The sequence below is a fragment of the Sturnus vulgaris genome, chromosome 22, assembly GCF_052056855.1.
Source record: "Sturnus vulgaris isolate bStuVul1 chromosome 22, bStuVul1.hap1, whole genome shotgun sequence".
Lineage (NCBI taxonomy): Eukaryota > Metazoa > Chordata > Aves > Passeriformes > Sturnidae > Sturnus > Sturnus vulgaris.
Window position 1 is genome coordinate 4,662,938 of NC_142264.1, and position 134,518 is coordinate 4,797,455.

At 49.6% G+C, this 134,518-nt stretch overlaps 5 protein-coding genes across 6 annotated transcripts; 2 read left to right on the forward strand and 3 right to left on the reverse strand.

Annotated features, from left to right (window-relative positions):
* Positions 1–6,856: 6,856 nt before the first annotated feature.
* On the forward strand, positions 6,857–22,354 carry FIBCD1 (fibrinogen C domain containing 1). Its single transcript, XM_014873121.2, has 7 exons — positions 6,857–6,975; positions 11,843–12,319; positions 13,203–13,362; positions 14,077–14,213; positions 18,998–19,094; positions 19,283–19,462; positions 19,670–22,354. The coding sequence occupies exons 1-7, from the start codon at positions 6,904–6,906 to the stop codon at positions 19,927–19,929; spliced, it is 1,383 nt and encodes a 460-aa protein (XP_014728607.1). The 5' UTR covers positions 6,857–6,903; the 3' UTR covers positions 19,930–22,354.
* Positions 22,355–22,781: 427 nt separating this feature from the next.
* On the forward strand, positions 22,782–26,569 carry QRFP (pyroglutamylated RFamide peptide). Its single transcript, XM_014873126.2, has 2 exons — positions 22,782–23,303; positions 24,395–26,569. Exon 2 carries the CDS (start codon positions 24,395–24,397, stop codon positions 24,779–24,781), a length of 387 nt encoding a protein of 128 aa, XP_014728612.1. The 5' UTR covers positions 22,782–23,303; the 3' UTR covers positions 24,782–26,569.
* Positions 26,570–29,660: 3,091 nt separating this feature from the next.
* On the reverse strand, positions 29,661–106,740 carry ABL1 (ABL proto-oncogene 1, non-receptor tyrosine kinase). Of its 2 annotated transcripts, none has more exons than XM_014873227.2 (11): positions 106,021–106,740; positions 52,452–52,625; positions 51,315–51,610; positions 45,979–46,251; positions 42,043–42,127; positions 41,493–41,670; positions 39,144–39,328; positions 36,889–37,041; positions 36,187–36,276; positions 35,672–35,836; positions 29,661–33,321 (listed from the first exon to the last, which is right to left on the reverse strand). In XM_014873227.2, exons 1-11 carry the CDS (start codon positions 106,154–106,156, stop codon positions 31,622–31,624), a joined length of 3,435 nt encoding a protein of 1,144 aa, XP_014728713.2. In that variant the 5' UTR covers positions 106,157–106,740; the 3' UTR covers positions 29,661–31,621. The 2 variants fall into 2 exon arrangements, with proteins under 2 accessions (XP_014728713.2, XP_014728714.2); XM_014873228.2 differs by lacking the exon at positions 106,021–106,740 and adding an exon at positions 61,595–62,147.
* Positions 106,741–112,266: 5,526 nt separating this feature from the next.
* Positions 112,267–116,481, reverse strand: EXOSC2 (exosome component 2). The gene is made up of 9 exons (XM_014873229.2): positions 116,271–116,481; positions 116,085–116,186; positions 115,958–116,003; positions 115,609–115,698; positions 115,432–115,497; positions 115,217–115,285; positions 114,182–114,358; positions 113,876–114,004; positions 112,267–113,042 (listed from the first exon to the last, which is right to left on the reverse strand). The coding sequence occupies exons 1-9, from the start codon at positions 116,393–116,395 to the stop codon at positions 112,962–112,964; spliced, it is 885 nt and encodes a 294-aa protein (XP_014728715.1). The 5' UTR covers positions 116,396–116,481; the 3' UTR covers positions 112,267–112,961.
* A 126-nt stretch (positions 116,482–116,607) lies between these two features.
* PRDM12 (PR/SET domain 12) lies at positions 116,608–125,753 on the reverse strand. The gene is made up of 5 exons (XM_014873124.2): positions 125,534–125,753; positions 124,550–124,740; positions 123,434–123,589; positions 119,755–119,866; positions 116,608–118,878 (listed from the first exon to the last, which is right to left on the reverse strand). The coding sequence occupies exons 1-5, from the start codon at positions 125,745–125,747 to the stop codon at positions 118,496–118,498; spliced, it is 1,056 nt and encodes a 351-aa protein (XP_014728610.1). The 5' UTR covers positions 125,748–125,753; the 3' UTR covers positions 116,608–118,495.
* Between the last annotated feature and the right edge of the window lie 8,765 nt (positions 125,754–134,518).

Consider the following 134,518-nt stretch of genomic DNA (forward strand, 5'->3'; position numbering starts at 1 on the left):
AAGAGTGTCGCCCCGGATCGGGGCTGGGGCTCTGATTTAATATTCTCATGGAAACCGGTGCCCTCATCCAATTACCACGGGGATTTCGGTGCAGGCAGCAGCTGAGCCGCCGGTAGCCTCCGGCACGGGAACGAGCCCCTGGCACGGCAATGAGCCCCACGGGGGAGCGAGTCCACCGTGACCTCGCTGGGGTCACCCCAAAAGTGCTGCAGGGGGTCCCGAGTTAATTTGGCGCTCTCAGATAGCGGCTGAGCCAAGGACTGGGTTAGACTGGGAAGCACTGGTGGGAACTGGGAGAGGCGAGGGAAGGAGAAGCCTCGCTCCAGGCGGCGGCAGAGAGCTCTGTGGGAAACATCCCTGGGGATTGTCACTTACCGCGGGAATAAAATCCTTCTGTTTCAAACTGGAATGCCTGCTGCTCCGCATCCCCCTCCAGCCACGGAGGCTGGATGCTCCCTGGTAATCCTGCACCATTTATTTTCATTGGCTGACAGAAAAAAGTGCCGTCAGAAAAGCGATGTTAGCTATGCTGGCTGGCATAGAAAATGTTGCTTTAATTGTATTTTATTTGGCAATAAGAAGAGAGAAGCAAGAACAAACCCTCGAGATATCCCCTCTCTCCCCCCATATAAAATTTCAATTTGGTAATTTTATGACAATGTTTCTGATAAAACCCAACAAAGCACATTAAAGTGAGAGAAGTGATTTATCCTTTTCAATGGCACATGATCTTTGGACACATTTCCCAGTCTGTATATATTAAGACAGTTTTTAAAAAGAGCCCAAACAAACTTGTTTGGGCTTTTTTCCATGTCAGCTGTTATTTTTCAACCACAAACCCCACTATTTTTTCCAAGCCTGGTTTCCTGCTTTCTGATCTCTAAAGGCAAAGCCAGGAAAGCATTGGACATCCCATCTGAAAAAACCATCACGGAGCAGCCCCACTTCCTTCAGGCCAGGCCTGGCCATCACACCATGTCCTGCTGTGATTTTACACTTTCAAGGCCATTTTCCTTGAAAATTTTCCTTCCATCCTGTCCTCAAAGAAACTGTGTCATTGATTTACTGTTGAAATTGGAGGAAGAGGCTGTCTCATGCTCAGCCTCTCCTGATGCCGATGCCAGCTGGGAGCTGCATGGGCTGGCCAGGATTTGGGGGTTCCCTGACCTTTCCGAGCATCTCCACAACTCAGGAGGATAAAACCTTCAAAACTAACGTGACATTTAGAAACCAAACCACCAATGCACAAACCTGAGTTTTTCCCTGTGCCACCTGGAATCAAACACTCCGAGTCTTGGCTAACCAGCCCAGCTCCATTCTCCCACCCAGCCGAGCATCCTGAGCTTCCTTCCAGCATCCTGCAGATTTATTTGCTGCATAAATCCCCGCTCCCACCCAGTGTGGCAGCGACGCCTTCAAAGCACCGGGTGTTCCACACAGCGTGGGGGGGCTTGGGAAGGGGTTAATGGGTGGGCACAGGCAGCGCTGGGGAGTTGCTAGGAGACTTGGGGCTTTGGGATGCTGGATGTGATGCTCAGCCAATGGAGGAGTCCTCTGAGGAGTAAATCTGCTAATTTGGGCATCGTTGACTGCCGGGGCTAAGGGTGGATGTGGGTGCTGAGCAGAGCTGACCCTGACCCCCTCCTCCCAGCCCCACACTGATGGTTTCCCATCCTGCTCCTGTGGTTTCAATTAAACCGCCGAATTAATCTCTCGCAATAAACTCAGCTGCTATTGTAGTTTGCTTTGGGATTCATCATCACTTTTGCAGCAAATACAGCAATTAAACAGAGAGGTCTTGGTAGCCCAGGAGGGAAAGCTGGGCTCCCCCAGGCTGATGTTTGGGATTGGGGTACCCAGGCCCCCCCCAGGGTTAGTTTTCACCACTCCAAAGCCCTTTCTGGAGGCTGCTGGGAGTGAGGGAGCTGGAGGAGGCACCACTGCCCCCCCCTCACCTGCATATGCTCCTCCAGATGGCCCAGGCTGCTGCTCTCCATGTGGGAAAAGGTTTTAAATTAAAATCTTCCCTGTGTTTTTTGGCGATTTTTGGCTGGGTTTCTTTCCCCTCACTTTCCAGCTCTCCGGCCCATTTGCCATCATTAAGTGTAGATGGAGTGGCAGCACGGTGGAGTTGGGTGGGTGGGCACAGGGGGGTCTTCAGTCAGGGCTCAGACCCACAGTGAGCCCCTCTCAGGCTGGAGGCAGCCCTATCTCTCCACAGCCCTCCTTGGCTGTGGGGAAACTGATTTGTTCCTCTCTAGAGATCCCTGCCAACCCCCCCAACCAGCCCCTCTCACCAGCACCTCCCTGCCACCATCCCCTGCCCTGCCAAAAGGGCAGGAGGGCTCCTTCAGAAGCCCAGAACTCTGGATACCCATCCCAGTGGGATCTGACCTGGCTCTGCTCCAAACCAGAGCCTTTTCCCACCCATCAGCTGCTCGTGATGACCCTGTCACCGAGTGTACAGCCCCTGGATTTGCAGAGACGGATGGGATGGGATGGGATGGGATGGGATGGGATGGGATGGGATGGGATGGGATGGGATGGGATGGGATGGGATGGGATGGGATGGGATGGGATGGGATGGGATGGGATGGGATGGGATGGATGCAGCTTTCCTGCTATCCACAATCCTGGCGGAGGAGCAAGATTCACACAGGGCAGGATCCGCCCCCCCAGGGATTCTGAGATGCCAACTTTTCACAGAAACAGCGGATTACAGCACATCAGCTCCAATCAATACTCCGCCGTGGCAGAAAGCAAAGGGAAAAGAGGAACAAAAAGAGGTTTCTCATTTGCAGGGGATTTGGGGCTTTTGTTGCGTTTGGAGGGAGGAGGGAAAAAAAAGCTCGGGAAAGGGTTGGGAAGGAAGAGCTGGAGGGGGACAGAGCAGCACCCACCCTTCTGGGACGCTGCTGCAGGATGGGACCCTCTGAAACACTCGGGGTGCCAGGGAGAGCGTGTGGGCATGGGGTGGGGATGGGAGAGGTGCAGGGTGGATGTGGGGTGCTCCATCTCCACCTGGCACAGAGGGTTCTGCTCTTTCTTCCCCAGACCATGGCATCTGCAGCAAATCCCTCCCAGCTCTGGACCCCCAAGAGGGGCAAAAGTGGAGGAGAGGGTTTGGCAGAGGGGAGAGAGGAGAAAAGATGCTCAGCTCCTGGTCTGGTCCTGCTGAGACCCTCACAAATTACAACCAGACTTGGGGATGCTCTAGGCAAAATAGGGATGTTAAAGGAGAGTTTTTGGAAACCCAAATATCTTGCAGGGAGAGGAGCAGAAGTGATGCCACTGACCCCATGAGGGCTGCAGCCCAAGACCTCTTTGTGGGTGGTTTGTCTCATTGTCTGAGCCATCGATTCCTCCCGTGGAAGAAAGAAGCCCTGGCACAGCGAGCAGTGTCCTGCCGTGTCACTCAGCGATGGGCAGAGCACTCAGCCCTTGGGAGAGAAGCTCCTTCCCTGGCAGCCAAAACGACCTTTCCTGCTGAACGAGGGGGACAGGGCAGCCTGGAGTGCTGGGAACAGGAGCTGGGGACACCCTGCTCCTATGCAGGACCCCCCAGAGCACCAAACTCCCAGTGGGGAGAGCACCCAGCGGGGACCGGAGAGGGCTTTTGTCACTGCAGGTCAGTGGCCTGGTGAAGGACCAGCAAGGACCATCCGGGCACCGCAGCGCTCTCCCCACGGCTGCTTGGGATGAGGCTCACGCACCTCCTCTGCATTCTGCGCTCTCGCCGGCGCGGGGACGGAGAGCTTTGAAGGAGCTGCCCTTTCATTATTAATATGGTGATGATGTCTGACGCCGCGCGTGTGCAGCGGCGGCTCTGCCTCCCGTGGCTCCCTGCCAAGGAAAGCACAGGCTGTTCCTAGGGGAGGGCTCGGTGTCCCCCCCCCAGCCTTTCCCCAGCCCCGGTGTCGTGGCTCGGACAGTTCTTCTGTCCTGCACGGAGCATCGGGGCTCTTACCAGCTCTGGCCCCTGGCACGCTGGGGATGCACACCAAGGAGGGTAAAGTGCCACCCAGTCCTGTCTTGTGGTGTCCCACTGTCTGTAGTGTCCTGTCCCCACGGCGGGCACAGAGCTGACCCCAGTCCAGCCTCTGCCCGACACCCCCACTGCAACTCTACCCACTGTCTTGGAGCAAAAGGTAGAAGATAGTGTCTGAAATGTCTTTAAAAGACTCGGTTTAGAGCTTGGGTCTTATCCTGCGTTGCTTCAGTCGTTTTCTTCCCGCAGGCCAAGCCGGGACCCCGGGGCAGTGCGGGCTTCGGGAGGGGAAAGGCTGCCAGGAGCCGCAACTCCCAGCAGGACCCGCAGCCTCTCGGCATCCTCACATCAAACCTCTCCCCGTTTTTGCCCTCGGGCCACAGCGTGAGACATGAATCATCCTCTCCGATGCCTATCGATCCAGGCTGGGCTGCTGGCAGAACCCCTCCTCACCCCCTCCCCTGTCAGCCCCGGGGGAGGGTCCGTGCCCATCGGTGCCCAAGACAAGGAGCACCCTGAGCACCCAATCCCTCCCGGCACAGCCTCTGGACCGGGTTCAGGACTGTGGGGCCGTGGGTCTCAGCTGGCTATGGACGCCCCTACCCATGTCCCCATTTCCACAGCTACAGCCGGACTCTGTGACAGGTAACAGGAGGTGACACGGCTCAGGGTAAGTCAGTGCTGAGCCAGACCAGTGTCCCCGCTGGCCCCTGGCAGGGGAGGGCTCGCCCTGAGCATCACTCAAGCTCCCAAAAACACTAACACTTCTGCAGGGAGGCAACCTCCATCCCCCTCACCGCATTGCTTGAAGATCAGCAGCTGGGAGCAGCGCTGGGACCGGGACGAGCCGGACCCTACACCTGGACCCTGTGTCAGGGTCCGTGGGGACACCCCACACATGGCAGGGCTGCGAGGCACCAGCCCTGCTGGCACAGCCCGGCCAGCAGGCTCCCAAGCATCCCATCCTGCACCACCTCCGCGATTCGGCTGTGGGTTATGTCAAGGTATGTTGCATTGCAAATTAAGCGTCAGCTCGCTGCACGGTCCCGGCTCCATCTGCAGAAAATGAGTTGCTGGACTTGGAGAGTGTCCAGTTGTGCAGCTCGGCGTGCCTAACGCCCAGGGCTGACAAGCCACTGAATCACTCCTCCCCGCGCTGCCAGGCCACATGAAGCCAAGATGCATTTCTTTTTAATGATAAGTTTTTATTGTTTGGAGTTCAGCTTAAACAGCTTCCCGGGGGCCAGCGCCTCCTGCTTCCAGCACGGGCGAGTGGAGCGGGGAGCTGAGCCCGGCTGGTGCGGGCACACCGAGCACCAGTGGCACGAGCTGGCCGGTCTCTGCTGGAAAGGGAAGTCCTTGAAAACCGTCCGTGGGGAAGGAGCTGGGCTGCCAGCCACGAGCATCGCCCGGTAAATCCACACAAAACATCTCTGCAGCCAAAGGCAGGATTTGCCCCTGGCCGGGAGACAATGTACACACCCCCCACACACACACACCACACACACGGGTGCCCCCGGCTTGAGGCAACGCCTGTGCTCCCCTCCCCGCCCCAGAGAGCTCTTTGGGAATATTTGCCAGCCCAGCACGCACACAGCTCTTCCCGAAATAGGATGTGTGCCCTGGGGAGAAGCTGCTCGAACCCCTAGTCCCCCACACGTACAACCTGCCACCCCTGTGCCACACTTGCCCCACAGGGAGGCAGCCCCCACCCCAGTGAAGCCACCTGGGAGCTGCTGGAAGGTCCCGACTGGGGCTGAGCTCCAGGGAGAGAGACCCAGGGGGGTTTGGAGGAACCCCCATGCCGCCTGCCCAGGGGACAGCCTCATGCTGCAGGACAGGGGGCTTAAGGGCTGCCCAGGAGGTTTTGCAGGGGATTCTCAGCCTGGAGAGAGAACTCAGCCTCCCCCCAGCCGGATTGAAGCAGCGCTGAGCTCCTCTGAACCTCTCAGCAACGCTCCTGCCCGCAGGTCAGACAAGTGGCAAATAAAAGATTTACGGGAGGTGCGGCAAAGCTATGGGAAGGAAAACCACATCGACACGGGAGCGGCGGCACAACAGGCCGGGAGGGAGCCCTGGCACGCAGGGCCAGCACCACGGCTTTGGGCTGGGAACGCTGGGGTTTGGGCATCGCTGTGACCCTGGAGGGGGTGGGGGCGGCTGCTGCCTCGCCCCGCCAGCACCAGCTTCCCACAGTGCGCTGGGATTTGCTCAGAGAACCTCCCAGCACTTTGGCTACCCTTAGGCACAAAGGTTTTGGGGGGTGGCGATGCCAATGCCACCCCCTCCGCCCCCCCGCCCAGCACCCTGCCCATCCCTGCCCACCGATGGGACTGAGCCCCACCAGCTTGGGGTGTCGCTCTGGAGGATGTAGGGGCGTATCTTCGGGAAGGGGATGAGCGGGTTCCGGGGGCATCCTCCGCTCTCCCCGCCGGTCCCCTGCAGCACCCCCGATCCCGCTGGTACCAGCCCCCGCCTTACCTGCTGCCGCTCCTCCAGCTGTGCTGCCACATCTGGGCAGCTGCGGAGCCCGGGGCTGGAGGAGGGGGTTCGAGTCCGGGTCCGGAATGATTGGGGCGGCCGGGGGGCTGCGGGCGGTGCTGGGGGGGGCGGGGAGATCTCCCAGGGCATCACCGGGCGGGGTGCCCGGAGCGGGGCCGGGGGAGCCCCGGGGGGGATCGGGGCGGGCGGGGAGGGAAGATCCACCCCCGTGTCCGTGCCCGTGTCCTCCCTCCCTCCTCTTCCTCCCTCCCTCCTCCTCCTCCTCCTCCTCCTCCGCCGCCGCCGCCGCCGCCCGTCCTCCGCCGCGGCCAGCCGGGCAGCGCGGGCGGGCCGGGGGCTGCGCCGCCGGGGAGGAGGTTTGGGGGGGTTTGGGGGGGTCCGGGCACTTACTTGGGCTGGAAGTTGGAGGCGCGATGGGGAACGAGCGTTGGAAAACCGTGGGAGGAGCCTCGCAACTTGAGGATGGGCAGCAGGAGAAATCACAGGTACGGGGCGGGGGGCGGCGGGGGGCGGTGGGGGGGGGTCAGCCAGCCCGGGGGTCCCAGCGAACCCCCAGTGTCCCCAGCGAGCTTTTCTCCGGGCGTACCCCAGCGTGGCGAGCTGCTCCTCCGTCCCCTCCGCGCGAAGCCCCGCGGGCTGCACCCCCTCACCCCCCCAAAATCAATGTGTTTATTATCCTGCAGCCAGGATTCCCACCCAGCCCCGGGGCTGCCCCGGCCGGGCAGCGGGCGATGCTCCGGGGCTGCCACACTCCTCTGCTGAACCGCTACGCGCTCTAAACTGCTTAAATAACCTTTTAAAGGGGATTTGGCATCTCAGCTCCGCGCTGCAGCCGGAGTCATCCCTCCCGGTTCGGGTGCTCCCGGCCGCTCTACCCGCTGTGAACCTGCGGGAGCCCGGCTGGTTTTTGGGGGGAGGCCGGCGTTGCGGCGGGGTGCGGTGGAGCGGCGGCAGAGCCTGCGGTGACACGCGGGGATCCGGCACGTGCCGGAGCCTGTTTGCACATCCCGCTGCACGTGTGCCAGCTCCGCCAGCCCGGCGTGGCCGGCCGCCAGCCACCGAGCACGGCCGAGCAGGTAGGGAGCCCGAGAAACCCAGGATGGATCGGCTTGGAAGGGACATTAAAGATTACCCAGTTCCAACCCCCTGCCACGGGTAGGGACACCTTCCACTAGACCAGGTTGCTCAAATTCCCGTCCAGCCTGGCTCTTGGACACTTCTAGGGATAGGCACAGGCATGGATGCACGCTGAGTGCAGGCAGGGTGGGAAGAAGGAGTGCGGAGTTATGGGCAAACGTGTCTGGGAAGAGCTGGAGGACAGTAAATCTCCAGCGAGCCTGTGAGTGAAGGGAAGGAGCCAAGAGCTGGCAGTGCTGCCCTTCCTCGGCACCCAGGAGCTGGGCAGGGATGGGGGGAGCAGCCGTGAGACACGCTCGACCCCAGGTCCGCCACTTCCCTGTCCCCTGACACCCGCAGCAAGGCAAGAGAGGGGTTTCTGCCCGACTTTTCCTTCCTGCTCACCCTTCTCCCCGTCAGCCCCTCCATGCCGAGCAGCTTCTGCGCCTGGCTGGAGGGGGGCTGCGCACCCCGGGAGACCCCTGACCCCCGAGACAGAAACCAGTCTGCCCTCCCTTCCCTGGCAGAGCTCCCTCTCTGTGCGCACCGCCTGCGCGCAGGGATTCGAGCTGTGCCATCCGTGTGGAGCTGACATCCCCCCGCTTTTGTGCCCCCATGGTCCCCAGGGCGAGCCGGGCAGGATGGATCCAGCCCCACGACCCGTGCGGGGCTGGATAACTCAGCGCGGAGCTGGATGGTTCACGATGGGTTCCAAAGGATGCGCGGAGTTTGCCGTGCAGCCGGTGCTGCGATCCCAGCTCCCGCAAGCTCCGGTGGAATCCCATCCCAGCCCGCCTGCGTGCTCACCCACAGCCGGCTCCGGTGCAATCCCATCCTTCCCGTCCTCTCTCCTCTGCTCTTCCCGATCCGCAGAGTGTGGCGTGCCGTGGGAGCGGTCGCAGGCAGGCTCTGGGTGACAGGGGAAAGCAGGAAAACGGGAGAGGGATCAGTTCAGCTGCTCCGTGCCCGCGGGGAGCCGGCGCTGGGCTCCGGGAGCGGCTGGGACACAGCCCCGGCCCGGGGCCAGGGGACGGGGAATGCAGCCCTGAGCCAGGAGGAGCAGCAGGGCGGGATGGAGAGGGATGGAGCAGAGAACCAGAGCAAGGATGCAAACTGAGCTGCTGAATGAGCGATAGGTTTGGGGTTGGGAACTGACCCTCGCGCCCTGGGGCACCTTCAGCGCTGGGTGAACCCCGGCAGGAAGGTGGGGGTTCCTGAACTAAAGTTTGCACTGGCAGCTGAGCCTGGGCGATGCAAACCACAGTGTCCACTTGCCTTGGAAGCAGAACAGAGATTTTAGTTCGTACCCGGCTGAAGGCACAGCCCAGGGGCAGAGCAGCCAGGCTGCAGGATCGCTGCCTGCCATCCCACAGCAGCGTTGTCTGGTGAGCTGGAGAGGAGCAGGGATTTTGGCAGGAGCAAAGGGGACCTCCTCATCTTGGAGCATCTCCCAGGGCAGAGCTCAGCTTCTCCTGCCACCACTGTCCATTCATGCTCTCCAGGGACCGGCCACTTCTGGCTGCCCCTGGGGACGAGCCGGCTCGTGTCCTTCCCTTCCCACACTCTGCAAGCGCTGGAGCTGCTTGTCTCCATCCCCAGCACAGCCAGTCTGGCTGGCTGAGCGGGCTGGGGGCTGTTTTGAGGGGTCTGATGGGGTCCAGAGCTGCTCATGAAGTGTGGCCGGGTCACCTGCCCCCGTGGGTGACCAAGATTAGACCCACTGCCTGTGCCAGTGCAGGGCATGGAGAGCCCGACTCAGCTTTGCACCAGGGACACAACCATCCCTTGGATCCTGCCTCGGGCTCCCTCCCAGGCTCCAGAGCAGGTTTGCAAGTGAAGATCTACTCATCCAAAGCACCACTCAGTCTCACAGCTTCTGCTCTCCTTAGGAAGGGGTGATTTGAAGCCACTGGACCTCCAGCCCAATGGATGTCCCTCGGGGAACACCAATAACTGCCCCCAGGGCAGGGGAATGTCCTACAGTTGTCCAAGAGCCTTGGCAAGCATTCCAGCAGCCTGAGGCCATGGAACAGGCAGCAGGAACCCTAGGGATCGTGAGAGCTGTGGTTACGTTGAGGCAGGATTGCGTGGCTGGGGGCATCTGCAGGGTCCCATGCCAGCACCTGGGCATGCTGCTGCAGTGTTGCTTTGCTGGAGGGGCTTGGGGGGACCCCCACCCCAGTTTGGAGTGCTGTTGGTGCCACTGGCTGAGTTTCCCTCCTCTCCCCACTGCAGGTTGCCAGGTAACACAACCTGCCAGCAAAATGCCGTGGGACTCATGAAGCTGCCGCCACTCAGGATCTTGCAGTCGCAAGCAGAGGGGATCATTTTGGAAGGGGATTGGCCCCCAATTCCTGTTGCTGATGGGAGGGCAGTGATTCTGGGGCTTGAAGGCTGGAAAACAGCTGGATACAGCTCCTGGTGTGGTGGTACAGCCAGGCAGAAGTGCAGGACTCTGGTGTGCTACAGCCCAGTTGGGGTTTGTGTGGCCGTGGGAAGCAGAGCATCATCCATTCATGGCACTGTTGTGGGAGCTCTTACTGCTCAGAGGGGATCCTTGGCCTTTGCAGCTCCTCCATGTGCCCCTCGAGCTGGGCATATCAGCATTGTGGGCAGCAGCAGCAGGATGGGAGGGCACAAATTCCTGGAGATGAGGGTGCTGTCACAGCCAGGAAGCCACAGGAACAGGGTCCCTGCTCACTGTAGTTCCCAAACCACCTGACATTGGCCTTTGGTCAGCAGCCACCTCTCCTGTCCTTTCCTTGCTTGCAGGGTGCTGAGGGGCCCAGCTGAGCCCAGATCCTGGGTGTCCACATAAAGGTCTGAGTAATGGGCATCTGCCACCTCTGTCTGCCACCAACCTGCTGCTCCTGGGTGTCCACTGCACCCCCAAGCCAGGGTTCTGTGTCTACATACACCAGGCCAACTCCTCAGCCCCCTGCTTGCCCAGAGTTTCCCTCATTGCCTTTGACATCTCCTTTTAACGTGCGCCAAGCGGCTGAGCCTGGGGCTGTCTCCTCACAGAGGTCCCTGCAGGTGGCTTCCCATTCAGTCCAGCGCTGTTTGCATCTGCAGCCTCACTCCATGGAGAGGGAGAGAAACCCAGAGCATGCCCTGGGGCTGGTGGGGCATCCTTGGCCCCCCAGCCAGCCCTGCTGCAGCTGGGGTCACCTTAATGCAAATGGTTGCGTGAGCGGGAATGAAATGAAGGGTGCTTGAAGGAAGGTGTCACTCCAGATAGATGTGCACGGGAGGGGACAGGGCCTGGGAAATCTTTGCAGATGCAGCAATTTTCCCCTCGTTTCTGGGGAAAGTAGTCTTTGTCTCTCTGAATCTGCAGTTTGCTGCCAGCCCTGCAATTCCTTGTGACAGCCGTGGCCAGGGTCAGGGGAAAATCACAGCCTCTGTCCTGCAGGTGTAACGAGGAGGGGAGGTGGAGGAGAACCAGGAGTTGATGGGATCGGGTGGCAGCTCACTCGCTCTGCACTGCCTGTGCTGGCACTTCAGGCTTTGCAGGGAGAAAAGGTTCTTGGTGTGCATGGAGCAGGTCCCACGGTCTGAGCCCATGGGTCTGGCCTGCAGCAGAGCTGCCAGAGGGGCTGGAGGGATCAGAGACCATTCCCATAGCAACTCTCCCTTGCCAGGAGGCTCTGGGACTGATCCAAAGGCTTTGGGAGCAGCCCTGCCCCACTCCAGCAGGAAATGAGTGACATGGGGATGGAGATCTGTTGCCTGCCATAGCTGGGAGATGCCCTATGCAGAGCAGGTCCCCACGATGCTTAGGGCAACGTGACCCCAGCACTGACCCACAGCTACCCTTGTTGCTCTCCCTGTGGTCCCTGCTGTGAGGGACACGATGAGTTTTCCCTTTTTCTCCCCATATTTGTGCCCAGAGCAGCAGGGAGCCCCACGAGCCTCTCCAGGGGAGCCAGGGCTGCTCCAGCCGAGGATCACTGCCGTAAATAAAACATGCAGCAGGAGCCAGCGCCTGCCGTGCCTTGGCTCTCGTTATTATTTCATAGCCCGCTCCCAGGCGGGTTTAGCTGCTCTGCTCACTCCGTGTTCGCCCGTGGCCTCCACGTCCCTGGCAGAGCCTCAGGGCTCCCTGGGGTCCCCACCCTCCCCCATGGCCAATGTCACAAAGCCCGTGCGGGTCTGAGCCTACCTCTGGGAGGAAAGGGAGCGGGATGGGGCTGCCAGAGGGTGCTGATGGTGTGTCTGTGTCTCTGCCCGCAGAGGATGAGCTGCGGGTACATCCTGTGCACCGTGCTGCTCTCGGTGGCCGTCCTCCTGGCGGTGACAGTCACGGGGGCCATCCTCTTCATGAACCACTACCACACGCCCGTCACCGAGTCGCCCCCCGTCATCAGCACCAACCCCGAGGAAGCCAACGCGCTGGTGACCATCGAGAAAGCCGACAGCTCCCGCATCAACATCTTCATCGACCCCAACTGCCCCAGCGCTGCCGGCACCCTGGGGCGCATGGAGGGGCTGCAGACCTCCCTGCTGCGCGCCGTCACCGACCACGACGCCGAGGCCAAGGCCACCAAGAGCCAGCAGAAAGCCCTGCTGGTCACGGTGGCGGATGAGGTGGCCAAGCTGCTGACCCACGCCGTGCAGCTGCGTGCTGACTGTGACAGCCTCAAGAAAGGGCACAGCGCCATGGGGCAGGAGCTCAGCGCCCTGCAGGGAGAGCAGGGCAGGCTCATCCAGGTCAGCCGGGGCTGGCAGTGCCAGGCAGGGCTGCCTGGGGATAGAAATCCCTGTCCCAGTGTCCTTGGGGTCATGGCTGCTTGCAGCCCCTGCCCACAGCATCCAGGGGAGAACTCCAGGAGAAGGAGCTGAGGTTGAACTGGATGTTGGGAAGTGTCTCCCTGCCAAACTGCCCTGGTCCCAGTGAGCCAGGTGTGCAGCCTCCCACCTTGGGGGTGTCCCAGCTCCAGCTCCAGTTTGGGAGCTCCAGTCAGAGCCAAGCACAACACAGAGGGCAGTTCATGTAGCAATCAGCCCCCCTCTTTACAGTCCCCAAAATTTCCCAGCCAATGAGCTGTGTTGAAATGCTTACCTGGGTATGCCAGGGGTCTGCCAGGTGTCATAGCAAGATCCAGGGCATGGCTGGATGCTCCATGACTGACCCTCTTGGTACTCAACTCCCTCTGCCCAGAGCTGCTTGTTTCTTGCTGCTTCACTTTGCTCCCCATCCTGCTGCTCTGCCAGGGCCACTCTGTGTCACTGTCCCAGCCTGGGTCACCTCGGGGGACGATGAAGAGCTGGCGGCTGCCTCAGGACACGGCTATTCCTGCCGCCTCCGTCATCCTGTCCTTGGCCCAGAGATGCTCTTTATCCCATGGGGTGGCAGCACCAATGCACCCGGGTTTGGGGATTTCTCCTCCCTGGTGGCAATAGGTGCTTCTCTGGACCCTGACCCCAGCCAAAAAGCGACAGAGATGTTTTATGGGATTTATGTCCCCACCAGCCCACACCCTGGCAGTGCTGAGCAGTGGGAGCAGGCAGAGTGGTCAAGGGGCTGGGATGTGGAAGGAATTTAACCATTTAACCCTAATTCCGTGTCCTCCCGTGTGTCCCCTGCCCGCAGCTGCTCTCGGAGAGCCAGACCAACATGGCCCGGCTGGTGAGCTCTGTCAGTGACGTCCTGGACACGCTGCAGAAGGAGCGCGGCGGAGCCCGGCCCCGGCTCAAGGCTGACCTGCAGCGAGCCCCGGCCAGGGGAGCACGGCCCCGGGGCTGCTCCAACGGTGAGCCTGCATCCCTGACAGTCCCTGGGGAGAGGGACGTGCCTGGGGCTGCTCGTGGGAGAGAGAAAAGCACCCAGGATGCGGCAAACCATCCTGGAGAAGGGATTTAGTACAGTGCAGGGGCTGGTGAAGGAGGTGGAGGAGGAGGGAGATGGAAAGGTGGGTCCTGGAAGGGGGAACTCTCACTGTGCAGTTCCCAGTTGTCTATAAACCAGCCCAAGACCCCCTTACACCCCTGCAAACCCATCTGCTCCCCGCAGAGCATAGCAGGGGCACAGGCAGAGCATTCACCTCCATCAGGTGTGGAGAGTGACCCTGCAGGGGCTCAGCATAAACAGTCACAGTCCTCAGCATTGGGTAGAGATGCAGCTGAGCAAATCTGTCCTGGAGCTGGGAGCCTGTGCCCACAGCCTCCCTGGGCATGCATTGGCTCTCTCTTGTCCCCATCTGTGTCCCAGCTTGGCCTTGCCATCACACAGGGACACGGGGTCACTCCCTACCAGCTGCTGGGGAGTCCCCATGGTGGTGGCATCCCCCTTGGCATTGCTCAGCCTGAACATCAGAGGAGAGAAGGGAAAGAGCAAAGCAGCACCAAGCTGGCAACCAGAGCTGGAAGCAAGGTTGGGAGCCTGGAAGAGATGGCAAGACATTAAATTAGGTCATTAATTAACCAGCTTTCCACTTGTCCCACCCCATCCCAATGCCACGCTGCAGGCTCCCGGCCCCGAGACTGCTTTGACATCTATGTGAGTGGACAGCAAGAGGATGGGATTTACTCCATCTTCCCCACACACTACCCCGATGGCTTCCAGGTCTACTGTGACATGACAACGGACGGGGGCGGCTGGACGGTGAGCTGCCACCACGCTGGGGACACTGGGTGATGCCACCCTTGGCCACGGGCTGGCCCTGTGCCAGGGTGCTGGAGATGGGAAATGTCACTTTTGACACTTGGATGTGTCATCAGCAGGGGCAATAAATGTCAAGGGCTGTGCACCCAGAGCTTCCCAGTGATGCCAGCCAGAACCCTGAGCTGGAGCCCAGTGCCTGCCCTGCTCTGGAGAGCTTGGCTGGAGCTGGAGGGGGGATTCAGGCAGGGAGTTGGATGCCACCACTGGAATTTGTCCTTCTCAGCAGGGCTGGGGTACAGTTGGGGCACATTGTGGCCGTGCTGTTCCTCATGGACCCAGTGATGCTGGGGCTCAGGGCAGACCCCAAACCCGGGCATTTGGCCTCATCCAAGGCTGGAGTGCCTGGGGCACCTCGGGTGCTGTGCTGATTCACTCCCTGTCCGATTCTCTTGGCCACGGCGGCTGCGATGGCCCCGTGATCACAGTGATGGGGGCGGGGAGCAGGGGGATGGGGGCACACAGCACTGCCAGCCCCCAGCGATCAGCTGGGTGTAAGCAGCTCCCCCTGCCCTGGAGGGCATCATACTTGGGGCGCCAGTAGGACAGAGAAGGGGTCCCAGGAGGCGGGGGGGTTGTCTCACCGGGAGGGGTCAGCGGGCACCTCTGCCCTGAGGACACGCTGGGTGAGCCGAGCTGGCCAGCACCCCTCCAGCTGGGCGCTCTAGGAAACAAATCCCCACGATCTGATGATTCCCCTAAGCAGCTTTGAGCAGGGCCAGGAGGGAGCTTAGCCCCCCTGCCCTCAGGGGCTGATGAGCCTTCGACCTCCGAGAGCCCACCCTGGGCAGAAGGAACCTGGGGGGTCCGGGTGGTACCAGCAGTTCCAGTGGGGAAACTGAGGCACGGCACAGCCCGGGGAGCTCAGCTCTTAGGGGCTTACAGAGGGGAGAGGGGGATCCTTCTGGCTCCTCAGGGTGCAGAGGGTTCTTGCAAACCCCGTGCACAGTCTGCACAGCCTCCACCAGCCCCAGCCAAGCCTGAAGAGCAGCCCAAGGTGATTAGCCAGACACTCAGAGGCTTATTTAAAGCTGCTGCAGGCGGGAGGGCTCGGGCTGGGCTGAGGAGGGGGCACAGCGAGTGATCCTAAGCCCGGCAGCACCGGGAGGGTCTGGGAGTGGGGTGGCACAGACACCTCGGCTCTGCCCTGCCCTGCTGGGGCGAGGAGCCAAACCAGGGGCTGGATCCCAGTGGTGCAGAGACAGCAGAGCTGGGATGGGGGTGCACACCTCAGGCTCCTGTTTCTTGGGGCTGCTGTGCAGTAGAGGCTCCCAAACCTGCCTCCAGTCCCTTGGGTGCAGAGATTATCTCAGCTATCTCCCAGGGGCTGGGGCTGGGGCTGTGGGGGCACTGGCTGATCTAGGCTCCAGGTGAGCCATGGCATGGCTAGGCGCCGTGGTACAGAGCCTGGAACGGAACCCTTCCCTTCCCTTCCCTTCCCTTCCCTTCCCTTCCCTTCCCTTCCCTTCCCTTCCCTTCCCTTCCCTTCCCTTCCCTTCCCTTCCCTTCCCTTCCCTCCTCCTGGATTACTCCTGACATTTGGGTTTATTTGCATGTGGGTGGGTGGGTGGAAGCGATGGCAGCAGCTGAATCAATTTTGACTCGGGAGCTTGGGAGCTGCTGAGCTCAGCTTTAGCCTGCCTGGGCAGCTCAGAGGCCACGGTAGGAGCTCAGGAGCTGTCTGGCCCCAAGCACGATCGCAGGGCAGGGTCCTGCTCTCTCCCTGTCCCGTTCTCGGGAAGGCTGAGCAAGGCTCGGCTGTTTTGTCCCCCCTGGGTGCTGCCCGCTGGCAGCAGGGCCAGTTTGCTGCTGGTGGGGATGTGGGTCTGGGCCAGTGCTCACCGGTGCTGATGGGAGCATCCAAATCCTGTGCCCAGCCCTGCCTGTGATTGTAGTGACTGCCCTGTGACTGCCCAGCCCAGCTCCCTCCTTGGCACTCACCTCTGGCACTTTCTTAAAGTAATAATGGGTCAAGAGCGGCTCAGCATCTCAGGAGAGCTCAAAAAGTTGCCTTTTCATTTGATTCTGTCTTCAGAATATCTTTGCAAATGCCCCATGCTCCTCACAGTGCCCCTGAGCCTCCGTTGTTCCTTGTCTGGGGCAAAATCCTCTGGGATCAGCATCACACACAGTGCTCTGTGTGCCTCAGCATCATCTCCATGCACAGCATTTATTGGGAAATGGTGGAAAAGACAAAGAATGCAGAAGAAAAGGCTGTGCCAGCAGGACGAGGGCTGTGGTAACATTAAGTGACAGTTTCCAGCTCCAGGGGCGCCTGCCGTGCTGGGACCCTGGTGGGGACAGCTTCAGCAGCCTGGTCATCCCCTGCTGGAGGGGTCCTGGAGAGGGATGGGGGCTGAGCAGACACTGGTGCATTGACACCGAGCTGGGGTGACCCGCAGGCAGGGGGTAAGAGGAGCCTGGAGAAACACGTGCTGTTCCCGGAGGATGTGGTTTATGTGCCACCATAAACGGGGAGGAGACGATTCTGGTGACAGGGCCGGGCAGGAGCGGCTCCTGGGATGGGCAGTGCCCGCTGTGGTGTTCACAGGCTGTCCCAGGGGAAGGGCACGTCCTGGAGGCTGGCTCAGAGCTGCTCAGAGGACACCTTGGGGACAGGGCTGTGGGCTCTGTGCCATGACTGCCATGGGTCTGAGCACTGTGGTGATGGAGAAGTGATGGCTGAGCATGTCCACAGACCAGGGAGTTTCAAGCCCATCAGGAGTTTGGTGGAGCTGAGGGAGGGGAAGCTGCCAGTGCCATGGTCCTCCCACTTTTCTCTGCCTTTAACCCATTTTTCTGAATTTGTGGCTTTGCAGGAGCCTGTCCCTGTCCCACAAGGGCGACTGGGGGAGGCAGAGAATGAGGGAGATAAATATTTCAGCCTTGCCTTTAAAGTATGGAGGGAAATCCTTTTTGCTTAAGAGGGGGTGATGCATATTTGATGAGGAGGAAAAGAGCAGCGAGGCAGGGCTGGGAGCACGATGAGCCTGCGGGTCACTGGTGAACCCAGCACTCCCAGCACTCTCAGGGGGTGATGAGGAGGCTCCCACAGCCCTGCCTGCACATGGTGGCTGCACAAAAGAGGCACAGAAGGGACCGTGCATGCGAGATGATGAGGATGGAGCAGGAGAGTTGGGAGTTTCAACCCCTGGGGCTGAGCCTGGTGGGCAGTGGGGCACTGAAGGCTTCTCCTGGGCTGATTCCCGAGCTGTGTCAAGGCTCAGGCAGTGGAGCCCTGTCCCACACGCTTCCCTGGGCACCACTCAGGCAATTGGCCTATTTACAACCGTGGGCCAAAGCCGATTAAGAGGCAGCACTGGTGCTGCCTCCACCGCCTTCCCCACGCCGATGTTGGCTGGGGAAAATCAGCTTCAGGCCCCTGTCCAGCCACGCTGTCCCCCTTTCCCAACAAGCCTGAAGAAAGCCCCTTTAAATGGGCTTAACCACAGCTTCTCAAGTGCTCAACGCGGGGATAAAAATTAAGGCTCTAATTCTAGAAGGTAAGTACAGCAGGATCAGAGCTGTGCCGTGCCCAGGAGTGTGCCAGAGCCTCAGCCAGCACACGCAGCCCCAAAAATGCCCGTCTGGGGAGGGCAAACCAGGGAGAGGTTCACGAGGTGGTTCTGCTTCACATGCCAGGATGAAACCTCGTGCAGGAGGGCAGAAGCAGCCAGGGGGAGAAAAGCGTGGTGGCTTCCCAGCTGACTTCAGAGCTCATCCACATTCCCCAATCCTGGGATGCTGGAAGTTCAGCTCAGGAACACAGCCCAGCTCTGAAGATGAGGTCCTCTGGCCCGTGGGCTGCCAGAGCCTGGGAGGGCTCTGCCTAAATCACTGAGTGCCCCAGCTGTCCCCACCACGGCCTCGGGAACGTGGAGCTCGGTGGGAGTGGGGCAGGCTTGCTCAGCCAATTTTAATGCAATTAATCCAGGGCTGGAGGCTTAATTAAGTTCAAATGGTCGGGCATGAAGCAGCATTTTCTGGATCGCTGTCAATAAATCAAACCCAAAACTATGGATAAAAGGGGATGAAACACACAGGGCACACACGCCGATGAGCAGATGGGAGAGGAAAAGGAAAAGGCTCCGAGCAGAAAAGCTGCATTGAGCCCTGGGATCTGGCTGGGATCTGGGGGCTCTGCAGGGGTCAGGGCAGTCAGTGCCCCACAGTTAATTTCTCTGGGAAACTAATGAGGCTGTCACAGAGATGATGCTTTATGATGGGGTGCCTGCCCAGGAGAGCAAAGAGATCCAGGAGGAAGAAATCAGCTGCTGGGTTTTTACACAGCTCTGAGCACCCACTGTTGGCAGGAGAGTCACAGTGGCCTGGGCAGCAGGTGCTGCAGGACAGAGCTGGGGTCATGCTCTCCGTGTCTCTGCTCACATGGACAGGGCTGTTTGGCAGCTGCAGGATGGCCACTGCTCCAGGGACACACGATGGTTTCCTGAGCTCTGCTCCCATTTCCAGACGGAGGATCCTGTGAAGCGTTTTACCTGAACCTACTCACCCATCCCTAGGAGCCGGCAGGCAATGATCCAGCGTTTCCCCAGGGATGTCTCCCCAGCATCCCTGTGTGATCGCTGAGCCAACAGGGTTTAATTCGTGCTGGTGTCTAATCAGGCAGTGGCAGGGAGGGGTGGGCAGCGCGGTGGGGAGCAGAGGGGCTGCCTGGGGCACGCAGGCTGGGAGCAGCCCCACAGCCGATGCTCTTGGTGTCTCCCCAGGTGTTCCAGCGGCGGGAGGACGGCTCTGTGAACTTTTTCCGTGGCTGGGAAGCCTACCGGGATGGCTTCGGGAAGCTGACAGGAGAGCACTGGTTAGGTGTGTGGGGCTGGCAGGGCTCGAAGCCTGCGCTCCCTTGGGGACATCTGGGGGCTCCTTTGCGATGGAAGGGACACTGAGACCCCCCTGGACAGCACCCATGCCCTGGGAGTGACGGGCTGGGCAAGCAGGGAGGGGCTGGACCCCTGACCACCCCATCCCCACACTCACCCCTTTCCGTCTGCCAGGGCTGAAGAGGATCCACCTGCTGACGGTGCAGGGCAGCTACGAGCTCCGCATCGACCTGGAGGACTTTGACAACGGCACCGCCTTCGCCCACTACGGCAGCTTCGGGGTGGGGCTCTTCTCTGTCGACCCCGAGGAGGACGGGTACCCCATCACCATCGCCGACTACTCAGGGACAGCAGGTAGGACTGCAGGATGGGGGGGGGACACCTGGGCCCTTGGGCAGGGGGAGCACACAGACCCCAAATCCCCTTGCTGAGGGTTCCAGTGTCCTCTGGCAGCAGCAGCGGCTGCATCCCTGCAGCTCCAGGGAGCTGGGGTGAGGTTGGGCATCTGCTGGAGGAGCCCCACGGGGCAGGGACCATCAGGACTCCTTTCCCCTGGCACAGGTGACTCCTTCCTGAAGCACAACGGGATGAAGTTCACCACCAAGGACCTGGACAACGACCACTCGGAGAACAACTGCGCCGCTTTCTACCACGGCGCCTGGTGGTACCGCAACTGCCACACGTCCAACCTCAACGGGCAGTACCTGAGGGGCCACCACAGCTCCTACGCCGACGGCATCGAGTGGTCCTCCTGGACCGGCTGGCAGTATTCCCTCAAGTTCACCGAGATGAAGATCCGGCCCATCCGGGAGGAGAATTAGCTGATGGCATGAGCTCCCCCCCCGCCCCACACCGTGCCCAGCCCCCTGCCCTTCCCCACCACCCCATTCCCTCAGCTGCCATCCTCCCCATCCTCTCTGAGGGCTTGCCCGCCTCTGAGGGGCCCCTGGGGAGCACCCGCTGCCAGTGAGGGTGACTTTGGCTCATTGGCACCCACAGACATTGCCAGACCTTTGCTTCCCACTGCCGTGGCTCCCCTGCAGCCAGAACAGGTGTCCAGAGTGTGACCCACAGCCTGTGCTCGTGGCTGGGGCAGAGAGGATGCAGGTGCTTGGGCAGAGGTGTCCAGCAGGGTCCCACAAGGAAGGAAAGGGGCTGCCTGGAGGGAAGGATGGAGGACAGGAAGGAGGGATGCAGCAGCCCAGGCTGGCTGAACACCTCTGGTCACCTCTGCTCTGAGCACTGACACCTGGTCGTGGGCTTGCCAAGCTGGCAAGGAACTGGGGGAACTTGTCATGGGGAGCCCCAGGGCCCCCAAACCGCCAGGACTGGGATGAGGCTGCTGCTCCACAGCTCCAGCTCCCCCCATGGTGCTACTGGTGATGGGGAGGACTCAGCTGGGTCAGCCTGACCGTGCCAGCAATTCCTCCTCCGGACTGCAGAACGCTCTCCTCTGCCTCTGCGAGAGCAACGCAGCCGGGGAGGGACCACCACCAGCTCCTTAGTCCCTGTTGTCCCTGCCCTGACTCCCGGAGCCTCCCAGCAGGTCAGGACACCCCAAAGTGAGCCAGAGCAGTGCTGCAAGGACTCACACCCGGAACTGAGCAAGGCACGGAGTTGATTTGGCAGCGCTGGGCAAACAAGGAGCACAACAAGGAAGAGGAGGAGGCGAGGAAGGCTCACTTCCCAGCACAGCTCTGCCTGCATTTCACAGCCCCTCCCTCCCAACCAGACCCAGTGGGATTTCACCATCCAAAAGCTGTGACCTTTCCCCAAACCCTTCGGGCAGCTCGGCCACCTCTCCCAGTGAGCCCCCTCTGCTCACTGCTGGCCTGGGCACCCGCATTCATTTCCACCCCGGCTGAGCTGCGGCACTGGCTCGGCACCTGCAGATATCCAAAGCCTTTCATTTCCTCAAATCCCGTTAAGGTTTTGCAAAAAAAGAAGCCCCGAGTGGGGCTTAGCATCTGCAGGGCCCTGATAACCAGGCAGCAGCACCAGCCGGCCCAAGCAGGAGCTGCCATGGGGTGTGGGACTGACGTCTCCTGCTGGCTCCCTGGAAGGACTCAAATGAGGGATTTTGTCCAAAAAAAAAACGAGAACCAAATGTGAGCAGACTCTGGACCAGGAGGGGAGGGGACAGATGGAATCCTGTCACCCTTTACATCATTTTCTGCCTGTGCTACAGCAGAGCCCTGGCCCCAGGAAACACCATCAGACAGACGGATGGACTGAGGAGGGGAGAAAAACTCCCGCAGTCTCCATTTCCAGGGGAGCTTAAAGCATGGAGAGATCAAAGGCTCAGCTTCCCAACTGTGCCAGGTTTGTACTTCCCTCTGTGATTCTTCCTTTTTTTAAGCCTTTCCCACCTCAGATCTCGTGCTGCTGGACAAGCTCTCTCACCTACTGGGTGAGTCCGTGTCTGTCTGCCCTGACAGAGAAATGGACAAATGATGCATTGGGATCACCACAGCTTTTTACTCTGCCAGAGAGATTCTTCAGAGCCCTCAGGTGAGAATGAGCTCCGAGTGAAGGGCACTCAGCTCCACACACTCCATCCGTGCCCAGAGCAGCTGGTCAGGCTGACTTTCTGGAACAGCGGGAACTGGGGGAACTCGGCAGTGGAATTTCTCAGCACAATTGCAGGAGCCCTGACAGCTTCCAAGGAGCTTCCTGTATTCCACTGGACCTTTCTGGAAAGGGTCCTGCCTGCACCCATCTTTACTTTTCGATCAGTTATTTTGGTGGATTAGCTGTAGCTGGGTTTTCTGATGCTTTGGGCAGGAATGCACATGCAACCATGTGCCAGGTGGGAAGGCTCATCCCCCCCAGACCCCTCCACTGGCGTTCTGCCATGCTGGGGAGGGAAGATTGTACGTTGGTTTGTTGGTAGCACACCCTTGTGTAACTGCCTGTGTCACCCAGGAGCCCCAGAGACTTTGTTTTGACTTGCACGAGGGGTATTTAATCCATGCCAAGACACAGGATTTCCCAGGATTATTCCCAAGAGCTCACGCATTGCTCCATGGCCCTGGATTAGGTTAAACCCCTCCGTGGTGACACCTCCCTGGGAAGGGGTGGGCAGGGGTGACTGGGGGTCTGGGATGTGGCCATGAACCTTCCCAGAGAAGCCCTGGGCCAGGCCGTGGTGTGTAGCAGTGCTGTGAAGTCTAGGTCGTGTGTGAGTGTGTCCAATGCTGTACATGTGGACTTTCTAAACTCCTTAATAAAAGGATCTCATCGTTACCCACAGTGTGACAGCTGTGACAGCCCATGGCACAGCGTGGGGACACGGCCAGAGGACCTGCTGTGTGACAGCAAAGGGAGTGGCACAGGATCACTGCAGTTCCTCGCTGTGCTGCGGGGATGGCTCCTTCCCCGTGCCAGGCTCATGGCACGGCATCCTTGGGAACTTGCCCACCACGCTGAAACCACTCTGCAAAACAAGAGCTGGGGAGACCCAGGGGTCTGAGCAGGCTTCCCAAGGCTCCCTGCAGGACCTTGGGGTGGCCCTGGGGCTGGGAGGGTGGCAGGTGTCGGTGCCAAGGGGACCTGGTCCCTGCTCCGATGGACAGAGCACGGAGTGATGCCCCCGGTCCCTCCCTGCTGCCCACTTCACATTCCACTGCCACAGCCCAGGAGGGGACAGCCTTGGGGACCATGTTCCAGCACCGATGGCTTTGTTGACCAGGGAGGGTGGGAGCACTTGGTCCATGTGGGGCCAGGCCCTGGGCGGGTTTGGGGGTGCAGGGCTCTCCGGTGTGCACACAAACGTTTGTGTGGGACCCCCAACAGCTGCACACAGGGACACACCAGCCAGATGAGGGGGACACACTTGGGCCCCCAAATGAGACTCTCCATCCCAGCAGCATCCCTGACAACTGCCAGGGAGGGACACGAGGCCATCTCCCAGCTGCTCCTCCAAATGAGGCAGCAAAGGAAGGCAGTGCGTTAATGAGCAGTGTTGCTGTGTTCCCATTGTGGCAGCTCCACCAACCCCTGTCCCTCCATCCCCCTTTCACCTCCCTCCTCGAGGGTCCCACCCTCCTCTCTCTGTGGCCACACGTCCAAGGGGTGACATGGCAATCAGGGCTCGTGGCTATTTAATGGCCCAAGGCGGGCTGGCCGCTCATCTGGACACAGAGTGGACAGAGGTGCCAGGGGTGGCAGCACTGGGCAGCACCGAGGTGCAGAGGTAAGTGACAGTGGCCGTGTGTCTGTCTGTCTGTCCCTGCTTTACACCCCTGCTTCGATGGGCAGCACAGCCAGGAAAGAGTCAAAGGCTGGTGGGAAGCAGCTGCGGTCCCACCAGCTCCCCCAGACCCCAGGACAGGAATTTGGCAATCAGCAATTTGGCTCCATGACGGGCAACAGGGTGCAAAAAGGAAGAGAGCAGAACAGAGAAAGGGGTGAGAAAGGTAGGGGTGAAGCCCAAAGTGAAGCCTCCAGGGTGAGGGGTGTTGGGAAGGGCAGGCAGGGGTTTGAGTGCACCTGGGTCTGGCGCAGGAGTGAGAAACAGCCCCCTTAGGCAAGCATGGAGCAGACAGCGTGGTCCCCAGAACCTGCTGCAGCTTTTAAGGCAATATCCCAGATAATAATAATAATAATAATAAAAAAAATAATAATAATAGTACCGGTTTCATCTTTCTGAGCCTTTGTGGGAGGAGGAAGGGAGGCAGAGCAGCCCTGCCGCTGCTGAAGGTCACCCCACTGCCTGTGGCGTCGCACGAGGCTCAGGATTTCACTCCCTCCTGCCCTGCTCAGACCCCTGTGCCAGGGCAGCCCCGAGCCCCATAAAGCAGAGGGATGCCGAGCACCTTCCTGTGCCCCTGTGTCACCCAGGCACTGCGGCAGGACCCGCTGGTGGGGACGATCAGGGTGAGGGATGCTCCCGCGGTGCCTCCAAGAGGAGCGGGCACCTCCGGAGCCCCTCGCCCTGCCCGGCTCTCACCCCCAGCCCAGCACAGCCCAGCACAGTTCGGCTGTGGAGCAGCGGAGCAGCTGCAAGGCTGGAATTTGTGAGTCCTGCCAGGCTGGAATTTGTCAGCACGGACCTGCTGGCGATGAAGGGCAGCAGCTCTCGAGGGGGCAGAGGGGGAGCTCAGACCCCCGGCAGCCCCGCTGGAGCTGGGCGCTGGTGTGGAGGCTGCAGAAGGAGCAGTGGGTGCTTGGGGGGCTCCAGCAGGGGCGGCGGGGCTGCTTTGGGATGGGGAACTGCCTCAGCCGCTGCCCGAGGATGCTCGGAGCTTCACTGACATTCCTTCCCCTTTCCTGTGCTTCCCCCAGATGAGAGCACCCTACTCGCTGTCCTGCCTCTTCCTCCTGAGCCTGGGTGCCTGCTTCCCTCCCGGCGAGCGCTGGGAGCCGGGACACCCGGGGGAAGGGGCTCTGCTCGGTCCCGGCTGGCAAACGGCGGCGGAGGGCCGGGGTCCCGGCTGGAGGGCAGGGGCAAAGCGGAGGAGAAGCGAGGAGCTGGATGCGCTGCTGAGCATCGCCCGGGAGCTGCGGGGATACGGCACGGCCGGGGCCGGGCAGCGGCCGGGCAGGCGGGGGGGCCCCGAGCTGCTGCCCCTCGGAGGGGAGAAGCGCAGCGGCACCCTGGGCAACCTGGCAGAGGAGCTCAATGGCTACAACAGGAAAAAAGGGGGCTTCACCTTCCGCTTTGGGAGATGAGAGCCTGGACTCGATTCCCCACCTCCTGCGGGTCACCCCGTCCCGTCCTTTCCTTCCGTCTCACCTGGGTTTGCTCGGACAAAAGGGTATCGGGGGGTTTTGCTGCTGGGGTTGCCTTGGGGAGGGAGGACGCTGCGTTTGCTCCGCTCCCAGCTCTGCTCTAGGCCTCCTATCCCTGTTCCCGACCGATGCAATGGAAGAAGAGCAGGGTGCCTTAAGGAGGAATCACCAAATCCCGTCCCTGATCACACGCAGCTTTTGCTGGGGCACAGCGAAAGGGCCTGGTGCTGGGTGTGCAGGGCTGCAGGGCTGGCAGAGAGCAGGGGTGGCACAAGGGCATGGGCAGGGCGGGGGTGGCACATCGGGATGGGCAGTGCCAGCAGGGCCAGGCAGCAAGGCTGGAGGGTTACAGCAGGATAGTTCTGGTGCTGATAGTCCCCAGGGACTGCCTGTAGTCCAAGGCCAGCCGTCAGGAGGAGAGGGTCCCTCCGAGCTCTCCACTGAGTTGCTGCTCTCCCGCCTATTAAGGGAAAGTCCCTCCGGCAGCAAATTCTGCTTAGTGTCAAGATGCCTCTTACACGAGGCAGCTCCTGCCTGCAAAACCAGGGCAGAGCAGCGGAGTTCGAGAAAATCTTGTCCTTAGCAACCCCTGGTGTGAGCATGGAAACCTGTCCTGGCACCACCAGTCCAGCCACAGCCCCATTGCCCTGCTCATGCAGGACCTTCAATGTCCTTGTCACACCACCCCAGCTCCTGCCCGACAGCCTGGCCCTTCCAATGCCTCCCTGGCCTCATCACCGCCTAATCCCAGCTGTAATTACTGCAGAATTTTGGGTGCAGAAGGACTGAACAAGAACTTCTGCACCTTCCAGGACCACTGAGAGTGTCACTGGTGCTCCAGTCACTGGCGGTGCAGCTTTGGGAACCATTAGCCTCAAAAGCCACCACAGGAAGAGTCCCACTGCCCAGCCACTGCTTTCCCCTCTTTTGGGCAGATTTAGCTCTGCCAGTCCCACTGTTTTCCCTGTGCCTGCCAGAGGTACCAGCAATCAGAGCTCTAACTACCTGCTGTAGGCACTAACGGCAACTTGCACACTGAGCCACTGCTGATATTTCATTGCAGGCACAAAAATGAGCTGGGAGATGATTTGCAAGCGCTAAATTGCACCCTCAAAAATCAGAGACCGTGGCAGGACTTGGTTGGGGGAGTAAAAAGATTAAAAAAAAACCCTAAATCAGGCTGCAAGAGGTGCATTGTAATATCCATCAAGCAGACAGACCACTTAATGCAGTGCTGCGTGAGTCGTTCTGGCAGCAGCAGCAGCAGGGACTGAGGCTGAATGGAGGAGCTGGAACCCAGGGGAAAACAGTGGTGGGGCAGCAGCAGGTGCAGGGAGAGATGGAGGCAAGGACCAGGCTCATCCCGGGGGGACTTGCAGGGACACAGTGCCAGGATTTGGCCCTCACGCGAGGATGGCGATGGCTGCCGAGGTGAGGAAGGGCATTTCCTTGCCCTGCATCCCTGCAGCCCTGGGGATCGCACATTGGGAGCACAGCAGCGACCGCCGGCGGCACTCGGGGGGGCTGAGCCCACGCAGACCCCCACCCCAGGCACCCCCGAACCCATCTCCATCCCTCTCCATTCCCTGCTCGGATCGGGACGCAGGCGCCGCGCTCGCATCACACAGCGGAGACGGAGCTTTATCGATGTTTCTATGGCAACGAGTTCCCCCCACCCCTTTCTTTTGAGTGTTCAAACCATCAATAAACACGCACTGATCAATTTTACCCTGCGCTGGAGTCGGGGGGAGGGATGGAAGGGAGGAAAGGGGAAGAGTTTTGAAGTAACTCTGGGTCAGTGAGGGCTGGTAAATCCCTGGCTTTGCTGTGATGGATCATTGCAGGGGAAAGTGGCACTGACTGCTGCGGAAAGGGAAAGGAAACCTGCTGGGCAATGCTGTGGCTGCGGGGATGCCTGGGCTCCTGCACTCAAATCCCGGAGAGGAACAGGCTCAGAACAGCCTCATAAAAGCTCACATATAACGAGGCTTTGATTGATGTGCAATAACCTCCGTAGAACTCAGAAAATTGGAGCACTTACCTGGCAGGTGGGACAGAGTTGGGCTCCGCCCCCACGCCTCAGGGCTCCTTGATGTGCAGCTTGGTGCCACCAGGGCAATGCCATCACCCTCCTCATCCTCTGTCAGGAAAGGGGCTCCTGCCAGGCTGTGACATGGGGCCATGGCATCCCTGAACTCCCCATATCACACCTTAGGGTACCTGGGATGCCTGGGAAGGGGCGGCATTCCAGGCTCTTGATTACCTCTCCTTGGTGATTAGTGCTGGGAAGGTAAAAGTGAATGGAAAATAATTGCCTGGAGCCTGAGGGTGTGGCTGGGAAGAAGAAGGGGGAACATGCCAAGAGTGACCCCTGAGGGGCTGGAAAGCCCATCCCTGCACACTGGACACTGTATCTCCCACCCAGCTCCCACAGGGAGCTACAACTCTTCCCAGTTCCTCTGCTCCTGATAGGGGGAGCAGCTCCCGAGGGGACACCCAGAGCCAGAACATCTCGGAGAGGTGGAGAGCTCAGAACCCACCCACCAACCTGTAAGGAGCTGGATCGAACAGGCCCTGGATTCCTCTGCACACGGCCAGCGGAGAGCAATGCAGGCATTGCCATCACTGCTGGCACTCTCCATGAAACATCCCCATAACCCCATAACCTCCCCTGCTCATCTGCTGCATTCCCACAGGCTGCCCCTCTTTGCTCCTCCAGCTCAGGCAGACGTGCAGCATGACAAACACAACAGGAACAGCCAATCTCAGAAACCCCAAGGATCCTCTGCAAAGGAAGAGTCTGGTTTAATTGTGTCCGAGGGACCCATGAAGAGGCTCTGTGTCATAACCGGGTCACGCAGGCTGCAGGAGCACAGGTGGGACCTTTACCAGCAGAACTGATGGTAGGACAAACACAGAACCCTCAACAGGGGGGTGACTGCTGGGAAAAGGTTCAGCACGGGCTGGTTTGCAGGTCAGCTTTCTGCTGAGCTCCATCTACCATTGAGCACTGAGCAGCACTGCCAGGGAGGACAGCTCTGAGCCCGGCCTCAACACTGAAATGACTGAGGGCTGACCCTCACCCACAGCCTCAGGGGCATTGGCACTGCCAAGGCATCAGCACTGACCGGGAATTGATCCAGGAGCATCACAGTCAGCAGCTCACCCAGGCCGGGTCTCACCCTTGGACAAGGAGTGTCCCACTCTGCTGCCAGCCTGCTTTTAGAAGCAGAGGTGATGACAGGAACCCTCTCCTCAGGGGTGACACACTGCTTGGATGTATTTTCCTCTCTTTTCAGTGAATGTCAGCCAAGGCAGAGGCTGTGGGCTGTCCTTGACCGTCCTGGGGGACAGGCAGTGGTCTGGCACACCTGAAAACACGACTGGCCCAGCCAGCCTGACCATAAAAACATGGGGTTTGTAAGAAAAAGAGTGAGCATAAAACACTGACCACATTTTACATCTTGTGACAAGCAACTTCTCAATAAAAAGCAAGATGACATTAAAGGAAAACTTAAAAGAGTGAACATTGTAATTTCAAAAACACGAAAACCAAAACAAAACCACAAACACAGCTATTTTTCCCCCAGAGCACTCTCACTTTCAAGCTCAATAGCCTTGAAAATTGGAGCAATCAAACTGTTAAATGCATCGATCTGTTAAATCAACTCCTACTGTACTCAGCTAAATTTAGCCTTTAATCCCCTCTCTCTCACTCCCCACACTGCAGATCTGGGGGCTTTCCCCAGCCAGGTCAGTGGCCTCTGCCTTCCCACGACACCATGGACCAGTCTCCAGCCAGCAGAGATGGAAATCACCAGGAGTGATTGCATTTAGGGGCAGGTGAAGCTTCTCCATCTTCCCTCAGCCCATAACTACTCCCCGTGTTCAGGTTTGGACACTGACCTTTGCCAGGGTGTTGGTCACAACCCCACCCAGAATTTGAGAGTGCTGCTCACTGCAGATCCTTTTGCTGTGCCTGTGCCTTGCCAAGTGCAGCCATTAATTTTGTTTACATTCACCAGTGCATCCTCCTGCTTTTCCTTCACCTTCCTCCTCACCATCAGCAGCCAACGCAGTCACTGTCCCAGCAGGCCAAGGTTTCCCATGAACCTTGTTGCCCCAGCCCAGGAGTGAACAGATCCTGGTGCCAGGACCCCCAGATTTCACCAGGGACTTACAGAAGGGATTAAAAATGCAGAGAACTGGGTTACAACCCTAAAACATCACTGTGGAACTGTGGGACCTCGGGCACACCACACGCTATCACCTGCCCTTGTTTCCTTCTCGTTGTTTTAGTCTTTAGCATCTTCATTAATCAAAGCAGTGGCTCATTTTAGAGGCTGCTCAGTACCTGGAAACGTCCCTCCCTCAGGGTTTACGAGAAAGGCTGAAGGGAAACAGAAAATAAGAATGGGCAACCAGAAATGAGGGAGGGAACTCTTTCAGGAGAGAAACACTCATGGGTCATTTCACAGCAGAGGAGGAGGAAAACACAACAGCATCTGAATGACAGAATACAAACCATTAACAGAGGAAAAGTTTAGTCAAATCTCTGATATAAATCTCCTTGAAGACAACAGCAAAGTCTTTGATTCAGAAGAGGTGATGACACAGTCTTACTCTGTGCATCTCTTCTCTCTCTCCTGGCTTTCCAGAGCCTGATCAAAGGAATATGGGAAAGGAAAGGGCTGCTGGCCTGGTTCTGACCATCTCACTGTGCTGAAGGGTCACAGTGAACCCAAACTTCTGGTTTTGGATGAGGAGTCGAAGGGGAGTCAACTGGGTTGGAAAAGCCTCATCAACAGACAAGCACAAGTTTTCCTCAACATTGATTTATTTTTAAATATACTACGCAAGAGAGACTGGAATAAAAAAACAAATCAGAAAAATGGAAATAGAGAAAGAGAGAAGAATTGAAAGTCATGTACAGAAACAATCTGTACTGGACTAAATTAAAGGGGAAACGACCCCCTTAAGTATCACAGAGATGAAGGACAGAGCTATTTACACACTGTAAAAAAGACAAGTCTACAAAAGTGTGTAATAACGAGATACAAATGTATAATATAGTGGCACAATATGTTATCAAAGTAAAAACAGTACCTCCAGGAAAGAGACAATTCAAGGGGTGGGTTTTTTCTTACATTTTTAAAGGCAGCCTGTGGCAGAAGTGTGTATTTTCTTTTGAACATTTGTCATGTGTTAAGTCATGGCTGTTTGTGAGGGTGAGAAGTGGCATGAACACACACGAGTGAACTACTAGAAATCAGATACAAAACAAACAGTTCCAAAGAGAACAGCATAAAATACAATTGAAGGCAATTAGTGTTTAAGATACACAAGAGGGGTCACAAGTTACAGGGGAACAGAAAATGGGAAATGTGTTTTCCTCATGTTTGGAACTGTTAAGAGGAGTTAAATTGCACTGTTAATAGCCCTAAACCTTGTTCTTTCACTATTGTCATGAGTCACAGTTAGTTCCCAGCATTAATTGGGAAGGTCACAGGACCTTGGCAAGGAAGGCCAGGAGTCTTGCTGTCAGCATGTTGTGGCAGTTTCCTGGGGAGATGCACCCCAGAGAAGTGTCTGCAGTCTCCACACATCCTTGTTTGATGCTGGATGGAACCATGCTGGCATGAAGGCAGGGATGTTTTTAACCCCAGAGAACTGGCACTGGAGCTCCTCCCAGGAGGCTCCAGTGGCACAGAAAGGCAGGCACCACTCAAAGCACAGGGCTCTGCAGGAGGGCAGGGGCCAGGCTCCATCTCCCTTCACAAAACAAAAAGCTGGAAATTCGACTGGAGACACAGCAGCTCTCACCCACTGTGCTGTGCAGGCTCAGCCAGAACAGCTGCTGGAGGCACAGCAGTGCCTCAGAACTCACCCTGAGCCATCTCTTCCCACTGCCACCCTCCCAGCTGCCCTGTGACACCCACCCTGAACACCAGCCCAATTAGTGTCAGACATCACCACAGCACATCCTCCTCCAGACCTTCTCCAGGCCTGCTCTGCTGCCAGGGACATCCACAAACAGGCTCCTGGGCTGTGACTTCAGCGAGTGCTGCCTCCAACACTGAGAGCCCAAGCAATTCACTGGAGCTCAGCAACACCGAGAAACTACTGAGAACACAGAAACGAGGGGTGGAGCAGGTGGAATCAGAGGAAGAATTTGGGCAATCATCACTTGTAGCATTCTGTCATTAAAAAAACCTTACATTAATAATTTTCCCCCCCTTCCCTCCCAAGCACCAAATCTGTTGCATTAGTGTCAGGTAAATGTCAGACTTGGGCCAGGGCCATGTGCTGGGCAAACTCTCCCAAGAAATGCAGTGGGTCTATTGCTATCCAGATACTCATCCTCATGTACAGAGGGGCAGAGGGAGGGGACAAAAATGGTACAAAGTCCTCCTGAGGAGGAAGGGTGGCATCTCAGTGTCCACCAGTCTGGCTTCAGTCTTAATGGTCTGTCCAGAACAATAAAATATTAAGAAAAAGGCATGGTGTGACATCAGCATTTAGACTTGTAGTCCACAAGGCAAGAACTCCACAGATAAGACGATTACAAGAATATGAAACACAGGGAATCTGAGTTCAGAGGGTGGGGAGTGCCTCCTGAACACAGCCCTGCCCTTCGGGGCTGGGGCGTCCATTCACAGTCTGCGTCCTTGACCTGAACACCCCGCTCCCTTGTCAGTCCACACCTCACTCCCTCCACAGCTGGCTTTGGCCCATTGTGATTGATTGATTCACGTGCTTGTTTTTCAGCCTGGTTTCTTGCTACCTCTGAACAATGTCGCTGATTTCTTTCACCGAGCTGAGCAGTTTGCTGAAGTCCTGGGTGGCCGCAGGGCCGCTGCCGGCGGTGGCCGGGCAGATCTGGAGCTCCCGGAGGTTGTTCTCCAGCTTATTGATGGCCTCCCGAAAGGCAAATTTGTTCCTCATCTGCTGAATGGAGTCCACGTAGCTCACGCAGAAGGTGTAGAGGTTCTTGCCAGCCTCCAGGACGGCGCTGTGGCTGGCCATTTGCTCAGAGTTCTTGCTGATGGCGAGCCGTAGAGCCTCGGTGCTTTCCAGCACCACCCCTTTGGTGATGGTGCCACTGGCAATCCTCTCCGGGGGCTGCCGGGTCTTCCGCAGAGACACCCTGGTGGATATGAGGGGGATGAAGGCTGTGGATGACGTCTGGTCCCCGCCTGGGGCAGAGGGTACGGATGAGGAAGAGGCAGCTGGGGTTGCTGTGCTCAGCAGCAGCTTTGTAGAGGACTGTGGCTTTGGTACAGAGGGGATCCCCAGCTTTTTCACACCTTCCCCTGACTGGTTTGGCTTGACAGCATCACTGCCTGCAGCCTCTCCAACCTGAGTCAACTGTTTGGATTTTGGCCCAGACACCACATCTGCTGCTGCTTCATGGCTGGGGCTGTGAGAAACCTTCCCAGGCTTGGCAATGGAGGATGAAGACAGTGGGAGTGGAGGGGCTGGTTTCAGCTTCGATAACTTCCCTTTGTCCTTCCCTGCTGACTCCGAGCTCTGCTTGAACCTCCTCAGACGTGGCTCCTCAGAGGAAGCTTTGCTGGCCCCCACAAAGCCAGCAGGGTTGGGTTTGGCAGCAGAACCTTGGTCCATCATCACAGTGGTACCTAAGGCACTGGATTTGACCCCATCATCCTTGTGGAGCCCGCTGGAGGAAGGAGGGGCAGCAGGTTGCCTACGGCCAAGTTTTGGTGTCAGGGTGGGAGGGCTGGAACCAGGGCTCGACTCTGCATCTTTGAACACATCATCAGCAGTCTCTTCATTCTTCTTAAGCAGCCGGGGAGGAGGGGTCACAGTTCCCCTGACAGACACGTCAGCCTTGGCCTCGTTCGCCCGCTTCCGAGGCAGTGCTGGCTTCTCACTCTTGTGCCCCCCGAAAGTGGAGGAATCAAACTGGCGTCCCGTGGACTGCAAATCCCGAGGCAGAGTCACAGATTTCCACTCGGTGTCCTTCGCTCCGTGGGGCACACAGGAGGCTGAGCAGGACCTCAAGAAACGCTTGCTGGAGTTGGAGCTGCTCTCCTCCTCACCAGCCACGCCTCGGCTGCTGCTCATGGTGCTGGACTTCTTCCGTAAGTGGGGAGATAAGAACCCAGAGTTCCCAGTCACAACCCCGTTGGTGACACCAGCCCCATTGCTTGGGCTCTGGAACTTGGAGGGGTCAGCTGTGTCTGCAGGGGGGGCAATGAAAGCTCCATTGCCAGCATCCCTGCACTCCTCCTCCCCGCCTGCCCTGCGCTCCGAGTGTCCGTCCATCTCCCTGAAGGAGCTGCTCCGTTTCGGAGGGGTAGGGGCAGTTTTCTTCTTCTTCTTGATCAGGGCACTGAAGAGGTTGTGCTTTTTGTCTTTTGGAAGCAGCCGCTCATCTTCATTCAAACTGCTCTCCAGGGCCACCCTCTCCTTCCGCGGGAGCAAGGGAGAAACAGCAGGCTCATGATCCAGGGCGTCTGCAAAGGAAAAGGAAAGTTTTCTGAGCATTGCTCAAAGAGCCAGAATAACTCATTTTCTTACAGAATCAAACCAGGGCAGCACCTCTAAAAGCTGCAGGTTCTCTAAAACAGACACAACTTCGGAGCAGAAATAGAGTAAGTGCAGCCACACTCAAGGCTGGACTGAACGTGGTCCATGATCCTGCATCCATTCATTCCTGAGGTGGCTGCCAAACTACATTCCCTGGGGGTTTCTGATTGGAAGAGTGACACAAAAACACTACATGTTTATGTTCAGATCACCCTCCTCACATCTGGAGACCTGTCTAAACTTCACACTGTGAGGAAGATAAATACGAAGAGGCCTTTGCTTTAGTCCCTGAGCTATTGCTGTCTTTTGAATCGCTGACCCTCTGAATTAATAAGGCACCACTGTAACCCACCTCCATCCCCAGGCTCCTCGTTCATTTTCCTGATGTCATCCTTTGTGGGGAATGGAAGTAACCGTTTCATGAGCAGAAATCGAGATCTATATATGACACTGCAGGTCACAGCACTGTGAAGATGCTCAGCTTTGTAGAGTAACAGAGAAAAGGGGCAGTGCCAGCCTCCTTCAGCAGCGCTGCTGCAGAGGAAAGCGATGGGGTGACCCTCTCTCCGCTTACAAGCGGTGCTTAAAAATGAATAATGGTTTATAATAAATTCATACAGAGTCCTGAAGGTCTCTGTGTGTGACTGACAGAGGGGCTCGTTCCCAGGCCAGACACTCCAGTGGCATTCTAATCCAAAGGAGGAATGCCTGCAGGGCAGCATATACATTTACAGCTTGACTAGGCAGCAAGAAGGGAGATGAAGCAGAGTCATAAGGAAAGCTGCTTCTTAGTCACAAATTGGTGATCATCATGCCACGGGTAGGATTTTGGCTGAGGAATGGATTTTGGTTGAGGAGAGACAGTTTGAAAAAAAAAAAAAAAATGTATACTTTGAGAGGACAACACGTTTGCACAGGAGCACTGCAGTTACATATTCCCACAGGACTCAGGGGGACCTGGACAGCCAGAAGAGCCAGACCATGGTCTTATTGAGTACAGACACGGGAGAGGTGCAGAAATCCAGAGAAAACCAGCAGCTAGCACTGAGAATCAGCTTCCAGCTGCTGGACTTGCCATGGAAACACTGACAATTGGAAGGGAAACTGCAATAAAACTTTATTGTGAAAAAATTTCTTCCACAATAAAGAATGAAATGATTCCCAGCATAATGTTAAAATCATATTATGCCTACTGTACTTGAATTTCTCAAAGCTCTCAAGTATTTAAATGAAATTATTTTAACTTCAAAAGCTTGTAATAATAGGCAATTATATTTCCTATACGTGGTAAATAACCTTCCTTCCTGAGTCACTGATACTTTCTTCTCCTGACATTTTAAATCCCCTCTTTTTCCCCCTCCTCTGTCTAGATTACAGTGGGCACTGAAACATGTACTAGTGGGTGAATCTGACATCACACAAAAGAGGTCAATCACGTGAATTGTCAGAAGGGGCAGCCTCAACAGGAGCTGGAAAAAAACCCCACTGCATTTCATTTTACATTCTTGTTTTTCAAACACAGAGCTAGATACAAATCTCCTGTACTCATTCAGCCTTTTACCACTGTTTTTATTACCTCGGAATGGAAGGTAAGTGCCTGAAAAAACTGATTGGAAGTTTAATTTTATGGAAGAGTCTGTAAATACCTCTTTGTCCCTCACTGAAATGATATTTGGTGCCTGCCAAGAGTAATACTCTTCTGTGCTGCAAGCACAAATCTGGTAGGATGGAACAGTGAAGAAACCTCCCTTATGGGGCTTGCTAAACCTGAGCTATCACCCTGCTTTAAATTATGCAGTGTGGTAGTGTAAAGTGGCTTGAACACAGCAGATTACCCAGCACTCAGATGCAGTGGGAGATCCCACTGATAGTTCCTGCCAGGGAATGGGAAGAGGATATGATCAGAGAGCTCTGTGCTCAGGCTCTGGTCTTTAGGGAACTGCAGGCAACAGCCATTAAGTTAAAAGAACTCCAAGGGCTTCTCTAAGCAACAGCAGGGAGATCACCAGTCCCTCAGCCAGTTAAGGATTCACACTCCCAGCTGCTGTGTGTATCTGGCTTCAGAATTAACAACCTACCTTTGCAAAAACTAATAAAAGGAGTTCTGGACCCAGGACAGCAAACTCAGCAGCCTGTCACCCAGAAACACCGTGCTGGTACAGAGAGATGGCACCTGTTATTAGACACAGCTCTGCCTACGTGAGGGCCTGCAGCTAGATGTGCATTTTGTTTCCCCCTGTATTTCCTGAAGGAATAATGACTTTAATTAAAACCTACCACATTCCCCCTGGCCTCGAGCATGTGCAGTCTCCAAGCCCTCGTTGGCATCTTTGCTTTCGGCAGCTCTCCTCGATGTTCGCGTTTTGGTTGGCAACTCTGGGGCTTGGAGGAAATTGCTCACTACACTCCTCATGCCCTTCTTTCCCAATTCCTTCTCCACCTCTGCAATGCACAGAAGAAAAACAATCACTGCAATCAATTGAAGATAAAAAACCTATTCCTCTGTTTGGAATTAATAGCACAAAAGAAAAGCAAACAACGCAGAACAGGGGATCCTTGGGGTTGTTCAGCCATTTGGCCATCTTTAACACGAGATGTTTGCTCAGAAAAAGATACCCACATGTAAACAAATAACTGCTTTCTACATAATTTACACCAGGTAGTATAATGTATAATACACACAGGACTGAGCTTCACTGCAAAGCAGTCTACGAATAACAGGGAGAGTTAAGGATGCAGTCAGCCCTTCCCTCACCCCTGCAATTGCTGGTCCAACAGGGACCCACACCTACCATCCGAGATGCTGGATTCCTGAAACATCGTTTCAAAGGCCTGATGGATCTCAGCAAAGGAGGGTCTATCAGAAGGACTCCACTGCCAGCCTGAAAAAAAATACACCACCACTCAGTACCCTGCACCAAGAGGAGCCAGAAATCACAGTTCCCTTCCAATACACTGAGATAAAACACTGACAAGAAAATCTGATTTACAGGGTGCTGAGTGTCTGCAACCACTTTGGTTCAGTGACAGCTGCAGACACTCAGCACTCCCTAAATCAGGTTTTGGTGTCAGTGTGTGACAGTAGGTGCTGAGCACTGCTGGGGAAAAGTGCAGGGCACTGAGTCACGTTCCAAAAGGCCACAGTGGAGAGTCACAGTTAGTCCTGCAAAAAGCCAAATGAAGCTCCTGCTTCATCCTTGGAACACAAGCTTTTCTTTAAGTTGTCAGGAAAAAGGAGACAAAGGAAGCATTGAGATCCACAACACATCTCCTCTCTGGGCCTGTGGGCTCCCAGTAGAGATGAACAGCTGGTTTCATAACATGTTCATCCTCTAGAGAAAGCAGTTTTACCCAAACACTTCCACAGAGCACTGCACCTTCCCTGCAACTGGCAGGGGATTCTCATGCCTTGTGGTACATAGCCAGACCTCTGCACTTTTATTGCACCCTTGCAGAGCTAAAAAGCAGCATCTGCAGGGTTAAGAAACACTTACATGCTCTCATGAGCTCATAAACTTTCTCAGGACAGCCTTCAGGACGCTCCATACGATAGTCCTTCTCCAAGAGCTCATAGACTTGAGACAGGTCAATCCCAGGGTAAGGGGACATACCATAGGTTGCAATTTCCCACAGCAGAACACCAAAGGCTGCAGTAGGAGAACAAGAGGGAAGGAAAAAAAAAAAGGGAGGGGAAAAAAAAAATCAATAAGCTTTGTTTTCATCTTGAATTTGAGAGGCTGTTTATTGGGAGTAGTCACTAAACAGTGCTGCACACTTAGACCTGCCCTGGGTGGCTCAGATCCCATGCTCAGCAGCAGCTTAAATGTTAAAGAAGTGTAACAAGGCTCTCCGTCAGCACAGACAAGTCTCCTGCGATATGACAGGGTAGAATTAGACTAATTTTCAATGTATCAGTTGTCTCAAACCTGAATGCCTTGAGATCCTTCAAGTCCTATTAGAGGCACAATTAAGAGACTTCACAGTGGATTAGCTGAAACCGCTTCACTGCTGCACTGCAGTCGCTCTCTCAGTGTGGCAGCTCCTCTCATTTGCAACCTCTCCCTGGAGGACTCGCACATTTTAATAGCTCTGTGTTTTTGGGGTGCCCTTGTTTAGCTGCAGTGTGGTCTGGAAGGGGAATCTGGGAGGCAGCAGCGAGAGGAAAGTTTCAGCAGTTGCTACCAACGAGATATGGTGAGGGTGAGCCATTTTGGTCCCAGGGAACGCTGAATAGGAAAAGGGAGAGCACAAAAAGGGTCTTGGAACAGGCATTCAAGTGGCAGCAGTCAGTGGGGATGCAGGTCAGCAGTGGGGTCAGGCAGCTAACCCAGGAGTCAGGCACACAGAATAAACCCAACACCAGTTCAACAACCTGCATGTAATTAGTTCAGTCACCCTATTCTGTTCTTAACCTGAAGAGAAAGCGATTACAATTCTGCATAAGTAAGGAAATCACATCACATTACATGGCAACGCCACCAAGGGCAATTTACATTAGACATTTCTGTGCACAATTTTCTTTGATTGCTGTCTTGAGGCAGTGAGGTGAAAACATCTAAACCCTGGCGTGCCCAGCAGCAGCCCTGGCCTGCGGGGACAGCTGATCTCAGATGAGATCCCAAAGTCCACTGCCCCAGCTCTGCTTCCCGAGGTTACATTAACCCTAACTAAACATACCCCATATTCCTTTGGGATCTTTCCTTCTCTTTCCTTCTGCTATTGAAAGGCACCAGGGATCCTGCACCCACCACAGCAGTACAGCAACACCCTAAGACTGCAGCAGATACTCAGCAGCCAACACCCCATGGAAACCCAAAGCAGCAGAAACACCTTGGTCAGCAATCACATACTCCTTGGGAGGCTGTTTTGGCTTTTCCTCCTCCATCTACAAAACATTTTACATCAGCCATCTACCTAAAAAGTTTCTTCAACATAAAACCTTTCTCTGCACATTTTCCCCCAAGCTGCAGAAAACTTCATCTCTGTCTGTTGGTTTATACATAGTAGATGCTCAGGATATCATTTTCCAAGTGCCTTTGGGACCACATTCCACAAACTTCTATCTCATGCCACTGGGCACTTTTGAGAATTTGACCAACAGCTATGGCAGAGATACAAAACCCCAAAAAAAGCTGATAAAAGTACAATGAGATTTTCTGTGGTCAGATTTGATACAATATAGCTCCATTTAGCTAAGCCTACTCTTATCACCAGCACTTCAGGGCTCTTCAATAACCATTTGTCATCAAATTTTCCCTCTGCTTCTCCTCATCTCATTCCAAAGATTATTCTTTTAAAATGCAGAAAGACAAGCTTGGAGCTATCACTAGACAGATACACACATAATTATTTTTTTTAACATAAAACGAACCAGATTCTTTACTCCTTGAAATAGTTAGAAAGTTTTTGGCTATATAATAATGTATCACTTCACAGTCCTGTGCCAGAACTCCACCAAGGCAGTAGCACTGGTGCCCTTCAGCCCCATTTCATATATTTCTATAAACACCACAGTATCTTTTCATATTTGCCAACAACTCAAATATATAAAATCAGGTGGGCATTCTCTGTGCTCTGCTCTGAGACTGCCAAGCAGAGATTAGTTCCTGCACTCTGACAAGCTCACACAACAACGTGGAACAACCAGGGAACCTGCTGCTCCCTCCTGAAATATTCCACAGCAGCCTCATTTCACAGCCCTGCAAAAGAAGATTATCATCTGCATTAATTTATGCATGCAAATTCTTACCCCAGACGTCAGATTTAATGGAGAACTTGTTGTAGGCCAGGCTTTCTGGTGCAGTCCACTTGATTGGGAATTTTGCTCCAGCGTGGGCTGTGTAGGTGTCACCTGTCATTAACCTGCTCAGGCCAAAGTCTGCCACCTTCACCAAGTGGTTCTCCCCTACAAGGCAGTTCCTGGCAGCAAGGTCCCTAAAAAGAAGACCAAAAATAGGCAATGAGAAGTCCTTAGCATCTCACTTTTAGAGATAGCAAGGAAGCCTGCTGTTCCCGAAGAAACCAGGGCCTGTGTGATTATTTTGATCCAAATATTACACAGAAATTCTGGATTACATGCACACACACAAGAGGGAAAGTTATTTTCCATTCCATCTTCATAAGACTGTCATCCCAACTTTTTTTTTTATTCTAATTTGAAGTGAGAGCTTCAAGAAGCCCCCTCAATTTCAATAAAAGCTGCCACCCTCAGGATAAAAATATTTCAAAGAAATGTCAGCGCTCAAGTTATCAATAGCTGGGGATGAGCACTGAATAAACTGAGTTTCAATTCCTCACTTCTTGCCCACCTCTGTAGCACTTCAGTCACCCCAGCCACCACCAGTGGCCCTCCAGAGCTCCTTTTCCAGTCCTTGCTTAAGCACCAGGAGGATCTCCCAGCCCTGCTCTCCCCCCTCCCTCCCAGGTGTACCATCTTTGACAACACAACTTGTTCACAACCAGCATTTGGCCTTTGCAAACCTGCTGGAGCCTCTGCTATCAGTGCTGGCATTTTCAAAGGACTGGGCAATAAACAGATTTTACTTTTTCTCCAAAATTTTTTCCACCACTGGCCCCACCCTGGCAGGTAAGAGATGTGCACGTTGCATTTGCCACTTCTCTGGCTTCTACATGCTGTTTGCATGCCTGGAAATGGTTCAGGAGGATAAAAAAATGTAAAGCACAGAAGAACATTTCTCCTAATATTAGGTTTTGTTAAAAACACTTTTCCAGATTATGTCACATTGAACTAAAAATTGATTGTACCAGGAAGCTCCTGTGAGATCTTTAGATATGAGGCAGACACTGCTGCTTCTGTTGCTTGTTCTGCTCAATCAGAATAAATTAAAAAACAGAAAAAAAGTACATCTTACTAGATGCCCATTTAAATTTCACAGTGTTTTTGAATGTACCTTATTATCAATGTTGATTACTACAATGTGTATCTAAATAAAAGCTCCTCTCCATAATCAAATTCCTCCTCCTTCCTGATTCATTAAATGAGGTCAGAGCACCACATTTGAATCCATGGATGTGAATTGTGACAACACTCTTCAAATAATTGGGTAGGTGGTTATGGGGGTGGCTGATAAGGAAAAATGCTACTATTTATTTTAGATAAATGGGTCATCAGAAGTACGAGGAAATGAAATGAATGGCAGAGAAGACAAATGAGATTCACACAAAGGAGTTTTTAAAGTTTACTTCCTGTGAGCTGAAGCAACAAAATCCTTTCAACAGAGCAAATCAAAGGCTGGAAATTTTAATTGGCAGCATCACTATTCAATTTATTGACTGATAGCAGCATTTAACCAGGCCTTTCAAGCAGCAAAAGCAACTCATAGCTTAGAAGAGCACCTAGAACTTTACACGCCATCTTCCTATTTGTCTCCATGAAAAAAACACGTGCTAATTCCATATTCCAGTTAATTGGGCAGGAAAGGTCACGCTACAACACTGAGAGCATCTTGTACAAAGCTCAGGCACTCTGGAGCCCTGGTGCAGGATGTGTCATTACATTGCCAGGAGCCCATTTCTGCAGACAAGGAACGCAAAGCTCCAGCCATAATTGCAGCACACTTTAAAGGTCAGAGTCCCTGAGACTTTAAAGACAGCAGAGATGCTTATTAAAGTGAATACACAATCTGGACAATAGCATGGAACAATCCCTGCAGTGGAAAACAAAGTGAAGTAAACAAGAAAGAACAGGGGCTGAGGCAGTGCTCAGAGGGTGATTCTGCTGTGGGGACCTGCACACATCCAGCATTACCAACTGCAGCTGGTATGAAAGGCTGTTAGAAACAAGGAAGTGTCTTATCTGGTCCATTAGAAGTCCATTACTTTGGGCTTAAATTCACATTTAAGGCCTTGCCCAAAATACGTAAGTACTGATGTGTCTTTCAGCTGCACCTACTTCAAAGTCAAGAGAAAAGCACTGAGAGAAAACCCATCCTTTGGACAGGTTAATAGACTGTGCCAGATTTGCACCAGTGTGTTAAATATATGACAGCAATCAATGCTGTGATAGCCTGAAAGGGAGAAAAATCCATCAAGGGTTGTTCTGTGCTGGAGATTCAAGGGTGCCCACTGTCCTTCCTACCTGTGGATGAAGTTTTTCTTCTCCAGGTACTCCATGGCTGAGGAGATCTGAGTTGCCATGTACAGCAGCACCACAGCATTCACCTCCTGCCTGTTACACTCCCGCAGGTAATCCAGCAGGTTCCCATACGTCATGAACTCTGTGATGATGTAGAAAGGAGGTTCCCGTGTGCACACCCCTGGGGAACAACATAAAGTTGACAATGAATGTTGGAGAATATCAGTGAACCTTCAGGTTTCATCCTCAAAGGCAATTTGTGGAAATTCTGCCTCCAGAAGGCAGAAAAATGGGGCTTGTGGAAAGAATGGATTCTGCTTGGAAGTGGTTAATAGAGGGGTTTAATTTTCTGCTTCAGGCTCTGGCAAATTAAACATTAAGGAGACGAGATCATTAAAAATCATGTATTAGTGGTACAAATTGTGAATTTTTCCAGACAATAAGTGTCTGTATTTAAAGCCTTGGTATGGTAAGCAGCTTATCTGCTCCTTAACATCCATATCACTGCACAAGGGTTTAGTTCAAATCCCTCTGCTTGGTATTTATCACTTACCTAATAATTGCACCAAGTTCGGATGCTTGATCTCCTTCATTACTGCAGCTTCTTTCAAGAACTCTTCCACCTCCATGGTATCCTCCTGCAGAACAATTGCAAAGCTTTGGCAAAGGCAGTGTACACAGAGGAGAAACAGATTTTTACATTAGGACGCAAAAAGAACTGCAAACTGACAACATAAGCCACAGCTCTCACACAGTAATTTTTCCCTGTAGCCACAACACAAAGCCAGGGAGTTACAAACATTAATTTTTTGTATGATTTTAAAAATACATTTTTTTGTCATTTTCATACTAGCTGAGCTTTCTGGGGCAAGAAAATCCATATCCCTTTTGTGAAGGGTCTCTCACAGAATGCTCAGGAGCTGAAAAGGAAATAGAAGCTTGCTCCTAACAGGGGAAAAAAAAAAAAGATAACGTGAAATAAAAAGTACAGAAAAGGAACAAGAACGAATATAAAAGAAAGGATACACCACAATCAAATGCTTGAGAGGCTGCTGAAAGGCAGGCCCTTGGGTTCAGTGGGCAGGAATAAGAAATCCCCTCTCTCAGGCAGGGAGGCACGACTGATGGCAGTCGCTGTGTGACTGAAAGCCTAAGGTTTCAAAATTCATTTCTGGCATTCAGAGCCTGACCCATGACGTATCCATTCTGGGCAGACGTGTCACTACCAATTTGCTGGGTGCCATAAAGTTACTTGGCACAGCACAAAACTCAGGAAGATACAATCTTGGTCAAAAGACATCTTTTTCTGAAGCAGATACGCCCCAAATGGCCGGAAGGTCATTTCGAAGTGGAGCAAAAATACAGATCTATTCCTAAAGCAATGGTTTTTTTCTATATCCAGATTTTTTTTTCAATGATGGATTAATGTTGACAGGCTACATGGACAAAGTGTTTTAGGGAAGGATTGGAAAGGATTTACTGCTGCTGGTGAGAACGATAACAGTGGGCTGCCACTGTGAGATCCAGCCAGCTCCCTGCTCTGCACTTAGCACTGAGAACATTTTTCCAACACTTCCATTCAATCATTTACTATTCATTGCCAATTAGCTCGATTGACAGCTGCGATTTGCTCAACACACTGTCAAAACTAATAGTCCAAAGGTCCTTGTGAGCAGAACCTTAAACTGTTCTCTTTGGCAAAGGGAACTGGGTTAATAATCCAGGTTGCAAAATTATCTTAAATATGCCTTTGTCTTATTCGTGCTACACAAATCTTGGAAGGTTTGTCCTTTGCATAGCTGCTCCACAGTTTGAAATTTCTTACCTCTCAGTGACCATATTAATAGGAAGGACACATACAGAGAACCACTGTAGCAATGACCTCCCTGAAAACCTGATCTCGTGGAAAGGACCAAGCTTTAACTGGCTTCCAGCTCCCATTATGCTAAACCACGGCAGAAATACAACAGTTCTGGCTGTCCAGCATTTTCCCAGCACAGCACAGGGCCATGCCATGGCATTAAGGGACGCCAGGGTTACATGTTGCCTAATTTAAAACACAGGTTTCTCTGCTGGTGAAAAAATAAAGGCGAGAGGAAAAAAAAAAACCCAAAGAAAAAGCAGAGGCAGCCCTAGGGGCAGCAGAGCCGAGGTGAGCAGTAAGAAATGTGCTGAGCTGACCAGCTCACAGCAGCTCAGCCATTAAATGGCTCTCAGGAGAACCAGCTGTGGCCAGAGTCACGACTGGCTGCACTTGGTCCAGTGCAGGGCACAGAGCTCCCTGTCCCCACAGCCACTGCCCTGTGCTCCTGTCCAACTGGGGGGAAAAACACAAATTCAGAGCGTGCCCCTTTATAACAGACCCCGATAAATTCCGTGTCCTGTGCAACTCACACAACTGCCAGGGACGGATTTTAAAAGGCAACATCTCATAACAGAGTCTTGCCCTCTCCAGTTAAACACTGAGGAACTGCATGTGCTGCTTCGATCAACTCTCCTGCTCTGTGCCAGCCATGTGCTATCTTTAGATACTTGATAGAAAACTGAACAACAAATGGGTGTTCATAAGCATCATTATTCAAAACGATGCTGGAAGGACTTTTCTTCTCCTCTCTCTTTTAGTCTTCCCTCTCCTTTATCTTTATTGTAGAGATATCTGAGGTAGATGGGGAAGGAGCAAGAAGAATCATACAAAGTTTTGAAAAACATTCTCTCAAAGGAAAATAAAATGAGTCATCCGAAGATTTGGGCAGAAGCTGCAAAAGGCTTGTTTTTCCCAGCAGAACTAGGATATAAATGTGATTTTAAAATGTTTCCCAAAACTTTGAAGAAAGCTATAATCCCACCTGTCAGGCACTAGACTAATGGATTTAAAGAAGGTGGATTATAAATTTGCTTTTAAGGATGGTTTTAGCATGCATAATTGCAGGTTGAAGTGTTTCTCAACTCTCTTCTTGGTTGTTCTTACACTCCCCAGTGGAACATGCTGCTCCACACTACATTATGAACCACTTTTAGTCGTGTTTCATTAAATATTTATTTATTTGAAACAGGCATGGTCTGTATTAAGGTTTCTCCTTTGCACAAACAGATTTGATGGGATAACACGCAATTTGTCTTTGTTGATGGGTTTCAAGGAGAAGAGAATGAAAGCAACAACTTCAGTTTGGGGCAAGATGGGAAGTCTGAAAGCATCAGGAATCCTCACACTGCAGCCAGCAGCAGGAAGATGTGACTGCAGGCTGTGCTCCAGGGAAGAGCTGAGCTCTCCTCAGCATGGGCAGGTGCTCTGCTGAACCTGGGCACATCCCAGCTCACCTGCACCGCAGCCATCCCGAGCAGGGACAATGCTAGATGTCACAACACTAGATGTCACAACACTAGATGTCACTCGCTCCCTGTGCAAGCAGCACTTGGACTCCCCCGCTGGGAGCAGCAGCAGGAACCTCCAGAGTACAGAAAAGGCCAAAATGAAAATACTTTCTGCAGCCATGGCAACCCAGAAGTACTGAGGCAGCCGCTGCTCGGAGAGCAAGGAAGAAATATTTTCCCCAAACCAAGCAAAGGTTCTTCCCCTGACACTGAGGCATCTACACAGTTCTCTCCACTTCAAAATTTCCATTGCAAAAAAACCAAAAGGAAACAAACGAAACCCTAGGTTCTGTTTGTTTCTGCAAGACCAAACCACGTCCCTATTCGAGGAGAGAGAACATGGTGTCAAGTTCGCATAAACTCCTATTAAGCAATCAAATGCAATGTGTGCAGATGGTGCCAGAAGATCTCAAGACAGTTTTATAAACATAGATGAATTAAGCAATGACCTTATGAACTCAGAGAGCACTATTTGCATTTCAAGAGACAAGGAAACCAAGACACAGAAATCAGGGAGCAGAGCCAGAAACAGAACTGATTATCCAGTTCTTCATTAAAGCCACTTATGAATTTTAATATACCTTAGCTTGCATACCATTTTTCCTCCTCTTGTGTCTTTTGATAAGAAGCAGCTGTGAACAGTTGCCTAAGACTTCCAGGTACACAACGAGTTTGTCTTTTGGGAAAGACGCCACATAAGACAGAAAATCAAAACATGTAAAGCCTCCCTGAAGCACAGCCTTTGAATTTTATGTTGACTGACTCAGGATCCACAATCTTCCTTAATACACCAGCTTGTGCTGGTGTGTTCATCCGTGAACAGCTCACCTTTACCACACCCTGAAATCGAGACACTGCAGCACTATTTACTTTTCTACGGTTTCATCCACTCTCCAGTAAAAACTGCACTGTTAACATCCTCCTTTGTTTAGATACAAGTGTTATAGGTATCACATAAACCATAAGAGGATCAAGGTCTTTAAAAATACTCTTATTTCCAGCCTACAGCACTCAAAGGGAGGGCTGCCATCACAGCAAATAACTAACTACAACTGAAGAGAGCAGGAAGCCAGCCTGAACTTGCTCTCAGCTGAACGAGGAGCGCTCTGAGCCTTACCTTGAGAGTCTTCACAGCCACTGTGAGGTTGTACTTCTTCCAGACTCCTTCATACACCTCTCCATACTGGCCTCCACCCAGCTTGTGCTTCATGGTGATGTCGGTGCGCTCGATCTCCCACTTGTCGTAGTTGGGGGACACGCCGTAGATCGTGGGCTTGTTGCGCTTGGGTGCTGGGTAGTGCAGAGTGGTGATGAGCCCATCTGCCACCGTGGAATGGTGATGGACCAGCTCTGCCAAGGTGTTGAAGCGGCTCTCTGAAGACACATAGAGCTGGGAAGCAAAGGGGAAAGGGGAAAACTCGTTCAGGTAGCGCCCCTCGGAGAGCTCGTACACAGGAACTGCATCATGAGATTGTGAAAGCACAGTGTGGGGTTGTTTCTACTCAAAGCATGGAACTGTGAGCTCCACAAGCTCTGTAACCAGCTCCACAGCCTGGAACAATCAATGCTTACATGGGAAAGGCATGGATTGAGGAGAAAATACATGCACTTTGCCAAAACAACAGGGCAGAAACAGCTGCAGATAGCACTAGACTGGCATGCTGTTGCTTGAGATGTCTTTTTTAAAAAGACTGGTCAGTGGGACATTTCCTGGAGAGTATGGGAGGGGTGTCAGCCTCAGTGCCTCAACTTCAACTGTTACTGTTTGGGTTATGACATTTTCATCTGCCTAAATTCTCCCTGAAGCATCACTGGCAAACCAGAGTTTTCCCTGCTTTAGGCCTGAGCTTCAGCTGAGGTTTAGCATGAAGTGAGGAGCTGGTTTGCTCCATCCCTGTGATGGACACTGATCAATAGCACAGAAGGAAAATCATTACCACTGAATGAAAACCTGCTGCGAGGCACGATAACCCATATTTGTTACCTTCTTAACATTTATACAGAAGATCCATTTTAAGCCTAAAATCCTGCTAAAGATAATGGACAACTGACTCCCTCCCACCAGAGCTGTGCGTTTCCAGTTTTCATCCTCAAGCCCAATCTTCTGCCAGGCAAGGTGAAAAAAGCTAGGAATTATTTGAAAAGTGCTGGTTACACCTGAAGGACAGGGAGAAATCTTTTTATCAATGTGCATTTTGCATCATAGTCTAGCCTACAACACAGAAGATGGAAGAGCTCCATTTCTCACTTTAGTCTGGCAAGAGACAAGCTTGCAGGAAGAACATCACCATTTGGTTTGGTTTGGCCACCCAAATTCCTGTCCAGTCCACACACTAGTCCTACTGCTCACATCACATGCCAGCAGCTATGATCAGACTTCCCAAATGCTTCTGACACGCTGGATGTACAGTCAACAGTTTCTGCATGTGCAGTGGCCATCTGTTTGGGATTTCAGGAGGCTGGGAAGTTGATGGGGCTGCCAGGCATCCAAAAATCCCAGACTTAGGGTAAAATTCTGCTTCTTCCACCTAGACAGAATTTTTGGATGGAAAAATAAATGCATCTGTGAAGCTCCAGCAATAAGAGAGTATCACGAATGAAAAAGCACTTGCAAGAGAAAAAAGTGTTTGCAGGAAGAGACAAAACTACCCTCAAACTCGACTAAAGTCCTTTTAATGCATACTGGAAAATAATGGCAATCTCTGGGGGAGCATGTTCACAACTCTCTACCAAAATGAATCAGATATTCTTCTGGTGAAGTAACTGGGCCAAATCTCATTTCAACACCACGGCTAAAAAAAACCCTACAAAAACCTACAGCACTTTTCACGATCAAGCAGGTGAAATCACCTTAAAACCAGATGTTCTCAGAATGGAAAAGTGACAACATAAGAGGCTGTTACAACTGCTTGGTGTGAGTGACCAAGTGTTAGCCAGTACAACCACAATTTAAAACAAGCCATGACTGTTTGGGAATGACTTGAAGTACTTGCAGTGGTATGAGCAGTTCCCATGCTACACTGAGAATTAAAATCTAAAAATATGGATGTAGAAAAAGCTGAACTCCAGGATTACTTGGAAGTATTAGAGAGGCATGGAGAAAGAAGCTCCCCCATGGTTTTATGACAACTTGTATCTCATGAAAACTAGAGATATCTGTATTTAGTGTGACAGATTGTATGATCCTGTTATAGAAGGAGAAAGAAGCTAAATAAATGGCCAAAGATTTCAGAGAAAACCTGTAGCAGGATGAGGACAGAACAGGACTGCCCTGTCTAAGCCACAGAAACAACACTCCATGCTTTAACACTCATTAAGTTTTCCATTTACATTAAGATAAACTTCCACCAGTAAACATGTTTTTTCTGTAGCCAGTTTTTTTCTAACCTCTCACTGATGACACCCAAAAAGAAACCAAGAAAACCATGTGGTGCTGCTGACTTGTACCCTCACAGAGGTGACAGACCCAGCACCTGAGTTTTGTAGGGATTCAAGTTTACTTCCTGGCTATGCTGTTGAGACATTATTTGGTCAATTTTTGAGCATCAAACAAACCATCAACACCACTCCTGTTCCAAGGGGCTCTGCTTGCAAAAATGGGCTGCTCATCTGCATTTCTGCCCCCAGACTACATCTCTTTTTCCTGGCTGGGGTGTTTTATACAGGTGGTTAAATTGGCCCATGCTAACCTCAGCACATCCTGAATCCAATGGCACTCCCGCCCCCCACTCAGCAGACAAAACTGAACATCCACACCAAAAAATCCATCAAGGTTCAAGTCTGCACCCAATTCAGCCACTGGAGGATCCAAGAGACTCAAGCAGGACCCCAGTCCTGCTTCCTTCCTGCTGAGGACAGCAGGATTTGAAGAACTGGCTGGACAAGACTGTTTATTCAGTTGGGTTACTCAATAGGAGGCTTCCCCTCAAATACTATCAAGTCAGGAAAACAAAGTCCTCTGTACCACGGAAGTGGTTTACCAGATGACTGGCTGCACTGTGCCAGCCAAATCAAGAAAGGTCACTTTTAATACCTTCCTTTAAAAAACACCAACCAACAAAACAAAATATTAGAGGGTGGTCCAGAAAAATATGACCCATTAAAGTGGGAAATAAAAAAATATTCTCAGAGGAATTTTTTTAAAGTTGTTGAATGCCAATGCATTCAATACAATTTGTGCTAAAATTAAGATGTACAAACCTCTGATCTCTCTAGTACCTTCAATTTCCCCCCAGAAAATAGTCTGGGTAAGGCTTTGCAATGCAGGACACACCACTGTGCTGAGCAGCAGCTGCTCCACATGTTCCTCTAATGCCTCCTTCTCCCGAAGTGTGTTCTGTCAGGCACAGGATATGATCCCACCAAAGCCATTCATCTTTACTGCAGCAGTGGGAGATATTAAATTCCCTGGACAGGCTGACTAATGATACAGCAGGCTGGGAGGGCCCCAGGTGCTCAGGGCAGTGAAGGTAAGAGCTCTCCTCCAGCACAGCCACGGTCTGCTGTGAAGCTGGTAATAAATAGAGTGTGACACGAGCAGCTCAGAGCAGGACCTGCCTCCATTCCACAGAGGGACAAACAGGGATATTGGCTGTTTCTCTTCCCAGCTCCTCAGCTGTGACAGCCAGGGACAGGGTGCTGGAAGAGCACAGTGTCCCCAGCCCAGCAGCACATCTGTCGCTAAGATGTCGCAATTCGCTGCCCGGCTCGTTAACGCAAATTGAAACCGATGAGGTTCAACACTGCCAGGCTGTGAACTGCAGCACATGATGCATGGACGTGGCCAAGTGCCCCTTCTGCAGGGATGCTGGCACTTGGCACAGCACCAGGAGGACTGTGCCTACCTCTTTACCTGATTCTGCAACGCCCAAAATCCACAGGTCTCGGTCACTGCTGCTGCTCACTTTTGTATTTCCAACTACCATGAGCTGCAGATCTGCTTCAGTGAATTGTTCCAACCTGCATTTTTTTCTCAAAAACACCAATGCAAGCAACTTTGTGGAAAACAAACAGTTAACCTGGCTAACACAGACCTGAATGGATTACTGGAGCTCTACAGAACTGTTTTTCTGGGATAAAAACAGCTCTGCTGGGATGAAAGCCTTCATATGCCAAACTCTATTACAGCTCAAATGGAGAACATGTGCTATCTCCTCACGGACACATGCTTATTGACTCCAACCCAAGGAGCCCTGGGTTCAAAATGTTCACATGTGAGCACTGCTCATCTGCCAGCATCTATGGGAATAGAAGGAATATCCACTACAGAGACAGGAGGTGGAATAATATTCCAGATTGCCATTTAGTCCTTCAAGTATGCTGTATGTCAGCACTTCACAGAGTTGATGCTGACCACAGAGAGTGTCGACATGGGAGGGAGAAGGAAGAATCAAAATGCTCTAAGTCAGAAATATGTTGCCTTAAATAACATGGTCAGAATTGTCTCAATTACAACCCCTTTGCTAAAGCAGACAAGAAGTATTTCATCACTGAATAAAATCTGGTTATCTCATTGGAGGTTTTAGAGTGCTGGGTCTGATAAATAGGAAACGTGGTGTACTGGTTCCCAGTATTTTCATACTAAAGATTTTGCTGTCAGCATTGCTGTAAGAAGACTAAAGCTCTCATAGGACAAAGGAAAATTGGGCACAGTAGGCTGCTGCTATACTTGATTACTTTCATTTTTTTCTTTTGAAGGAATTTAATGGCACAGAATCTGTCATCTATTAGATGCTGGCAAGAAGAGCCTCAGCAGCCATGCTCCAGACCCACACTTCAACTTCTGCACAGGATCTAAAGAGACACTGCTTAAAATAGATTTGTTAAGAAACAACATTTTCCAAAATCCAATGCCAGTGGAAATGTTTCCATGAAATTAAAACAATTTTCTGTGGAAAACTACACTTTTATGCTAACATTTCTCTGCAGCATCCACAAAGCACAGCATTGCAACACTGCTACAGCACACAACAATCTAGGGAAAAAATGAAGGAACTGGGGACAAAGCCCATATAAAAGTGAAAGTGCCTACCCGTCTCCAATGATCACGCTGAAATACTGTAGAGAAATCAAAACAGTAGTTAAAAATACTGCAGAATACCTCAGAAAGCATTCTGTCCCTAATATTTACAGGATTATTAGCAACAGGTACTGACTTTTCTGATTTGACAGAGATTATCTTTTGAACATAAGGGACAAGAATCCTCAGAATCTCTTATTAAAGATCTCTTAGATTCTGCCCTGATCTGTTTCCTCCCTTACAGCGTTTCACTGCTGATCTGTATCACACGCTTTGCTAAGGGAACGAAACACTTTTGCCCCAGCCGTGTCCGAATCTCAGTTGACTCCAACTAGAGACGGCGAGCCCCGTGCCCAGCGCTCAGAGCTGCTCGGCTCTGCCCGACCTCGTGCGGAGCGGGAACGCCAGCCAGGTGTGCAGAGCCCGGAGCGTACCTTGCCGTCGGAGGCCGTGTTGATCCTGTAGTGGTAGACCCTGCCCTCGTAGCGCAGGGAGATGGATCTCTGCCCGGGGCTGCTCTCGCTCTCCCGCACCAGGAAGCTGCCGTTGATGCCGCTGCTCAGCAGGTACTCGGCTGCGTTCCGGGACACCGGCCCGTGGTACCACGAGTGCTTCTCCAAGCTGTTCACCGGGGTGATGTAATTGCTGGGGACCCAGCCCTGCCCGTTCTTGGTCTGTGCCTCGCACCACTCCCCATTGTGGTTGTAGCCCAGCACGCGGAGCTTTTCACCTTGGGGAAAGGAAAATGTGTGAGCCTTTCACCTTGGGAAAAGGAAAATGTGTGAGCCTTTCACCTTGGGAAAAGGAAAATGTGTGAGCTTTTCACCTTGGGGAAAGGAAAATGTGTTTAGACATGGCGAGAGCCCGGGAGCTGAGGACAAAGATAAGTTCTTTCTGCCTAACAGATCATTAAATAATCTCCTATAAGAATAGGTATCTGACTCAGCAGGGAGCATGTGTTTCTCTTCAAGCTTGAGTGGACCTCTCCAAGCCAAATAAAGTCACATGCTTCAGATTTTTAGGATCTCTTGCAGCTCTGCACCAGCTCCAATACTGCTCGAGTTTAAAAAATGAATCCAGCAAATTTTATTTGAACTGCGTTGGCTTGTTGGAGCTAGGAAAGAACTGAAGTGGATAAACAATAAAAAAATAATTTCAATTAGGAAGGAAAGTAGATGTGACTTGGAGTACATACAGTGTTTTCTTACTCAATCCTTCTGGTCCTTATATCTGTACAGTCATTTTTCATACAGGGACTGTGTTTTGGAGAACTGTGAAAATAAGAGGCCAGCCTCCAAAATCAGCTTAGTTTAATTTCTCAGTTCAAATTCTTGCTTCTAATGGAGACTTTAGTTTTGACAAACAGTTTCTTGCCCAATGCAATAAAAAAAGACAGTTATAACCTTTTAGAAAGGTCATGACTTTGCGAAATATTTGTATTTGTTTAAGATGATTTCCCACAGTAAAAAAAAATTCCACAGGGTTTGGTGTAAAACTTAATTATCTCACAGTGACTTTCCTTCCTGCACCTTCTCCCACACTCCCAGTGAAATTCTGGCCGGTGACCTTACCTTTAGTTATGCTGAGAGTGTTGTCCCCACTCGCCACAAAATCATACAGTGCAACAAAGAGATGGGGGTCATTTTCACTGGGGCAGGAGAGAAGGTTTTCCTTGGAGTTCCAGCGAGCTGCTTCACTCAGACCCTGCGGCTCAAAGTCTGACACTACCGGTCTCTGAAGGGCTTCTGGAGGAGAAAGAGGGAGAGAAAGGAAAAAGCAGGTTCATTTTGGCTGATAAAAGCCATCTGGCCAACCCCCACGCTCTGACTTTCTAAGTTGCATTGTTTTGTGACACGTGTGCTCCTGCTACGTCAGAGGACAGATATGGACAGTGCCTTAATGCACATCTCCTGCCACATAGGCAGGACACTCCTGTTCCAGAGCTTCCCCAGCTCCTGCCTCTCAGGAAATGCAGGAAAGGGAAAGCCCCTCTCCATCCTTCCAATAAATGCAGCTCACGTAGGCTTTTTGCTGCCTGTAAATCCTTTGGCTCATACCTAACTGCTGGAATGGTTAGATTTGAAAACAAACCCAGGACCTTTCAAAGGTAAATCCCTTAATTATCTTGTAAATGAAATGGCCAGAATGTGCAGCAAATGGAGCCAAGCAGGGTGAGATTTATAAGACATGGTATTTAAGAAGGAGTTAGGTCTTTCTGTTCTTCACAGTAGTTTTAATCATTTCTCTTCTTGTTTGAGGACAAGGCAGTGTCTTTCTTGTTGCCCTCTCTCCAGCCCATCACTCTCAAACCAGAGCAGTGTTGAGCATACTTCTACATTTTTAGGAACCCTGAGACACTTACAAAGACAGAGATTCTTGAAAACTGAGCTTTACAGGTGAGTAAAAACCAACTTCCCAAGTTTTTTGTACACCACAGCACATTAGGCATGTAACATTCAGTAAGTATCAGGCAAGTCCCAATACATCAGAGAATTTTACTGCAGTTGTTCCTGCAAGTCCTTCACTTTGGAGCGTGAGAGTTTGGAGCAGAAATGCTCCAGATAATTGTGCCCCCTCACTCTTTAACATGCCAGCCCTAGATGTGCTGGCAGCATCATGCCTGACCATACTGGCACAGAGCCAGGACAATAAGTTGTGAAACTCTTGTATTTTGAAGGGTCATTCTCCATCTGGATGAGTTTGTTGAGCGAGGTCACAGCGCTGTACACAAACCACTGCGTCACTGCGGCTCTGGGGACAGAAACATGGCACTGTCACAGCAGCCCTTGTACCATGGAGCTGCCCTTCATCACACAGCATCAGCCCCCGTTTGCTGAACCCCTCCTCTGCACAGACAGAGCTTTGGATGGAGGAATCCCATGCCAAGGGTCTCCTAGACTGTCAGCTCACCTGGGAGCACAGTACTGCTCTTATACCCTCAATACTCAGTAGCACTGTGCTGCTATACAGATGCAATCCCATCAAAACATGGTTTGAACACTATCATTTGTTTGGCCTGGAAATTCAGTATAAGATGTGCCAGTAAACCAGTGAAGAATTGATGCAGCTGACACCAGAAAAGGCATGGAAGTTTAGTATGGATTGGGATATGTCCAAAATACATTCCCAATGGGGAAACGCTAAAACAAAAATCCCCACCAACCCCCCAAAATTCAATCCCACAAATCCTAACAATACACATTATTTTCTATTATTATCTTTGATAGTGAAAGTGTGAGTAGTAGTGGTGGCCACTATTTACCCAAAGACAATCTGGCATCCTTAATGGTAAAGGCTCACTGGGTGGTTATTTGTGTACATGAGTACTACTGTATTCATTGGAAAATGTATATGATGCATGTGAGCAAAATAGCAAATACAGACACTGCTGGGCCTGCTTTCCTAGCCAAACTGTAACTGCAGGGAGATATATTTCCATAGTGAATCAGAGCAGTTAAATAATTCCACTTTCTAAATGATTTCACAGTCAGGAAAAGTGGTAGTGTGTTGGGTAGTTATTTTAAAGCACCTTGATATCCTGGCTTCTTCTTCCTGTGTCCTGCAGGAGAATATATTTTAATAGCCTAGGTTTCCCTCAAGAGTGAGGATGAGAAAATAAACAGAAAATCCACTTTCAGAAATTAAGCTATAATCATTTTACCATGAAAACGCTTTGATCCTCTCACGCCCATTAAGCTCCCTTATCAAACACTGCAGTGATGGGAGATACTCCAAGGAGTTAAACCATCAGTGAACACCTGGAACAGACAGCAGAGCTGCAAGTGGCAGCCGTGCAACCTCAGCAAGCAGCAGGGCTGTGATGCTCTCCCCCAAACACTGGACAAACCAGCACTCATTGCTCCGTGGGATGGACCATAACCTCTGTTAGGAAGGAAAATGCCTCCCACATGGGGCACTGATCCGACAGGAAGGCAGGAAATCCAAGGCAGGCTCCCCTCCAACCCCAGCTCAATCGCAGCCCAGCAGAGGATGGCTCAGGCACACACAGGGATGGGGATGTGGGAGCAAAGCCAAGCGCTCCACAAGAATCCCTCCCTCGTGCCCAGGCCGTGGCGAGGCTGGGACTGACTCATTACACACAAGCCAAGGGATGTGCTTGGATTGAGCTGTGAGACAGCACCGTGCCAGCCGCCAGCAACACCCACGGGCTGCGGCACGGCCGCCGGGGAAGGCTGGCTCTGCTCGATGACATCCCTACAGACACTGACTCAGTGACAACGCCTGCAAACCCAGGACCAGCCAGAGCAAGGGCTGTCAAACACACACACGAGAGTTTGCTAAGCTGCAAAACCACACTGGTCTCCCAGTGTAATCAGAGGATGCTCTACCCTCTGCCTCTCCCAGCCTGACCCGCCTGTGCAGCCACAGGTGCCCCAACAGAGGCACAGGCTGTGTGTGAGCATGACGGGGAGATGCCTGACACAACTCTTGGGCTGAGTGGGGCTGGTTTTTCCAGAAGGTAGGAACCCCAAGTGGGGTGGGGAAGGTGGTGAATGAAGCTTGAATAATGTCCAGAAAGGGAGGACGAGGCCCTGAGTCAACACGGAGAAGAGCGTAAAGGAAAGAGCAGAATTGTGGTGACCCGAGTGTAGCAGAAGCTTGATAGACCGTGACAAAACACACTTTTAAAGGTTTGGGCCCCAAGAGGAGACTGTCAGCAGACTGAGGACACAAAACCATGAAGCGAGAGAAGCAGACAGGACATGTCCATCTGGGAGCCACGTACAGCCGGCTGTCAGCAGCGTTTATCCCTCTGAGCGATCCTCCAGCAAATCTGCCCAGACATCCCAGTCCTTCAGAGCAGGAATTAGACATTGCTGCTCCTACATATTGAGGGTCTTTTTCAACACACAGCTTCTTCACTTCCTACTGCTGGTTTTAACTACAATTTTACAGCACTGCTGAGATCTTCAGTGGGCCAAATTCCTCCTAATAAATCAGCCTGGCTGCTGTACCTCCAGGAGGCCATCCTGGCACGGTGATGGGGCAGGAAGCGAGTGTAATTCAATCTGTTATCGCTGTGCTGTCGTTCCTTCCACACATCCACTTTGTCTTGTGCTGCATCCCAGCAAAGCTGCAATTTATTACTCTGATCACACCGTGCTCTGGATAACACCTGGGTTCCTGATAGCAGTCCTAAAGCAGCACTGTAATTCAGTTCTCCACTAACATCAACTAAATGATGACTCTTAATTAAAGTGGCACAGACTTTGAAATAAGACAACATTAGTTTGTATTTTGAGGCATTAGCCCAAAGAATGTCATCATTCCCCCCCAAACTAAGTTTTTACCCGAAGGTATTTATGCTTGTACAAAAAAGGTTTCCTAAGTGTAACTATCTCCTGCTCATTACTGCTCATACAAAGCCATGAATCATTGCTAGGGGCTGTGTGAGAACTTCTCAGATATGAAAAATTCTGGTCCAGATCAACGCAAGCAAATTTCCTTCACAATGTAAGGGAAGGGTTGGAAAACAGGCAGGAGCACAGAATTACACTTGGCTCCTCCAGAGCTGACTGCAAGGCAGTCCCGAGGGAAGGAGGAGACCTCCTGTCTCCCTACAAAACAAACATCCTGTGGGCTTACAAACTGTGCTGGCATTTTTTCCACAAGGTTTGTAGAGCAAGAGAGTGCAGAACACATCTAGTAATCTCCTTGGAGGCACAGCACATGCCACCCAAGCCTTCTCCTTTCCCTACATTCCCTCTACTCTTCTTTCCCCCTGGAAGAAATTATGATAAATGGCAGAACAGCAATGCAGAATTAATACTTCCAAATGTTTCCAACTCTGAGCACATATGATGGAGCAGCTGCCTCTCTGTTTCAGTATTTTTCCTGAGTGGCCTTCACAGATTTCCTATGCCTGATGGAATATGGATTTAAATATAAAATTAAAGAACCTGTAAACCAGATCTTTCAAAAAAGAAGAAAGGATTCATGTTTTATTTCAGAATCATCCCTCTAGTGAGATCAGGCTCAGCCTCTCCCACTACCCACTGCACAGCCCAAGCCACAGACCCTTCTGCAATAATGGCAATTGCTGGTTTTCCTGCTCTTGGCTGATATTTGGAAAGTCCACCTTCTTAGAGCCAGCATGAGGATAATTACCACTTTCTAAACATTTATACACAGAGCTGATCCAGCTCCACTCCCCTGAGCTGGGCAGTCTCCCCAGCAGTGCTGCCCTATTTCCCCTCTCAGCACCTTTCTCCTGCTGTGCTCCCTCCTCCACATGGACACCAGCAATCTCCAGTGCTCCAAATACTCAGCACCAAGACTGAATGCCAGCACGAGAACAAGGGCACCCATGGCTCCTGCTGCATTGTCCAGGCTCAAACAGACCCTCACAGTCAACTGCAGTGCTGGATCTTGTCTGAGCACCACGGTGATGCTGCATCTCCCACTCCTCCAAGAGATGATTCCATAATTTCAGGGCTTTTACTGTTGTTTTTGTTTGTTGGTTTGTTTGTGGGTTGTTTTGCTGGGTTTTTTCACTCTTACATAGACCTGTAGGTGCTACCTGAGCTCATTCACTGAGTTTATTCCATTTATAACCCATTAGTGACATGGCAAACATCATCTTTCTCCAGCCACATAATCACAGCTATAGATGGATGGAGTGGAACAGTGGGTACGGCAGAAATTTGAACTTTACTCTCAAATCTGCCACTAAGTTCTGCCCGACCTTAGACAATAACCTCTGGGAGAGGAAGGGGGAAGAGTAAACTTTAATGACACTTCAGTATTTCTAACAACTTCACTTTTATAGCTTTTGGTTTTGTTTCCTTACTGAAGGAACAGAAGCAGGGAAATCTGCCTGGTTCTGAGCCCTGGGCAGGGACAGCACCAAGAATCACCAAGATTTACTGTTATATTCCCTTGTTTTACTAAGTAGCCCCACAGACTGCTAAGGGAAGGACTGACATATCTGTGGATGATCCATTTTAGGTCTGAAAACAGTTACAACTTTTCCTGTGAAATGATAATCCTTTTCCTCACCACATCCCATGGGAAACTGTATCAAGCATCATCACCCAGATTTTTTAACAAGGACGGGACAAATAAGAACCACTGGAACAAGCACATAACAAAGAAACCACTACAAAGCCAGAAATGTGGATAACAGCAAGAAATCTGAGTGGTGGCAGATGAGAGGCCATGAGGTGAGGAGCAGAAAATAGCCAAGGAAGAGAGGAAACAAACAGAAGGGAGGCAACAACTCCAGGTTAATGCATTTGCTCTCCTAAACAGGGTGGCCAAAGCCCTGCCTGCTGATCCCAGTGACACTGGGGCAGATGAGAATCTGTGCTGCCAATTTAGGTCTGGCTTAATACGTGCCCAAATGCATTACAAAAATCTCTCTCCAGGAACAGGGCAATGGGTATAGGCTGCCACTCCCTCTCTAGGCTTGTCTACTCTAGCTGTAACAAGACGCTAAAATAAATAAATTAGGGGAAAAAAAAAAAAGTCTGACAGCTGGCAGGACAGGAGTCTTTTCAGTTAGAAAACAAAAGGGCTTTACTAGTGTCCCCAAAATGTCTTTTTTAAGCTTCACAGAGAACACTGACAGGTTTTAAACAAGGCTTTTGCCTTTCAGTGGTACAGCCAAGCCCAAAAAGGCAGCAAGACTATTTCAGTCCCTATTTGGGACATGGACACGTTCTGTTTTCCTGATCAGATTGGCAGCAGTACTCACTGTGTCTCTTCCCTTCTACTCTTTACCCTTTCTTGGTGTGAAGTGGGTGAGGAATTACTCACTTTGGCAAAGGCAGAAAGGATAAAGCAGATGACAGAAATTCAAATCTGTCACATTTTAAAATAATATTTACTAGTAGGAATAGAAATGAGGGCAAAGAAATGCCCAGCTCAAACGTCAACATGAAAACTCAGTCATTGTTAGAAGCAGTTTGAACTTATTTTTGATCAAATTAAGATTTCAGCTTTTTCAGGGAGCAGGACAGCAGCACATGGCCATGGGCCACAGCACCTGCCAGCCCTCCACACCACACACAGAGCATCTCCAAACAACCCTCGTTCCTGCAAACTAACAGAGCATAAAAGCCTTTCAGAAGGGACCACCATGAAAAGAAAACCACATTTCTGATTACCTGGTCAAAGGACATGTACACCTACACATGTGCCTGACACCAAATCAGCCTAACACCAAATCCAGACTCAGCACAGTATTCTCAAACAGTGTGTTTAAAAATACAACAAATAGACTTGATTTTGTTACATCCCATGCTATTCATCAGCCAAGAACTGAATTATTTCTGTTAACATGTGAATACAAAAGTAAGGAATTAAGTAAAATTTCTTCTATCCTCCTGGCTGCAATTGGTTTTCCAAGCATCTCGTGGACCTTCCAGCCTTTAAGCAGTTATGCTTAAGGTTTCCTGATCTATTACAGTAAAGAAACTTTCAGCTTTCCATACAACTAAAATAACAACAGCAGAGTTAAATCCTTCAATGATATCACCATCATCTCATTAAATCTTTCAGAAGTTTCTCAGAGGCTGAGGGATGGTGCATGGAAATGGATTGGCCATCACAGGCTGTTCACAGGGATCCAGGAGCAATGATCCAGAGTCTCTGACCCTTGACACAACCCTGCCACCTCCTCATGATCTGCCAAGCTTAAAATAACAAATCCGTATGTAAAAACTTGTTACATTCTTAAGGGAAACACAAGCAAATGGATTTCACTTGTGCTCTTGGAACTCAGGAGTCTGGGACAAGCCACCACCATTTTTTTGGAGGAGTCCTCAACAATGATTTCAACCTCAGAGTAATGTTCATATGAAAGCTGCCCAAGAATTTATTCAGGTTTAGAAAGGAGTAACAGAAAATCCTCCTTTTTTAAGCTTCTTTTTCCTCAGATGAGTATCTCACCCTGCTCTCCAGGAGTTCCCCAATCAATTATGGAATGTCTGGGCTGTCTGACCCAACTGCCACATCTGCACACCTTTAACATCCACTCTGACACTGGCTTTGGGTTTGCCCCATGCTGAGCTGAGAAGTGAGACTGAGATCAAGTAAAAGTCGTTTCAACGTGCATTCCCATTCCACCATAAAAAACAAATATGCAACCAGTCTCAGGGAAGTAGGAGGTGGAAATACTACGGTATTATTTGTGTCCAACATTCTTAACTCATACTGCCTATACAGCCAAGTCAAACTATGCTCTAATCCTATTATGAAATTGCATTGCAAATTGGGGAGTGGGGGGGAGTGGTTGTAATGAATACAAAAGAGAAAACTCGCAAAAAGAGTGAGGGCAACACCCTTGTAACATCATCCTTCAGCATTCATTTCTGCAGAGGGAAACGAGGCCCCAGATGCTCTGCCTGCTCTCCCAGGGCTGTGTTGAAAGATCCAGCAGCACAGACAGGAGGCCCAGCACAGCTTGGGGCTCCTTCTGCACACACACCCTGAGCAATACCAGAGGCAGGGGACACAGACAGAGGTTCTGTACACTTAAAAGATGGCAGAAGAATTCAGTCACATAAAAACATCAAAATTACTCATGCATCTGCCCACCATTTGGTTTCTGAAACTTTAAATAAGCAGAAAAAGTCCTCTGGAAACTGTTCTTTGATTTTAGAGAACAGAAAATTCCTCAGAGTCACTGAATGTATCCAATAAACACAGACTCTTGATCCAAAACTTCTTCAAGTGAGTTTGCCACGAGCAGCCATTTGTAGATTTTGAGATTCCTAACCTATGAATTTCCGAGGGCCATTTCTGCACTGAATATTTGAGAGTTGAGCAACAGCGACTTGCGATAGGCCCCTGGAAATCAGCTGCTGCCTTTCGTGCCTCTGATTTGATGAGTTAGCACGGTCCTCCTGGCAGGAGGATTATTTTTACTGAAACAACATCCAGCAACACAAAAGAAGTTGAAGGAGCCTGGACGTGTGGGATGGACACAGCCCTGGGAGTGAAGAGGCTGAACAGAGGGACCACAGCGCTGATCCACGGGCAGGGTGTGAAGCCACGGCAGGGTGAAAATCTTGCTTGAGGTCACGCCAAGCAAGACCTCAGCCCAAAGTCCCCCCCCGCCCAAGCTTCCCATCCAAACCAGTCGAGTCCGTATGTTTAATATCCCACTGTCTACAACAAACCACGGGTGTGACTCAAAAATCACTTCTTAAAAGCAAACATGCAAGAAAATTCAGTTAAATGCCTGTGGAAAGCACACTAAGAAGGGGGATAACCAAAATGGACCAACACATTATGTATTAACGCACGCTGAAAATATTTCACCGATGGATTCATCTAAATTCTCTTCTTAAGCTTTTTCTTTTGGTTTTTTTTTCACGTCCAAAATAAGGAATATTTTCCCCCGCCCCACCTCCCCGGAAAAAAAAAAAAAAAAAGACTAAAACGGAGGCCTGAAGATAGGGATTTGTTTATGGGCTCGGCAGTAAGATCACTTGACATTTTACAACCATAAATGGTAGAGCCGCGCTCCCTCTCTAAGTGCATTAATGAAAGGCACCTGGGGCCGCACGCCGCCGACACCGCTCGCTTCTTCACCCCCGCATGGCAAAACCCAGCCCGAGCCTGGCCGGCTCCAAACATCCCCCCAAACCTGGCCCCAAGCTGCACTCGAGGGATAAACTGGTGCCCGGGATATGGTGGTGATGGGATCGGGATCACATCCCCAACCCCGGCCCCTGTGGGTACTCACCTTCCAGGTAGCAGCTGGAGGAGGAGGAAAGCCCCTTCTTCGACTTGCAACCCACCAATTTCAAGCAAATCTCCAACATTTTCATTTGTTAGAGTTTGGCTTCGGCTGTCTGTTTTCCCTTCCCCCCCCCCTCCTTCAGCTTCTTCTATGTGGAATTATCCGTTAGAAGTCTAAAAGAGAAAAAAGTCTAAAAAGATCCGGTAAAACTCTAAAAAAAGTCCAGGAGAAGTCTAAAACAACACATCCAGGAGACGCCTAGAACAAAATATCCAGGAAAATTCGACGAAATCCAGCGCTCCGAAAAGCATTACAAGGGCGAGCCGGAGAGGCGGAAAATCCAGGGGCCCCGCACCTCCTCTCCCGGGGAGTTAACTCCAGCCATCTTCCCTCCTTCCCAACTCTTTTGGCGGGAGAGAGAGAGAGAGAGGAAGGGAGGAGGGGAGGAAATACGAGAAAAAAAAAAGAATAAAAGTAGTAAGAAGGTTAAAAAAAAATTTTTAAAAAGCGAAGCCAAGTAAGTCGGGCAGAGTCAGCGGTGCCGGCCGTGCGCGGCAGCCGCCGGGCGCTGCTGGGGCTCGGCTGCCAACAAAGGGCCCCCGGCTCGGCCTCCGTGACATCAGGCGGGCCAGCAACGCCCTCGCTCCTTAACCTCCTCCTGCCTGAGCCTCTCCCAGCGCCGCCAGGCCGGGTTGGGGAGAGCGGAGGGAAGGCGGGGTGCAGGCGGGATATCGCTCGGCAAAGCGCCTTCGTCTCACAGCCCCGTGGAGGGGCTGCTCCAACACCGCCCCGGCAGCGCCCAGAGGCAGCCCCAGAGCGATGCCCGTTTGTAACCCGGCACAAAAACGGCGGGGGAGCTGCAGCTCCTGCCCTGGGATCCTGGCTCTGTGCTAATTGCAGGCACAGGGATTCAGGTTTCGGCTAATGTGGTTACTGCCGCTCCTCTGGCACAAGGGCACAAAAGTTTTTACTCTCTCACTATCTACTGTTCTTTTCCCCTGCATGTTTCTCAAGGCTACACAACAATTAATGCTCTCTGCTTATGCATTTTTTATAGAGCGTTTTCTGGCATTATTGTGTGTGTCCTATTCAAACAAGCATCATTTTTGTTACATATATATTATCTACCTATCTCTCTCTAATGGAGATAGCATATTGAGTATGTATACAACTGCCATTCTTTCCACTCAAAAATCCCCTTTCACCTCCCAAAGCTTGGGGTGTTTTTGCTGCTTGGAGCAAGAGGTGCTCAAGGATGCAGAGTTCATTATGGGTGCAAAACACAGAGCTTGGGGAAAACGCCCTGGGAAGTTGATCCCAGCACAAGCCACACCATAACGTGTGCAGCCCTTGGTGTGTCACACACAGAGTCAACAGAGCAGCAAATCTTCCTTTTCGTCCCTGAAAACTTGCCTTCACATCTGACAGTTTATTTTGGCAAGGTTTCTGACTAGTGCTTGTGCTCTTTTGCCCTCCAACGTTTTCAAACATTGAATACTTTGGGGAAACTGCATGCTTCCAGCATCTGAGGTCTGTGCCTCCGAAACAGCAAACATTGCTCAGACTCTTTAAACATTATTTTACAGCATCACTTTGCCTCAGTCTTCTGATCCATGGGGTTAAAACATGAAAGACAGCTGGGAAAAAAAATCCTTGATCTCTCAACCCATACTGAACTGCAATAAGAGCATTTGCTTTTTATTTTTTTAAATACCACAAGTCACATTTCTAGCAAAGAAATAACACTAAGGACAGCATGATGTTCAAAGCACTTTCACCTTTTTCTCAGAAAACATGAACATGGATATCCCCATTTAATACACCAGAAAGCAAGTAGAGAACTTCAACATTTCCTCAGTTCAGACAGTTCAGCAGACAGCTAAGGCTCCCATCCCCACTGCTGGCAGCTTGCATGGACATTGGGAAAACAACAATACAGTTCTCCCCAGTCTATCCCATCCTCTCTCCACTTCTGGAGAATTTATATTTTATGGAAGCACCAGAGTTTTAAGAGAAACCAACACCTATCTACTTGTTTCTTGCCTGCCTAACAGGGAACTTGTGTGCAACTGCACTGGGGGAGAGAAACAAAAACACACACAAAAAAAGAGGAGTTAAACACAGATTTGGAGGAGAAAGGTTACATAAATCACAGGAGGAGCTCAGTCCTTACATCTTTCAGCCCAGTGTCACGTTTAGGGAACTGGGATGAAATGAGGTTTTAAGAGCAGACCAAGCATACTGCACGCAACTTCTTTTCTAAGAGAAGAGCATCCCCATCCCTATCCCGCTCCTCCTGCAGCTGTAGGAACACAGAATCCCCAAAGCATTCCCTGCAGAACAAAGGCTGCCCCCCATGAACACCACCCAGCCGTTACAATTAAGGTTAATACAATGAGTGCCAGCAGAATTAATGCGGATTACACTTCTGATGAACTCCTGGGGTTCTTATTCCTGAAGAAGAATGCCTCATCTCAAATTAAATTAACCCGCCTGCAGAAGAACCTCACTGTAGGAGAAACACATCCACTTGGGGAGTTAAACACAAAGAACTATCCGGGATAACTTCCTCTGTAGATAAACAAATTAATTCCCTTTATGCTTCCAGGCAGACACGCTTGTGTGGTCCCTGTGCTACAAACATCATCCTTCAACATTTCCCCTTTTGTGTCATGGCAAACTGGGCTGTAAATACTTTCAGCAAATACCCTCTGCCATTCCTGAATGCCATGAAATTAACTGGTGATACAGAAATGAAAGCCATACTGGTACTGACACACAGCCTCTGCCACTCTTACTGCTGTCAGCTATTAATCCCTCTCACATTTGTTTGTCATATACACATCTTAGAACAAGATCAGTCATGAAACGTGTGCAGATTTCTGGACTACAGTGACTGATGCAACCTTCAACTCAGGCACTCTCCTGCAGAATGGCAAAACAATTTGGTTGTGAGCAGGCTCAGAAGATCTCCAGTTCCAGCTCCTGCTCAGAGGGAGGATATCTCCTGCATCAGGATTTTCCAAGCTCTATGCAGCTCAACTTTAACTGAGTTTGCTGGGCAGTTAAACACACTTTTTATCTTCTCATACCAACCCAGCTTTGCCTTGTTGCAAGTTTTAAGTGTTGCTTCTCTCATTTTGCTGTTCACCTCTGAGAAGAGTCTTTCCAGCCACCAGTTGGGTGGTTATGAAAGCTCTGGGACCTTTTCCATCCCCTCCCTCCCTCGGCCCCGGGGGGCAGCGCCGGCTCCAGCCCCCGCCAGGCTCCCTCCAGGGCCTCGGCATCTGCTGCAGGGGAAGGAGCTCCAGATGTGGCTTCACAAGAGCCAAAAAGAGGGAAATAATCACTTCCCTCGACCTGCTGGCTCTGCTCTCATTAATGCAATCCAGTATCCATTAGCCTTTATTGTTCATGCTCCTACAAGAGCATAAACCTATTTAGCCAACAGCCTTTGTGTTTGTGCTGCTTCTAGCAGATAGATATTTATTCTTTACGTTCCTAATGCTACCCAGAATTTGAGGACAGATTTTTATCCAAAAGAGTATGATCACACACACACACACACAACAGCAGCAGCAAAAGGACTGGACTCCATGAACAGAAAGTGAGTTTTGGCATGATCTTACATGTTAGCAGCTGGAGTGAATTTTGTTGCGATACCGTTAAAAACAGCTTGAGTGTTTGTCACCCATTTAAAATCTGAGCTTAATTTTGTTTTAAAATCCTCTTCTGAAACATGGAAAGTTAACAGAGTTTCAAGTCCCAAAGCCTGGGCATTTTTTGATAGGCACATTCAGCTGATTTGGGATGGAAAAAGCCACTTGAAATAGAAGTATCACAAACTAGTGGTTAAAGCAAAGGAGTAAAGAAGCGTGCCAGAAAAAGCAAATTCTTGCTTACATTTAAATTTACCTGTGCCTTATCTTTCTCTTCTATATATGCAATTGAGAATTTCCCCACTGGTGATAAAGACTAACTCAGTGCCAGCTGATAAACAGTTTGTTTTTTTCCTCTGGAGCAACAAAATGTAGAATCACATAATTTATGAGATGCGTTTTTCTTAGTAAGTGGTAAGATAACATGTGATTTGAGGCATTCATAGGTCACTGTCATTAGGATTAAAAATACATCCATGCCACAGAACACTCCCATGCTACACAGCTCTCTTCTGATGTTATTTTTCACATACTGAAATAACACATATAACACCATTACCTCATAAAAAATGTGTGTGTGTATGTGTATATGCAAATAACCAAAGAAGCCTATATTAAAATCCATGAATGACCACAGCATGTGCTACAGATGCAGCTGTGACAAAGCTGGGCTTTGATCAGACAGCAAATGCAGCATTGCTGTTTTCCTGGGGGTTAGTCCTGCTTTGTCTGACAGGTTCCAGTTTTCCTTTGGATTTTCAGATCCTCCACCTTTAAACAACTTCATCCACTCTTAGCCACAAAGTGCCAAACATTTGGGAAGACAGTGCTATCTATCAGATAGGACTAGCAGCTTTCAAATCCGGGCTACTCATCTCTACCTTCTTGGCACGTGCAGCACAAAAACTCTGATCGAGTCTTGTAGAGCTGTTTGCAACGAATAAAACAACTTCAGTGGGTTGAGCATGTTGAGTAATGAGAGGTTTTTTATGGTAGAGACATTCCTTCTGCCAAAGAAAGCATAGCAGAAGGTGAGCCCAAGGCTGGCAGGGTAAGAGGTGAGTGCACATCCCACACCCAGCCAGATAAAAGCCACCTCAGATTTAAACAACTGGCTCATGAGCTGATCACCTCTTAGTCTCAAGTGATTGTTCAGACACCTTGTAGCTACTCCAAAGGACAAGTGAAAACAAGTCTTCCAGGATACTCCAAGGTTCTTCACTTCCTTGGCTATGACAGCACTACACAAGGAGGCAATGACATTTGGGGTTTATTTGTAATATCTGCCATGTAACGAGGAGAGGGTGAGAAAGTCCTTGCTGGCGTTTTCACACAGAATGTGCTCTACATCAGCCTGGTGAAATCTCCAAGTGTGTTCACACACCACAGGAGAAAGCCCAAGCAACCAGGACACTGAGGGATCTACAACTACCACTTATTTGGTGAGCTCTAGGAATCTGTAATACCACTGGGAGCAGGAATGCACATCCAGATAAACAGGGATAAAGTGGTTTTACCACTCTGCCCAGATGAACCTTTGTGCCAGAGATGTGTGTAAATGCCAGCCTTTCTCCACCACTGCCCTAATTCAGAACCACTCCACCAGCGTTGCCAATGTCTCTCTTCCAGCTTTTTATGTAGAAACCTCTGTCTCCCCTTTTCCAATTCACACACAAAACATTTCTAGAGACCACTGTTCTACCTTCCTGTTTAAACTCATCCCAAGATCCAACTGACATGTTTACAACAGCTAGTTAAAAGAGCATGTTAAAAACAAAAGCTTCTTGCTACTACTCTGACCATTTTAAAATAGGTATTATTGTAAATAAGATAAAAAAACCCCAAAACAAAGGGAAGTTAACACCTGAGGGCAAAGAGTGTTTTTCTTCCTTCAGTCAGCATCCTGCACAGCTGGAATAGCCTTGCAAGAGCACACAGAGGTATCTGAATGTACAGAGAGATATTAAACACTTCTGGTACTTGGACTTACTAAGTCCCACTCTCATCGGTAGAAACTTGAAAAAAACAAGAAAAGCCAGTGACTTTAAAAAAGTCACTGTACACATCAACGGAAAAGCCAAGGATTTTGCAATAAAGCATGTGCATTTGTTGGTTTTTCTCCTTGATTTAACAGATGTTTGTTATTTGCAATTTTCATGAGCAAAGGAGGTGGCTGGGAAGTGGTGGGATTTCAGAGATGGAATGTTCAACTATTTGAAATTCCTTTCAAGCAACAGAGCAGAATCCTTATTTTTTTAAGGTAGTAACAAGGCAGAAGGTACTACTAAATTCCTTCAGTGGTGATATGCCTTTACAGACTACTAAATTCCTGCAATGGTGATATGTCTTTACAAACTACTAAATTCCTGCAGTGGTGATATGTATTCACTGCACTCATGTAAAAACACAAGACGGGTCATGAGCTCCGCAGGGAATTGCTTGGAGTATTAGCATTTGAAGCCTGCAAGGTTAAATTCAAGTCCAAAGGGTCTCATCACCCATCACTGAAAAAGTTTGGGGCCTCTTCCACTGAACGCTTTTTAAAACATCTGCAGGCAGAGGAAAAAAAAAATAAAGAAGCTTCTTTCTTGCACTTTTCAGATCTGAAAAAAATAGCCTTGTAGCTTAAAGACACAAAAATCACATAAATTCCTACTGAATATTAATGAGTGAACTTCCATTGTCCAGGCAGTTTATTAAGGTTGTGAAAGAGGGAGCAGGGAGTAGAAGTTCCTGTGCATTAGGTAGAATTCCATCAGTTTAGGGATCCTGCTGAAGTTCAGTATTTTCTTCCAGCCCAGGGAAGGGAGGAATCACAGACACCCAGCATGCAATCAGAAAACATACATGCTTGGAAAGGATCAGCAAACAAATTTTAGAGAAATATCGTTGCCAAATACTGACTCAGATCTTGAGTGGGAGCATTTCCTATTTCTTTTAAATGAAAAGGCAAGGAAATGCAGATGAAAAAGTAAACGTAAGAGAAGAGGTTAAAACGGAGAGCTCAGAGCTGATGACTTTGGGGTCTTTTCTTGTGTCAGTCCCAGCACGTCCGCAGGAAGAACCAGAGGGAGCAGTGAACAGGGGTTAGTCCTGGCAGTAACTAAGTGGTTAATTTCTTCCATTCAAGAGCTGAAAAATCTGCCAAAGCAGAAGAGCAGGCCTCGGAGATCAAATTACACATGAGGAGGGGGTGGAAGGGGAGAAGAAGAAAAGAAAACAAGTATTACTGAAGCAGTGCTGCATGAGACCCAGCGGGGATTAGCAGGAACAGGGAGGAGGAGAGGTTTATCCAGGGCTGGCTGTAAACACACGCCTGATCCAGCCCATTGAACACCGACCTGTCCCGAGCCCCTGGGCCTTGGACAACGTGGAGAAAACCTTCTGTGCATCAGCTCTGCAATTCCAGTGATGGCACCAGCTGGAACTCCTGACTCTCCCCGCCCAGGCAAAGTTTTTGTGCTGCATTTTCTCTCCCAGCTGGAGGGTTTGGGCTGGGGCACGAATCTATGGACGGGTCCAGCTGCTGCCACAGGTGTGGGAATCACCAAAAGACTGGAAAAGCAAATAATGATGCACAAAGAAACAAATATTCCATCAAACCGAGCAGCAGTTCAACTCCTTTGCCTTGTAGTTGATCACACAAAGGAGGTCTCGCAGCAGTATTAACATTTTCACAGCCATTTCAGGGCAGGTGAAGGTTCCCTTCCCAGCCACACATCATTTCTATACTCACTCACCTAAGCTCTTTCAGCACTGAATTCAGAAAAGATTATCCTAATTTACTGAAAGGCAGAAAATTTCAAGTAACACGCACACAGCTACAAGAGAATGGAATAAATTCAATTTCAGAGATCATTTTTCTCTAGGGATCTAATCCTAGACAGTTAGTGCCTTTGAACGCTATCAATATCAATGGGCAGAAACCTTTACAACATACAGATATTTTGACACTGCAATGAGTGTGCTTTTTTTCTCTTCTTTTAAATAATTTTTTTTAAAAAAAACCCAACCCAAAACCCCAGTGCCTTCTGCTCAGGAATTCCAGACATCACTAATTCATCCACAGGGGAATACATATTATTTTGAGAAAGTAGTAGAAGCCCTTTGTGACTATAGAAATAAAAAAGCAACCATATAAGCATAAAACTCACTATATAAAGCCATCTACAGTCACTTGATTTGAATTACTCTACTTATCCACCCTCAGGATCTACTCTTAGATGTGCAGGTTAGTGCCTGGTGCTCCATAGCACTAATTGCTTATTATTCCCAGTGTAAGAAAGTAAATATATGCTCCCAGAAAGGAAAAGCCTCCAGTTAATTAGAACTGCCTGCAGCAATGGTTCCTTCCAAACAGTTCAGCATTTTATTTTGTTGTCAGGACACAATATAAGAAGTTTTAAGAGTCCTGCTGGGACTAGGATGTAAAGGCAGGACCAGTATTTTTTCCTGTGAAGGCTGGGGCCGACAGGAAGAAACTTCAGACAGAAATAAGCTACTTCACCATGAGGAAAGGCAAAAGCAAAATGTGTTATCTACACCCCTGTCCTGGTCCAACTGGAGCAGGGATGCAGGAGCAGTGTCTCTTATTTACACATGCACTGTTGAGCATAGACAGATGCAGTTCAAGTGCTAAGCTCTCACAAAAGTTGACCACTCTTTTCCAATTCCTAAACATAAAAACACATTGAAAGAAGCATTTTAATTTGGATTTTTTTAAAAAAAAACAGGGAACATTTTCCCTAGGATGCACCATTAAGACAAAGCAAAAGATTTCATGCTGAATTCATAAGGGGCAAAGGTTACTAAGCTAAGCTCTTTCAGGGTGAGGTTTTTTTTGTATGCTTAATCATGCTTGTCATATCTGAATATAGATTTAGAAAGTGGCACAAGACTGTACAATACTTCCCTGCATGTTTTCTGCCTTTCCAGGCAGAAGTGGAAAGATATAGGAAGGTATAAAAAAGAAATCAGTGCTACTGATCTCCAGTAACCCCAAAGTTCCTTTCTAGTCACTCCCTCTCTACCTGCCCATCATTAATCAGAGCCATTCCTAGAGCAGATATGTTACATGTGGGCTGAGGTTTCCAGCTGATTGTCTGCCCACATACCAGACAGAAAATAGGGAGAAGTACCAAGTATCAAGGAATAATAACCACTGGCACCCTCCAAGCCATCCCACCCTGTTCCAAAGGGTGAGCTGGACACTTCTTTGATGTCAGGCTCAGCTGAGTCACTTCACTGTTCAGGGAGAGAAGAGGATCGTGATGATGTGCACAAATATTTAAACAAACAAACACAAAACTAAAATACCTGTGACTGCTCTGAAAACTTGCACAATGGAGCAGCAGGGCAGGAAGCAGGAAAATGCTACAGACAAAACACTGAGATGAGTTGGGAAGAAATCCTGCTGACACAGAGTGAGGGTCTTCAGCCAGTTAACCCCATGTAAACACAGAGTACCTCAATCCCACCTTTCCCATCTTCTCCCTCTTGCTGGCACTGGTGCTCACACAGCCATGTGGTGACCCAGTTCAACAATGTGAAGAGTCTCATCAGTTTAAGTTCACACAAATAACAGTGCTGGCATCAGGAGGAGGCCAGCAAAGCTGTTCCTTAATTCAAAATACTGAGTAAACCATCTGTATTGACAGGTTGTGTAAACAGCTTAATCTTAGCAACCTTTCCTACTGGGAGAGCTACAAACAAATCCCAAAGAAATAAATGAGAATATAGAACTGGACCAGCTATAGATGGACTTCATCAATCATTCAGAGACCCTCAAATAGACCACAGTTATTCAGTGCTGGGAGATGTGCTTCCACCTGAAATGGAAGAACTTCATCCAGTAACTGGCTGCACTCCAGTCTGGATCTAGGGAATGCAATGCCTCAAATTCCTAGAGAGCTGACAGAGACCCAGATATGCAGCAGTGCTGCAATACAGACAGCAGTCCCAGAAAACACAGCTTGGTGAGAAACCTTCTGGAGTAAGAAGTTCCTCTGCAGTTCCACTCTAAGCCTCTCCTGATTCTGGGGTTATTCCATGAAGTTCCAGACAGAAGATAACCACAACTCTGTCATTTAACTCCCAGCTTTTCCTATTTCTCATTGATTGCCAGGCCATACTGAGGTCTCATGTCAGCAATATAAAAGTTCCTCTGCCTGCCCAGCCAAGTTAGAGGTGTTATATTGAGTTACCACAAGAATAAAGACTAAAAATTAGTGAACTAACAAAAGCAGCCTGGAACATCGGAGAAGGAAGGTTCTGGCTTGAGCTGACATCAGGTGGGAATACCCAGAGCAAAAATCAGCAAACCGGTTTTTGTTAGGCCACACATCCTGATTTTCTCCCTTCCCTGGTTCAGCTCAGTCTTTGCAAGTCCAGCGTGACCAGAGGATTTTCAGATGGTGAAAGAGCTGCTGTGTTCTCCTAATCCCTCCCTCCCACACGTACAGCAGTCAGGGTGCCAGGAGAACCTATTTTAAAATTAATCTCGAAGTAGAGGAACATTCATAGAAAGAATCAGGACTAGAAATCTCCAGCAGCTCTGGAGTCAAGGAGAATGAAGCAAGGGCACTGCATGGACAATAGAGGATATTGAGGAAGTGACACAAAAGGATTTTAAGCCATGTAACACACCATTTATAAAATGGAAAAAAAAAACCCAGAGACCATGTGATCTCTCATTTTTTAATTTCACTTGAAGTGTTCATAAAGGACATCACAAGGTCACTGGGAGGATTGGCAGGTTATTGTTTTGGAAAGACCTGATGATAGCTTGGGTGACTTTTGCTTACCCTGTCAACCCCTTAAGCAGGGCCTGGATTTTAAGAAAAAATAATTTTAGGAAAAATAAATAAATAAAATAAGAGAAAATTAACTATTCTGCTTCCTCATATGAACAGACATGCCATAATTTTATTTCCAACTCTTCTTTAGATTTCTCCAATCACTGTGGATAAACAATTACCTGACTTGGCATCTCCATTTTTTTTTGTTTCAAATGTAACTGCTACAAACCTTCAAACTACAAATCAGGTCCCAGCCTTGAGACCCACTGCTTGAAGGTACTACACTAATGTGAAACATTCAGTAACACACCCAACACACCAACCTCCAGCTTACAAACCACATTTCTCATGTACTTCAAGGGCAATCACACTCTTTCCATCAAGAAAGCCTCTCGTGGCTATGGCACAGGGCAGGATTTTAAAACTCCTGATGATGAATTTGAGGGAGGCTTTTCACAGCTCACTCAGGGTGTGCTCAGTATCACCAACACACCCTGCACCACCTGCAAAATTTCTGCATGTGTAGAAATTCCAACAGACACGAAAAGGAGATAAAATTGTCTGCTGTGCTTGGAACGTTCTCTCCTCGCACAGAAACATTTTGTTTGCATCCAAGAGAAAGGAGGTTTTCATGTGCTGGAGCACCAAGAACCCTATCCTGGGAGGAAAACCAGGTATCCCAGATGAAAAGTTGCTCCACAGAAATGTGCTGGGACTCCCTGACATCTCTTAGCACAGACAGGGGAATAACAGAAGCACAGGGAGCTCGACAGCCTGAGGACAAAAGTGCTCCAAACCACTTCAGTCTTGAAAGCTTGAGGAGTCAGCATCGTATTAATTGGAAAATACAAAGGCTTCCACAAATGCCTGTGAACACTGATTATTGCCCTTTTCTGAATCCACTCTCTTCAAGCTTCTTATAATATCATAAGAAAAAGCAAACATGAACAGCAATGAGGAACAGCCTATTCTGAAACCACTTCCAGGAACAGGGATTCTTTAAACAAAATACATTAAGTGAAACCATCTGTATTAAGGGTCAAACACCATCTGAGGCTGAATGTGCAGAAATAGCCATTTTACAAAATTTGGGCAATTATCCCTTTGTTGTTCTTGTTTTTAACATGCATAATCAGTGTGTTGGAGGTGTTACCAAGGGGGCAAAGCTTGAGAAAGAATTTAACTCCACAGCTCCCAAGCTGAACAGTGCCAAGGAAATATTCCTGTTCATCTTGGTGCTACCCTCTCCCAGCGTGCTGGGGAGGAAGGTTTGCTCAATCCCATGTACAGAGCATCCTCTCCCCCAGCAGTGAGGGGTCCAGGCCAGGGGTCTGGCCTTGGATTGCTCCCCACAGGAGGGTCCTCGTCCTGCTGCCAGACAGTCATTTGATCTGAATCACAAGGGATGCTGCTTTCACAAGACTTGTTGGCAAAACAGAGGTGACAGAATAGGCTCAGAGAAGGAAAAAAAAAGGCAATTTAAAGTTGCAGAGACACAAAAGATGTGTTTTAAGTCATTTCAGCACAGAACACAAGTGCTGGAACTCAGGGGGACTCAAAGACAGTTGACCATTGCTCAGAATAAATACTAAGCTAAAATACTCGACATTTATGTGGAGCCTATAAATGGGAATCTTATGTGACACTGACACATTGTACTGTTTCAAATACATGTTGATCTTTTCCCACCCTAAATCCATCCAACTTATCTGAAACTTAACTTTAATCAGAGCAGCAGGGGAACCTCGGTGCCTCAAAGCAAAGGGAATGGAGCAAATCTTGGACAGTAAAATCCTCAAGTATTTATTTAATAAAAAGTGTGAACTGGTATTGCTATAGAAAGGGGTAAAATGCCACAGAGGGAAACCTGCCCTTAAAGATCCTGCTCATTGCAACAACTACATCTGACTATGGTCTTAGTCACCTGCTGTGGATTTGATAACATCCAATTAACTGCAGAAATATTTCCGTATTCATCACTAGTGAAGTCAGACTGCAATCAAATGTTGCAGCTGCAAAGGCTAAAGCTCATTAATCATTTTTTTCTGGAAACCAAGAAGGATGACGATGGAAGGGAAACTACAATTCATTTATTTTCAACAAAACTGCCAGCAAGAAAGACAAAAGAATACCAAGTTCTAATTTTTTTTAAAATTAATATTTACACGCTAACATGTTAATGCCTGCCAGCTCTTTAAGTGGACAAGTATTTAATGGATCCAACATAAATGTATATGCTAGTTATCAGAAGGCAAATTGCACAGCTATGATGTAATGAAATAGCTTTGCTTTATGGGAATGAGGTCACAGGTTTGAAATACGGCCTTAGGTGTAAAAATAAAAAAATAGATTTTTCACAGAAGCCACAAAACTAATGCAATTACTTGCCTAAGTCTAAAATTTTATAGAAATTTAAATTCAACTCTAAAGATATAAATGAGTCATCAATTTGCATTAGGATGGCTGGGGACCATATCACTCTTCAATCAACATGAACTAATGAAGCTTTCTGAATAAAACAACTAAACTGTAGTGCTGAGGTGCATGCACATCACAGTCACTAAATGCTATTATGTTCTTGATAATTAAGTGCCAGAATAGCTCTGAGGAACCCCAGGAACTGAGCTGCCCCTTCTCAAAAAAACCCAAATGAAGGAGGAAAAGACAGGTTTTCTAATTTTCCTTCATTCTTGGCTCTCCAGAAACTCGTTCTTTTTATTTACAGAAACGTCACTCTGGAGGTTCATCTCACCTGTAAAGGGCCACCTCACTTTGATGCCTCTTACCCTGCCCTGCTCAGATAAACCAACAAAGTTCAGCACCTCAAGTTACTCTGTCCCAGCAGGGAAAGAGCCTACCTGGAGGGGAGATTTTTCAGGATTTTTTGCTGTTCTGCAGCCTCTGCTGGCAGGAACAGCCTCGTTCTGCCGGTCTGGTAAATGAGGAAAACGGGCTCTCGATTCTGAAGCAGAATCAATAGGAGACGTACAAGCACAAGACACTGTCTTTGACTTCACTGCTAGGCCACTTTCCCTCTTTTCTTTGTACTTTTTCCCTCCAGAAACAGACCATAAAGATGAATTCATCTGTGGTTTTGAGGCACCCAAACACTCCAGTGGTTCACACCCTGAAAACTTTCAAATAAAGCAACCAACACACCAACAGTATCATGACAGACCTTGGCTATTTCATCAGCAGCAAGAACCAAAAGCATTTTAAGGAGAGTACACTTAATCTCTGAAATGTGCTGCTGTGGATCATTGCTGGGTTTGGAGGAAGGAGGGATCCCATATCAACTTTGTCTGTGGGTGGACACAAAGAGAAAGAGCAGCATCGCTGACAGCAAACGTCCCCATGGTGGTGACACAACCTGGGCACATCCTTACAAACCACACTGGGTTAGTGACAGGACCTGGGGCATCTCCTGTCCAGATAAGCTGGGCCAGGGGCAAACCCCAGCACAGCTGCACTGCAGCAGCACACAGCTCATAACGCTGTGGAAACCATCCCAAATCTGAAGGCGGATGAAAAACGTTAAGGAAAAAGAGGAGTGGGGGCCAAACCAAGAGGCTGCCCCCACCTTCCTTCCTGTCCATCCCCATAAGTTATTCATTAACATACCAAAATACACATATCAATGAAGAATTCATGGAGATTCCCTGAATACCAAATTACTGAGTATAATGACAAGGAGAACTTGCTTAACACCCTCTTCCAGTTCCACACCCTGTCCCGAGTGGATCACTCATAAAGCTCCACTTGTATTTCACAGCAGCAAAGTCCTTCCTGAACCCCTTCCTCACCAATGCCTCAGATGAGTGCAGACCATCTCCAAACAGAGCAGCAGCCACAAATGCTGTATCTTTAAATCCATCCCCATTTCATTTTCCAAGTTTCTGTTTGAGCCGTTACAGCTCCCTCAGGACTCCACTGACTCACTGCATTTTCTGGATGACGCAAGCATGCTCTTCTGCACAGCTTCAAAACAGGCTCCAAACATTTCCAGGCAGAAAGTGCCACCAAAGAACCATGGAAATTAGGTGTTCTTCCTGAGCAGGGATCACCCCATGAAGTGAGAGGCAAACTTCAGTTCCTATCCCTATACCAAACAGATTAATCACTGGCACTATTTCTCCCCGGGAATACTTCTAGGAAAGCTTAAGCTTCCACTCTGAATCCTGTGGAAAATATTTTGGTCCTGACAGAACACCTACGAGCACCAGTCCACCACTTCCTCTGACCCATCCAGCTCTGCCCCTGCTCTCATGGGATTGTAGTTCCAGCTCTATTATTACAGAGTGCAAAACTCTGCTCTCAAGCTGCATCGTTTTCGAAGCACCCTGAAAATTCCAAATCACACTAAATTTTTCAAGCTGATTGCCATTTTCTCCATTCTATCTTCCCAGCAAGGGCAGGCAGGTAAAAGAAGAGAAAATCTATTCCAGGAAGGAATGTTTAGGGAACACTCCAACAGGTTAAGCACAAGTGCTTGTGGGTGGACTCTGTGAAGAGATCTGAAACCACCATGGGGAGAGATGCATGCAAAAAACACTGGATTGGGAAAAGTGTTTTCCATGACTCAAGACTGAACTCTGTTTCTCTTCCTTCTGAATCCCTTCACTCAGCTCTTTGTGTTCTCCCAATTACTGCAAGTCAGCAAACAGCCCTTTTATGTACATTTTTTTCATACAGGAATGGTAACAAAAGCAAAATAAACACTGGGCTTCTGACTGATGTTTGCAGCTTGATAGCAAAGGCAGCTGAAAAATTCTGGTTTCTGCTTGTAGCCTTCAGCTTTTACCCACTCTGAAAGATTTCCCCCTGATAAGAGAACTGGAAGTGACATAAAAATGTAAAACTGAATAATGAAGTGGAGAACAAACCCAGAGAGAAAGATGAGTGTCTTGTTTTATCATCTCCACTAATGCTGGTAACACATATCTTTGGGAAAAGGCCTCCTTGCTGAAGAGCCTGCTCATTCCATTCAAGCCAAGTTAAGGAAGATAAATGTCTAAGACAAACCTGTTCACACTTCACTCTCTAGAGCAGAAAGGCAAAAAGCCTTTTGCTAGCAGAAGGCTCCTGATTCCTGCCTCACAAGGAGCACCTAACATTCATTTCCTCACACTGCAGAGTAACACGAGTTATCACAAACACTGCAATATCTGAGACCAAGAATACGGAGCACATGAGGAGCTTGGAGCCACAAGGAGAAGAGCAGGACTGGAGCATGTAGGTGCTAAGAAGTGCAGGATGGCTTCACATATGAGTTCAGAAATCTGGCTCCATTCCTACTGCAAAAAAAGACTTGGAGGGTACCTGTAAAAATTGTTTTAATCCTTATTTTCAGTCATTCATTAAAAAAATTTAAAAAAAATTTAAAAGGCATAAAAAGCTTCATATTCTCTGTACAGAATTGGGAGTTTTATGTTGAACCATATGTAAAAAAGATATCTAGTGTTAATATATGCAAACAACTTTATTTAGATATAGATCTTCTAATTAGTATTTGCACTGTCTTGGAAAGAGAGGATTGAGGATCCTGCCAGTTCTTAACAAAAAGAGCAGATTTTCTAAACAGACAAACACACTCTGTTTTACAATCTGTGAACTGAAAACTGCGTACAAGGAATTTGCTCACAATCAAATTACTGGTCATTTATCACATTTCTACAGCGAACTTTCTAATTTTTTTGTGTCTTCTGGTTCACTCTTAAACCAGCGGAGAAAAGAAATGAGCCATGGAGTCTTGACGTGGGATTAATGCACTGGTGTAGGAAACTGGCAAACTTTTAAAACTGCTTGAAAGCTCTTTTCTTCCAATCAGACTGGACTGGCAGCCCGTGAACCAAGGACGCACTAAGGACAGCGATTAGAAAAGCGTCAGGAATTATGATTCAGAGAGGTGAATCACCAGCAGCTCCCCTGGGGAGGTGGATTTGGGATAAGCAGCCCCAAACTGCAGCCCTATGCCAGATTACACAACCCTGGGCAGCAAGCACAGGATCGTTTACTTGGAGACAGAACTCAGGTCCTCGTTCCCAATCCTGTCCCAGTGGAACAGCACAAGGCGCCTGCTGCTCTCGCTGGGTTGTTTCCACTTGCAGCCTGAGGTTTCTCCTGCCCAAAGCCCACACACCAGCACGGCCCCGCTGCCAAGCACACCATGGAGCCCTGGCATGGAAGCTGGACTTGATCTTCTCAAGAGCTGTTTGTTATTCAACAGCCACAGATCTGCCAGCTTCACTCTGACTTCACACGGGAAGAGCAGCGCTGGGTGTGCTTTAATCCTGGTGTGCTCCACTCTTTCCATTCTAGACATTACCTTTAGACGGCACAGGATTTGAGCTTGCCCAACAGATTTGACCTCTAGCAAAAGCACATCCCAAGCTCAGCACTAGGCCAAATAATCCACAACACTTTCAAAAAGTGCATTTTGTTCCATGGGAAGCTCAAGATGGATTTTTTATGAGGGTGCTTTGAATCACGGGTGTGCAAACAAGGAGAGAGATTCTGCAGCCCATATTTGAAGACAGATGATGGCTTTTTTTGCTCAAGTAGGAGCAGTGGAATTTGGCCTGCAGTGCTTCATCCAAGCAGCCATCTGATCTCATGACTAAGTGCATGCAGAGCAATGGGGGTGGTGGGGAGGAAGAGATGCAGGAAGATGGAGCTCTTCTAGTAAACATCTGAGCTGTCTGGAATCAAGGCTGTGCTATTAAAACGAAGCCACTGCTGGTTTTCCAGTATCTTTCCCTCTGTTTATCTCAGTTGCCATGGCTCTCACTTGAATCATCTGCACAAATTGCATACACATGTCCCAGGCCACATTATTTCCACTCGCTCCAGAGCTCCAGATCAACTTTCACTCACCTGGCAGCCGCTCGTGCCAAGCAGTGTCATCGTGGCCAGCGATGGAGCGCTGCTTCACAGACACCTCTGCTTGGAAAACCATGGCAGTCATTTCAAACAGGCTGATTAATATTTCAGGAATTGCAGAAAAGGGGAAGAACTCAGAAAAAATGGTCTCATGCTATCCTTCATCACCTGGGCTCCAAGAGAGTTGAGTCTCCAGGGTTGACACAACCAAGAGCTCATCTGGGGCAGCTGGAGCAGTCAGCTTTGACCTGCTGGAGCTGTTCCCCCTGCTCCCCCAGAGCAAGACTGAAAGGAATGGAGTCAAAATTCATCTCCCTGGCACATCAAACTATCTAAATAATCCAGTATATTGTCCTCTGGCTATGGTTCTGTGCCATATGTCCCAAACTAATTACTTGCACAATCCAAAACTAGGCATCAGCCTACTGAAAGAGGGTCAGACCCTCGGTGCTGCTGATGCACAGCTCTCAAACACACTGCGTTGTGTTGGAAACTCAGACCTTAACAATGTAACCCTAAAGCACCTTACACCTGCAGTAAGAAAGAGATCTTTTCTGAGAGTTTACAGAAAGGAACCATGCCCTGCCTCAAACACAGAGCATAAAAACCAAGCTCTACCACTGCTGCCATGTCAAAATTGCAAATATAAAAGATTTCTGCCCCTTCCTCCCACTTCCATCTTCTCCAGACCATTAAGAACCAGAAGGCGAGAGCTGATGCTGTCTGAAAGCAGCAGCTGAGGCAGCACTGCAGACAGGATCCTCTGCCCAGACAGAGGATCCACTGCTGCTGGAGACAGAAAGACGGCTTGGAGAGACTGCTGTCCTGTGTCAGAGACAGGCAGCAGACACCCACACCACCCACACACACTGCTGCAGCTCAGGTTGCACAAAAAACAAGCATCCTTCACAGTTTGTCTTGAGAATGACTTTTTGTCTGGAACTGAGCAAGATGGAAACATAAAGGGATGGCTGTCGTGGTTCCAGAAGCTGGATTTCTCCTGCTCACCTGCCCTCAGCTAAGGGAAATCTCGCTGACCCAGCCAGTGCTGTGCAGGTACCTGCAGTCACACAGCTCAGGAACAGCTCTGTGCTACCATGATGCTGAAAATGCAAAATCGTTTTCTGTAACACCAATGTTCCCACCCTGAGAATTTAAGAAACAAGCAAAATACAACAAGAAATCTTCCACTGTAATGTTTAATCGAAACACTAATGTTTTAATCAAAGTTTGCTTTAGGTAAGGAGCAGGCCCAACATCAAAATCTCTCTGTTGCCTTCAGCAACCCCATTAAGCAGGTTTATTCTAGAGGAAATTGGCCTTTACCAAGTTTTCTTTCTGTTTTATAATCCTAGGATATAGCTGCAAATTAATAAAAGAACCACTAAAAGGGACATGGCTTAGTTGTGGCCTCGGCAGTGCAGGGTTAACAGTTATACTTGATCTTGGAGGGCTTTTCCAACCTAAACAGTTCCAGAATTCTGTGAAAAGCTTTTGACTTTACTGGGTACCTCCACAATTCTGCACTGAATTGAACACAACACAAATTATCTCACTTTGCAGCACACCAGATTTCAGAACCGAAGAAAATTGATCCCAGATTCCTGAGATTACTGATTTGCTTCAGGACTATAGCTACTAGAAAGGTTCTCCTGGCACCAGTAGCACGAAATCCACTAAAATAGCTTAATATTAGATGGGTTCATGAATGTTTCAACATGCCAAGTGTTGCCACAGAGCAGCACAAAAAGAGCAAACTTAATTTTTTATTTTATTCTGTTGCTCTGACTTTCAGGGACAATTTTGCCAGATTTGAATGGAAAGAAAAGGTAAAGTAGAATGACTCAATGAAGATATTCTGTGGTTAGTCCAGTACAACATAAATGTGCTCATCTGACCAGCTTCTACTATGCAGGAAGATTGACAGATGAGCTTTCCCTGTTTCTCCCTCTATTCCTGGATTAAATTTGGCTACAAGGTATTAGGCATGGACCAGCTACCACGCAGACACTACGCAGGAAACCTGCCTGAAACACGTTTTCTTCCCTTGAAAAAAGTCCAGCTAAGAGATTCACTGTCTAGAATAAATTAGCAAAAACCTCACCAGCACCAGGATTGTGCCTTTCCATGAAAAGATGAGCAGCATGGCCTGAACAGCCTTTAGGAGGCTGCTCACAAGGTGTGAACACGTGGATATGTGTCACTCCTGGTGACAACCTGAGACACATTGCAGTGATGGAGAGCTGCCATTCCACAAAAAAGTCCTGCCAGCACACGATATTCCAGGGAGTGATTTAATAAGGAGTGATAACCTGGCATTTAGAGCAAACTGGCATTGAGGAGCTGAATACCTGCACTCTACTTCACATGCAAATAAATCCCTGCAGCCCTGCTTTATTTACTGTGAGAAACACACACTGGTCAGTTGAGCTCAAACCTTCCCTTTAGTGGTGATGATTTTATTTTAAAATGCTGTCACCAAGTGGTAGAGCTCCGAATGGCTGCACGAGGTCAGCAGAGCTGCAAACACACCATCAGCTGGAGCAAGACAACCAAAAATCCACTGTCCCAAGACAGCACACTGAGGGAAATGTCAGGATAGATCATGCAGCTAAACCAAAATAAGCCATGGAAACAAAAAAAAAATATATTGGAAGGAAACTTCAAATACTGTGAAGTTTGTTCTGTCAGTATAAAAACTGGTAGATTCAGTTTCTCATCCTTTCCTTTGAAGCACAAAAATCACTGACAACAAAGCCTGATGACAGTGTTTCATGTGAAACAGCCACCTTGGGGGCTGTAAAACAAAAAGAAGGAAAGACACAGCCTCCCACTTTAATCTGCAGTTTGAGTCAAAATGCAATGTTTTATACCTGACATGAAGTGATACAAGTTATTTTTAACTATTATACTTAGTGTTTTCCCAAAGCACTACAAAAAGGCAATTTTTAAGAGTACATACATCTACGCAAAGCAGGCATTTGAGGATTCGTCTATTAATCAAGCTGGAGCCTGGCTGCTGAAGCTGTTAGCAAACTGCATTAGCATTGCACCCACAGGGATGGGAGAGTCCTCAGCTCCATCAGGCACACTGTGATCCACAGAGGAAGTACAGGATCGATTTGTTTCATCCCATATGTGTAAGTAGCCATCTGCACTACAACAGTAGCCAGGCTGCTCTTTTTGTTACTCCTCCAAGCAAAAGGCCACAGTTTCTCTTTCAAATTGCTTATAATCAATTCATTTGGAGGAGTTGATTTCTCTGTAATCAGAGAAACTTGTATTTCAAAGAATCAGAGACTAATGTAACTGAAGGTGAGTAAAGACAGGGAAGGGCATTTCCAGAAACCATCAAGATTTACATCAACAACAACCAATCTTTGTGGGTTACTGCTTAGATACAGACTATATCCAGAGAGCAGAGACCATCAGAGCACAATGATGCAGCACGTGATGCCCAAGTAGTCTCTTGACAACTGCTGTCAGTGCTTTAGAAAGAGCTTTGATGCACCATCATTAAACCTGTGTCAGCTCTCTGGGTCTAAACTGGCAGTAAATCACAGAATATTCTGAATTGGAAGGGACCCATAAGGGTCATCAAGCCCTGAAACTTGGAGATAATTTAGGCTACCCGTGCCTGCTTTCCTGTTAGAAACTTGCCTTCTAGTTTATTCGGGGAGTAAACCAAGTGAGTTTACACGGAATTTTCTCTGCACTCTCTATTCATTACCCAGAAATCCAAAACAGTGTTAAAGATCTGGGAAGATTTTCAAGAGTAAATTGGAGGTAGTGATTTCTTACAAGACTCCCAGCATGCAGCTGATGTTTATTTAGGCCCACTATAGGGTTTTCTCTGCAATCAACAAAGTTTCCTGTCTCTCAGAAGTTTGACAGATTTCCATCTTCTGTTCCAGGCTGGCAGGCCCAGCTGCAATGGGCCTGGATTCACCCACGAAGGAATTGCTCTGAACAGCACAAAGAGAAGACGGTGCCACATTTCCTCTGCAGTGTAGTTAAAAACAGCACCACCTGAGAGAGGAAAACATCAAATCTGCAAACTGCAGTCCCTGCGCTTCTGCCGTGGCTGTGCAAGGCAGTGACAAACACAGCCTGCCAGGCTGCAGGCTGGCATTTGTCACAGCCAGCACACCTCCATGCCAGGGCTGAACACAGGTCCATTCAGCTGCCCCTTGGCTGCTTCCAGCACCAGAGCTGGCTGGCACAGCCACAGGGAACCCATCACAGCCAAAGCCCCGGGTGTTGACACAGACAGGGACATCTGTGGATTCGGGAGGTTGGGAGCACCAAGGAACCCAACTCGTCCCTCAGAACTCACAAAACAATGATTCTGCTTTACTAATTGTTCAACTCTAGATCACAAAAATTATGCAAAAGAAACAGCCGCCAGCCACTCCCTGAAATAACCCATCATTTCCACCATTCTTCTTGTCTCTCTCAAAAAAATAAATCCTTCTGCCATAGCAAACTGATCTGGAAGCTTTACAGCTCCTGGAGGAAATCTTGCCTCATGCCTAGAGACCTTTAGAAAAGCACTAGCAGCAGAATAAATTATTTACAGTACTATTTCTGACAATACCATCGCCATAAATGATACAAGATTGAAGGGTTTAAAAATGTGTGCATGTGGCATAGGGCCCAAAGATGCGTCTAATACAAATATTGATTAACTCGATTTCTACAGACTCTGTAAACAGTCTGATGGGAACAGAAATTGCAAGTAGATTTTTTTTTCACTTTACTGTAAAGTAGGACAAAGCAATCACTCCACCCATTCAAACTAAGCCAAATTAAAGTGGTTTTGGACATGTACAAAATTATTTTCTCTTTAAAGCAATCCAATCTACATGATGTTTACCTGATTCTAATTCACAACTTATTCCATTTCCCCAGAATAACTCAGTCAGTTGAGGCTTCTGGCTTGAAGCAAGGTTCCTGCTGTTTACTTAGGTTTTCCAGCTGGGTTGAATGATATGCAAAGAGGTCTGAGGACTTGCTGGAGGTCACACAGAGAGGAAAGTCAGTTGGCTCCGCTGGCGTAATAGCCCTGCACTTTTACAGCTCCCAGGACTTTGCTCTAAGCACCAGGCTAACCTTCTCATCAGAAGATACTAAATCTGTTCTCAACATTTCAAACATTCCCCAGTTCTCAGGAAAAGGCACTTCCCTCCATAAAGAGTTTGAAGTAACCCTGCTAAAGGGCATGATGAAAATCTGAAGGCACTGAGTGCACATACTCACAATTAGAAAATTCAGTGGAAATTGTCAATGTGGAGTTTTCCATTTTCAACAGCAGAATTTCAAACTTACTTAGGCAAGCAATATAAAAGAAAGGAAACTGCAGGGGATGTTTAAATAGAGCCTGCCTAAATATTTTGTTTAAAGGAACTGTTTTCATTTTGGCTAGAATTAATAGGGCAAAACATCCCAGGCAATCCATAATGGCCATCAGCCTTCAATTCATCCCAGTCTGGACTCCCTGCACAGCCAAGGACAACCCAATGTATTCCCTGATGCTTCTGATCCTGCAGAGCCACAAGAAAGGTAGGGAGTACACCCTGAGGTTTTCTCACCCCTACAATTCCACCAGGATAAACTGCTCTGCTAAGCAGGGCTCTGGAGCATTGGATTGGCTGCAGAGCTTTTGATTTGTGATGTTTGCTGGTGGTGTCCCAGAACAGCACCAGGGACACCAACCACTGGAAGAGCAATTCACCTCTCTTGTGCCACTGCCAATGTGCTTGACACAAACAGCCCCCTCTGAAAGACTGACAAGACAAAAGCAAGGGCTGTAAACTCCTGTTTGAACACAGCACTGACACTAAGAGAGATTAACAACGATATTTTGAAGAAAAGGCATTTTGCTAGTAATTCAACACCCGCTCTCATCCATCGGGGCAGAATCATTACAATTCATTCTCCAAGAACTGCAGGGCCCTCCAGCCAAAGACCTTCAGCTTCATCCTTTCACCCCAACAGGCCTCCTGCCCTTCAACATTTATATTTCTCCCATCTAAAACCCACTTATTTTCACTTCCAGGCTCCTCAAATTCATGCCCTGATGTTCCTCAGCTCCTCTCTTCTCTTCCATCCCAGAATAATTCAGGCAACTGTACTTCTGAGATCTGCTCTGCCAGCTCAGCTGTTCTAATGCCCTCTGGCTCCTGTGTGGCTTCTCAGCCCTTTCTTTTCTCCTCCATTGCACCAATATTGCATCAGCTCCCATTTCTCAGTTTAGTATTCTTTAAACTTTCTTATTCTTTTCAACCTTCACAGTTTATTCTCTTTATTTTCTCCCAGTGTTCCTCACTCTATTCTCCTAATGGACATCTCCAATTAAACCTTAATTATATCTCGTACCAGCAGCTGTTCTCAGGCTGATGAGCACACTCTAGAAGAAAACCCAAGGCAAAAGGTCTTGCCTGTTAGACACTTTGCTATAATGCAAAGGTCACACACATAGACACATAACCCAGCAATTTACACTTACTCCAGCATTACAGATTTCTTTTTCTGTTTCAATTACTTTGGAAGAGGTTACCCTACCCTTAACAAGGTTAAGTATCTTTGCATGGTGAAAACTACACGTCTAAAGCTTGGCAAGCTGTGTTGTTGGGACAGCAGTGCTGGCTGGCTGGTTTAGGATGTGTCTTTTTCCAGGTGCCATCCCCTCCTGTCACAGCATCCCTGCTGTGCCATGGTGGGCTCAGACCCTGGGCTGCTCTCTAGGCTCCAGGCACACAGCTAAGCAGGCCTTAGGTCTGGCTTTGGGGTTACCACGTTTCTCCAGCCCGATGGTGAACCAGCCAGGACAGGGGGTGGGCCTGGAGAAGCCAAGTTATGCCAGGAATGAGCCTGAGGAATGCAGCAGAGGTCACATTGCAGAGCGGGTACCGACACATGCCGCTCGTTCCAGCCCGAAGCTCGCTCAAACTCCTGCATGGAGGGCTCTCCCAAAGCCTGGGAAAGTGGCAGTGGGCGATGACCTGCACCCACTGGATCCTCATCCTGCTTAGCATATGCCAAATACAATAAGATGCATTAAGGCAAGTCTTTGCTCTACCCAGCGCATGATGTGATTAGCAGAATAACCTTTTTTCCCCCTCTAAATCTGCTGATAGTATGTAATTCTGTTCATCCCTTTAGCCTTAGCCAAATATTTATGTCAAGCTGGGAAAAAAATGCCAGGCACAGAGCAGAGGGCGGAGGGAAAGCAATCTAGAAAAGGCTTATAAACCAATTTCAGTGCATAAAGAAGTTACTTCTGCATAGTCATACTTGGATTAACAATCAAGTCCCTGTGCTGGCCATTCCTCTTTTAAATTAACCTTCAACCAGTTAAACAGCCCAGGACAACGCTACGAGATGATCAATAAACCTAGGTACTAATTCCATGCACACAACACAAGTTTCCTGAGTTAGGATCAAACCTCAGCTGCTTGTTAGACACAGCAACTGCCTGCTAGTGGGGGGCAGATGGACCCTAAAGTACTAATGATCCCACACACTCATGGATACTCCAGCCTGCCTGAACTGCATTCAATTCTTAGTCACACTGCTGCTCCCAGGCAGGGATCTAACACATACATCACTTCTAACACTTACCCGGTTCTGGATGAATGGGAAAATTCATTATTCATTTAATTCTAAGTAACAGCCAAATGGCCCAATCATCAGCAAAGTGCCCCAATGCTGTGCTAACACAGATGAGGAACAGCTTCTCTCTGATGCAAAGGGCTCAGTGCTGTAGCTCTTCAGGTAAGAATATGCCATCATTTTCTTAGGAGATTCAAAAGCAAAAGCAAAGCCATAAATTATTTTCTAATTGTTTAGCAGTGAACAAAGGCAAAATGGGCCTGCTGTGTCGCAACTCTTCCAAAGGCACACGTGAATAAACAGGACTGCTGGAAGCCTAACAAAATGACAGCCCATCCCAGGGAACACAAAGAAGAATGTTTGCCTAAACACTGTCTTTCAGCAAGACTGTAATCAAAGGAAAAAAAAAAAAAACATGTATGATAAGAAAGATTCCTGGTGGTTCTGGCACAGTGATTATTCTCTACGTAATTGGGAAAGTTTGGAAACACTTGACTACACTGTTCTGATGGCATGCTTTCAAAAAACACTAAAAACCCAAATGGAGTTGTTCAAACAGCAAACAAGGCCCCAAACCAGTTACTAAAGCAAAGCTTTACTACAGATTGACAGGAAAAAAACCCAACACGTTTCTTCACATTTTCTGCACTATGAATGAAGAGATAATGGAAGCCTGTGCAGATACCTGGTGTTAGCCTGTCCACAGGACACGGGTATAACTATTACAAATTGAAATAATCAACTTGCTTTTATGGAGGAGTCAAACAAAAGGGCAGAGAGGGGAGCTCCAGCTGCACATCTCAGCAGGGACAGGGCTGGGCAATGTGACACCATCAGGTATTGTGGTCTGAACATTGGCCCTCCTGTGAGGAGCCCCGGAGGTCCCTATTTCATGGCTTTGAAACTGATCCATAAGCTCTTCTAGTTTTGCAGGAAATCAAAGAGGCAGAAAGATCACGGAAACAGGAAAAAATCCCAGGAAGAGTGATAATACCCGTCAAAACAAGTGAGTAATAGAAAGAAAGGAGGATAAACTGCCTTTCTCCTTCCTAGAGGAGTAGGAAGATCTTGGAGAAAAGCTTCTTAGAACTATTGGAGCATCATTTCAAAATCCTACCACAAGACAGCATGTCCTGAGAAAATGATGTTCTCCTCACAAGAAGATGAGTCCGATCAAAATTGCTCCTAAAATCCCACAGATCATGGGGCACTGCTGTGCTCCCCATCAGCTCTCCCTAGGGAGGGAAAGGATTTACCTTGGTACAAATCACCTGTGCAAGGGAAAGGCAGCACAGCCTATGCACACAGGGTTTGGGGTTAAATACAAGTTAATACTGTTTATCTGAACTAGGCCAGAGGCAGCTGTAGGATATAATAAGATTGTGACGGAAAGAAATGCACAGATTGAAATTCTAAGCCACAAAATTTAGCTAAGCCAACAATTCATTAGTTACTTTTTCTAAAACTCAGTGAGGGGGGGATGAATATCTACTGAAATGTGAGCTAGATCACTCAGCAGGTATTTCCCAGATGCATGGGAATAAAACATCCTGCAAGGTATTATTAATGTTTATTATGTAGGTCTGTTACAACACCATTTATCACCAGCTATCTTCAACAGGCTCAGCACCTCAGGCTGAATTAACCTGGAGCTTTCAAGAAAAAAAAAAAACCACATGGGTGCACAGCCTGAAGGGGATCTCCCCAGGCAGTGGAGTGTGCAGGCTGGCACTCTGCAGACTGACACCCACAAAGCCCCCAGAACGCTCCCACATGCAAGAGTACATCAGTGAAAGGAAAACAAATGCATAACCCCTCTCATCAGTCATGCTGACAAATCAGAAATACCTCAAGATATCTTAATTACAAAGACCAAAATTCACTTTTGCGGCTCTGTAGGAGTTGTCGGAAGGGAATCAATCCTTCACGGGAAAGGAATGAGCTGGTTCAGGTTCTAAGAGATGGTAAAGGGGCCGCAAATGCTGATTTTAAGTCAAGAAAAACATTTTAATTAATCATTGCTAAGAATAATTTTTTCTTTCTACAGTTTTATTTTACTTTAAAGATGTTTACTGTCCTGTAACAACTATAAAGAAATAAAGAGATCACCCTGAATTTTCCCACTACACCCACAAGCCCTCAATTAGATATCCCAAACCATACACGGACTTATTAAACCAAGTCACAGCACATTTAAGAACTCCTTTCATAAAAGCCCTGTTGAAGGCAGTCGTGCAGGGAGACCCTGAATATTGACCCCAGGCAGATGGGGCTTCCCTGGCCTGAAATGGAGAGGTCTGGCATAAAAAGGTGTTTGTTTTTTGGAGGCAGAGAAACCCCCCCCACCCAAAACACACCTCCCAGAAGCAGCTCTGTAACAGCAGTGCTGTAAGGCATTCACAGAGTGAAAGAGCCATAGCAAAGGCTGCTCAAGCCTCCTCAGAGCAAAGAGGGATTCCACCGGACGCCCAGGAAAGAGATAATATCAGCTGTAAAACTAATTTCAGCTTCAAGCAGGGAGCTGGCTCCTCTCTATCTCTCTAATTGAGAAGGAGAGCCATGAGGACAGGAGAGGAAAGCTGCTCTTGTCCTCTCCCAGAGAAAGGTAATGACATGATGGCAGAGAGTTTCTCTCGGCTCCCCAGACTGCCAGAGCACCATTCATCAGGAGAACGGACCAGGAGAACAATCAGAAATCCATTAGCAAGCTGCTGCTCCCCCTGAGCTCCTGATCAAATGTCACAGCTCTGAATGGCTTCTATTGCTCCAGAGGATGGAAGGAGCAGGCAATTGTTCCAAGGAGATAAAGATATTATTACAATTTTTAGCTTATATTAGGGCAACCATTTGCAATCTACGTTGTGCCTTTAAGCAAGTTTCTCAAATGCGGGACAAAAGCTTCCAGAGAAATTAAAATGGAAAGAGATCTCCAGTATCACCAACTGGCACCACAAGGAAAGCAGGGGGGGAGAAGGAAAAGCTGGAGGTGGAGGGAGCTCTGCTGGAGGGTTGTGATCAGTGATCAGATCTTTTACTGCCTCTATCCAGCAGCCAGGGCTCAACTAGGAAATACTGCAAACTTGCAAGAAAATAGCAAGAATTCCCAACGCTGCTATTTCCTAGCAGGGGAGTGACCCCATAGGAATAAATCAGCTTCTCAGCAGCATTTCTTCACTCTGCTCTTCTTGCAGGTTCAGTCCTGCTCAAAGGAACACTTCATTGTCCACCTATCACAGCAGGAGACAGAGCCAAAACCAATCTGCTCCAAATCTACCCGAGTTACTTCTTCCCTCAGATGAAAGGTGATCAGGGCATTTAAAAAGCAATGCAAATAACCAGGTTGATAAATACCTCTATCCATTAAGGAGTCTGTACCATGTCTCTGCCATGTTATTTACGTGTCTGTAAGCTGTTATCCGGGCTATTATCCAGCACAGAGACTAGAAAAAGATATTCTGAGTGTATTAGCAGCATATTGAAATGATTTGTGCAGATTCCTTCCATTCAGACACTGTTGATGCTTGAAATATAATGAGAGGTCTCAAACAGGAAACTTGCATCTGTACTATAAGCAGGGAAAAAGCAGTAATTAAAAAAAAATTAGGAGTTCTCCAGTGCAAATATTTCCAACTGCAAACTGATTCTCATTATCTTTCATCTGCCAGAAAACCAAATTAAAATATCAATCAAATGTAGTGATCCAGGTAAAAGTCTTAAACTGCATCTCTGGTTCAATAACAGCAATTATTGTGTCACTGTTCTCAACTCCTTGAGCTCCTCAAATGAGATCAGAAAAAAACTCAAAATCTCAAAAAAACCTGTCATCCACAAGACCTGAATTACATTTGAACAATGACATTTTTGTCTCCAAAACAGGTAACAGCAAAATGAAAATAAGGTTGTCAGCACTGCCATTATGAGATGTTAGCCATAAAAACTGCTACTGTAGAGTTTTCATTTGCTTTATTTACTAGAATTTGTCTTTATTTTCTCAAGAGAGAATCAGCCTTAAGCTTTGAAGCGTGTGACAACAACGTGTCAGTATCTGATCCTGGAGGAGGAAAGGCTGCTGACACTGTGACAGTGCAAGCCCACCACGGGTACAGAGTTTGTTTTACATCAGGGTACAGAGCTATCATGAGTTACACACAGGAGCAGATCTTAAAGCTCTGCTTTTTTTCCACCAAGACAAAAGGGAATGCATATCCAGCAAAAGAGCACTTGGATCCACATGAGTCCCAGCAACTCTCCTTCATCTGCATGGATCAGACCATATACATAAAAATTAAAATATTGTCATATAATGGAAAGTACGAGAACTGGTAGCAAAACTCTTCCTGTAATGTGCAACTCCATGTCTCTCTGTAGTCCCAGTGCTTTACAAGTTGAGATTTCGTAAGGAAATTCCCTACAGCAATGCCTCTAATATTATCTTTATTCTGGAAAGGACACTTAAGGGTGTTCAGACTCTGATCTCTCTGATGCCAGCTGTCAGCTGAGTGTGAATCTTCTTTAAAACAATAGTTAAGAACCATGGAGGAGGGGTAATTTCCTTACTGGTACCAGGTCTGTGTTTTCCCCACAGCCCACCCTGGCAGGGATCAACCACCACAGGACTGTGGTGTGGCTGCAACCAGATGAGATGAGCTATTAGTTATGGCCCAGCTCCTACAGGACAGCTGTCCTCCCTGCAGTCCATAAGCACAGCCATCAGCCTTGCCGACAGCATCAGCAGCTGGGGAAGTGGGCAGGACACACTAAAATGCCCTTTCTCTCCCTAAAAATGCCCAGAACCCTTCCCCCAGCCACACTCTCACTGTCACTGCCTGTAGATCTTCAGGGACTCTTCTGCCAGAGGTTTCAAACTGACACCTTCTGAAGTGCTACGTTCATGTAAATAAGTAGTTTTTCTAAGAACGAATTAGTTGAGCATATTCTATGAAGTTATTTCATTTGTTTTTGCTCCTGTTCATTTATTCCAATCTGCTGCACCTTCCCTTGGAGAGGTTATTAAACGCTCTGCTAATGGGCGCCAGCACTCGTTTAATTCTTCCTAATGAATGTATGAGTGAGTAGCGGAAGCTATTATGTAGGGCTTAATAAAGGGCGGGAAGGAATTTCCTAAAATTTATTGCCACAGGCTGCTGCTTGAAGATAAAATAAATGGTAATTGCTTGGAACAGGAAAGAGGAGGATGATAAAATGTCCCCAGACATGAGGTAAAAAAAAATACCAAATGCTCCAAACCAAAATCTCAAAGCCTGAAGGATCATCAAGGCAAGATGGCCTCCTCCAGCTTTAGCTTTTTGATAATCCTTAGGACTTTTCCTTTGAATGTGGATGCTGAAGGATGAACTTGATCTCAGCTGGAATGGTTATTTTATGACACAGAAAAGACATATATATATATAACGAAGGCATTAATTCAGACTGCATCTTATGAAAATAATATTTGTAGGAAAGAGACAATGTAGAGGAAATGGAAGGACAATGTTTCTGGACTATTGAGTCCAGGAATACAATCTTCCCTAAAATACAGGCTTTGCAGAATGAAGGAGACACACATAACATTTTGCTACAATTATGTTCTTTCTTTCCCATCACTGCATTGGTCAGGGTTCATGGAAGAAGAGAAATTGCTGAGACATGAACCTGTGCATTGTTTCTTCAATTTCTGTGACTGTTAAAAGAGATAAAAATCTGCAGGCTGGATGAGAGAAAGTGTTTGAACTGGAAGTCCCAAGTGTCTGTCCTGCTCCAAAGTGCTGCAATCACACTGCCAACCTCCCAGCAAGCTCCAGGTCAGGCCTCAACAACTGGTGAGAACAAAGTGGAAATCTAAACCCTATCCCCTGGAATTGCAATGTAGGGGGAAAAACCACGTTTTCAAAACAAAGCTTCTTGTTATAACTCACAACAGCCTCCTGTCCATATAATCCTTCAGGCTTCCTTCAGACAGCATGATCCAGCCATACAGAAGAGTTTGGCTAAAAGCTTTGATCCATCTCATCAAGAAAGCTAAAAAGCAAGTTTCCCAAGAACAAGTCTGATTTTCTGGTTCCACTGAGCTGTTGCAGGTGGTATTTTGCACCTTAGAGACTGAAAAGGTGTTCTCTACCATCAGGCTGTTCAGGAGTTACTCCAACTTGAATATTTAATTACAGAAGCAGTGATCAATAGCTCAAGAGTCACAGGCTGTGGTGGGAGAGGAGAGCAGGGATGTCAGGGATATCTGGATGTCACCTTATCCAAATGCCACCAGCCTTTTATGCCCAGCTGTCCCAGAAAGGACACTGCCGATCTCAAAGGACCATCTTCCCAAAACGCAGCAAGAAGGAACAAGTATAGAAAGATGCCAAAATATCAATTTGAGTGAGCAAAGCAGTCATCTCCCTTTACTTAATGGGGCAGAAAGAAAGAAATACTATTTTCAATGCCAAGCTAATATATCCAAGACCTTAAAAGCTGACCTGAGAAGAAAAAAAAGATTAGGTTTGCTCTTTTTTGCTGCTTTGGGTAGACAAAGCCCCTCTCTGAAAACCACCATTTTTCATGCCAGCTTTAACTATCTTAAAACCAGGAAAAAAGAGGATAAAATCCAATTTTTCTTTCCTAAATCCTTGGCAGGTCACCTGCAGGAGCAGGCCAACAGCTTTTTGAGCCGGCAGTAAGAAATTATTATTTCCTTTCTAAACAAGGATTTCAGTTGCTTCAGCTCAACAGCAGGATTTCCATAGTCTTACACAATACAAAGCAATCACTCAACCTGCAAAAGGATCCAATTTGAAATGGACAGTTGTTTCTCCAAGAGAAAAAGCAACAATTTGATAGAGACAAAGAAAGCCAACAACAAACAACCCCAAAATAATCAAAACAAATAAAAATAAACAGCTTTAGCACACTGGAAGACAAAAGGTGAGCAGTTACAAGATGAGTGTGAAATATCAGGGATATACAACACAGATTTTCAGAGGATAAAAAAGGATCAAATTTGGGTGGCTATAAGATTGGCATCAGTAGAGGTGTTATCCAAGAAGAGTTTAATCTTCCCCCACTCCAATGAATAAATCAAAGCCAAATGAACGTGCATAGCATTCCATGTTGGCATCAATAGCTGTACAAAAGGCAGAGCTTCCAATTTAAACCAGCAAACACAAACTATTCCATCTCTGAGGACCTTCAAACTTTTCCACACCTTCAACCCTCTTTTCCTCCTATGAAGAAATCTTATTACCAATTTATATGGGTTATAGAGCAAGAACTTGCAGCTTTATGATGACAAAGAACAAAAAGATAAAGGATCTGGTTTTGACTTAGGAACAATCCAAGCAGGTACATGTTAACTACCTGTGATGTTGTTCCCTGCTACAAGGAATAACACAGGACTTCATCTGCCTCAGCACCTGTGCATCCCTGGAATCACTGCCTACACAAACCTCAATTACCCAGCCTGAAAATATACATTTTACTTATCCAAGGACAGCCCCAGCATGGAGGAGAAATGATTGAAAAAAAAAAATAAAAAAACCACCCTCAGTTATTCTTTGCAACATAACACTGATGTCAGGTGCAAAGAAAAAGCTGCTTTTCTTTCTGTGTTATTTGGTCTGCTTTTGGTAGCACATCGCTGCTGTGGGCAAGGGCCAGATGTGAGAGGAAAAGCCGAGGAGGCAGGAGGGAAAGCAGGATCCACAGCCCCCAGTGTGAGGCTGATCTGAGGTCTCACAGTAACAGGAGCTCTGTCACCCAGGCTGGCTCGCAGCAGCAGGAGAAGCCGTGAACATTTCCGTGGCTCTCCTCCCCCATGCCTGCTATCTGCTTTTACTTGTGCATCTCATAAAACACCCCCAGGCCAACCCCTGGCAAGGCCAGCTCCTCAAGCCAAAGCTTCATCAAACGTCCCAGGTATGAGCCCAGGCTAAAAGCAATTCCCTCAGCACAGCCACAAACCTTGGCTGCTCAGACTGACACGGCAGCCTCTGAAATGAAGAGTCAGGGCGGGTGGTTTGTACTCCAGAGGAGTCAGAAGTGCTGCGTGGAATAAGGAGGTGAATTCCAACATCCCTGGCTCCTGTGAGGCTTTGTTTGGGCAGCAGCTGCATTCACACACCCCAAACCCATCACAACATGGAGGCAAGGTGAAGGTGCAGTGACAGAAAGCAAAAGCTCTCTCACAGAATCTCCTCCTCCGCCCTTTTTTTGCCTAAAGTATTGCACTCAGATTGGTTTTTTAAATACCTTTTTTTAATAGTGAGAGAGGCACAAGGGGAAACATCCAACATACTCTAATCCAATTTGTTGTAGTCTAAAGGAATCCATTTGTTCAGCTTTGCATTCGGCATCCTTGTGAAAATAACTTTTAATAGCATTGCTTATTTGGATCCATTTTAAATAAATCAGAACTTGATGACAAGTCAGGAATGCACCCTGTAATTACCTTTTGAGTGTGAGTCCTCTCAGGTAAGACCTTACTCTCCAGAGGAGGCTGCAGAGCTCCCCTCAACTCATCCCTCATGGACACCTCCACAAGGCTGACCATGGATACAAACAGAACACACTGCAGCAACATAAAGAGAACTCAAATCCAACTGTGATTGTGTAAGATTGTAGTAAAGAGGTCTTGGAGTGGAAGACAGCACCTTTACTTGCAAAGGGTTAGTTTTACTCCTAAAAATTTTAGAAGTTTGTACATTTTTAAAATTCAGCTGCTAGCAATTCCAATTTGAGAATCATAAAAAGTACTGTATTAATAATTGAAATGTAAAATGCCTGTTTGATTCACTCCAGCCCTCAGTCCCTCTCCCCAAAGGGCTTGTTTGCCTTAGGGGAGCATTTCACAAGCAGCACATCAACTTTCTGAAATACAGCTTCAGAAGATGAAAGCCTCATAACCACAGAAGAGCCACCTTCCTTCTAAATCCAGAATTTTAAAAAAACTGTGACATCCATGGAGCAATTTAAAAGTAGATATTTCAGCCCAACCAAGCACTTTGGCTACCACTCAGTGTAGTTACTGCAGAATTGGCTCACTGGTGATGTCCCCATTTCAGCCACAGCATCCACCTGGCCAAGTTCTGCCACTGCTGTGACTCAGGGCACTGGGGTGCATCAATTCCAGGGTGATTAAGGCTGTCCATGGCCATGGAATTTGTCTCATTCCAAGGGCTCCACATCATCCCCAGCCCTGCTGAAGCCCACCACTTCCTAACCGGGGAACACTGCAGATGACACAGATGTCTGAGCTGGAAAGCAACTGCTCTGTTGGTGTCTGTGACTTTCACCTCGATGATTTTAATGCCAGGACTAAATATTAGTCAGGACTAAATGATGTGGACATGGCCAACACAATGCAATACTCACTTTTCTGGGGGAAAGTAACCCAAGTTAACAAATTAGAGCAAAAACACCTCACTGGATTTGTGCTACTTATTCCTAAGAGTGGAATGCAAATATTTCAAGTTAACATTGCACGGTTCTTTGAATCCTTACCTGATAATAAATGCAGCACGGATCTATTTTCATTTAATGTTTTTCAAATCCTGTGTTTTTTAACCACAATTACAAAGGCACGCTGCTGCTCAGTGAAGTTCACAATTCCTCTCAGGAGAGGTCGGCTTATCAACATTGCAGCAGCTCTTCAATGAAATGTCATGCACTGCCTTTGCTTTGCAGAGGCAAAACTGCAGTCACCAAGATGATTATATTAGCATTTCAAGCGAGCATTTGCCTCCAAAAAATCCAACCTTTATTATTCTAATTCTTCCTTTTGCTTGGCTCAAAATATTACCTACTTAAGAGGTAGCTCGGTACATTTTGCTAAGCAGCCACAGCCTTCAGGATTTGGCCCTCTCCAGACCCACTGCTGCAGCAAGTCCAGAATTAATCCCAGATTATGTCTCCAAGTTGTATTTCACGAGCACAACAACCCACACCACATCCAGTGATGTACTAGTGGTCATGAAAACCCTTTTTTATCCTACTTTTCAGCAAGAGCAAGGTAAAAACCACCAGCAGTTCTCACAGTGAGGGCTAAATTAGACTGAAGCTTCCCCAACACATTTTTTTTTCCTTAATGACATGGAATTTGAAAGGTTGAGCAACGCTTACACTTATGTGATCACCTCATAACAATAATTACTATTTAATACCTGAAACATGATAGCACCTTGACATCCAAACCTCTGTGTGGGAGGCACTATTTAGACATAACAGACAATCTGCAGAGCCCAGGGAAATTACAGCTTCTATATGAACATCAGCAGTATCAAATGATGGGAAGAGCTTTGTCTTCCCTCCAGTTCATTTCCTGTAAAGGACACCTATTTTCTATTTAATAGCAGCACACTGAGGACAGAAAAATGTATATAGCAAACACATTTAGTGCAATCCATCAGTAAGTCTTGTAAGAAGTAACAGTTTGATTGCAGACACTTTCAAATGCAGCTTCTTATCCATCCAGCCAAATATATTAAAGAAGAAATAACAGCTTGGCATTTATTCAGAACTTTTCATTTGAGCTTTCCTAAGTTATTTGCAAACATGAGGTGCAGCCAGACAACAATAGCTCTAATAGCTGCTCCAGTTATTCAGGCTAAAATGGGATGTAGTTTTTAAATTAACATTATGTGTTGTTAGATTTATCAGGAATGAAAATAACTTAGAGCCAATAAAAAATAATAAAAATAAAACCCCATTCACACATACATATTTATAGCTTAAACTATTTTGCTAGATACACTAAATCTTTATTATAAAATTCTCCCACGCAAAAGAGATTTCAGTAAAATAGAGTATTACTAGATTACAGCTTTGCTTTTGTAAGCATTGTTATGACTTCATAACAATTTAACTCCACAATTAGCTCTGTGAGAGTAATTCTGACACTCAGACAACACCAACTGTATAAATAAATGTCACAGGCTGAATTTGTTTCCAGATACTCCCTGAGCATCCTTGCCATAAAAAGCTCATGTTCACAAATGCTGAACTCAGTGCTACAAGAGGATTTACCAAATCAATTTCTACACTGAGAGTAATCTGATATTTAATATTAATATTAGGAAAGTATTTCTATTTTCTAAAAGTCAGTGCAGCATAACAAAAGACGTAGGGGAATTGGAGCAAATGCAGAAGACATCAATAAGTGAAAAGGAAGGCAGAACTGAAAACTATTTTTTTTATTTTTTAACCAAAGAATGGGCTGAAATGGAGCTTGACGAGATGAGGGAGCAAGATTTTCCCATTAACAGTGAAAGCAAACATCACCTACCAACCTTTTTTTCATCAGCAAGCAAGCACACAAAGATTACAGGTTCTAATAGTATCTAAAAAGACCTGACAGCCACTACTTCTGAAATTCACAGTTGTCACTTCTGACCCTGGTTCTCACCATTAAACTTTTGCTCATTTCCAAGACTATTCTCACTGTAGGGATTATTTTAATCAGAGTAAGTTAGTGAAGAGTCACAGAAGACATCTGGTGGCCAGTGCCCCAAATAACAGTTTCATTTGCTTTACACCTCTGTAATAAAGCTTAAATTTTAATTATGTAAATAATTTTAAACACTTTAAATTAATTCTCTCATTTTATTCACAAAACTCCAAGTGAAAACAGTTGTGTTTCCCTGTGATAACCCTCTGTGGTCAGACCAGGAACTGAGAACCTGGGAGCAGCCCTTCACCAGGTATGTTAAACGAGGCACAACCTAAAACAAGCAGCCTTTGAATTTGGGCAACTTGAACACGAATGACAGAGCAAACATTTCCTGAAACCCCAAGGAATTTCCTATTTCAAGTTTCCATGTCCTTATCCCACTACCATTCACACATTCAGCCTCTGGAAAAACAACCTTGTTTATTCTGGGAAGGCACACACACAAAAAAGGCCATGAAATAGCCGTGGGCTCCCCCAGGTGTGGAATGGCAGGAGACCAGTCACTGGGGTCACTACAACACCTGACACAGCTCTTGTCGAGTGTGTTTTGGGAGATTCTGGATGTGCAGAGCAAGTGAAATTTCCTCCTCTACAGCACCAGCGTGACGGGAAATGCAGGGAACATGCCCAGGTCACTCTGTACTTCCAGCAGAGATGGACATTGGACAGGGAACGGGGGAATCCTGTCCTCCAGCACGCCTTGCCATCCAAAACCCGGCCATTTAACAGCCAGCAGAGTATGTAATTCCATACAGTCTTCATCACACGTTATTCCCACTTTCTGGGGACATCACTCCCTCTTTGATGCAAATGTGGAGTGCAAACCACAGCAGAGGAAGGTTCAGCCTTTTACTATTTCATGAGCTCTAAGGAGAGACTGGACCGAACAACCTTTGCTACTGCTCAGACAGCACTTCAAAGGAGGAATCTAGAGAGGCAGGCTGGACACAGCTCGGGCCCTGGGAAGACGTGGCAGGAATAAGTCAGCCAAAATGATAAATGTACCAGAATGCCTTAGAAAAGCAACGCTAATGGATAAGCAGCTTCTCAAGGCAGGCAACATGTAGCAATATTGATTCTTTAATACACATGCTGAAACTAAAGTCTTAATGATTAATAATCTGTTGTGAAACTCTATTCATTAGGTAAAAACAGTGCTCAGAGATGACACAACATAAATCAAGCAGCCTCCTCACTCATGAAAGAATGATGAGCTTGCTTGCATCCATGTAAATTAGCAGCAATCACTCTGCATAAAAGCAAGCTCCTACTTTTCACAACCCAGCTGGTAACAGCCAGGAAAAAATGCTGGGGAAGAAGAAAACACACAAAAAAAACCCCTAAATCTAATTTCAACACTAATTTCAGAAAGTACTTAAGCAAAAGCTGAAGCAAGCTGGTATTCAGGATACACTTGCCTCGGCATTACACGATGTGTAGAAAGGGACCCCTCCCAGAGCACAACACACCATTATAGCAGAATTATATCAAATTTTGCCACAAGCACGATGAAACTTCCAACCACCTCACAAAAATTTATGCTTAATATCTAAGTGCAACACTGGCATTAAACACAGAAGTTTAAAGAAAGACCAAAGTTAAGAACTAATTTATTTAAGAACTAAAGAAAGAATTGCCTTAGGCAGCTTTACTCACTAAAATTGAATGTTCATTACCTTTTTGCCCAAGAATCCTCCTTAAACCAATTAAATGGACACTCTGGGAAGCAAATTAGTAACCTCTACAGATTGTTTAGATTGATCTTCAATCAACATAAAGCAGAGTAAGAGCTGACTGATAAGAGTCACAGAAGCAAAGAAGCAAGAGTCCCTCTCACTTGTGCTGGAACTGCTCTGGATGTTCCTACAGCAAAGGACTTCTGGGATTCACAACAGACCTTTTACAAGGAGAATAACTGCTTCTACATTCTACAAGAATGGCACAGCATGGCTGAACTGACAGAATGCTGCTGGGTGCAGACACTGGTGCTCCTCACACAGCTCTTAACACACACCGCAGAGAGAAGGCAGCCAAAAGAAAAAGGAAAGCAAAGTCCATCTGCAAAAATATTCCAGAAGGTCACCGGTGTTTCAAACACTTCCTCCAGTCTTTGTAAATGCAAATCAGAGTGTTTTATACAGCTGAAAGAGATAGCACCTGCAACACGCCCAATGTCCACCCACACAGTAGCACAGCCACCCAGGTTTTTAACTTTACAGGGTGGGTCACACACACTGATGGAGCTGCAGGAATGTCCTGGCAATGCTGAAACACTCCAAACAGGGCCCAAAACTCACAGCAGGGTGCTGTGAACCTTTACTGAACACAGCACTGGTATCAGCTGGGTGTTAAGAGCTGGACCTAACTCGTGCAGCTCTGCATCCCCACTGCCTGGTGCCAGCTCAGAGCATTGCTCACTCGGCAGCTGCCAAGGCACTGGTTACAGTCCCATCCACACCAGGGCTATCAAAACGCTCTCCCAATTATTTCTTGCCTGCTTTATCACAGTTCCTACAAGCACAGCTGGAAACATCCCTGTTGTTCCAAGGCACAACCCAAGAGCATCCCCACCCTAAAGTGACAGTCAACAGGACAAGACTTTCCAAGGCCATTTTCACCTTTCTGCACTCTCGTGATTTGCTACATGCCACAGAGCCTGACACTGAGAGCAGCAGGGATAAAACTCAGGACTCTCAGCAACAGGACTGTGTCAACTCCTCACTTTCAAGCTTAAGATTTAAACTTTCCAATGTAAAATACTGCGAGTTTGGTGGTAAATGTTGAAGTGTGCTGAAAGAGATGATCGCCTATAAGGAAAGATTTCTATGTTAATACCCTGAAGTTTTCTCTTGCCTCCCTGTCCTGATTTTCCACCATAGCCTTCCTATTAAAATTTGTAAATAAGAATGCAGAACTAGCATAATCTGTTAATGAAAATCTGGCATATGAGCAACCACTACCTATTTGTCATGAAGGAGATCAACTGCTTAAATATGGCAAGTTATCAAAGATTAGTCAGTGCATAGAACAGAACTGCTTTTGGCCAGGAAAGGGATTAGCCTTTCCCCATCATCATCATCCACCTCGGCCTGTGGAAAAGCAGTTTAGAAAGTCTTAGGTCTCTTTCCAAACATATTCCAACCACAGATCAAGTTCTGTAGAAGAGCTTCTTAGCAAAACCTAATGGCATTTGATAATTGGAGCAGGAAAAAATACAGCAAGTGATTTTTATGATGAAAAGGGATATAGTCAGAGGCAGTAAACAAATCTGCATTCAGCATGCAGCAGATGTCAGCATTAACCAAGCTAATATGAGGCACAGTGAAGTTGGACACACAAGCAATGATCCCAAAAGCTGAGGATAAGTTATTCCTAATAGAGATGGAAATTGAAATTTGGGAGCTGCCAAATCTCCAGCCTTACAACAAAGAAAGTTTTCTCAGTTCAGAATGAAAACCCGAAATACTGAAGGCAGAATCTAAAAAATGGCCTCCAATTAGGCTGGTGCTAATGATCCAGTTTCAGGTGAATGGTCTAAAGTGGAGTTAGGAGTAGTAAAGCAGTTTCTTTGAAGTCTCAGGTTTTGCAGTTAGTGAAGCAGAGACAGAGTATAAAAATGCCCTGAGGTACAATGGAAAGAGATAAATGCAGGGGTTTTAAGTACATGGGTTTGAAGAAACAGTTCTAATATGGAAGGAGTCCCATTTAAATCATTTCCATGTATGGGCAATTGGCTATCTAATAAATATATATTGCAGATAAGGAAGACATATTGAGCTCACCTGTAGGATAAAGGATAATGAGTACAAGAATCAGACCTTGAAGATTCTCTGGGAACCTGTGCCAGGGCCTCTCCACTCTCACAGGGAAGAATCTCTTCTGGATATCTAATCTGCCCTCAGCCAGTTTAAAGCCATTCCCTGCATCCTGTCACTTCAGACCCTTGTCCAAAGTCCCTCTCCAGCTCTCTTGGAGCCTGTTTAGGCACTGAAAGGAGCTCTGAGCTCTCCCTGGAGCTTTCTCTGAGCTAAACACTCCCAGCTGTCTCCAGAGTAGAGGGCTCCAGCCCTTGGAGCATCTCCATGGCCTTCTCTGGACTCTTTCCAACAGCTCCATGTCCTTCCCATGCCGGAGACAGCACTGCAGGAGGGGTCTCAGCACAGTGGAGTAGAGGAGGGAAGATTCTTCCCCCTTGCCCTGCTGCCCACACTGCAGGATGAGCCCAGGATATGCTTGGAACTAGATTATAATGTAATTTATTCATTTTCACAATTCAAGTACTTGAAACTTGAAACTCGACAGCATAAAACAAGATAGTTTATTAAATGCAAAGACCCTTAAAATTTATTTTTAATCAATAATGTAGGAAATGGTACTTTTAATTGTTGGGATTTTTCCTCACAGTGAACTGTATAGGGCACATCTCCAACTGGCAGCTGTGGCAAGCTGGTGCTATAGATCCATTTTGCACAATTGCTTCCTAATTAAGGCAGTAAAACTTTCAGCACCCTTGTAAGAAAAAGAATTCAGATCTAATATGACAGAGATTGTAGCTGGCTGACTTCAGCTATATTCAGCACTAAAGATATAAGAAAAATGGATGCAGTTCTGCAGTTTATCTCTCTTTACAGTGAGGTAAACAGCTCATTTAAGATTCCCTATCACTCACCTGCTGGAAAAGAAACTCTAAGACCACATTTTATCACTATTAAAGACTATGAAAAGGCCATTTCAGTCTGAGTGCTTTATCAATCTCTTCCTCATCTCAGCATCATGTACGTAATGGTTAGAGTTCATTTTTTCAGCCTTCAAGTGCTGCTTTTGCTTGGAGATACTGTTCCATGAACATGCTTCAGGGTTCTGCTCATCATTTAGCACAGCAGCACCTCCTTGAGACAGTCAGAGAAGGTGTGGTGTTTGCCAGTCACTCCAGTCAACTCCTGCCAACCCTGGGATCAGAGCTGAGCCCTCTGAGAACACACCTTTCTTTTCAGAAGTCTGAGTTTTGTCGAAATTAACATTCTGGAAAGGCACAACATAAACCAGTGTGCAAATTTCAAGGTGCACTGAGCGAGTATTTCTGTCTACTGACCACACTTTTTTTCTCAGTTGGATATCCCCAAAAAGCAGTGACTATAGACTCATTTCTCACCAAGAAAAGCAGAGAGAAAGAAGCAAACTTTGCCTTTATAATTCCTCTCAAGTTCAAGCTTGCAAGCAAACTGTGAGCTGGAGTAATCTGCATCAGGGTAAATTTGTAAAATCCCAGCAAGGGCTACTCTGCTGCCCAGGGTAACGACACGAGCATGAACTCCATGGGGAAAACAACAGCACAAAGAGAGAAGCCCAAAACTTGCCCATAGATTACTTCTTTCCCCTTAAGGCACTCCTCAGTTGTCAGCTCATGACAAAATTTAGAGCCTTTCTGCATTATTCTCACAGAACATTTGAGCACCAGCAGAGCTGATTTCTGGCCAGTTGCCTCCTTGGCTTTTCAGAAACCTCTCGATGTGTTGCTTTGGGTGCTCTGGAGAGTGCGACGACCGAGAAATGGAATTACTTTCCTGAAAGTTATTTCAGGAAATTTCAGTAATATTCACTAACCCTTTCAGCCAAAATCTGAAGCAATCCATATCTTCCACTAAGTGCCTGCTGAATGAGCCTCAGTAGAACTTCACAGGTAATGGTGCCACCAAAACAGGATCATGAATCTCTTTCTAAAAACACAACCCTAAAAGGAGAGCCCTGCTACCAAAAGTTCTGCTTCTTTTATTTATCATGGGCTTTAATACACAAGAACTTCAGACAAGTACATTTAAGAATCCACCTGTCTCTAGGGGGTTAAGTAGCCTAGCCCACCATGGAATTTCTCCTTAAGCATTTCTTAGTTATGAAAAGCCAGAAACATGATTTTCCCGGGACAAACTAGTTCCCACAGTGTGACAGAGAAACCAGATACAGTGTTTGGTATTTAGAAGAAACTGTGTAATGACAGTACTGAAAGGGAAACATGCAAACATTTAAGCCCTGAAAAAACACCAATCTTATTTTTATGAACTACAGCCCATGGCACAATAATTGAATAGAACTGAAGGCATTAAATACTGACCTGTCCATTAATTATTAGGTATGTCAGTCTATGTATTTCTAAGGCAAATTACTGAAAGGAAAAGGAAGAATTTTGTTCCCTCTTAATTTGTCCAGATTTTTAACACGGTATTTTTCAGGACAGGAGCAGCCCAAACTCAGGAGAGAGCTGAATAAACAACGGGGGCACTGCCTTCTACTGCCAGGACTTGGAAGAACCTTTTCATCCACTCAAAGGAAGAAACTTTCCCTCATGTGTATAAGTGAGGCTGATCTTTTGCAGTTCTCTCAACAGATGCCCTAGCCCTGATGTCCTCTTTCAAGTTTATTCTTTTCTAAATCAAGACACCAAGGTCTCTTGTGGACATATGGCACACGGACATTAGAGATGCCATTTTTCCTCGTGAATGTGCTGGGATCTGCTGACCTCAGGTCACACTGGCAAGAAGTTACCATCTGCCTATTGCTGTTAGATGATCAAAAAAAGAACGTTTCTGGCTTTTCTGCTACAGCAAAACACCAAAGGGACTAAGAATATTGTATTGCTTGCAGCAAGTGCTCTGGTTGTAGCTCATCTGACCTTGAAACTCTGTCCAAAGTAATAAAAGCGGGAACCAAACTGGAGGTGGAGGAGTGGATATATCACTGGACTGAAAGCAAGAACATCAGAGGGCCAAGTTAGCCTTGATATTCTCTAACCTTCCCTTAATTACTTCAAGTTTCTTCAATGCACAAACATTGCATGGGAAAATAAAACACTGAAGCAACTCAAAACAGTGTTTCAGCAGAGCGGTATAAACATAGGAGTGCTCTATGTTTCTAGAAGGGCCCAAGAAATTCTCTGCAGTGTTCAACAAAGAATGAGAAAGTTTGAAAGCCCTTAAAAAGTAAGAATAAATCAAAACTTTTCCTCTAACTAGATCGCATTCTCAGACACAGCAAATATTTCAATTTTTAGTTATATGAAGATTACAGATGCAGTTTTGTTTTGTTCACAGATAAACTTCCTCTACAGGACAAAACTGCTGCAGAAGCTTTGTCAAAGACACATTCTCCAGCCAAAGACAGTAGCCAGAAGCAGTCATCTCAAAGAACATCAGCATTTTAAAAGTGTTGTGCAAAAAGCAAGGATTACTCCAAAGAGTTTAAGCAAAACAATGCATTTCTGCACCTCACTTGTGTAGAGATGCCTCCAGTTTACTGGGTGTTTTTGGAGGGTTTTTGTTTGGTTGATTGTTTTTTGTTGTTTAAGGAAGAATTTGATGCAGTTACCAAATCTACCTCTGAGTCCTGCCGAGTTTTTCATCTGTCTTCTTTCCTGAGATTCTGAGCTCCCCCCATACTTTGCAGAAGGCCAGCAAGGAAGCTGCTCTACCCCAAACTTTTGGCCTCTACCACTTCAATCCATCACAGCACAGGAAAAAGGTTTAACCAGCTATGAGAAACCACTAAGTAAAGATGTTCCAAATGCATCATATTTTCACAACAGCAGGAAGTTCACAAACTTTCCAAAATAAGGGTTTTCTTTCCCTTCCAAGTAGCAAAGTCCCTTCGGCAAAAATAATTAAAGACCACCTGTCACTGACCACAGCATCACCACCGGCTGAGGCTGCTGTGTACTGTGACACAGACAACTCAAAAATGATCAAACACTTCCCCAGACTGCAAATCAGAACATAACCAAGGCAGAAATGAGAAACTTGTGCAATGTTAAAAAGTTACTTCCTTGCATTTCACCTTTAGCTGTACAATAACCTCTCCCCAGGTTTCAAGCAATCTGACCCAAGTACTTTCTTAATAAACAATCACAGAAGATTTGCATTAAGCAGCAAAGGAAAGAAAACAACACTTCCATAAAGCACATGTCTGTCCGTATCTGCTCCATGGTCTTGAATAAATCCACACTGTACCTAGCTCAGCAAACCAAAATTAAACCAAACACCAATAGAAACTTCTCACCATGTTCCACGAAGACGTTGCAGTGTGGGCCCGCATGCCTTGATGACTCCTTCTTCCCTGCTCCTTTGATGAAGTGCAGGGCAGGCAGACTTGGCCTCCTTTGGTCCCCAAGAACTTTTCCAGGCTGCTGCCCCATAAAGTAACTATGGGCAGCCTTTCCCAGGACGAGAAGTTTCTGAAGAACTCTGTGATCCCTGATCTTCCAGGCTGGGAAGGAGTTTTGAAGGAGAAGGTATTTAGGTGGGTGCACTGGCTGCACTCACAGTGGGATAAAGTCACTTGAGGTGAAGAATTAAGACAAATTCCTCCAATGCTCCTGAAGACAGCAACAAGGCTCTTTAGGTGACTTTATGGAAAAAAAAAAAGTAAAATTAAACGAGTAAAAGTTCCAACCGCTCAGCAATGACCAAGCATTACCAAAGTTTCAGGTTGCCATATGCAGCGTGTCTTCCACCGGGTAAAGGAGAATCAGTTCATCTCACAAACAAGAAACCACACATGGGCTCACCCAGGGCAGGAAACAGCCATTCCCACCACAACTAGTGTCAGGGTTTCTTTTTTTTTTTCCTCCTTTTCTTTTGCATAGCATTGAGTTAGCAAAGGCCAAAAGAGCCACGGACTTGGCTTCAAGTATCGCAGAAGTGCAGCAGGGTCAGGTGCGCTGGAACCATGTCAGCTCTCCGGGCGAAGCAGCAGCAGCAGCAGCTCCGGGTGGGCTCCGCACGGTCCCTGGGCTGCGGGGATGGCACGGGAGGCTCCTCGGTCACGGCGCTTCGGCTCCTTCCACCGCCGCTACCTCGGGGCCGCGGGGCCCGGCGGGGCCATGGCGGTGTCGGAGCAGCGCTGGGGCGGCCGGGCCGGCGCCCCGTGCCCGCTGCTGCCTCAGGCGGAGCCGGGCGCGGGGCTGCGAGGCCGGGGAGCTCCGGGAGGCCGGGTCCTGCCCAGCAGCCGAGCCAGAGCGGGCGGGGGGGACCGCGCCGGCCGCATCCCCGGGAGGGCGGGAGAGGAGCCCGGCGGGAGCGGGGCGAGGGGCCGCGGGTAGCCCGGGGCTGCGGGACTGGCGGGGGGCGGCGGAGGAGGCGAGGGAGATCCCGGAACCCCCGGGCCGGCGGGCGGGCGGTCACATCCCCTTCCGGCCCCTCCTCCTCCGCCGCCTGCGCCTCCCGCCCGGCGCTGCCCGATGCCGGCCCCGCTGCGGCTGCAGGGACCGGCCGGGCGGGGAAGGGCAGCGGGGGGCCCGGGGAGAAGGCTCCGAGGAGCGGGGCCGGCAGGGCGAGGGAGGGGATGCTGCCTTTGCTCGGCCCGGGTGAGGCACATCTGGAGTGCTGTGCCCTGTGCTGGGCTCCTCACGAGAGAATGGGCAGGGAGGGGCTGGAGAGGGTCCTGAGGAGGGCACCGAGGGGATTCGGGGCTGGAGAGGGTCCTGGGGAGGGCACCGAGGGGATTCGGGGCTGGAGCATCTTTCTGCTGAGAAGACACTGCGGGAGCTGGGCAAAGTCTGGAGTAGGGAAGGCTGAGATGGGATCTCAGCAATCCGTGTAAATATCTCCAAGAGATGTCAAGTCAGTGCCGGATTCTCTTCAGTGGTGCCCAGTGACAGGATGAGGAGCAATGACCATAAACTAAAACACAAAGTTTCCCCTCAGCATGAAGAAGAACTTGTTTAGGTTGAGGATGGCAGAGCTCTGGAACAGGTGTCCAGGGATGGCGTGGAGTCTCCCACTCTGGAGACATTCCAAACCCACCTGGGTGCATTCCTGTGTCACCTGCTCCAGGTGACCCTGCCGTGCCAGGGGGGTTGGACAGGATGATTTCCAGAGATCCCTTCCAACCCCAACTAATCTGTGATTCTGTGAAAAAAAAAACTGTGAAAAGTCCCCAAAAAGCTTGTGTGAAATCCCTTATCTCTTTAGAAGGGCCGCCCGAGTTGTTTTCCCACAGATCTGACTCTGCAGGGGTCTCGGAGCCTCTGGCCAGCTCTGGACCTTGGATGCTTGCAGAGATGGACAGGGAAGAGGAGATCTTTGCTGGATCAGCTGTGTGCACACCAGGAATCTGTCACCCTGCTTGCACAAAGGACTTCATTATCAATGCTCTCACCATACACAGAACTTGATACCCAAACCAGCCATAGAGGCCAATGACAATTGAAAAAAATGTTTTATTGACCTATTTTTGTACACCATTTGATACAAAGATGGAGTTAAACCCCCAAAATCTTCAGCAGACACTGAGAGTTCCCTGCGCTAAAGAGCAGACCGTCGTGCTGAAGATATTTAGTTTTTCATACATTCTCCTGTTCACCTTGGGGATAGAAGAGGGTCAAGGCAGCAGCTTGAGGTCAGGGTGTTTTGGTCAAAGGTCTGTGGTTGCTCCCACTCAACAACAGGAGAGCACACAATTGCAATTCTGTGCTGTAGTCTCCTGCTCAGGGCAACCATCTGGACACAGAGCAGCTTGTTTATACTGACTCCTCCCTTGTGACAAATCCAAACACACTCCGTGTCTCCTACGCCATATTCAAGGTCTCTGGCAGACCTGTATTTTTTATCCTTTAACAATAGCATCCAAAATGTAGCACTTCATATAGCCCTGCAGGATCCTCCATCTCTGCTGTGCCAGACTGCTCCTACATCACTAATTCTTAGTCAGGAGACTGAGCTCAAACCATTTCTATTGGATTTCTCCATCAATGGCTCAAGTTGAAGGTACTGAGGCTGGTTGTGCTGCACACACACTCACACAGGAGAGAGAAATTCTGGTACATTGTGCTGAGACAAATCCAGGGCGACATCTCTTGAACTCTGCAGAATTTCTCCAGGTTTATCTCAGTAATGGAGATCAGCTTCTCACCGAGGTGATACAACCCCAGCTTGGCTCCCATGGATTGAAGGAAAGTGAGGAAATGAAGCTGTCAGCACAGGGCAAACAGCCCAAGAGAAATTTGTTACAAAACCCAGTACCAAACATTCTGCACTGAAAAAGTTCCTCTCTTCTGGGTCTAACTGGAGCATCCTGGAGGATCTTTCCTACCATGGCAGGGCTGAAACAGAGTAAATTCCAGAAGACAACTGTGGGTCCACAATGTTCAGAAAAACCTTCACCAAATTAAGCAAAATAATTGCAAATATGCAGGATCTCATAGAATCACAGAATTGTTTGGGTTGGAGGGGACCCTAAAGACCCTAATGTTCCACCCCCCTTCCACAGGTAGGGACATCTTCAGCTAGATCAGGTTCCTCCAAGCCCCATCCAACCTGTCCTTGAACACTTCCAGGGATGTGCTGTGGACAGTACAGGCTGTAAGTATTCTTTTCCATGGCTTGGCTGAGATTTGTGCAGATTTAACAGACCAGGTGAATTTACCATTCAGGCCAACAGGCAGTTATTCCTTCTGACGCTGTGCAATCATAAGCAGCAAAGTGTGGCAGGTTCTTTGCCAGCAGTTCCCAGCCTCTTTCCGCTCAGCAGTTTCTCCAAAAGCATTTCCTGTTTCCCAGAGCACTGCTGTAGTTAATGTGGGACAATACACAGGCAGATGAGTCAGCTGGTCACTCCAAAATGTTACAGCCAGATACCTGCCTTCTTCCCCTTCCTGAAGGGTATTACATTTTCTGTCCCCAACCCTGCTGCCAGTTTTTGTGAACATGACTCTCATGTTAAACTTAGAAGTTGCCCAGTAGATGCAGAAATTGTTAGAGAAGGCAGAGACAGAAAAGTTGTGTGAATACAGAACAAGATTAAAAAAAAAAAAGGCTACAGAGTATTTTTTCAGTCAAGCCGGTGTACATCCTTATTTTTTCCTAAGAGATACTTCAGTACTTTTTCTGTTTACCTCCCATTAAAGTGTGGGTTCTCATCCAACAGCTGCAGTGATATTTTCTCCATAACAATATCTTAAAAGCTTCAATCTCTTCACCAGATAGTAAAACTTAGCATGTTAATTAACAGTCCTCAGGAACCTGAGAGAAACATTTCAAGATGTCTCTAATCTCAGTGGGATTTCAGTCTCTTCTCAGGTCCACACAAAGCTTTTTATTTGTACCACTCTCAGCTGAACAGCAAAACTGTGCACGGCTGGTACAGAAGTAATGCAATAAGCAGCAGTAATTGGATTAATAACCCATTAGCACAAATTTTAAATCTCAGTGGTTATTCCTAGGAGTAAAGGAATGCTTCCTATTAGTACACGAACACTGGCACCAAGTAACAAGAAAATTCTTCCTACAGATGAATGATGTTGTATTCTCATTCCTACAGGCAACACACACCAGCAAGGGAGCTAGTTACCAACTGCACTTCTGAGCATAACTGCACCATGTATTAACCCTGGAGTAAGCAGCACAGGAGGTGCTACAGCTGCTTTACAAACAGTGTCAGACACTGGTGAATGAAGAAATCAGGTTGGTCTCAGCTGTTTTAATGCCTGCATGGGGCTTTTAGTTCCCCAAATAAAAATGAACACTTACTAGGTTTTTCCCACCCTGCTTTCAACTACTTTTTTTTTTTCTTAAACCAGAGAACCCATAGTTTCTTCCTTTTCACCCTGCTTAAAACTTGCCCAGTGAAATCCCACAGACTATTTCAAGAATTTCAGGGGACACTGCTGTTGCTGGTTTGCTGTTACCTGCTGGTTTGCAGAGCTCTGCTGGATGGGGTTGCAGGAGCTGCCAGCAATGACCTTGCTGAAGCCTTGTTACAGAATTTAGGTCTTGGCACTGCACTGGCTGAATGTGGAAAGATCAGTAATTACCCCTCATGGTAACAGGGGAAAATACTGAGGCCTTTGGTTCTCTCCCATCAGGAAAGATCCACAACCAAACCTCACTAGCAGCTGTTCTTGAGTTTAAAAACAAAAGTGCCAGGTATTGAGGAATAAGGGAACTGGATGAGTCACCTGCCTCCCCCATTTAACACATCATTAATACCAAAATATCAGGAATCCTGCAGCAAGCAGAAGGAATCAGAAACCTCAGAGCAGAAGCAGTCCAGATTTTGAGTTGTTTTTTAGCAGAAATCCCTGAATCTCCCCCTGTGGTAATAAGATAAACAGCTGCTAAACTGCTACAATTGTGGGGGGAGGAGCAAAGTAGTCTTCTAAGTAAAAGATGCAGACTGCTAAAGCTTTTTTAGCCTTTTTGAACCCATCTTGTCCACGCAGGTGTGTGTTATGTGGCTACCAGCAGCCTCAAGGAGACCTGAAAGTGTCACCATCAAGCAAGCCTTGGTTTTCCAATTTCCCCAGTCATCTTGAGGATGTGATTGTTGCAACAGTTAGTTGGGAATCCTCTTAAAACTCAAAAATAACAATTTCCAGGTCTGGTGTGAAGCATTCCAGCAATACCCCCAACAAGTTCAGTACTATTTTCAGAGGCAGCACAGGCAGTTGTGCAGCAACAGAACGGATTAGCCATGTCCTTGCTTGTCCTTAGCCCCATTATGTTTTAGGATTTGGGCAGCAGAGCTGGTGGCAGGAATCCAGGCCCTGCTGTTTGGCAGGGCAGCGAGGCGGAGCTGCTGGCCAAGGGAAGTGCCACAAACGCGATCCAAAGGTGCCATCTAGTGCCTGCTCGGGACCACAGGGAAAACAGCCCGAGCTGGAGGGACAGCAACCAAGGGAATTTCTAGTTCCCAGGAAAACACCGAGCAAAGAATTTTCCCTTGTGCCTGGGGCAAGAGTGCGAATTTGCAACTGTGCAATTGGATTCGAGGATAATTGGGGCAGATGTTTCATCATCCTTTTTAAGAATTACAGTGCTGTGGTGCAAGGATGTGTTTGCAGTACAAATAGATAGAATACATATATAATAAAACAGCTGTAATATAGCACCTGGAGCTGAGAGGATTCTCCAGGGAAAGCATCACATTCTGCACAGAGAAGGTGACTGACTGCCTGCCAGCACCTGGCTCAGCATGCCACCTCTATCCACTGGCCTGAAGATCTCCACCCGTGTCATACTGGGCTCCCTGCCATCCCCCAGTCACCTCTGCTGCACTCACCTCTCCGTGGGATCCTGCAGGGAGGCAATCCTTGGAAAGCCACTGTGAACACCAGGCAGTCCTTACAGAGGAGCCCTGTAAGGGCTGAAGAGGAAGGTCAAGTCTTGCTGGGATGAAGGGCAGCAGCTGAAGGGGAGATAAGACAGTGTAACCATTTCAAGTGTTCTGGCACAAGGAAACTTGGGCCAACCACAGCTCTCAAGCTAGACTGAAAACAAGCCGATACACACACTGCTGAAGGACTGATTTCTTTCAAAAAAATTTATTGAAATGTAAAATACTTAATACAAAGCCATAGTGGTGCCTCCTCAGAAGAGGAGCTCACATCTCAGGCATTAAAAAAAAGACCAGCAGGATACACACAAACCAGGACACTGCTTGTCCACAGCTCCTGGCTCATATGGACAGTGACAGCCACATCCCATCTCATACCCCTGAGACATTCAAGCCAAACCCAAACTGTGGTTACCAAAAGTGTGGATACTCCTGTTCTCCAAACACATGTGCCTGAATTTATATTCTTAAAAACAAGGGCTCTCAGTCAGGGGACAAACTGCTAGATCCATATTACAAGTAAATTAAAATCCAAATCATCTTCTGGGGAGAAACATCACAAAACATATCCCTTCTTCTCTGTCATTCTGCACAAAGTTCTGGGACACTAGACACAGCAACAGGTGCTAGGAGACATGTCCCAGTTGCACCTGCATCTTTAAAAAGGTCAGATATCAATTTTTCAGGCCATTGCACTAAAAGGCTATTGTACTTAAGTACTACTTTGTAGTAACAGGACACAGGAGATATCCTAGGAGTGAGGAATTTTGGTGTTTTCTGAAGGGTGGAATGAATGTTTGGGAACTAGAACACTGAAAAAACCATGTAATACTGAGAATCAAAGCTGCCATGCTGGGATTTCAAATGACTGCTTCTGGCCATGTGCCCTATCCCTCCAAATCCAGCAACCTCTGTCGAGCTTCCAAAACGATCTCCTCTGTCACCTCAGGTTTGAGAATGTCCTTGATCTGCAGTGAAAAGAAGAGCAATATGAGCACCAGGAATCAACTACTGATTTGCACTCTGTGGGGAGACAAAGGTCCCTGACTCATGGCAGTGACGAGCAAGGGAGTTTAGAGGGTTGTGGTGAAAAAAGACCTATGGCAGAGTGTCCAAGGCAAAATTAACTTTGCCAGTAGGGAATTCTTACAGAAACCAGAGGAAGTCAAAGAAGAGGCTACTAACCCTCCTCATCTTCCCTGAAGGACGCACACTGTATTTGGGGAGGGCAGAGATGACTTAAACACAGTTATATTTCAAAAGAACACCTCATTGAGGATGAAAGCAGAAGACAATTCAGATCTCATTTATTTATGGGAAGAGAATTGCCCATGATTGTGCTGGCAGGAATCACAGTGAAAAGCTGTACAGCAAGAGGTCAAATGGAGGCAGCCTTCCAGCAGTGCAGGATGTGGATACAGACGTGAGACTGCTCTCTGTACAATACATGACATTTACTTTTTCATTGCTTCATAAAATGCACTGTACCCTCATACAATGCCAAATTTAACACTGTTTTCACAGGAATTAAAGGGTCCATAATCCCAGTGAGCGATACACAACATCTATCAAAAAAGGGACTGATCTCTCTTTAAGAATAGTTAGACTTTGCCAGAGGCAGAACCTTTCAAACTAACCCTGAAATTGTGCAACTTACGTTATGCAGAAGGGAAGAGTTCATACTGTCACCTACTACAGAATGCTTTGGTAAGTGGAAAGGAAACTCTGACTCCAGCAGCAACTGATGCAGCCTTTCTGTTCCCTCCCCTCTGTGTGGAATAAACACTACTGGTTCCTGTACCTGATGAGAAAGGGATGCTTCATAGCAATACAGGATGCTGGTGTCAAAGAGCATCATCTTGTGAGTAACCAGAGCCACGATGCAGTTCCGGAGCCGTGAGATCACCTCCCGGTCAGACAAGGGAACTGGCTGAGGAAGGACAGAGGAAAAGGGATGAATGCACAGGGAAATAATGCAAGTAAAAAAAGCTTTGCTGTGAACCTAGCACAAGATCCTGAAAGTCTCAGGTTACTCACATGCCTCTGACTGTGTCAGACTACAAAACCATCATTGGTAGAAGAAGGCTCACTTTCCCTGAACACTCACCTCCAAGTTGGAGGTGTAGCCTCCAGCCTCATCATCCTTCTGCTCCGGGGTTGGGTAGATCCAGATGAAGCCATTGTTGCCAAGGATCACAGATGCACCACAGGGCAGGTCATGGAAATGAGTCTTCTGGCGTTTCACAAGGGAGGGAGAGACCTGAACCAGCACACCCTGGCCAAGCTGGAGAGCAGACCATGAGGCTCAGTGTGAGAGACATCATGAGCCACCACAGATAACACCAAGTCACTGACACACACACGCTCCATTCCTGGTCTGGGAACAAGTCTGTTCTAACACCTTTTGCTGTGAAACAGTGGATATAAAACCTGCCTGCCTCTGGGAGCACTGGGAGGATTAGCTAATGCCTATGCAGCCCTTTGAAGATGAAGAATACTCTTAAGTGCTTAGCACAAATGTTAATAATATCTTGATTGTAACTACACATCAACCATCCCTGCAGAAAAATGAGGAGTCAGAGGCCCAATTTAGCAGAACACTTTCCCTCGTAATCCAATCACTGTCCTTCACCCTTTGTGCAATAAGCACACTTCCCTTTCATCTTTTAAGTGCTAATACCCTTGGTCTGGTAATCCCAAACTGCAGCCTACGCTCCAACGGCCCCTTGGCTTATTTCAATGCACAAAACCAGAGATAAATGCCAATTGCATAAAGCCTAAAATAGAGCCCTGGGGAGAGGAACAAGTCATGGGGGCAATGGCCAGCAGAAGAGGAGTGAGAAGATCTCTCCCCAGGATTTAATTCTCAAATGGCTAGTGGGGGAAACAGAACTAGCAGGCTGAAACTGCAGACAGGGAGAGCAGTGGATCAAAGGACAACTCAAGGACACCTCCTCTGCTTCGGGGAAACTCTGCTTGGGGCTACCACGTAGGAGCTGAGTCTTCCTATCCTGCAGGAATGGGATATAAAAACATACTGCTCTACTCCAGAGCTCTTTTCTTAAAAAAAGCCTCCAAAAGGCCTTATACAAGTCAGGTGGTGCAGAATTAACCCAGGATCAAGGGCTTTGGAATAACTCACCTTCCCGTACTTCAGGCTCCGGGTGTGCAGCGATACAGCCCCATCAGAAAATATAGACTGGACCTCTGCCTGTCGGTGCCACTTAAGGAAACAGGGTCCCTAAGGCTACCCAGTGCCACCCCAAAATAGCTCTCACCCCCAGCCAAGCCAGCCAAGCTCTCCCTGTTCTTCCCATGCCCTTGGCTCTTCTGTGAATGGGAGCAGCAGAAGGATACACTGATGAGATCCCCTTCCTTCAGGTAGTCTCTCATTGCAAGCTCATCTTCTGCTGATTTCCTCCTCTGAAACATCGCAAGAAAAGTCACACGTAGCCCAGAATGAGAAAACATCCATCAGTAGCTCATTGTGGGGGCCCTTAGGATGCCATGCAAAACACAGCCAGCTACACTCACCAGCTCCCCGCCAGGTAAATTTATAGACGACAGCAACAGGACTGAATCCAGCCTGGAATTTGTTTCCACTTTCCATCGCTTCTGCTGAACCTAAAGGGGAAAAAAACACTCGAACTTACGGGTACACACTCAAAAATTGAATAGGACCTGCAGCTCACAAAGCTGCAGGAGGGGACAGCTCTGCGGGCTTCTTCCAGCCTCATCCCGCCTAAAATCCGCATGTTCCCAGTACCCTGCACAGGAACACTGACGTGTATCAGTGCTTTAGGATCCCGGGAAGCGCTTAGGCTTAGACTGAGCAAGGACCACCCTCCTCCTCCTCGACACCGCGACAAACAGGGGGCTTTACCTCGGTAATCCTCCCGACCACGATGTCGCCGATCTCGCCGTTGTACCTGCACAGAGAGCGGCGGTCACACACCTCACCCCGCCGAGCCGGGCCCGCCATCGGCCCGCACCCGCCACGGCCGCCTCACCTGGCCTTCAGCGCCCTGACACACACCAGCTTGTTCACCCTCTCCACCACGCCGGCCACCGAGGCGATCAGCTTGTCATCCTCCACAAAAGTACCGTGGCCCCTGCGGAGAGAGAGCGGCTACCTAAGGACAGCCCGAAGCCGCGCCACCCCGCCGCCGCCGCTTCCCTTTCGCTGCTGCCCGCACCTCATGTATCCTGTGTCCGTGGTGATCGTGTCCCCCGGTGCCACCAGGTGCTTCTCGCCGCCCCGGGGCGCTCTGCAATCCAGGGGAGCACGGACCGCCGGCAGCCTCATGGTGACCGCCGCCATCTTGGCCCCGCCGCACGCGCCTTCCGCCCGCCATGTTGGCTACTGGCGAGAGCGCGTCTGAGGGCGCGGGCGCCGCCATCTTGGGTGAGGGCGGCAGGGGCGGTGACTGGGCAGCCATGTTTGTTCCTGGCAACGAAGGGACTCTTGGGCTTCACCCTGGCAGAGCACAAGGCGGCCCGCGGCCATCTTTAGTGCGGGCAGGGTGTGCCACTTCTTCGGGCAGCCCCCGGCAGTGACCCGCTCCCCCAGAACCCGCTCGGAAAACCGGGGGGACCCCACGGGTCTCCACCGGGGCTCACCGGGCCCCACAGCCCGGGCCGGGCTGCAGTGCTGCGCGTTGAGGCGGGGAGCAGCACCCCCAGTTTGGGTGCCCCTCACACACGGTGCCCCGCTGAGAGCAATCCTCTGGTGGCCTCTCCAGTTGTGCTTGGCTTACAGATCCCCGCGGGACTCGGGACTGACCCCTTCCCCTCGGCCGAGCTGTGCCAGCGGGAGCTGATGCGGCCGTGGAAAAGTTTTATCCATTCAAGCACCGGTTCGGCTCTCAGAGGAAGCTCCACGGCAAAAGCAGCCCGCGGTGGCCGTCAGCAAATATGTCGGTTCCTTCCAGAAGGGTTTGCATCTGTATGCCAGCACAGGCAAAATATGGGCACTAATTCATGGAATGTATCAAAGGATATCAGTAGCTATGGCTTCAAAGAGTTCACATGGATATGGACTGGCTGAATAGATAAAACCCACTCCAGAGTTGTATCAGCGCTTACCCCAGCTCCCAGACGTGGAAAAGGGCTTCTTTAGCCGAAACTTGGGGATTTCCCCCCTCCCAGATGCACTTCTTGATCCAACAGTTGACACCACATCTCCTTACAGATTGTTCTGTTAGTTAAGACCTTCACTCATCCCGATACCCACATCCTTCCCCTGGCACATAAAATAAAGCTCTCCATGCTATCCCTCTTCTAAATGATAAATGTTCCAAGTAATTTTTATTTAGAATACAAGAGAGGTACAAATGTATTTACACTGTGTACATATACAATCAAATAATATATAATATCAAAGTCTTGTAAATAATGTTTACATAAATATTTACAAAGTTAAAGTGACAGTGGTTTGGGGTTTTTTTTTTCTTTTGTTTTTATTTTCTTCTGGAAGTGAAACACGGTTTGTGAGAACTTTATACATCTTAGACTTATAATTAATATTAGAATACCTTCTTTTAAGAATTATGATACACAGCCCTCCTCCGCAGTGTGGGGACTCCAGAGGGCGCTTAGAGTTGTCCTTGGGGACAGAGCTGGTCCGGGGACAGGTTTTCTCTGTCCCCAGAGGGCAGTAGCAGTTCCAACCAAAATGCTCCTTCACAGCTGGGGAGAAGAGCTGCCAAGGGCTGGAACAGGCACAGCCCGGCAGAGCTCAAAACCTGCCTATGGATGGGCATTCCCAGCTGGCACGGTGTCCCCATGGCACCTGGCCTGTCCCCTCTGCCCACAGCATCGCTTGGAGCGGTGACAAACCCCAGTACAGGGCTGGAGCAGGGCGGGCAGAGGGGCTCGGGTGCGGGAAAATGCAAATGTTCACTAACTCGGGGTTCCCAAGGAGGGAAAGGTGTCCCTTGAAAGGAGCCACTCCCGGGGCAAACAGGCATGACTGGGGTGGCCGCATCAGGGCCGTGCCAACCTTTCAACGGGGCATGTGTCTGCTAGAGCAGAGGACGATGGATAAGAAGAATTTTTCTTTCTACCAAATTATCTGTAAAACCCAGGCATGACTCACCCAGGACCAGCTTTTTGCCCCCCAAGTCCTACCCCAGTGCACTGGAAAACCCACACAGCACATCCCACTGCATCCCTTCTCCTTTGCCAACTCCAAGGGCCACCAGCCCACCCTGTGCCACATCTCCCTGGGGATGATCCCGCACAACTCAGCTGCAGAGCTGAGGGTTCCCCTCCTGCCGAACCCCCGCAGTCAGCAATGCCCAAAAACAACCCAACACTCCTCCGAGACACAAAGCAGCTCGACCAAGGGCCACCCCCCTAGTTCATTGCATGTCTCGGCATCAGTCTTTGCTGTCCCAGATCCCGCTGCCGCACCGGGGCTTCACAGCACCATGGTGGGGATGTGATGGGCCAGCGAGGCGGGATGGGGCACGGGCAGGGCTGGCGAGTGCGCCTGCAGGGAGGCGTTGGGGGGCCGGTGGCGAGCGCTTTTCTGGTGCGCCCGCAGCCCTGCGAGCTGGGAATAGGCACTTTGGCAAACCTGGCACTTGTAGGGCCGCTCGCCCGTGTGCAAGCGGACGTGGTTGCGGAGCGTGGAGGACTGGCTGAAGCGGCGGTTGCAGAAGCGGCACACGAAGGGCTTGTCCAGGGTGTGGATGCGCATGTGGGAGCGCAGGTTGCTGCGGGAGTTGAAGCCTCGGTGGCAGATGACGCAGCGCATTCGCCCTGTCGTGCTGGCCCCCGTCTCCACCGCGTGGAAATCCTCTGGGAACGGCAGGAGTTAGTCAGGCACTGCCCTCCAGCACGGCAGCTCACCCCACCCCAAGTTCCTGAAGTGTTGGGTGCCCTGGAAAGTCCCCTGTGCCTTCTCGCTGGCTCCCTGCTGCTGAGGTCACCTATCCTGGGCAGATTGGCATCCAGGCTGGCTCTTAGGATTTTGGGATGCAGCCAGGGCTGGGGATGGGCTCAGCCAGATTTAAGTAAGGGGAACATTCAAGCTGAACTGAATGAAACCCTTATAGATGGACACGAAACCAATGTTCGCCTCCCTGGGCTGCAGCAGAGCTGGAGAGGGTGGGTGCAGGAGCTCTCAGGAACCCCCAGCCACACTGTCCAGCCCCTGCCCTGGTCCCAGCTTCTCCTCTCACTCTGCTGGGCTCAGACATGGCTCTCTCAGAATGGGGAGCAGAGTCAGGGAGCATAGAAGTGGCTCCAAATACAGCCTGAGCTCTGCTCTGCCATGGAGAAGCACCTCGGGGAGCCATTGGGACAAGTGGAGAGCGAAAGCCCAAGGAGAGAAAAACCTCCTGTGATGGTGATTAAGATCCCTTAAATGCAGAGTGGGGATGTAGAAACACTTGGTGTTTCAGGGAAGATTCAGGGAGGAATCTTCTTGCACTCACACCCTGCACTGCTCCTTCCTGCCTGGCAGGGTCAGGCAGTGACTGCCAGACACCCACCAGCAACAGCCATGGGCAAACTGGCCAGGAGGCATCGCCCTGAATTACTGAGCTTGAATTACTGCTCAAGCTGTGTGGATTATTTCACAGTCCCTGTGCTTGTCCACAGAGATCTGGGATATCTGACATCCCCCTGGGATGTCCCTGCCTTGTGCCCACCCAATGGCCTCATTTTACCTACCATGCTTATTTTTTTTCTGCTCCTCTTCCAGCCCTGGCACACCTGGGATGCCCAGGAAAGTGTTGTGGGAGTTCCCATACCAGACCAGCAGCTCTTGGTCTGGAGGAATCATCTAGAAAGAGAGACAAAGAAAGGCTTGTTGAGAGGGGCAATGAACATCCATCCCTGTGCTGGTCCATTCGGACCTACCCTGGCTCTGCCCCATTTCTGTGAGACCCTGGTGCCATCTGGGACCTGCCAGCAGTCCCCAACACCCACAGGGAGGCACGGAACAGCCCAAGATGCAGCTCTGGAGGTGATGGCACAGGTCAGCACCAGCACAAACCCACTCCAGGCTCTCTCCCAAGCTGGGACACAAATGGGGTTATGGGCAAATATGCGGCTACAGAGCACAGGGACAGATCTGGAGTCTCCACAGTGCAGGACCCAGAGGTCCCAGCAGCTCAGGGGACCAGGACAGGGTGGAAAACAGAGACATGGAGAAATAAACCATTGGTGGAGCCACAGCCAGCGTGAGTGACAGCGACCAAAGCAGCTCAGGGGACACAGAGCCCCAGCTCAGGGCTCCAGCAGAACATTTTTTCTTTGGACAGAGCCATCAGCACCATCCAGCTGCAGGGCACAGGCAGCATCTCCCAGCCACCCCTGCCAGGGCTGATTTTAGAAGGTGGAAATGCAGATCCACCAGCAAAGGGCTCATCAGCTCACGGAGCAGAGAAGAGCTCGGGGCTGCTATGAGACCATGGCTCAGGAGTGAAATGCTGCTTATATCCCCAAAGCTGCAGTGCCTGCAACAGCCCAAGAACAGCTACAGGATCAGGGCAGGGGTTTTGTATCATCCACTCTCCCATTTCCCTGAAGCCATGGCACTTCTCCTGTCCCTGCTGTTCCTGTCCCTGCTGTTCCTGTCCTGCTCCCTCATGGCCAGGGCGAGCGGCCAGGAAATGCTGCTCAAGGTTCCCCTCATGCAACAGCCGTGGCTGGGAAGATGGATCTTCTCAGTCCAGTTCAAACAACACTAATAACATCACTTAATTAAAAAAAAATACATATTTTCCCTAGCACTCCCTACTGCTAAGAACCTAATTTAGAAATAGGAACGTCCTGCGTTTCGGAGGATGGTTTTCTGTACACTGTGCATGTTAGCATCATCCACATGAAACACAGATCCTAAGTTCAATCACCTCAACACTGAAAATATGTTGAATTTTAAGCATCTGAAATCAATAGGAATTTGACTTCATGTCTTTGTCCATCTGCATAAAGACCTCACTGGGCTGCAAAGGAGGAATTTGGGAGGCAGAGGAAGCCAATATCCTTTTGCATCCCAAACTGATGACACTGTTTCTTGGCATTATTTACTCTTAAAAGAAAATTAGTAATTTTTAATACAAGCAAATAAAATATTACTGAAGGGATAAAACAATCTGCATGGGTGCATACATGGGGGTGTGTTTTATTCTGCTGAAGCTGCTGCAGCTGCGCCAGCAGCGGGTGAGCACCCATGTGCATACACCCCAAAGTAAATTCAAGTTGCCCCCCAGGAATCTTGTGGCCTTCAGATAAAAGGCCAAAACTTTCTGCCCTCCCTTTATTTTTTAGCAGCAGCAATTTGGTACTGCTGAGAAAGAGGATGGGAAAGACAAATCAGCAAATAAGGGCAGGAACGGGCAAAATGCATGGGAAAAAAAAAAAGCACCAAATAAATCTGATTTTTTGGCATGTAGGTAAAAAAAGCATCCAAAGAGATGCTTTTGGAGCCCTGGTGCAGCAGAGGTGAGTGCAGAGCAATAGGAACCGGGCAGCTCACCGTGCCACTGCCACAGGGGCACAGCAGGCATGGGCAGGAGGTGGAGAAGCCACCAGGGCTGGAGGGTGCACACATGGCTACACATGGAGACGTGTGGTGCTGAGCAAGGCAGTGGTTAAGTTTGGGTCGGTGTGTGCCTGCTGAGCTTGAGGAGCAGAGTGACAGCAGGCACCCTTCATGCCCACCTGCTCCCACACATCACTTGGGGTTCAGCGCTCTCAGCATCTCAAATTCATTGCTTGTGCCAAGGCAATTAAACTCATCCTGATCCACTCCTCACTGCTTCACCCCAGGAACAAGCCCACAGCTGGATCATGGCTGTACCCAAATATTCTCTCACCCACTCCCTCGTCTGTGCCTGCACAAGGTGTAAAAACCACAACTGTGTTCCTAATTACGCTACGGCTCCCTGGAATTATTTTACTTACTTGCATAATTTAGGAATAGTAGTAAAAAGCACTTAAGTAAGGTGCTGTCACAACAGGCACAGCTGCCCACAGGAATATCAGGTCTTAAAACTAGAAACACCTGAAGCCTGTGGAGGGATGTCCAACATGAGAACAGCAGGGAAGGGATTGGAGCTCTTGGGAAAGGTGGCAGAGCCCAAGGGGCACATGGGACTCTCCTGAAGGAGAGAATATCTGATGCTCTTTCTACTCACCCATCCTCCTTTGCCACCCCACAGCAGCAATCCCTAACCCAGCCCTGCTGCTCTCTCAGCACAGAGTTGGGCTGTGCTCCTGTGCCCGTGGAGCATTTGAGTTTGTGCTGCTCCATGAGCCAGTGCAGGAGCCTGGATAGATCCAGAGAGCTGCCCGTGCCCACGGGACCAGCAGGCACTCACAGTCATTCCCACTGAGACCCTTTCCCAGCTGCAAACGCTCCTCAGGTGAGACTCTGAACCCAATACTGGAGGGGGACAATCCCACGGTGCTGGTCTGGGATGGACTGGGACATGTCCCCTCTTGTGACTCTAAGCCAAAGCTGCTGCACAGGGCCATCTCCCCAAGCTGCCACCTTTTTTATGGCGTTGGGTTATGGGGACACTGCACTCGAGCAGGGCTGGTCCCCACCATCATCCTGCTCTGGCACGGTGTGATTTGTATGCATGTGTCATCAATAATGCCAGGGAGCCAGACACCCACCTCCATTCCAGAGTGTCCTGTAGGGAGCTGTGGGCACCCTTCAGCCATCATCCCACTGCAGGGCAGCCTGTGCCACCCTTGAGACCCTGCCCCTGTGCCACACCAGCACAGACCAGCACTTCATACAGGAGCACAGGGGTAAGGAGGCAGGAAGAGCCCCTTCCCTGCAGTGTAAAGCCCGAGGCACAGCTGCCCCAGCACCACTCCCTGCCCACTCCCTGGCTCCCTGCACAGCTGAGGGTGATGCCAGGCAAAGCAGTGCAGAGTCAGGCACAGCCTGTGCTCAAGCACCTGGGTTCACAGAGCCCCCCAAACTTTACCCTGCTGTAAAGAAGCAGATTCTGTACAAAATCCCACTTCTTCAATGGAGCATCCAAGCCCTGTCCTTACCAAAGCTCCATCTGGGTCAGAATCACAGCTCTTTACATGATTTACACCCCAAACAGGGATCTGCTCTCCCTCTGTTCAACACACATCACTCCATGAGCCCACAGAAAGGGGGTAGAGAGGAGAAGGGGCCTTTACTACTCCCTGAAGCGCATACAATATCCCTTCCCTGTGGTTTCTACCTCTGCTGGTGGATCTGAGTGCCAAGGATGTAAAAGCTGCTGTGTCCTTTCCACCAACAACCCAAAGAACAAGGAAGGGAGAGTCTGTGGGATGGGGGATCCCACCACCCTGCTCCTCTATTGCAGATGCCCTATTTCCCTTCAGCCCCACTTACCTCAATGGCCTTGTAGAAGATGCTGTTCCCGATCTGGACCACCTCGAGGTTCTGCTCCTGCTCGTTCCGTGCACATTTGATGTAGGTCATCCAGCTGCGGTGATCCTCCTGGCTGGCGTCGATGAAATACCGCACCGTGCCGTCCTCGTTGAAGACCTGAGAGGGGAGAGAGTGCTTGGTAGCGATGCTGCCAAGAGCTGCTGAGCCCCTCCACCTCCTGCCTCTGGGATAAAGCCCCTGCACAGGGACAAGCTCAAAGCCAGCATAGCCTTGGGGCTGAGATCCTGACAGGGGAGATGCCAAATCCTTCCTGCTCGTGGTGCTGGACTGCTCCGGGGCTGAGAAATGTGCCCTGCTCTCACTGGCACGGCAGGTCCTGCCAGCCTCTGTTTCCCTGGATAACCCAGCTCCCTTCCCCAATCTCCCTTCTCATCAGAGCCCCACCAGCAGCTCAGCCCCAAAGGAAGGGGCTGCTCAGCACCCTGCAGCTGTCGTGGGAGCGGGAGAATCCCTGGATGGAGGAGGAAGGTGCATGCCAGGCCTGAAAAGATGCTTGGCAGGGTGCCAGGAAAGATGAGGCAAGTTTCTGTTAGGCATATAATTGTAATAATAATAATTAACAATAATTAAGAAGTGCAAGTCTGAGTCAAATCGAAAAATAGGAAAACCGTCTATATTGGCCGTGCATTAGTGCACAATGTCCTGGCATCTCAGATCCCCACCAAACTCCAGAGTTTCATTCAGGAGTAACCTCACCAGGGCTGGGGCAAAGCAGGGAGCAGGACACAGGGCAGAGCTGTTTTTGCCCACTGTGGCCAATGCAGGCAGCAACCAGTCGGGTGTTCCACCAGGACAGGATGGGCAGGGCAGGGCAGCGTGTGATCCGGCTGCCCGAGACACGAGCAACAGCATTTTGGGGCTCCTGTGTGGGCTGGCTGCACCTCATCCTTCTCCTGCAGGGGGTTCCTAAACCCACCTGCCCAGATGTTTGCATGAATGGGGAAACTGAGGCACAAGGATGGTGCCCGATGGTGCCCAAGCACGGGACAGAGTCCCAGCGCCCCGTCCCTATTTTCCTCAGACCAGTCTGGGCTTGGGGTTCAGGGGGGTCTTTACCTCCCACATGAGGTTGTTGTTCTTGCACAGGTCCACATGCTCGGGGGAGATGACCCTGCCCGTGAACGGCCCCATCTCGGTGCCAGCCTTGATCCAAGTCTTGGAGAAGATGCCGAGCCCTTCCCCGGGAATGGAGCTCTGCGCGATTATCACTTCCGACGGCAGCACCAGGCTGGAGAGCTTCTGCACTTCTGCGAGGGGGGAGATGGCTCAGAAAGGGGCAGCGGTGGGGGAGAGGGGGGAGATCAGGGGCGGTGGGGACCCCGCCCAACCCCGGCCCCAGCCCAGACCCCGGGGCTGAGCCTTTTAAACGCCCAACCAGGCTCCCACAAAGCGGTACAAGGTTCCCCCGGGGCATTGAGGAGGTACCTGGGAAAAGCATCCCGGGCTGGGCGAGGGAGCGGGGCTGGGAAAGGAGGTTAAATGGTGTCTATTTCGGCCCATCCAGCAATTTGTCATGCTGTTAAAGTGATCTGCATTCATTAAACTCAACTAGAAAGAAATTGCTAATTCTAAATTCATTAGTCCTTTAGGAATGCTGTAGCGGTACATTGTGCCTGAATGGCGCGAGGGCTTGTTTAAAAGGGCCCAGGAATTCCTCTTACAAAATGGGGAGATGAGATGGTTGACATATCGTGAATGGAAATGGAATTAGCCTTCATGGTAAATTAAGAGAGGAACAGAAATCCGAGAGGGGGAAAAGGGAGCTGGGACGCCCCGGCGATGCCGGGGCGAGAGAAAAGATATTGTCCCGGGCGGCTGAATGCGGGGCGGCCCCGGCCCCCCCAGCCCGCGGTTTAAGTGGGAACTTTCTCAGGTCAAGCCCAAGTTAACCAAATGAATTTAAAGCCCTTTTTTCCCCAGTCCCACGCCTGCGGAGAGCGGGGCGCCGGGACCGCATCCCGCCGCCGAGCACCGGGAGCCGGCCCGGGGCCGATGGGGAAAACCGAGGGGATCGGGAACGGTCCGGGGAGGGTCACTCACCTCCAGAGAAGGACTGAGCCAAGACTTCGGCCGTGAAGGCGGTCTTGGGGCTGCTCTTCTCCTCGAAGAGCTGCTCGCCCAGGACGTTTCTCCAGCGGCCGTAGAGGAAGCTGTGCAGGATGTCGGAGGTGATCACCTCGGCCAGCGAGAGCCCCTGCGGCTTCAGCCCAGGCTTGAGGACCAGGGCCTCGGCGGGCAGCACCGAGCCCATCATGGGGGCGAGGCGGCGGGGCCGAACGCGACGGGGCCGGGCGCGGCGGGCGGCGGGCGGCGGGCTGGGCTCCGTTCGGCTCGGCGGCTCCCGCCCGGCTATATATGAGCTTCATTGACCCTCCTAATTGGTTATTAATGACCTCCCTGACGTTGGCGGAGAGACTGGGGCTGCCGGAGCGAGGCGAGCCGTCGGAGCCCCCCCCTCCCATCTCCTCCTTCCCTCCCCTCCCGGGGGTGGGGTGGCTGGAGGGAGGGAGGGACACGGCGAGCACACACACACACACACACACACACATAAACACACACACAGGGTACACACACACACATATACACACACGGATACACAAACACACACCGGCTCGGCCCCCCGCACCTCCCGGCCCGGGCAAACCCAAACCCGGGCACCTGTCCCCGAGCACAGCAGAACAGCAGCGAAACGGGCAGAAATGTCCCCGCCGGTGTCCCACGGACGGGCCGCACCTCGAACATGGTCCCGCTCCCCACCGGGCCCCCGCGCTCGTTTTGGGACTGAAACGCTGCGCTTTGGGGCCATTGAACACCACAACGAAATCGGCGGCCCCGAGCCCGACAGCTCCCGGTGCTCTGCGGCGTTTGGCCCTCGCAGCCCCGGGGGAACGGGCTGAGCTCCCGCAGTTGGCCCCGACTGTGCTCGGCTCCCCGCTGCCCCCCGCATCCCCGGCTTTCCCGGCCGGGACCGGCGGCCCCGAGAGGCTCCGGCGCTGCTCCCCCAAATGCCGGGAGAGGGTTCCCAAACACGGGATGGGTGGGACGCGCTCCCGGGGCCGATCCCCGCTTGACCCCAAGGCAGGGCTCACCCGGCTGCCGTCACCAGCCCGGCCGGTCCCCAACCCCACATCACCGTGCGAATTGTGCCCAGGTGTGGATCAGGGACAGCTCGTGGATCCCTGGTCTCCCTGCAATGGCAACCATGCCCTGCTGTGGCCCCCCAGGGCCGGACCCCGACGCCGGGGAGGCTGCAGCATCTCCAGGCTCTGCCGCCGCATCGCCCCGGTCCCCGCGGCCGAAGGCATTCCCAGGCCAGCCACGGCGCCCATCCCCGCCCTGCCGAGCCCAGGAGCTCCGCAGCCGCCTCTGCTTCCCAGCAAGGTGGCATCAGAGCGGTGCCCCCAAACCCAGCGCTCCCCTCGGGGCCCGATCTTTGCCGGCTCAGCAAAGGGTTAATCTTTGCCGGATTTAAACCCAGTCCTGCTGTGTCGGAGCTTAGAGCCCTCTCCTTATCCTTGTTCTTTTGATTTTCATGGGGACGAGGGGCTGCAAAGGGCTGCGGGAAGAAGGCTGGGCCCCCAAGATCCTCAGGCGCTCAAAGGCTGGTTCCCGCACCCCGGAGTCCCGGGAAGCCCCGCCGGGTCTCACCGTGCCCGGAGCAGCAGCCAAGCACAGCCCAAACCCCAGCCTGTCCCCTGGGTCTTACAGGGTGAAGCTGTGGAGTCTCTTCTGGCCTGGGTGAAATGATGCTACACCCCATGTGCAATTATTTTTATTAATCCAATCAAGAAGCAACGCAGATGTCAGGAACCCACCCAAACCTGCGCTTACTTTCGGGTCTTCGCCCGGAGAAAGGCAGCTCTGTCCTGGAAAGGGGAGGTTAACAATCTGTCAGGGATTGGTTTGGGGTTTAATAAGCGTAAAAATTAAGTTTATTTTGTTTTCATGGACTTTGGCTAGAGTAGAGAAGCCGTAAGAATATTTCAGCCTTGCTAAACCTAACGCATCAGGTGGAAAGGTTCCCAACACCGGTTCCCTCCAGCCGCCGAGGCAAGCCAGCCATTGGATTGCTTTTTATTTTTTTTTTCCCTTTCCCCAGGAAAACCCTTCAGCCTTCAAGTTATCCCGGGACAAAAAAATAATAGATGCTCTTGAACCCCCTGCGGCTCCGGTGCTGGCTGCGCTGAACCCCGCTCCCGGCTGCGGGGGCTCGGCGGTGCGGGAGGGAGGGAGAGATAGAAAAAGGTGGAAAAAAAAATTTCTTCCATTTTCTGCATGGTTTTAAACATCCCCAGCTGTTTCCCAAAGCTTCTTCCCGGTCCTAGGAAGGTGCTTTGCTGTGTGTTCCCCCCCCCCGCCCCGTCACCCCCTACTCATTTCTCTTTTTTAATATCGCAGCTATCCCTCCTTTTTAACATTTAAGAGGAAACAAGTTTAATATTCATGGCTGTTAATAGAGAAGGGCCATTATCGCCGCCCCATTGTTCTGAGCCCCGCACAATGCTGCTTGTATTTTCATGTGTATATTCCCAAAGTTCCTTCTGAGCGTTTAGTGAGCACTTTAATATTCATGGGTGTTAATAGAGAAGCCCTCAGTATATTGGCATATTGTTGGGAGGTGTACATATTGGTCTGACTCTGAATAGCCACAGTCCTCTTTTCTTTTGCTCTGTTTTGCAGGGTTGATGGGCCAGGAGTAAATGGGCATTTTTCCCCCCCGTCTCCCCCTTACAGAGAGAACATCTTTATTCCAGTCCCAGACTTTCTGGTTTCCCATTCAGGACCCTCAGAAATAATGTCAGGCAGAAGAAAAGTGGAGCAAATCAATCTTTCATGGTCTTTTTGAGACCAATTTGACATCCATGGACTCTTCTTTTCTTTCACAGCCTACAAGGGGATGGTCAGGATCTGGACAAGGTTGGGGTCTGATGAGGGGAGACATGGGATCATAATGCAGCAAAGAGAGAAAAGAAAAGCAAAACAAGAAAAGATTGCAGGGATGGGGTGATGGAGGAAAAATGAGGGTGAATGACAGTGCAAGAAAGGAGATTAGAGCCCAGCAGCTGCTTTTTGGGGGGCGGGGGGGAGGGGGGAGCTCTCTCCCCTCTTCCAGCCCTTCGCATGAATAGGATTTGAACAGAGCGGAGATTGATTTATAGTTATTGCAGTTGAACATTTATTGCTCTTAAAGAGTGGCGGGGAGAAAAGAGAGAAAAGGGGTTTGAAAAGCTCCTTTCTGTATTAAAGAGGTATCAAATGAAGACTGCTGAGATAATATACAGTGGCCAATGGGAATTTGATTTGCTTTAAAATTTAACTCTTGTGGGGCCGCCGGGGATGGAGCCGGGATGCGGGGATGGAGCCGCCGCTGCCCCGGGCCGGTGCAGCCGCGATTCTTTCCTCAAACCCCGCATTCACTGCCCGGCTTCACTGCCGAGATCTGCGCGGCTCCTGTGCGGCGGGGAAGGGCTGCAGAGCGGAGGGAGGATTAGAGCTTCGTTAGTACAATTTTGTATTATTTTTATTTTTTTTTCCCCCGTAGAAGGTGAACGCAGGAGGGATGCAGAGCTACGAAAATAACCTGCGCAGGGGAGAGCCCTTTTCGAAGCTGAGTTTTTCTTGCCCTAAAACCGGAGGTTTCTCCTCTCCGGCAGCAGAAACGCGATCGCAGCCGAGTCCCCTCGGGCGCAGAAAGGAGCCCATTGTTCAATGGGGAGAAATACATTTTTAGCGGTGATTGAAAGCTCCCCTCTCGTTTGAACTTTAGAAGAAAGTCCCTGGCAGGGAAGAGCATCCCCCTCCCTCTGCCCCAACATCTGTTTGGAGCAATCCAGGCTCTAGGGCAGAGCCGGGCTCTGCCCCCTCCCAAAGTCATTAAAAAGATATTAGTTGAGCTGAGAAAAGTCCAGCGCAGCCCCTGATCCGGGGTGAGCTGGGGAGGGGGGTGGTATGTGTCATTAAAAACGATTTTGGATTTGCCAGCGCTAATACCGGGCGAAGTGACCACGGGGTCTGAGTTCAGAAGTCCCCTGGCCCCGGCCGCCCCGCCGGGCTTTGCCCTCTGCCAGGTGCCCTCTGTCCGCTGCCCGGTGTCCCGGTGCCCGGTGCCCGGTGTCCCGGTGCCCGGTGCTCGATGCCCTCTGCCCTCTTCGCGGTGTTCCCGTGCCCGGTGCCGGCGCAGAGCGGCTCTGCCGACCCCATCACCTTCTCCGCTCACCCCCCGAGCTCCGGAGAAGCGGGACCGACGGCGGAGAGCCGGGCTGGGAGCCGAGGCGGTCAGCTGCTCCGCCCGCAACCTCTGCGCCTCCACGGGCTGCAAATGCCCCGGGAGCCGGAGGGAAAGGGGGGCAGGAGGGATCATCGCACCCCTGCGGGAGCCGGGGGAGCCGGGGCAGGAGGGATCATCGCACCCCTGCGGCTGCCGCAGGAGCCAGGCGCCTCCGAAGTTGCTAAATGTGTCATTTATTAAAGCATTCAGGGGGCTTTTCTTTGGCGTTTGCTTGCAAACTCACAAAGGCCGAGCTGCTGTTTGGGGGTCTTTTCTGATGGAAAAAGGGCTCGGAGACCCCCGGCACAAAAGAAATCCTGGCAGTGCTTTCAATGGCCAGGACTCAATGAGGGGGACCCTGCGCGGAGCGGGCGGGGGCGAGGGGCCGCCCGGTGCTGCCTGAAAGGCAGGCCTGAATGTAATGGGGAGATCTGCGTTTATTTGTTGGGATCACATTTAATTAGCTTAGTACAACCCTTGAAAGACAAAGGGACCTCAATCTGGATCCAATCTGAAGCTCGTTTGGAGAGCGAGGGCTCCTGGAAAAGTCAAAAGAGAGAAAGGAGAAAGAAAAGGGAGGCTGGGAGAGAAAGGGGCTGGGGGCCCAGCCAGGTGACTGGCACGCGTGAAACAAGGGGGCCTTTTGGGCACAAGGCAGGGCTCAAAAGGGAGGGAGGAAAATAGCCTCTTCCTCAGGTTTTACCTACTTAAACCCTCTGAAGGGGCTGGAGCTGAAAAGCCTCAATGGGGGCTAAGGAGGCTGAAAAGCAAACAGCAGCACTGGAGAGGGGCTCCGGCCCTGCCGCCGCAGCAGTTGGTGCCACTCGGTTATGGGAATGTGCCCAAATGTTACCTGGGCCCGGGAACGCTCCCGCCGGCGGAGCAGGAGGTGCAGGAGGACAAGGCGATGCCCAGGGTGAGCCTGGGCTGAGGGGGGGCCGGTGGAGCCTCCACATGTTCCCTCTGTAGGGTGCGACTTCTCACCTGTGCCTTCGCCCACGCCACGCAGCCCCTCTGCATCATCACTCGGGGAGCTTCATCACGGGCCACAGGGGCCGTGGCTGGGCTGGGACACCGAGGAGGGGTCCCCATGGGTGCACCCCTTGCTTCAGAGCAGCCCCTGGCAACCCAGTGCCAACACACGGCACACGCAGGTGCCAGGTGAAGAGGATGCGCTGTAAAAAGAGAGGTAAAAAAGAGTGACCGTCCCCAAGGTGTCACATCCACGGACGGAGCTGAACGGCCCCGTGTCTCCTCCAAACCGCGCATTGCCAACCTGTCCCCGCTGCCCTCCGAGGGGCTGGGAGCAGTGGGGAGGGCTCGGGGGCTCCCGAGCGGTGCTGGCCCCCGGCGGCTCCGAGCAGGGAGGGTTTGGTGGGGAAAAGCCGCGACCCTGCCGCAAACGCTCCGGCACAGGGCACGGCAGCCCCTCGGAGCCGCGGGCTGATTGCACCGCTCGGGGAAGGAGCTTTAGGGCATTATTTGCCTCCATTTCACTCTGCGGGAGGCCGCGGAGCCGAGCAGAGATGCTGAGTGCTCTCCCCTCCGCTCTCGCTCGCTTCCTTGCCTTTCTTTCCTCCCTTCCTTTCCTTTAAGTATTATTTCCAGGACTGTTTCGGCGAGGGTGTCACGGAACGCAAGAGCAAGAGGAAGAAAATCACCTTCTCAGCTGCGTCCGAGCTCAAGCGGCCTCGAAAGGGAGCACGGTGGTGGCGAATCGCGGTGGCGACTCCTCGGCCACCACTGCGGCAACGGGGGCCGGCGTGGCCGGAGGGACAGAGGGGGGATGTGGACTGCAAAGCCAGGAAAATCTCTGCGCCTTTTTCTCCCTGCTGGCAGTGATGTGGGGATGGGACAGTCACATCCCACCGATGTCTCTCCCGCATCCCACCAGCGTCTGTCCCGCATCCCATCCCTCCTGCAGCATCAGCTGTGACCCGGGCTGGGACATCAGCCGGGAGAGGGGCCCGAGGGGAGGCTGTGGGGCTGTGCGTGAGCCCCTCTGCTCCCCTGCCCTGCTCTGCTCCCACAGCCGCGCTGGCCGAGCCTCTCCAGCAGCTGCCGAACCCACGGCCGGCTGCACCAGGGGAGCTGCAGGAGCCGGCTGTGGGAGATGGCAGCTAAAGCTGGGCAGGAGCAGGATGTCAGCACCCAGCCCCAGCTTCCCTGCTCCACGGCTGGGCAGGCGAGCTGGAGAACAGGGCTGGGTGACGGGGACAGGGCCGCTGACCCCGGCGTGGGGTTGAGGCTGCTCTGGCAGCTCCTGCCCTTCACCAGCCCTATTCCCCCAGAGCAGACAGGGCAGCAGCTCCAGCCTCCCCGTGTAGCGACTGCACGGCAGCAAAGTTTAATATTCCCTGGCGAATGGTCCGAACAAGGAGGCCGCGCTGAGTGACGGCTCCCACAAAGGGCAGGGCCCGTCTAATCCCCGGGACCGCGGCACCTGCACCCCGGCCCGGCCGGGATTAAAGGGGAGCAAGCCGGGCCCTGCAAAGATCAGAGGCTTCATTAGAGCGGCCTTGAAATAGGATTTCCTCAAGTGATAAGGGGCAGGGTGGGAAGATAATCGGGGGGGCTGTTGGCACCTGCCCCCACATTGCCCCCAGAGATGCTCTTTTGGGTCACCTGCCTTGAACGTGGTGCCCCAGACCTGGAGGGAGGTGGCAGGACGGATCTGGGCACCCACTGCCCCAAATCCTTCATCCCTGGAATGGCTGGTTCCCCTCTGCCATCTTCCTCCATCCCCAGCTTCCACTGAGGAGCTGCCCAGACACGGATGGGGCTCGCTGCCCTCCCACTGCCTTTGGCTCCTCCTGCCAACAGACCCGCGAGCTGTGGCTCTTTCAACTCATCTTCGCACCAATTTCTACTCATTTCCATCATTAGAATTCTGGAAAGTTCTTTCTGTGTCTTTTCCAGCCTTATGAGAGCAGAGGAACACTGCCTGCCATGGGGACCCTGCACTGCTGCTACCCTCAGCAAATCCAGCAAAAAAACCTCCAAACTAACCAAACGAAGGATAAACAGCTCCCTGCATGAAGTAAACACCCACATGCTGCTTGACAGGATACACTGACACTGCAAGATCCCAATTCCTCACCCTGTGTCACAATCCTGCAAACCCCAACAGCCCTGAAATCCCCCTGAGAGTGGGAGGAACCAGGTGGGTTTAGGGGAGAAGCAGCTGTGCAGGTGGGACCTTGTGAGCATCCACATCCTGTGGGAAGCTCCATGTTAAACACCAGGAGCTCTTGCTCTGACCACCCCGCCCATTACTGTAAATACAGCGTTCCTTTAATGTAATTAAATATTTAATACTTGGAGAAGGGGGGAAAAAGGTCCCACATCTTGTCTCTTTCAACAGTCATTTCAGTCTAACTTGCAATGGCCTAAATGTTATTTGTTCTCAAATCATGCAAAATTAAAGAAAGTATTTCAAACTACCTCAAAGTCTTCCACTCCTAAAAGAGCAATTCCTGTTCAGGCTCATTGAATACAGAGCACAGGAGAGCATCAGGGTCATCCTGGGCTCAGTGGGATGCTTTAGTGACAGGGTTTTTAGGGCTGCTGCTCAGAAAAGGATTGCAGAAAGACCAGAATTAATGTCTGCTCAAAATTTGGGCTCTGCCTGAAGAATGAGGTGGGGGCTGCCAGCTTGGGGGATCCTGTGGGACACACTCCAGACACCCACACACAGCCAGGAAAGCTGTCTGCTGAGTGGTAGTGAGATGGATTAATTCTGGGGGGAGCAGAGCCATCGTGTGCCCAAGTCAAGGATTCTGGAAAGGGATTGAGGAAAGGAGCATTTTTGTCAAAGGTAGGAAAGAACAGGGCCTGGGCACCTCCTGCCAGGGCCATTGACTCCAGTCCTGCTCTCCTCAAATGCCACAGTCTGGAGGCCAAGCCTTCCCCAAACTGAAGGTCTTCTCATGGGATCACCTCAGTGCCCCTCAGGATGCTGTCCTGGCATGGCCCTGTGCTGGGATCTGGCTCCCTGTGGGGAGGAAAAGCTGCACCATCCCCATCACCATTCATGCACCCCAAAGTCCCAAATGTATCCTACTTGCCAGCTTAATCCACATTACTGGGGGTTAAATTTGCCCAGAGCTGAGCAGTAGATTTGGTTCCTCTCCTGGACACCAAGACTTGGCTTTGAAGGCACCACAGCAGCTTCTGGGCTGCACCACACACCTGAGCCAGGGGACAGGAGGAGGTGCCTGCACACCCCGGAATGAAAGGTGAGGGGGCCTGGGGTGGGACTGACATCAGAGCAGTCCCAGAACCCCCTGGATGGACAGAGACCAGCAGGGCTGGAGGAGCCCAGAGGCCACCAGGTCCTCATGAAGCACTGGGGCATCTCTGCCTCAAACCCAGCCCCTCTCCAGCCCATCGTGGACTCACAACTGCTCAGCATCCGTGGCCTCCACCCAGAGCAGGCAGCAATAATGGAAAACAAATTGGTGAACTTGGGAACGTTTCAAGCACTTCATCCTTCCAGGACACCAGACTGCTGATGAAACCCCAGCTTTGCCGGCTCCATCTTAATGACAGGCCAAATTTCAAAGGCTTGCAAACTATTTCTTGTGCTGCTGCCCCACCCCCTCAATAAAAGGTTGCATCAGAAAGAGATATTTCCATAATTTATAGTATGGGCATTTCACTGGGGAGACTCACTCATCTGTACTTACAGATACATTTAAGAAAATGCATCCTCCCACAATCCTGCACCATTTACGACTATTGGCACAATCTGTAAT

Coding starts and splice junctions, on each gene's coding strand:
- FIBCD1 (XM_014873121.2), top strand. CDS start 6,904: ATGGGGAACGAGCGTTGGAAAACCGTGGGAGGAGCCTCGCAACTTGAG. Junction 6,976..11,842: donor GGCAGCAGGAGAAATCACAG/GTACGGGGCGGG, acceptor CTCTGCCCGCAG/AGGATGAGCTGCGGGTACAT. Junction 19,463..19,669: donor CGACTACTCAGGGACAGCAG/GTAGGACTGCAG, acceptor CCCCTGGCACAG/GTGACTCCTTCCTGAAGCAC.
- QRFP (XM_014873126.2), top strand. CDS start 24,395: ATGAGAGCACCCTACTCGCTGTCCTGCCTCTTCCTCCTGAGCCTGGGT.
- ABL1 (XM_014873227.2), bottom strand. CDS start 106,156: ATGGGGCAGCAGCCTGGAAAAGTTCTTGGGGACCAAAGGAGGCCAAGT. Junction 35,837..36,186: donor GGAATCCAGCATCTCGGATG/GTAGGTGTGGGT, acceptor TGTGCATTGCAG/AGGTGGAGAAGGAATTGGGA. Junction 33,322..35,671: donor TCGAGGCCAGGGGGAATGTG/GTAGGTTTTAAT, acceptor TTTCCTTTGCAG/ACGCCCTGGATCATGAGCCT.
- EXOSC2 (XM_014873229.2), bottom strand. CDS start 116,395: ATGGCGGCGGTCACCATGAGGCTGCCGGCGGTCCGTGCTCCCCTGGAT. Junction 116,004..116,084: donor GTCAGGGCGCTGAAGGCCAG/GTGAGGCGGCCG, acceptor CTCTCTGTGCAG/GTACAACGGCGAGATCGGCG. Junction 114,005..114,181: donor GCTACACCTCCAACTTGGAG/GTGAGTGTTCAG, acceptor GTCCTTCCTCAG/CCAGTTCCCTTGTCTGACCG.
- PRDM12 (XM_014873124.2), bottom strand. CDS start 125,747: ATGATGGGCTCGGTGCTGCCCGCCGAGGCCCTGGTCCTCAAGCCTGGG. Junction 124,741..125,533: donor GGCTCAGTCCTTCTCTGGAG/GTGAGTGACCCT, acceptor CCCCCCTCGCAG/AAGTGCAGAAGCTCTCCAGC. Junction 118,879..119,754: donor GCAGAAAAAAAATAAGCATG/GTAGGTAAAATG, acceptor TGCCGTTCCCAG/AGGATTTCCACGCGGTGGAG.